At 37.0% G+C, this 144179-nt stretch overlaps 3 protein-coding genes, 1 long non-coding RNA gene and 3 pseudogenes across 11 annotated transcripts; 4 read left to right on the top strand and 3 right to left on the bottom strand.

Annotated features, from left to right (window-relative positions):
* The first annotated feature begins 12793 nt into the window (after positions 1 to 12793).
* On the top strand, positions 12794 to 13743 carry LOC132273880 (disease resistance protein RPM1-like). Its single transcript, XM_059774987.1, has one exon. The coding sequence runs from the start codon at positions 13141 to 13143 to the stop codon at positions 13702 to 13704; it is 564 nt and encodes a 187-aa protein (XP_059630970.1). The 5' UTR covers positions 12794 to 13140; the 3' UTR covers positions 13705 to 13743.
* A 9918-nt stretch (positions 13744 to 23661) lies between these two features.
* Positions 23662 to 24926, bottom strand: LOC132272593 (pentatricopeptide repeat-containing protein At1g77405-like; annotated as a pseudogene).
* Positions 24927 to 46277: 21351 nt separating this feature from the next.
* Positions 46278 to 48893, bottom strand: LOC132273284 (uncharacterized). Of its 2 annotated transcripts, none has more exons than XR_009470070.1 (5): positions 48705 to 48893; positions 47012 to 47674; positions 46793 to 46899; positions 46638 to 46700; positions 46278 to 46557 (listed from the first exon to the last, which is right to left on the bottom strand). It is a non-coding gene; the product is annotated as an uncharacterized LOC132273284 (long non-coding RNA). The 2 variants fall into 2 exon arrangements; XR_009470069.1 differs by having other exon boundaries at positions 46638 to 46697.
* Positions 48894 to 52440: 3547 nt separating this feature from the next.
* On the bottom strand, positions 52441 to 55669 carry LOC132272592 (pentatricopeptide repeat-containing protein At1g77405-like; annotated as a pseudogene).
* Positions 55670 to 56976: 1307 nt separating this feature from the next.
* On the top strand, positions 56977 to 96831 carry LOC132273878 (uncharacterized). Of its 7 annotated transcripts, XR_009470290.1 has the most exons (8): positions 56977 to 57398; positions 59504 to 59572; positions 60209 to 60328; positions 60414 to 60488; positions 90245 to 90379; positions 92395 to 92536; positions 93999 to 94133; positions 96420 to 96553. XR_009470290.1 is itself a non-coding variant. In XM_059774983.1 (7 exons), the coding sequence occupies exons 1-7, from the start codon at positions 57093 to 57095 to the stop codon at positions 93981 to 93983; spliced, it is 870 nt and encodes a 289-aa protein (XP_059630966.1). In that variant the 5' UTR covers positions 56977 to 57092; the 3' UTR covers positions 93984 to 94123. The 7 variants fall into 7 exon arrangements, 6 of the variants coding, with proteins under 6 accessions (XP_059630966.1, XP_059630964.1, XP_059630965.1 ...); XM_059774983.1 differs by lacking the exon at positions 96420 to 96553 and having other exon boundaries at positions 93961 to 94123; XM_059774981.1 differs by lacking the exon at positions 93999 to 94133 and having other exon boundaries at positions 56979 to 57398; positions 96420 to 96831.
* Positions 96832 to 98452: 1621 nt separating this feature from the next.
* On the top strand, positions 98453 to 113546 carry LOC132272591 (uncharacterized; annotated as a pseudogene).
* Positions 113547 to 129724: 16178 nt separating this feature from the next.
* LOC132272590 (uncharacterized) lies at positions 129725 to 130627 on the top strand. Its single transcript, XM_059773710.1, has one exon. The coding sequence runs from the start codon at positions 129725 to 129727 to the stop codon at positions 130625 to 130627; it is 903 nt and encodes a 300-aa protein (XP_059629693.1).
* Positions 130628 to 144179: the final 13552 nt, after the last annotated feature.

Below are 144179 nucleotides of genomic sequence, written 5' to 3'. Positions count from 1 at the left end.
AAACTTGGGCCGTCACAGCAATGTACATATTTATATTCATTTCTACATTTACATGATATCACCCAATATAACAATAACATTGTTAACCTGATTTTAGGTAATTCACAACCATGTTCCATAAAATACACAAAATAAAGATTTAGTAAGATTATATTTAATTACATCCCCAAATACGTCAAAATATATATCCAAAAAAATAGTCACTCCACTATGGTAACGATTTTAAAATAATACAAGTTGTCCTAGCTATTACAAAAATAATACATTTTTCAACACCGATTACACAGGTAGAGGAACATCATCGAGTACCTCCTTGATGTGACCTGAAAAAAAATAATAAAGGGAGGGGTGAGCATAAAGCTCAGTAGAAGTCGCCTAAGGCGTTAGTTTTGAACTCTCTTGAGCACGTAACACATAAAGAAATGGAAAATGAGCGAGGTTATGTAACGGGAGTCCATATAACAGTTACAACATAACAAGTAATATCATCAATCATATAACATAATTCTACAGAGTAATGTGCATGATATGAAATGTGATGCACCCTGTCCTAACTTGGTCTATACCGACCCAACTCACACTTTTTGAAACCTGTTAACTGACTTTACCGAGGCGAGATTGATAGCTATCCCCAGTTCCAAATCTGGCAACTGTTACAGGGCCCAGTATAAACTTTTTCATGCCCTACACCGGGCCGCGCTCTCTCTAGATTAAGCTAACCCCAGACTGGCGAAATCCGGTTCATTTTTTTAAAAAAACTTCCCATTCCAAATAAAAGCTTTTCTTTTATATATAAAAAAAGCTTTCCCTTACAACCCTTTTGAAAATTTCCTCCCTTGCCCTGTTATGCAATGCACTATGTTACATCCTCATAGCATCAAACTCATCACAACAATAATAACATAAATATAACAAGGATAATTCAATAACTATAAACAACACATTCTATAACAATATTCAATTAAATCATGGCATGCTCATCTTAAAAATCATATACACTATATCATGCTTTAACACTTAAACAAATTAATCAAGCAATAACTTTCAATTTAAAGATAAAACAACAAACTTTCATTTCAAGGTTTTCAATTTTAAAAGTATAAAGTAAAGAATTAGAAATGCTCAACCAAAAGACAAAACTTGAGGCATTAGGAAGACCCCTACCTCAATTGGAGCCCTAATTTCAGCCCAAGAACCTTAAATTTTAAAATCTCCAAGGTGGTCCAAACGACACTTCGGTCAAAATGAAGGTCTTGACGCACTTAACAACTTTGCCTTAAGTGGCAAAATCAATATCTCAACAATAAACCTTCAATATAAATTTAAAGACGGAAGAAAAAGAAAAGAAAAAAAAAGAGAAATGGAGAGAGAAAGAATTCCTGCGTGAGAGAGAGAGAGAGATGTTGATTTGGTGATGTCCAAATGTGGTCATTTGTAATGATCATAAAAGTGGCGGGTCCCGCAGCTTTAATAAAATCATATTCTACCACAAAATATATGTTTATATTCTAATCAAACTACAACCACACAATTTAACATATAACCATTTAAATAATCATAAAATAATAATGCATGAAATACCATAAACCCAAAACAACACCCCCGTGCTCAACGACTCCGGTAGCGGGTCCGACCTGGACCTCCCGGTCCAAAAAATGAAAAAATGTTGAAATGACAACCAGTGCATTTTCAAGAGTCCTGAACTCAAGGAACTACTTCAACCAACTCTCAAACACACCCGGCACACCTCACGGTGTCCGGCACGCAAAAGGAGACAAGATGGAAATGACCCCGAGAAATCAGAAAATCCCAGAAATTGGAAAATGATAAAAATCAGAAGCATTACATTCTCCCCAACTTTAAAAGATTTCATCCCCGAAATCAAGCAATACCTGAGGGGGAAAAGAACGTTGGATACTTAGAGCGAACTTCTTGTTCGAGCTCCCAAATAGCCTTCTTAACTCTGTAATGTTTCCAAAGAACCTTCACTAATAGTATTGTCTTGTCCCTTAACACTTTTTGCAGCGTGTCAAGGATTTGTACTGGTCCTTCCTCGTAAGAAACATTCTAATCGATATCCACATCAACCCAACTCAAAATGTGAGATGGATCCGGCTCGTACTTTCATAGCATCGATACATGAAAGACATTGTAGACTTTGTCCATCTGTGGTGGAAATGCAAGCCTGTAAGCAACTTCTTTTACCAGGTCCAAGATCTCAGAAGGCCCAATGAATTGTGGCGACAACTTGCCACTCTTCCCAAACCTCATCAACCCCTCGTGGAGAAACCCGAAAAAAAATATGGTCTCCCACTTCAAAAGATAGCGGCCATCTTCACCTATCCGCATAACTCTTCTGTTGGCTCTGAGCTATGAGCAACCTCTGTGTGATCAGTTTAATCTTCTTAGTAGTCTCAAGTACAATGTCAAGTCCTAAGGCGGCTGTCTCGCCCACCTCAATCCAATAAATAGGAGACCTACAAGGTCTGCCATACAATGCCTCAAATAGAGCCATCTCAATGCTCGCCTGATAAATGTTATTGTAGGCAAATATAATAAGTGGAAGGTGATCCTCCCAACTACCTCCCAAATCAAGAAGGTAGGCCCGAAGCATATCCTGCAAGATCTGGATGGTATGCTTTGACTGGTCATCCATCTGTGGATGGAATGCTGTACTAAAATGCAACGGTGAGCCAAACGCTGCGTGAAGTCCTTCCCAGAACTTCAAAATGAATTTTACATCCCTATTTATGATACCCCATATTTTCAACGCATAAGTTGATTAGGCTTATACACGAAAAATGGGAGATATCAAAAATAATTGGTAATATGCAAGCATGGAATACAAAATGATAATTATAGAAGAACTTAGACAGGAAAGGAAAACTAAATAACAAAACATCCATCCATCCTTTATTAAATACAATACTCCTTTATACAACTTGGAAATCCTAGTTCAAGGATCCCTAAAATACAAACCCGAAAGTTCAACGTCGGAAGTAAATAAAACTGAAATCAAAATAATACATAAAACTTCTATCCTGAACAAGACCGTAAGAGTAGATGATTTCGGATGGTGGTCCCACACTGCTAAGTTTTAACCCTGATACTGATACTGACGGGGTCCTGAAATAGCAACAGTGGTGGGTCAAACCCACGAGCAAGTGCTTTCTACTATGACCCAAATTAGAGAATCAAATAAATTAATCATTATTATTTGGAAGTATACTATATCTGTATATACCCTAATGAAACTATACAATGTATAATAAGACCTCAACCAGAATAGACAGTGATCATTTAGACTCACACGAGGTGGTTAAGTGTCTCTTTTCCCTACTTGGGAAATCAACTATTAATACACGATGCATAGTACTGACAACACATACCAGAAGTCCTACACAGTGGTGACACATCTCAAGGTACAAATGAATATAAAGAGCATATAACTTAGGCAACACATGCCAATAATATTAAACCACATACCCCGACAGCCACACATCTGTCTATGGCAACGAATGCATAAGGTATAAATAAGTCTAAACTTATTAGCCAGCTCACATGGTTCTATGTGAAAACACATCCATATAATATAAATGCGACTTAAATTTATCATTCAGTCCACTTACTAACTGAAATGCACACAGCATAATAAGAATGATTTATATATCATTAACAACATAAATAATCCCATAATGTATAATAGACAATTTATATGATTAAAATCATGCAATCATTAATTTAACATTAATGATAAATACCATTTAAAATAATGACACAATTAATATTTAATAATGCCATTAAATAAATTAAATATGTTTAATAGCGGTCCGTACTATAAACAATACAATTAGTATTTAGAAATATTAATCGGATAATAATAATAATTAACGGGTAATAAAATAATAATTTAATGTCCCGTTATACTCGTAAATACCAACCATAGGCCCAAAAATGAAAGTTTAAGGTTCTAGAAATTACAATATCTTCCCTAGGGGTATTTTGGACTTTTCCAGCAGCGGTAGAGGCCCCACATGTGCCTCCTAAAGCCTCCCCATGCGCTGCCACCTTTTCCCCAGTCGCACACGCGCTTACACGGGCCCCCATGGGCGTCTACGCGCGTTCGGAGTTTGCCACGCGCGTGTTGAAGCTCCCTGCTGACACGACGCGTTTTGGTTGGTCAGTTGTACCGAGATTATCCGGGCACGCTACACTGGATTAATCATCATCATATCATGCCATCCAGCGTCTACGATCCGTGTGCACTGCAGTACCATGTACCGCGCTGCACCAGATGCATCTATTGTCTTTAACGGCTCAGATCAGTGCGCGCACTCACCTACAGTGCGCCGCATCACACCAGATTACTCCGGCGATCATCCCCACTGCCGGTGGCTGGAAACTAGCCGAAAAATTCGCCAAAAATTCCCGAAAAATTCAAGAAAATTCTAAAAAGCCCTAAAGCCTCAAATAATTATTTTTAAGCTATAATTAATTACATAGGCCAATATAATCATATCTAACACCCTAAATAATTAATATTTCACTAATTTAATAAACTAAAAACTAGTTTATTCAAATCCTAACATGGTTTCTAACCTCTAAATAGTCGAAAAAAATTATATGAATAACTTATGGATTCAAAGGGGAAAAATAGATAATAACTTGCCTTAAGGATTTGAAACAAATCCGCCAATTGCGCGTAGTCGGGATAAATTCTCCTACACCGGTCCAAGCTTATTTCTCTCACTTTTCTTCTTTCTCTCTTCAAAACTAACTCTCTGTTTTTATTTCTTTCTAACTTACATGAGTTCTAACAATCTAACTATCCTAACATATATATAATCAAATATAGCACCTATCAAAAAAAAAATCTAATATAACATATAAATAATATAAATATCTAACTTTAAAATAAAAATCTAACAAACTCTATCTAACTATCCTAACTTTAACTAAATAAATAAATTAAATCTATCTAACAAATCAGTCAATCCTATCTAACTTTAAATTAAATACAAAAAATAAATTAAACATTTAAATCTAATATCAATCTAACTTTAAATAAAAATAATAAAAGCACAAATAATTATTTCTACATACATATCCTAACATACTTAACTACACATAATAAAATTTACTAATAATTAATATAACATAACAAATAATTATATAATTTAACATATACACCAAATAACACCAATTTTACATGTACAAATAAATAATAATAATTTAATAATTAGCATAAACCATTAATAAATAAATCTACACATACAATAATTAAACCAACAATTAATTAATTTAAATAAACACTTCAAAAATACGGGGTATTACACTATCCGAAACAATAGATACTGGAACTCCATGTAATCTCACAATCTCCTTCACGTACAGTCTACCAAGTATTTCTGCGTCATTCGTCGCCTTAATAGGAAAGAAGTGAGTCATCTTGGTCGATTTATCAATGATGACCCATACGGCCTCATTTCCCCTTTGTAACATAGGAAGACCCATCACAAAATCCATAGCAATCTGCTCCTATTTCTACTGTGCTACCTGGAAATGGCTGCAACAAACCAGTTGGTCTCTGGTGCTCGGCCTTCATCTGTTAATAGGTAAGACATCTAGCCACAAACAGTTCAACATCCTTCTTCATCCCACTCCACCAATAATGACGTCTCAAGTTGTGGTACATCTTGGTACAACTTGGATGAACTGCAAAGCGGGAAGTATGAAAATCCTATAAGACATCATCACGACAAACTGTGGGAACAACCAACAAACCCCTGAATTGTAGACCTCTATTTGCATGTAAGGTCCAATCTTTCACTGTCTCACCATTAGAGATCAAAGTATGAATGGCATCCAAATTCGAATTCTATCTCTGTGACCCAATCACTCGTCCAACAAGAGTGGGTTGAGCCACGAGACTAAACAAGAATGCTGACTCACTGTCATCATCATCATCAAAGTAATACAATCCCATCTCTGCCAAATCCTCAAGCATCTTCCATTTTCGAATGGACAAACTAGCCAAAGCCCTACGAGATTTCTAGCTTAAGGCATCCGCTACCACATTTGCCTTGCGCGGATGATACTGCAAGTCCAAATTGTAGTCCTCCAAGAATTCAACCCACTGCCTCTATCTCTTGTTTAAGTCCTTTTGGGAGAAAAAGTACTTGAAATTCTTGTGATCCGATAACACCTCGAATCTCTCACCATACAAATAATGTCTCCAACACTTCAAGGTAAACACGACTGCTGCCAACTCCAAGTCATGAGTAAGGTAGTTATACTCGTGAGTCTTTAACTGTCCAGACCCATAAACCACAACCTTACCATCCTGCATCAGCACATAACCTAAATCATCACGTGAAACGTATTTTAATGAGTAAAGATTGAATCTTTGAATGAAAATATTGAATCTTTGAATGTAAATACCTCAATCAAGGTACCTATTATGTCACTAGACCTTTTTAATATATAAAGATTGAATCTTTGAAAGAAAATGAGAATTTTGAGTTAAACTTATTCGAATCCCCTATAAAGTCGCGAAGAGTGTTTTAATGACTAAAGATTGAATCTTTGAATGAAAATACCTCAATCAAAGTGCCAATTATGTCACTAGACTTTTTTAATGTATAAAGATTAAATCTTTGAAGAAAAATGAAAGTTTTGAGTTAAACTTATTCGAGTTCCCTTTGACATCTTGAAAAGTGTTTTAATGAGTTAAGACTGAATCTTTGAATGAAAATACCTCAATCAAGGTACCTAATAAATCACTAGACCTTTTTAATGTATAAAGATTGAATCTTTGAAAGAAAATAAGAATTTTGAGTTAAACTTATTCGAGTTACCTAAGAAGTCACGAAGAGTGTTTCAATGAGTAAAGATTGAATTTTTGTATGAAAATACCTCAATCAAGGTACCTATTATGTCATTAGACCTTTTTAATGTTTAAAGATTAAATCATTGAAAGAAAATGAGAATTTTGAGTTAAACTTATTCGAGTTCCCTTTAACGTCACAAAAAGTGTTTAAATGAGTAAAGATTGAATCTTTGAATGAAAATACCTCAATCAAGGTACCTATTATGTTACTAGACTTTTTTAATGTATAATGATTGATTCTTTGAAAGAAAATAAGAGTTTTGAGTAAACTTATTCAAATTCTCTATGAAGTTGCGAAGAGTGTTTTAATGAGTAAAAATTAAATCTTTATATGAAAATACCTTAATCAATGTACCTATTATGTCACTAGACCTTTTTAATATATAAAGATTGAATCTTTGAAAGAAAATGAAAGTTTTGAGTTAAACTTATTCGAGTCCCTTTGACGTCACGAAGAGTATTTTAATGAGTAAAGATTGAATCTTTGTATGAAAATACATCAATCAAGGTACCTATTATGTCACTAGACCTTTTTAATGTATAAAGATTAAATTTTTGAAAGAAAATGAGAGTTTTGAGTTAAACTTATTCGAGCTCCCTTTAACGTCACATAGAGTGTTTTAATGACTAAATATTGAATCTTTGAATGAAAATACCTTAATCAATGGACTTATTATGTCACTAGACCTTTTTAATGTATAAAGATCAAATCTTTGAAAGAAAATGAGAGTTTTGAGTTAAACTTATTCGAATTCCCTTTGACATCATGAAGAGTATTTTAATGAGTAAAGATTGAATCTTTGTATGAAAATACCTCAATCAAGGTACCTATTATGTCATTAGAACTTTTAATGCATAAAGATTAAATCTTTGAAAGAAAATAAAAGTTTTGAGTTAAACTTATTCGAGTTCCCTTTGACTTCACGAAGAGTGTTTTAATAAGTAAAGATTGAATTTTTGAATGAAAATACCTCAATCAAAGTACCTATTATGTCCCTAGACTTTTTTAATGTATGTAGATTGAATCTTTGAAAAAAAATTAGAATTTTGAGTTAAACTTATTCGAGTTCCCTATGAAGTCGCGAAGAGTGTTTTAATGAGTAAAGATTGAATCTTTGAAAGAAAATATCTCAATCAAGGTACCTATTATGTCACTAGACCATTTTAATGTATAAAGATTGAATATTTGAAAGAAGATGAGAGTTTTGAGTTATATTCGAGTTCCCTATGAAGTCGCGAAGAGTGGTGATTAGAGGATGCCTTCTTATATGGCAGACCTTGTATGCAGCCATATTGTTAGTCCTCTGCTGTTGCCAGAATATCTAGCAGTGCTCACTTCTCTAATTCCACATTGTCCTACTATATAATATTGAATCCTTGAAATCCTATCTCACCCTTATATGCTTTGATTACCTTTGGAGTTACCTCCTTATACTTGGTCAGAAACTTGGATTCGAATTTTTTTTTGGTACAATCTAGCGCCCCTAAACCTTTCCCACATCCTTCCAATCAAACCCTTTGACATCAGAACTTGCAAACCTGAACATCTTGGAATGATTCTCTTTTCCAAACTAGTTACAGAAAGATTTGGGCATTTAGCAATCAGTGATGCTCTTAACTAGGGATGGAAACGGGGGCGGGTTTGGGCGGGTGTACACCCTCCACCCCAAAAACCGTTTAGAAACCCCGCCCCCGTCCCCGCCCAAAATTGCAAAAATGGGAGAACTTTCCACCCCATCCTGGCCCCCGTTTAACATTTTTACCCCCGCGGGTACTCGCCCCGTTTAAGACCAAAATTTCTCCTTCATTTAATTTTTTTATCAACTAAAATTATATAATTATTGAACAGATTCATTAAAAAATGGGAAATAAATAATTAATTCAAAATTAAAAACATCCTATAATAGCAATTTCATAGAAGATAACATACCAAAACCAGACAAGCCAAATTACATTGTTCCAATTTGGCTTCCAAAAGAGTTTTAATAAAAAATAAAAAATAAAAAAAAAAAAGAAGAAGAAGAAGATATTCATTACATAGTGGCAAAAAGTTATCAGAAAATTCAGATTTCAAAACAATCTTCTCCTAAGTTTCTTCACGAGTCTCCATAGTTGCACAATTTCTTCAACATCCCCAAAAGAATCATATGCTGATGATTAATCAGCAGAAAACATCACAATTCACTAAAAAGTTTAAAATTAGCATGGATTATTAAAGTGAATTCTTATTAAAGTTGAAACAATACCTTGGCAAGCCTCAAGAACACATTCATTATCATCATTATAATTATCAAAATATATGCTGAGTTTGCATGGATCAAATATTGAATCAATTCTTAAAAAGAAAACAAAAGTGTCAGATAATTAACGCATTAGAAAACAAAAAATTAAAGAATTTTAATATAATCAATTTACCATCCATGTCTTCACACATTAACCAATTCTGAGCACACATCAAAGCCTCCAAAGTAGATGGATGAAGCCTACTCCGATGTGGACTAACCACTCTATCACCAGTGCTAAAAGCAGATTCCGATGCAACAGTAGACACGGGAATAGCTAAAATATCACGAGCAATCTTCTACAAAGTAGGAAACTTAACTCCATTCGAACCTCACCAAGTCAAGACATTAAAATTTGGGGTTCTAGGCAGCACACTCTCTTCCAAGTAAAACTCTAACTCAGTCCTTGTATGAAAATTAGTCACACACGAGTTGAGATACCTATCAAACTTAGACAGACTTGCATCCTCAAACAAATTAGTAGCCCGACTTGAAGTAGAAGCAACATCAACATCCATAGTTCTATCTGTCATTGTATTGACTTGGTACACACAAAGCAAGTCATAAACATTTTGGCGAACTTTTTAAATTTCACTAGAAGCTTCATCTCCATATATCTCTTCAAAATAATATTCTACTAGTTTCATCTTATATCGTGGATCTAAAACCACAACCACTGTCATCACCACATGACAAAAATTCCAATAATTAAAAAATATTTCCATCATTTTTTATGCCATCACTTTAATGATCTCATTAGGACTTTGAAGCCAAAGAGACAATTCATCTCTAATTAAACAAACTTTATGAAAATAACAATTGGAAGTAGGGTATTAAGTACTAGAAAACAATTATGTGGTAGTATAAAACAAATACAATTTTTCACAAATTTCTTTCCCCCTTTCCCAATCTTCATTAGTTGGCAATCTAGTGTAAAGTCTCTCACGTTATTTTAATCGTGGGAACACATCTTTAAAATACAAAGCAACTTCAAGCATAAGTTATGTTGAGTTCCAACGAGTTTTAGAATTAAGAGCTAACTTTTTAGTATATGGGATCTTTAATAGGCGAGCAGCTTCTTCAAAATTTTCAATTATACTTGGTGTTGCTGTCCAAAAATAAATACTATCACGTATTCTTTCTATCCCATCTCGAATTACTTCCAACCCATCTTTAACAATCTAGTTTAAGATGTGTGCAGAAAATCTCATGTGAAAAAAGCTTCCCTCCAGTAAAAGTGCATTAGAATCAAGCTTGTCTAAAAGACAACCAATGATAGCATCATTTGTGGTGCAATTATCCAAAGTAACTGTGGATAACTTTCTATCTATATTCCAATCATAAAAAGTATCCATAAGAACTTTAGAAAAGACTTCCTTATTATGTGGAACATGATCATACAAAAACCTAGAATAAATCAAAATAAAAAAAAAATACTTAATTAATTAAGTATAACAAGTGAAATAAATAAAATAATTGAATATCTAGTGAATAAATATAAAAATATAAATAAAGAAACTAATATTAGTCTATTACCTCAAAATTCTTTGTTGCAACTCCCAAGAATCATCGATAAAGTGGGCTGTTATTACCATGAAACCTTTCTTCGAATGATTGCAAGTCGACATATTAGAAGTGATGGCAACTCTACTCCCAAGGGTCTCCAACAACCACGATGTTTTAGATTTATCAGATTCATAAAAACTTAAGATGTCCCTTTTGATTGTATTTCAAGAAACCATCTTAAACATGGGTTGAAGGGCATTAACGAATCTTCGAAAGCGGGAATGTTGAACAATGGAGATTGGATACTCATGTACTATGATCATGCCCGCAAGCTCATCGTGAGAGCTGGTTTTTCTGTGAAATTTGAGTTGTTTGCTATTGATTGGGTTTCAAGAAAACGAACAATTGTGTGTGTATTGTGACTGATTCTGTGATGTATGACAGTATGAGAGTGTCGTATATGAAATGAAACCTGGGTGATAAGACTTACAGGATCTGAAAGCCACAGGGGTTGAGCGATTTGAATGTTAGCCGCTTCCACAAGTTCAAAACCCTAGGGAGAGTGATTCAGAAAAGCCTATTCCATGTTGTCAGTTAGGTTAACGAGTCATGAGATACTGTGTGATTTCACTGAGACATTGAGGCTGCATCGTTAGCCCATATCATGGCCCAATAGTCAATATTTCTTAACATAAAAGTTTTGGGCCTGCAATGGGTCCTTAATCAGGGTCGAGGCCTCTTCCTATATTAAAATTACTTATCTCAATTTAACTGTCCCACTCATATTAAGATGATTTGACTTTTAAGACCATCAAAATAGGGTTAGGGAATAACTTGGAAAAACCTTTTAAACTCGTCAAGAACTCATCCCAATTAATAATACATATAAAACTAATATTTTTTTTATTTAGAATTTTTTCCCTTCATTTCTTATGATAATTATAATTTGTAAAAAAAAAAAAAATTGTTATTATCTATTTCTATCTATATCTATATCTTTATTTATATATATATATATATACACAATTTATTTCTGGTCGAGAAACACTAGAATTTCAATTGATGGATAAAAAATTCCCTTACATGGTGTAATTAAAAATTTAAATATAGTGCATGGTAAAATGAGGATACAAAATCCTAATTGATGCCAAAGAAATCTCTATTGATGGTACTCAAATAGAAGCAACAGTACTAATACTCCCTTGCTTCTTTTTCTCACACTGTCTTCTCGTCCTCATCAAATATATGGGTATTAGAAACTCAACATAAATGATTGAACTAATTTATAATACAAATTATTGTGCAGTTGCTTCAACTGTTGAACTAATCTATGATATAAAAGTGTTGTATAGGTTTTAAAACTTTATTGAACTAATCTTTAAAACAAAATATTGTATAGTTAATTGCTTCACTTTTTTATTCAAAATATTGTATACTTTTTGCAGTTACTGAACTAATCTTTAACAAAATTATATTATATAGTTGCTTCAATATATTGAATTAATTACACATTAATCATTAATCTTTGATTGATGAGTATTGAATTAATTAATCCATGATATAAAATATTTCTATGGTTGTCTCAATTATTGAACATAATCTTTAAAACTAGCCAAGGCTCTAAGGCTCAAGCCGGCACTAGGAATAAGGCCACCCTTGGATTCTCAGCCAGACAAATTTGTATTCCTACTTTTTTGCTTTGTAATATTTTTGGGACCCCCTTTGATTTTTTTTTTTTTTTAATTATTTTTTTTATCATTTCTTAGGCAGGATCCATCCTCTTCCTCTTCAAAATCAACGCAATATATCATATTTAGTTCATATTTATCAAACCCCGCCTAGCTTTCTGGTATTCTTAAGCAGAACAAAACAATGGCGAAAATTGCAGTGAGCTCTGTTATGAACAATTTGGTCCCGCTGTTAACCAACGAAGCAAAATTGCTTAAGGGTGTCCATGAAGAAGTTGCCAGCATCAAAGATGAATTGGAATACATACCGTGTCTCTTGAAGGATGCAGATTTCAGGGCTGAAACCGCAAAGATCAGTGACGGCTTGCAACTTTGGGTGAAAGACGTAAGAAAAGTTTCTTATAAGATGGAAGATGTTATCAATGAATACATACTTCACTTGGCAAAGCCATTGCATGAGCGTGGTTTCATCACTTTCATTCTTAAAGTCGCTCGCCCAGTTATTAAACTGAAGCGAAGACATGAGATAGCTTCCGAGATTCAAGATATCAAAACAACCATCCAGGAGATCAAGCAAAGAGCTGATAGATATGGATTCAGTTCCTTGGAGCAAGGATCAAGCAGTGGCACAAAAGATAGCACATGGCATGACCCTCGAGTGGCTTCCCTTTTCATTGCTGAAGATGAAAATTGTCGGCATTGAATCTCGCAAAGACGAATTGATCAGTAAGCTATTGGCAGAACAACCGACCGTGGAGTAATTTCTCTTGTTGGGATGCGTGGATCCGGAACGACCACTCTAGCCAAGAAAGTCTACGATAGCTCGACTGGACACTTCGATTGCCATGCTTGGATCCCTGTGTCTCAGTCATACAAAATGGAGGAGACCCTCAAAACCATGATCAAGAAGTTCTATGGATCAAGAAAGGAGCTTGTTCCTGAAGGAATTGATACAATGGAAGAAGTTTTGCTCTTTGAAAATTTGACGGGATATTTAGAACTGAAGGGGTATGTGGTTGTTTTTTATGATGTATGGAAAATTGAATTTTGGAGTTTCATAAAATATGCTTTATCGAAGAACAGCAAATGCAGTCGAGTAATCATCACCACTCGAAATGATGATGTTGCTTCTTCTTGCAAAGAATCTCCATTTGATTACGTCCACCAACTCAAGCCTCTCTCTGAAGACAAGGCTTGGGAACTCTTTTGCAGTAAGATATTCCAATTAGACTTTGGGGGTCAATGTCCACCAGAATTGAAAGAATTCTCTCATAAAATTTTTGGCAAGTGTGAAGGATTGCCACTTGCAATTGTGGCAATAGGTGGTTTGTTATCCTAAAAAACAAGATTGTATCCGAATAGAAAGAATGAGAGGAGAGGAGGGCCAAGGCTATCACATCGTTAAGCATATAACATCTGTTGATTATTGGATCAAATATAAAAACTACAAAGTGAAGTGATAGATCCGAACCAAAGGGTGAGAGTCGTATTCCATTTTTCTTTCTTCATACTTCTTTTTATATTTCTAATTTCTCAAAATAATAAAATAGAGTTAATATTATTCATGATATAGAAATGCTAGTAAGCAAGAAAGATATTTGATTAAAATCCTTTATAGTAATCCATACCATAATTTAGATAGTCTTTTATTAAAAAATAATAATAATAAAAAGATTTATGATAGACTACGTTTTTAAAAAATTTAAGTTAGGATGTTTTATTACTTCAGATAAATTGTCATATGATTTTAGTAATAAAAATTAAACTTGTGATTACCACAAGCCCATTAGCATTTACTAGCATTTTTATTGGTATTTATTTTCAAATTTTGTGATGTTTTTTAGTCTTTTATTTGTATATATTAGTTCTACTTCTTTCATTACTCAATTTTGTTTGCCACGAGTATTCAAATTTTACACATTTTCCTTTTTCAATCCATGGAATGCATTAATTTTTTATTCTCTTACTAAGTTTGGATGATTGTTAGGTATTTATTTTTTATTGAGGAACCACAATACCACTCCTTTCTTGCCAATCTTTGGCTTCTGCCTCTGTCATCAATGTTCTCGTAACCGCTTCTGAATAACTCTTTAATCAAAATACGTCACCCCCAGCCTAATAAAATGATATAGACCGTACACAAACCGTTATATCTTCTCTTCTTCGTTCCCTAACACATCTGTAGCGAAACGTGAAAGAGAAGTGAACTTATTCTCATACTCTATCACTGACATGCCACCTTGCTCGAGACTGTCAATCTGTGTCCTCAATTCCCGTCTCTTGGTCTGCGGAAAATACTTGTCAAAGAAAAGGTTTTTGAAAGTGTCCCATTTCATACTGTCAACATCGTGCGCGCTAGTCATGGTCTTCCATCATACCGCCACGTCGCTAACAAACTTATATGTGGCTAAGGTGATCTTCAACCTACCATCGGGTACGGTTATTGCCCTGAAATGTTTTTCAACTTGATCTAACCAATCGTCCACTACCAACGGCTCTGGACCTATCTTAAATGATACTTTCATGAGTTTGCCAAACTGAATAAGGTACTAAAGATTCTGCTCCATCTCCGTCTCCTGTGGCTGAATAGCCGGTTGTGGTACCACTTAAGGAGCTGTGGAACGCACAAAATTCTGAAAAACTGAGACTACGGTCCTTGCTAATAGAACCTCGTCCTCCGGTACTTGTGGATTATCATCCACCTCTCTAACTCGGCCCTGTCCCAGTGAAATCCTATCCGGCTAGGATGCCCTTCACCTGCTCGTTCCCCAACTTCATCCGGATCAATCACTTCACGTAGTCTTTAAACGCAATACTACAAAAGCAACTAAACGATGAAAATAAGGATACATGAAGTAGCTCAATCCATGAGATACGGTGCTCACACTATCCGTTCGATAAGAACTAAAATATTCATAAACATAGGAGTGATCAAGCCCCTCACATACGTGGGTCAGAACCCACCGTAACTCAACACACAACACTGCTACAAATGTTTAAACCTATCAACAACGAAACGCTCTAGTCATACATACATCCACTCCCTAATGGATGGACGACCACAACGTAAACCTAAACGTGCGACTATGTCTCGAAACAGGATCATAACTATCATGCTCAAATAAATATCATCACATTATATAATTCATGCTTTCATAGGAAATAAGCACTTAACCATTTAGTACGTAATCAATTAAGCATGTTTTAGGAAGTCAATCATTCTGTTAATCATATGTTTAATTGCACTCACTTATAACATTTAACATTTAAGCATGCTCTCACATCCAATAAGTAATAACTTAATAAACAACAAACACGTAAGCACTTAATAATTATGGCCATGAAATACACATACTAGCATTTAAACATATATGCATATAACAATTAAGCATGCTTTAAACAAATTTAACCATTTCATTAATCATACAAATAATTTCTCGTGAGCATCTAGTAAATAGGTATGCTTTCACATTAATTAAACAACAACTTAATAAAAATAAACAACTTACCATTTAGCATGCTGAAATTTAATCATCGTTTCATAATTCATATAACAACAAATCATGTTTTTTAACTAAACAAGAACTAATCACATAAGCATGCAATACCGTCAAACCCAATTCTAACTCCTCTAGGTCAACCATACCCGACGTCCTTAGGTTTTTGAACCTAAAGCTCTGATACCAATTGTAACGACTCGAAACCATGGGTTCGAATCGCTAATCGGATCCTTACCCGAACTCGAGGACATACCAGGGGTAAAAAGGTCTTTTTACAATAAGTAAGGATAATTTGTCTTTAAACTAGTCAAATGAAGTTTAAAACAATTATCATAATCATTCCACGACACTTGAAAAGGTTCTATAATCATTGATCATGATTTCCCGAAAGTGCCCCTACTGGTTTAAGGTAAATCCTAACACTGTCTCACTAAAACAACCTTATCTCTTAGCATGAATTGAATTTGAAGATGAGGTTGGTGTCATTAGAAAGCTAACTCAAAATCTTTGAAAATAGACTCAATAATGACCCATTTGGGTTCGTAATGAAGAAGTTATGACCGCACGAAGTTAGAAGATCAAAGTTAACAAATCAAAGTTGACAAACTGCCAAAGCAAAAGTTAACACTGGAGGACTTGAACCGGTTCAATGACCCTGAACCAGTTCAAGATGGGTAGTGTAGAGGAGTGAGCACAACAACTCAATAGAGATTGCCTAAGCGGCATCTCCTTAAACAAGGTAAGTGATCACATTCCTTATATACAATGAATAGGATAAGGAATAAAGGGGCATGCAAAGGGTCACATACAACACTTCTATATTCCAATAATCATCATACCATATATATACAAGATAATGCATAAAATGCCCAATGCAACCCAACGTCACAACCACACCCTCATGTATCCACACGTCACAACCACACCCTCGTGTATCCACACATCAAATCCACATCCTCTCAACCCCAAGAATACTGTGACAACCCTGGTTTTTCAAACCAGTACGTCCTGTGATGAACCGAAGATTGACCCGATAACGGATCCGAATGCGGAAGCGAAAATAGTAAACAAGACTCTAAGAAGTCAAAGTGACCTTCCATGAGGTCGTGGAACTTAATGAGAACTGATGTAGAAGTAAAAGATCGAAAATATGACAAATAAGCCCCCAGGGGCAAAATAGTCATTTCTGGAAACTGTGGACTCGGGTGCCACCGAGCACACCGTTAGAAGGACAACAAAAAACTAATTAAGATAGACTTAAGAATCGCATGATTCGGAGTCCGGACAAAGGAGAAACGGCATGACGAAGAAAAACGAGCACTTAAAGCAAAAAGGGTAAACTGGTAATTATCCAGGAAGATCTGGGTGTAACTGAGTACACCGTTGGAAAGACAGTGAAAAATTAGTCAAGTTCAAAAAACAATTCACTCAATTTGGAGTCCGGACGAGGGAGAAACGAATGTTTGAAATTGTGACGTCGCGGTGACTCGACGAAGGCCATGGCGCTCCCGGCACCTATGCCGGCGCCTAATGGTATGCACATGTTGATAGCAAGAAAAAAATAAAAAATTGAGTGTCCAAAACTGAGGCTTGAAACGGAGTTCTGAAAAAATACGAAGAAGAAACCTCCACTAAAATTGAGTTTTCTATCCGACTATGTGAAAGGAAACGAAAAAAACTCACAGTAAAATCCCCAAAATGCCCCTAGATCAGAACTGGACAAGAGGGCAAAAAGCTGCTACAGGATCTGAGATCGAAAACAGGCTACCAAAAGAATTTTTCTGGAAAAACACAAAGAAAAACCCCCCTCAAAATTGAGTTTTCTACGTGACTCGTGAGAGAATTAAAAAAAAAACTCTCTATAAAATGCCCAAAATACCCCTCCATGAAATCTGGTCATAAAGGCCAAAAAGCTGCTACAATTGAAAACTGGAAGCTGAAACTTCACGCAGGATTTTCAATGCCAAGATGACATTTTCTGGAAAAACACGAAGAAGAAACCCCCCCTAAAATCACATTTTCTAAGCGACCAAATTGAAAGAAAAAAATAAAACTGAAGTAAAAAGTCTAGAAAGCCCCTAAATCAGATTATACAACAAAGTTTCAAAATGAGTCCATAGGAGGCTCATTTCACCAAGAAGAAGGTTTGCTCGGAAACGACCATGCACGCAAATGTAACTTACCTATTTGGACGTACGACAATGGTCCATGGCTTAAAAATACCACCGATGCAAAATCTGACCCCCTAACGGGCAAAAAGGCAAAAATGAACAAGAAAAGGAAAATTTGAAAACCAAAATTAACAAATAATTTCAAATTACCGGTTGGCCCTTGGCCACACTTCAAACATGATTTATAAGACCCTATGAAAGAATAAAAATGGAATTCCCACACCCGATGCAAAAGTTATGAAGCAATGACGTAACATTTTTCAAGATTTTCATAATATTTCATGAAGTTAAAGTTGCATAGAATACAAGATACATGTCATTGGCCTCCGGTCTCATCTCATACATGTCAAATACATTATATAGAGTGTACTTATGTATACATTACATAATTGGAATCAAATCTACACATTTTGACAAATAAGGCTACAAGTGGCATTTCAAGCCAACATTTTCATGAAAATGATACTTCAAGTCTACGAAACTTCCATGGCATAGTATGCATCCCAAATCAAGGTCCCTGTACCTGAAAAATGTCCCCACTACGTGGGTGAGTAACATAAAGCTACTCGTAGGAGATGAGCATGCATCAACCTAGCATTTTACAATTATATCACCTTATGGTGAAACATGTTAAAAGGGCTCATGCCACCTAAGGTCTATGTCAAAATGAGACTCAGGGATCATCCTAAGCTACTCATGCAATTGAATTGAATAACGACATACAAGTATATATGCTCAAGTACTTTAAACCGTATTAAAACATGATACACGACATACAAGCATACATGTTCAAGTACCCTAAATCATGTTAAACAAGAAAAACAATATCCAACATACACACACAAGTATTCGATATATATATAGAGTACTCATAAATCAAGTATACAAACACACGTATACTAAGCTAAACAAATACGCACAAGACAAGTTTACATGGCATAAGTATACTAAAATAAAATCCGCACATACAAGACAAGCATACTAAGCGTAAATACATTAGATTGAGTTTAGATACACCAACAAGGATACAAGTTCAAGTATACTAAATGAGATCTAAATACACAAAACAAGTTTACAGTTTCAAGTATACTAATTAAGATCTAAATACAAAAAACAAGTATACAGTTTCAAGTATACAAAATATGATTCAAATACCCAAAGTAAGCATCAATTCTCAAGCTACAAGTAATCCATGATTAACAACTTGAAATTAAATGCAAAATCAAGTAATGGAAAGACTAAGATCCTTGGCTGCAGACTAATCAAGTTATTCCGGGTTATTAGCCCGCAAGGTACTACCTAGTGCGCACGTGTATAAGTTATTCCGGGTAATTACGACCCACAATGTACTACCTACTGCGCACTTCATATGACTTAGGAAACTCACGAATCCGTACTAGGGCCAGACCCTAGCCATCATATGAACATGATCCTTACAAGTCTCCAAAAACAATAAGTTCAAAACTTATGCAAAACCAATAAGTTAAACCAAACTTATACATTTCAAATAATGTCTAGGAATCAATTTACATGCACAAGTAAGGTAGAATCTACACAAACCATGTCCTAGAATTCAAGTCTATATAGCATATGACGTGTTAAGTCTCCATTATGCAATTTATACATAAAACAAGAATATTTTACAACAATTGAACCACATTACCATCCTAAGCCACAAGTACTAAATAAGTCCAAATTTAGTAACTAGCTTCCAAGGTAAACAATTGTAATATTCTAACAAGTTATATACCTACATAAGATATATCTAAACAAGCTATGCAAGTCAATGATATTCCATATCATGCTAAGTCCAATTACCATTTTAAGATGCCTCAAGTACTAATTCTACATCAAATTAGTAACATACTCACAAGGTGATTAAACGGACTACATTTCAAGGGATTATCAACCTATTACCTCCAATATCAATTTAAGTGACCAACACACTTAAAATAAAATTAATTAAGCTCATTAATTAATTTTTCTCTAAATTTTCAAACATATCCAAATGTCCTCAATTTAATATATGTTAAAGAACTCACCAAGGCCTACTTAAATATCATATTACAAGTTGGTTTCATGCTTGATACAACTATGTGAATTAATCTTTCACGAAAGATAAATATTAAATAAATTTTGCAATTCTTACTCAAATACTCCAAATTTAATATATGTTACACAACTCACTAAGGCCTAATTTACTAGCATGCCACAATTTAATTCTAAACTATATACCATCATTAGAATTAAATCCTAAACAAGGAAAATAAATAAATTAAATTCTAAAAACTTGAACAAGGCATGCTCACAAGTTGTATATGCTTATAAAACAATCAATACAACAATAATATAAACCTAAGACATCCCCTACCTCAATTTGAGATGAAAATCTCAAAAGCCCACCGAAAAAAAAGTGCTCTGAATCCAACGATACCGAAGGGTTTTGTCGAGGACAACACAATCTACATGAACCCATAAGAAGTCCCATCAAAATCACAACTTGACTTCAAACTCGAACTCAAAATTTGCCCAAAAACGGGTTCTAATAAAGGGGAAAGATGCGTGTGGTCAAGACAAACACAAAACGCGAAGCACTTCGACTTTTTAACAAAGGGAAGAAGGTTCAAATGAAAGAAGAAGGGTGGCAGCCCCCTTGGGCTGCCATAGTAGGTTCTGGTCGTGCATGGAGAGGGGAGAAGGTGACTTTTTAATTTTAAGTCTCCCTATTTATAGAAAATCTCAAAAAGTGCCCCGAACGGGTCCCGCCGGGTCTTGAAAAGTGAAATTTGAGCAGACGCGCTCAAATGGTAAAATTCCGTAAATGAAAAAGATTCAAAATGAGAAAATATGAATAATGGAAGAAACAACGTCAAAAACTGAATTCCGAGCAGAGAGTTATGCCTTGAACAAGTTTAGCGGCAACCGGGACCAGAAACCCTGAAACTGGAGAAAAATGACCAGAAGGAAATTCTATTAGTACATGACTCGACGAAATATGAAAATGAATCTTGTACGAGGATCCAGACTCCAGACGAGGTATTTTACAATAACTTTCGTTAATTGCACAATAACCCATCCAAAAAGTGAAAACTGCACAACTATCCCAAAATGAAAATATCTTACAAAAATATTTTCTTAAAAACCCCTAAAACAAAATATCTTCAAAAGATATTTACGAAAAATACCCCAAGAAAAGCAAAAGATTCTGAAAAACTGTGTATCCATGCTCCTATGGATATCGGGAGTAACCAGAGTACTTTACTATAAAAGTAAGGATACGTATTTCGTGGAAACCACTTAGAATGAAGATACATGAAGTCAAAAACCAACTCCAAACACAAAGAGTGAGGTTATGCCAACCAAGTGACAAACGGGGAAAAGACAAAATAGAGAAAAGGACAAAATAGGAAAAATGACGAAAAGTGAATAGTGTCTAAAAACGAAAAATGTGGAAATGACTCGGTCCTCAAAGGAAGTTGTCAATCCAAAGGAAAGAGTCTCAGAAACCATTTTTGAGCACTCGAGACGATACTAAGTGACGAGAAACTGAACTCAGAAAAGAAATTTCAACGAAAAAAAAATTCATCTGTAAAATTTTGAAGAAAAAGAAAAGGAAGAAAATGACCGGGTCATTACAAATACCCTTATGCTATGCATTTAAAAAAGCTTCAACTTTAATTATTCAATAAGAAATCATCACGCTTTCTCTATACAAATAATATTTGTATGGCCACAACAAGTTAAATTTTACAATTTGAGCATATTTCAACATCCAAGAAATCATTTAGCATGTGAGTAACCAAAGACATCACAAGAACCATCTACATATATATATATATATATATATATATATATATATATATATCCATCACATAGTAAATTGACAACAAATTCTTTCCAAAAGATATTAAAGATAACATATAGCCTCATGGAACATATCAATTTGACAAAGTTTAAACATGAACCAAATCCTAAAATCAAGTCACACAATTAGACATCAAATTTGCACATTTGAGGTGGGAAAAAACATCTAACGAGGTACCAAACTCAAAGAATATGACGATTAAACAACTCTACCTCAATTTGAAGCCAAAGCCCCAATTTCGAATTCCACCAAAGTCACCCAATTCCAACTTTGCTCCGATCAAAACGACGGCCTCGACGCACTCGTTAACTTTCCCTCAAGTGGCAAAGCCAAAATCCATTTGTAGAGAGAAGAATCTAAGCTTGAAATCTTATTTTATAGAGAGAGAAAGTTGTGCAATACAGAGAGAGAAAAGGAGCCTCGGCCAGGAAAAGAAAAGTTCCTAAAATGGTGAATATGTGATGATATAAATGATAGGCAATAAACAGGTGGGGTCCACATAACTTAAAATATCTTCCATATAAATTTACACATCAAACATTATACAGCTGCACAATTAAGCATACAATCAAATAAACATGCACAACTGATAATGCTTAAAATGAAATGGGTCCAAAACACCAACTCTGTGTCCAACACCCGTGGCAGTGGGTCCCACTTGGAACCCCCCGGTTCGAAAAAACAGAAAAATGCCGAAATGGCAACCAATGCATTTCCAAGAGTCCTGAACTCAAGGAAACGCTCCAACCAATTCTAAGAATACATCCGGCACACCCCATGGTGTCCGACATGCAAAACGGGATAATCATTAAATTAATCCAAAAAAAATCGAAAAATTCTAGAAAATAAAAAATAGGAAAAATCGATAACATTACAATTAATACACACAAAACCTTAGAGACTGACTAAACATATCAAATTAGAACTTAAGCACATACATAACAAACCGCCGTACTCCACAGCCAGCATCCATCGAGACACAATTCGTAGGCACTTACTATGTGCACATCGCTCCAGGAAATCCACATCTTTTCATCGAAACAAATAAAAAGGTGTTTAGAAATTATAATAGAATCAATCAAATATCCATTATATGTGGGATCAGATGGAAAATCAAACCAAAAAGAAAACAAAAGAAGATCAGCAACAGAAATACAACAACATTTAACAAACCTTAGATAAAAAATTCTGAGAATATAAGACATGTAACTGGATTTTAACCAAAGTTGGAAACTCACAAGGTTTTGTTATATAACATTCTCAATATGAAGATGGAGAATATCTCATTCCTCCAAACTATCAAATTTCCACATGTTACAACTCATGGGTTCATTATTGGTTTCACCTTTATCACTTGCCTATGCTTATTATACCATCTTCAATTCTCCTACGCAATGCATTATCCTACAAATAGGTCTCTTCTGTGGAGTTCAGCGCATCATGCACAAATTTATATGTATACACTCTTGGAATTGATCTATCATCAACCAATTTAACAAGAAAATCCCTTGTACAATGTGTTTACTCTATTTATTCTATAGGATCATCACCACTGATTTAAATTTTATCTGTTTGGCTTCTCTTCAACCTATAAAATATGAAATCATATAAGCCAGATGTTGTTAGTGGTTTGCACCTGCACTGACTTGAATTGCTATATTTATGCAATAAAAAAAAAGAGTTAGTAAAAGAATTCGGAATTAAATCCACGGCTTTGGTTTTTACCGGCAGAGGCAAAGCTATCAACTTGTAGGCTTTTTTCACATAACATTCTTAAAATGATGATGGAGAATACCACATTCTTCCAAACTATCTAACTTTCCCATGTAACTATGAAACTTGCGGTTCATAACAGGTTTCACCTTCATCACTTGCCTATATCTATTCTTAATACCATCTTTAATTCTCCTACGCAGTTTATCATCCAGCAAATTGGCCTCTTCCGCAGAGTTTAACTCATAACATAAAAACTTGTATGTATATTTTTTCAGAATTGATCCACCATCAACCAACTCAAGAAGAAAATCCCTCGCCTCTATGATCCTTCCTCCTTCACACAGGGCATGGATGACTGGGGTATAAGAACATATACTGGGTATCTCGTGATTCATTTTTTCTATCCTCCGCAACATTTCAACAGCTTTATCTATCTCATTAACAGCGCTATAATATCTAATGAAATAATTATAAGTAACTCGATTTGGGAGAACCCTTTTTGGTCATATCATCAAAAAGTTGTAAAGCCCTTCCAATTCTGTTAGTTTTGCAACAACCATCAATCAAACAGTTATAAGTTACACCATCAGGAACAAAACCCTTGAAGAGCATAATTTGAAAAACGTGATTTGTTTCCCACAAACTCCTCCTAATGGCCTTCCTGCACCCACTTTGCACACTACGCTTACAATAAGAACTAATCAATATTATGTAGGTGAATGTATCAGGCGGGTATGTAAAATGCAATTCCATTTGCCCCAACAAAAACTTAGTTTTTCCAAAGTTTCCAACTATACAAAGAGCGTAAATAACCGTATTATAAGCATAGACATCTGGTTTGCAATGAAATTGCTTCATCATGTAAAATGTAGCCAATGCTTCATTAACCAACCCCTCTTCTCCTAGAACTTTAATCAAAGATGTAACGGTCGAGGTAGCCACAAACCCACCACTCTCTCTCCTTGCCATTTCGTTCAAAAATTCCCTTTGGGCCTTCAAGCTATTCCCTCTGGCCAACACACAAGCCATCTCTCTATAAATCCTCTCATTACGTATGAACCCAAATTGGGTCTTAACCCAATAGTAGAACTCCATTGCTTTGTCGAATCCTAACTCAACTTTTTGGGGTCTCTGTAAGCAGTAGGACCAAGAACAAGCACACCTTTTCGAGCTTTATTAGATTTTTCCCGCAGACTTCCTATTTGAGAGGTGCTCAGTACCGAAAACCTTTTTGACGAGCAATGGATCTTATGGATTGTAAGAAGAATCCGGGTGTGGATCTCAGAACCTCATAAATAGCTTTAACAGTTCATGGTTGATGGGAAGTGATAGTGGTGGTTGAAGAAGCAAGCTGAGCATCAAAAGGTCTGTTTTGGATTATAACGACCACTACTTGGTTTACGAGGGAAGTGAGAGGTTTTGATGAAATCATCGCTTGAGCTTGTGAAGTGAACCCCAGAGCAAATCAATGTGGCAAATGCTCAAGTGCAGAACCTATGAAAGGCATCAAATTGAACTTAATTTAACTATTTAGGTGAACTCTCCCTACTCTGATTTTGATATATATACCATTTCAATACACCTACTAGGTTTGTCAACTAATTGAAATTTGCTTTGAATCCAATCAAGTAACTTGATATAAATTGAATATTTTTTTCCCTAGTTAATATAAATTGAATATTTAGTTTAATAATACATTAAACTAACAAATTCATGATAAATTATGATCATATCGATTTCACAATAATACAATACAATTATAATATGCTTATGAATTATTAAATATAACATATAATATGCTTATGAATTATTTTTCATTCTATGGGTGTGAATTTGATGAATAATTAATCATTAAGCTTTATAATTTTTCTTTGCATACACAGTGGATACATTATCTTCCTACAATCATACAAAGCTAACAATCATATTCATATACAACATTTTATGTGGCCGATCCAAACTATTTTAATTTGTAAATCAAGGAAGTGAATATACAACCATTCTCACCATGCCCCATTTACTCATTCATTATACTTTAAGGCTACTACACTTACACAAATAAATTACATGTACTCTCTCTTTTCCTCATAACATTCACCCTTTCACACCCAACATCTTTTCTTTTCTCTCTACCTTCTCCACTCAACTCCACCTTTATTTATAGAGTTTTCAATATATTCCTTGTTGAACAATAGTTCTCACAACCAGGGTGCTAAGGAGTTACCAAAAAAATTCCAACTATAAAATAGTAGTATCCAAATAAGAAATCATTCCCCCACAAGTTTAGACCTTTTGCAAAGTCCCAAATGGAAAAGAAACCGATTCCCGCACATATCAAGTAAGTGATGTTTGGCTTACACAAAGTGGTTATTTCCAAGCGAATGGATAGATTGCGGGTGTGCCAGGAATTGATGTCATTCTAAAAAGGAGCTCCAAACAATATTCCAGTTAGATATTGTTGGGATTAGGCGAATGCAAGACGGACTGGAATGACCACCTTCAAAAGTTCTTTTTGCCTTGAAAAAAGTCTTTGGGAGACTTATATAGCTAATGGAAAGAAGAACTAATTTGAAAGTGCAAGTGTAACGACCTGAACTCCGAGTTCCGAATCGCTATCCGGTCCTTACAAGAACCTGAGGTCATCTAAGGCATTAAAGTCCTATCCAATGTCAGTACATAAAATATACGTCCTCCTAAGACTTATAGTACATTATATCTCTAACATCACAGAAGACTCACAAATGCAGGTGGATAAGATTACGTCGGCCGCCACTTCCTTCCCGAGACCTGAAAATAGTAATATAAGGGGTAAGCACAACCGCTTAGTAGGAGGTGCCTAAGACACACCTCTTAATGACCCCGTAAATCCACACATGATAAACGCCGAATATTGCATATTCAAGCGCCCTTAATTGCATTATTTAAGTCCATTGTTTGCTTATATTATGTAGATTACTTTCATTTGCATGTTTTTGTATATTTTCAGGTCCATTGGCCAAAAAGAAGCAAGAAGGATGCTTTGTGGAGTTTTGGCCATTAAAAGGCACAAGGCTAAATTTCTGGCAGCAGTAGATCCTGAACTTTGTTCGCCATTTTGACCTTAAAAACTTGAGAACTGGACTTCCATCATAACATGACATATTTAGAGCTCTGAATCCTCTTTCCAAATCTTTAAGTGGTTTGTTATTCGGAGTTCGGAGCAGAGAGTTATGATCTTCTTATCATAGGTGCTCAGAACTGCCTGGCAGCAATGAAGTTCTGCCTTGTTCTTCAATTTCGACCAACCAGACTTGAGAATTGGATCTCCACCAAAACATAAAGTTTTTAGAACTCTGAATTAGCATTCCAAATCTTCAAACGGTTCATCATTCAGAGTTTGGACCGCAAAGTTATGGCCATTTTACCAAAGTAGGTCCGGGCGGAGTAAGGCAAGAATGGAGCATTCTGCTCCAATTTCGAGTGCTCGAGCCCTTATTGCGAGTGCTCGAAATTGGGGCAGAATTGCATCCGGAAATGGCCCATTTTCAGCCACTTGCATCTTGGGTTCCTCAATTCTAATTTTCCTCTTTAATGGTTGGTTGGAGATGTTGGTTGGTGGGGGTTTCTAGAACCTTATCTATACAAGAGAAGAGAAGGGAGGCGACAGAGGGATTATCAAGCTTCATTCTACAAGATTAGAGGAGAGAGAAGAGAGCAAAGAGGAGGAGTTCTTGAAGCTTCAAGGAGGAAGCTCGAAAATGGAGGGGAAAGCCTTGCTTCTTCCTTCATCTAGGGCCACCATGGGTAACTAAACCTCCTCTAGGGAGGTGATGAAGCTCCATTTTGTAAGCTTTGTTTTGATTTATATTTGGGGGTTAATATATGTATGTAATCCTTCCATGAACTAGAGCTCTTCATTTGATGTAATGAATTTCAATATCTATACATAATCATCTTGAGTTAAATATCTTGTCTTAGATGGTTTTTCTCCTATGATTATATTGCTACATTTTCATAGTGACAATGGAATAGAGTTTATGGAAGTGTTGTTAATGGCATGATATTTAGGAGATTTGATAATCTATTACTTAGGATCTTCCTTTGATAGATTATTCTTGGATTCTATGTCATGTGCTTCTACTATGTGATTAAGGGCTTGATAACTCTATGCTTAGTGAGTATGTCTAAGGTTACAACCTAGTTTAGGTAACCAAAACATGCAATGCTTTGATAGGTTATTCTTACCTATTGATTTCATAAATTTCTTGAAGGGAATGTAATAATTTGTGTTGTTGCATCCCATGGTTATACATATATGTTATTCCCCTAAGTAAATCATATCCTAGCATGCTTATTGATGGTTGTGGAGTCTCTTCCCTAGTCTCTTCTCTATTGTTCTATCTCATCTAATTCTTGCAAGTCACTATTGTTTTATGCACATTTGAATTCCTAGTTTAGTGACCATCAAACAAACCCTTATTACCCCTTATCATTCTAAGAACAATTCTAGACACTTAGGTTGCCATAGACTAGCGCAGTCCCAGTGGTTCGACTTACCCGACCAATAGCCCTATTTTACAATGATTCGTGCTATTGTGAAGGTTGATGTTAATTGACCAACCGATCAATTTTTGGCGCCGTTGCCGGGGATTGCAAACGGTTTAGCAACCAAAGTTTAGGGTTAAATTTAGTTTGATTGTGCATATTGTGTTTTGTGCATATTTTTCGTGTGTTTTAACCATCTTTGTGTTGTAAGTGAGATCCTAGGGACTCGAAGCTCGCCGTGGGAATGTTAGCAAATTGTGAGTCTAGAGGACCCCAGGTAAGTCTCGTGACTTCTAGTTTCGAATTGTGGATATTGTGCATGTGTTAAGCTTAGAAGTAGTTAAATTGCAAGCCCTTGTCGAGGCTATTTCAATTGTGTATTTTCAATTCCAAGCATCAGTCCTTGTCGTGGCCATTTTAATTTTTGTCTAGATAATTGAGGAGAAATGGAATATCATTGTATGTGGAGTTGATGATAAAGAATTGTTGTGTTGATTATGTTGTGTGTTGTTGATGTTTAACTCTTAAATGGAGAATAATTATCTCCCAACTCAATTCTACACACCACATGCGTTTTGTGCTTTTTGCTCTAGTAATACACATCATACAAGAGATTGTCTTCCAACGAGACAATTCTCAGATTTTTATCTAGAGCAACCAAATGCAAATTTCTCTGAACCAGGTAGTGATCCATACTTCAATGGTTATAACTCGGGTTCAGGAGATCATCAAAACTTCTTGTGGCATGACATAGGAAATTCAGCCCCACAATCTCTTGGGCAACATTTTCACTCCAATTTTCAACCCAATGATCATTATTTCCAGCCCACTTCTTCTCCTTTTCTACCGTCTCCATTGGATGAGTTAATAGCTGCCAACGAACAAATGATAGAGTTTATGCATACGCAAATAATGGAGTCCAACAAGCAAATGTTGGATGACATTGTTAGCATGCAATCCACCGCCTATTCTCATTCCCAATCTAGAGTTGATTTAGATGACCAAATAGCCCAAATTCAACAAATGGTTGATGTTCTTTATCAGGAAAAGGAAGAAGAATTTCCAATTGAACTTGTAGTCAATCCAAAAGAGAATTCTATGAATGATGAGTTTACTTCTAGTAATTTTCATCACGAGAATGTTCAAGTGGTTACCGCATGTGAAAATGAAGAAATAGTGGGTAAAGATCAAATTGTCGCCACACAAAAAATTGAAGAATTTGTGGTTCAAAATGAGGAAATTAATGATGATGAGATTGTATCCTATAAAAATCCAGCACAGCCCCTACATAATCCCTTGCTTGATGCACCTCCTTTAATGAAGGATCCTCTAAAAACATGCTTAGCTCATTTTAATTATGAGGATTTTGATGTTGCCAATTCTGTTTGCGAGGTCAATTCTTTGCTTGATATTCCTCCTATTCATTCTCCTCCTTTGTCAACATCAAATGTATCTCTTTCTTGGGAGCTTGCACCTCCTCTCATTCCTTCACTTGAGTTATCTCAAGCTATTGAGCCTGAGCAGCCGGATAAGTGTGAGGAGGATGTTGAAAGTCTGAAGGATAACTTGTCGAGCATTCCCGTGCTCAATATGACACTTCATCAGTCTTTTCTTGGTGCACCCTCACCTAATCCATCTTCCCATGATCCAAATAAGCCCCATAATCCAAAGTTCTTCATTGGGGATGAAGAGTGGGTTGAGGTCTTTCCGTTACCTCTTTTCCACTTTTGTCTTCAAGTTCTTCCTCCTTCGCTTTTAAAAGAATTATCCTATTTGGGGAAACATGACTCTCTAGAGAGACATGGTATAGGGTGATAAGGACTAACCTGATCTCGGTGCGTCTAGCTATCGACGTTAACTTTAGCACTCATGGGAAGCAATTCTTTTAATTTCCAAGTTTCCCTCCTTTCAATTGCCTGAGCCTTGAAATTTTCTGGGAAATGGTTTCGAAAAGCCAAAAATTTGATTTTCCTGGAATGCTCTTCAGTTGTGTTCCACAATTTTAGACCGGCTTCTTAGACCTTCTCAACTCTTGTTTTCATTCCCGGAAGTTTCCGGCTCTATCAGGCAATTTTCTCGGACTTTCGACATGGCACTCACATGCATAACCTCTCATCTTCAATGCATTGTTGAAATGTTCTTAATCTCATCCATGCATTGAAGAGATGTTCCAAAGTTTGAAAATTTTCTCAAAATCATCCATGCATTGTGTGAGGTTGCAAAAGTTGGGAAATCTTCTTGAAATCATCCATGCACTCACTGAAAAAAAAATTGCACAATTTGAAAATTTTTCTAAATTTTCCATGCATTGCATGAAGTTGCCAAGTTTTTGATTTACATCCATGCATTGGTTTGGAATAATGCATGCAAGGTCTGAAAATCCATCTATGTATTGCTTGGCATCAGGTGCAGCAGTTGCAAAAAATTTTCCATCTAGTTTGCATAATGTTGCTCACATTGCAAATTCCATCTCCATGTTGCCTAATGAGCTCACTGCCTTCATTTAGAGCACTCTAGCTCCCATTTGGAGTGCTCTAAATGTGAACCATCAATCCCAAGCTCACTGCCTTCATTTAGAGCACTCTAACTTCCCATTTAGATTGCTCCAAATTTTTAGCCCAACATCTCGCAGCTACTGCCATGATTTCGAGCACTCGAAGACTGGATTTCGAGTGCTCGAAGCTGAAACCCAAAGCTGCTGAGTGCTCGCAACTACCACTCCTCGGCACACCATGAACCTACTCACCTCCAAACCTCTAACACCCCTCTCAGCATCCCACAATGCACCCCCAACCATCTTCACCCCACACACCAACCTCCAACCCAGCAACCATCTTCCCTTCCCACTCTCGGTCACATTCAAAACCAACCAACCTCACCCCTCAACCTTACAACCTCAAGCTCACAAACCCAACTCACTCAATCTCGAGCCCACGCAGCCAGCCCATGCATGCCTCCATGCATACCCACCCTCAAGAACACGACCACCATGCAGCTTCACTCCCTCACTCACTGCATGTCCTTCGAGCACTCGAAGAACCCATTTCGAGTGCTCAAAATTCTTACCACCATCAATCCGAGGCCTCCAACAACCATCTCAAGCCTTCCTCTCTCTCCTGTAACATCAACCTCATGCATGCCCAAAACCATCTCTCTCTCTCGCCAATTTCCACAACCCACCTGTAGCAGCCAACCATGCAACCCAACTCATCCCACCGAGCCTCAACCACGCAATCACACCTCAACTCCCATGCATGCCCCTACCAATCAACCTCCCACTCATCCCCAAACCATGCATGAACTCTCCCCATGCATACCTCTCGACATCATCCTCAACCCATCTCTTCCTCCATTCTCACCTCACACACACCATTCCCATAAACCACCACCCTCTCACCATCTCCCACCCCACAACCTCATCTCCATGCAACCCACTCCCATGCATGCCCCTTCTCTCACCACCCTGCAAGCATACCCCAACCTCACCACCCACACCAAACCACCTCACCCCCCCCCCCCAAATAACCAACCATCCCCTCATGCATGCATTGCATGTCACCCACCACCCACCCAGCCGAGCACCAACTCTCCCCATGCATTGCTCAACCTCACACCTCAACCAACCCCATGCGAGCTCACTTCTAGTGCTCGCTGCAGCAACTCTCTCTCTCGGCTTCTTTCTCTCTCACTAACCAATTCACCATCCTTACTTCCTCTACCACCCCTCGCTGCACCAAGCAACCCCACCATCCCAACCCTCTCCAACACCCCAAACCCATCTCGGCTTCAACCTCCAAAACCCACCACCCATCCAACCTTCTTGCATTCTCTTAAATAAATAAATAAATAAAATTATTATAGATTTCTATCTTTTATTACAATTCCTGTTAGTCCTATTTTTTGTCTGTTCTCGTTCTCCTTACGAGACCAATGTTTTTACCTGTATATTTTAGTTGTGTTTTGATAGGTCTTCATATCCAAGTTTGGGGGACGCCGTTGCGCACTCACATGGCTGAACATCTACGTCGTCATCACTCGACTTGGTATTATTGTTCTTTAACCCTTTCTGTTCTTATTTTCATTTACTTGTCTTCTCACATTGAGGACAATGTGACATTCAAGTTTGGGGGTGCATTTATGCATTTTTTGTTTCATAATTTTTGCTAAGCAATGATAGTATAACTTGACACTAGTTGGAGATGAAGCATATGTTTAATACCTTGTGTATAGAAGCAATTGACATTTTTGAAAATAAAGAAAAAATGTGATTTTAAAGCGATCATGTGGTTTCAAATTAGTCTGTATAAATGTCTCAATTAGATTCTTGCTGGACTTTACACTCTTATAAGCTTCACAATGCACAAATGCACATTGGAAACTTAACTGTGAGGCATGCAACTTGATTGACCTTGATCTTGGCCTAGTTAATCTGATTTGATGAACTTAATGGATGAATATCTTTGGCATGATTCTTAAAAAAAAAAATAATAAAATAAAAAAAAAAATTGAGAAAGATAGAAAATAATGACCAGTTGAAGTTCGTAACCTTTCCAACTCGAGCTATTAAGCCCTATGGAGTGTCTCTACACTTAGCACCCTAAAGCCGTCTGGTTTGGGAGTTGTTGGCCTAACGCTTACTATATGGGTTGGTTAGAAAGCTTAAAGGACTTAAACATTGCACGGTCATTAAAAAAAAAACTTGTAATAAGCATGGTTTGCTGGAGTTCGTAACCTTTCCAACTTGAGCTATTAAGCCCTTTGGAGTGTCTCTACACTTAACAACCTAAAGCCATCTGGTTTGGGAGCTGTTGGCCTAACGCTTGCTACATAGGTTGGTTAGAAAGCTTAAGGGACGTCAGCATTGCACAACCATTCTATGTTTCGCTTCTGAGTTACAATAAATTGTCAGCAGGCAACAAAAGTTGTCTTGTAAATAAAATCATGCCTTAGGGACTTCATTTAAAGGGGAATTCAATGATTTGAAAACTTGTGCCTTAGAATTGGAAAAGAAAGTAAAAGCCGCATATTGAGAATCCAATTCACTTTCACTGAAGTAGAGTTGATTTCCATTTAAGAGATGACAATTGAGTTATTTATATGGACGATGATGTTGATGCATGCATGTTGAAATGGTTTTTGTCAATTTTTGTATCAATGCTTCATATATGCATGGTAGTTTTCCGAATGACCCCGTCTCCAGCTCTTTGTCTGTTTCAAGTTGTATTTGAGCTATGTATATATTTATTTTTGCCATGGTTGATATTTTTGCTTTAGCATTCCCATGTTTTTCATTCCATTAACTATTTTTATTCTAGTTTTGCTAAGGGACTAGCAAAATGTAAGTTTGGGGGTGTGATAAGCGCCGAATATTGCATACTCAAGCGCCCTTAATTGCATTATTTAAGTCCATTGTTTGCTTATATTATGTAAATTACTTTCATTTGCATGTTTTTGTATATTTTCAGGTCCATTGGCCAAAAAGAAGCAAGAAGGATGCTTTGTGGAGTTTTGGCCATTAAAAGGCACAAGGCTAAATTTCTGGCAGCAGTAGATCCTGAACTTTGTTCGCCATTTTGACCTTGAAAACTTGAGAAATGGACTTCCATAATAACATGACATATTTAGAGCTCTGAATCAGCTTTCCAAATCTTCAAGTGGTTCATCATTCGGAGTTCGGAGCAGAGAGTTATGATCTTCTTATCATAGGTGCTAAGAACTGCCTGGCAGCAATGAAGTTCTGCCTTTTTCTTCAATTTCGACCAAACAAACTTGAGAATTAGATCTCCACCAAAACATAAAGTTTTTAGAGCTCTGAATTAGCTTTCCAAATCTTTAAACGGTTCATCATTCGAAGTTTGGAGCGCAAAGTTATGGCTATTTTACCAAAGTAGGTCCGGGCGGAGCAAGGCAAGAATGGAGCATTCTGCTCCAATTTCGAGTGCTCGAGCCCTTATTGCGAGTGCTCGAAATTGGGGCAGAATTGCATCCAGAAATGGCCCATTTTCAGCCACTTGCATCTTGGGTTCCTCAATTCTAATTTTCCTCTTTAATGGTTGGTTGGAGATGTTGGTTGGTGGGGGTTTCTAGAGCCTTATCTATACAAGAGAAGAGAAGGGAGGCGACAGAGGGACTATCAAGCTTCATTCTACAAGATTAGAGGAGAGAGAAGAGAGCAAAGAGGAGGAGTTCTTGAAGCTTCAAGGAGGAAGGTCGAAAATAGAGGGGAAAACCTTGCTTCTTCCTTCATCTAGGGCCACCATGGGTAACTAAACCTCCTCTAGGGAGATGATGAAGCTTCATTTTGTAAGCTTTGCTTTGTTTTGATTTATATTTGGGGCTTAATATATGTATGTAATCCTTCCATGAACTAGAGCTCTTCATTTGATGTAATGAATTTCAATATCTATACATAATCATCTTGAGTTAAATATCTTGTCTTAGATGGTTTTTCTCCTATGATTATATTGCTACATTTTCATAGTGACAATGGAATGGAGTTTATGGAAGTGTTGTTAATGGCATGATATTTAGGAGATTTGATAATCTATTGCTTAGGATCTTCCTTTGATAGATTATTCTTGGATTCTATGTCATGTGTTTCTACTATGTGATTAAGGGCTTGATAACTCTATGCTTAGTGAGTATGTCTAAGGTTACAACCTAGTTTAGGTAACCAAAACATGTAATGCTTTGATAGGTTATTCTTACCTACTGATTTCATAAATTTCTTGAAGGGAATGTAATAATTTGTGTTGTTGCATCCCATGGTTATACATATATGTTATTCCCCTAAGTAAATCATATCCTAGCATGCTTATTGATGGTTGTGGAGTCTCTTCCCTAGTCTCTTCTCTATTGTTCTATCTCATCTAATTCTTGCAAGTCACTATTGTTTTATGCACATTTGAATTCCTAGTTTAATGACCATCAAACAAACCCTTATTACCCCTTATCGTTCTAAGAACAATTCTAGACACTTTGGTTGCCATAGACTAGCGCAGTCCCAGTGGTTCGACTTACCCGACCAATAGCCCTATTTTACAATGATTCGTGCTATTGCGAAGGTTGATGTTAATTGACCAACCGATCAACACAAAGCATAGAGTAAAGATATACGGGATTATGCCATTTAGGGGAAACACAATAACAATAACAACAATAATATACAGGCTATTCCAACCATATATGCACAACGTATGCCAATGGAGTGCAATGATATGCCACTGTCTCTCCTTATTCCGAAACATTTTTGTTTCACCATTCCAAACCGTTAATGCAACCCGACCTATAGCAACTCTAAGGAGTCACGAGAGAATGATTGGCTATCTATCCCCGACCATATGGCATCTCCAATGCGTCATTTTAGGCCTAAGTAGCTAAACCATGCTATGTTCTTTGTATAGTTCCTTTCAGATTACATTAACGCCACGGACCACTAGGCAGCTCCTAGGCGCCCGGATTTTCGCAAACCACTTTTCAAAAAATGATTTTTCATTTCTTTTTAAAACAAATTTTCCCTTTCTTTCCCAATGGTAATGAATGAATGCTTCATGCCATACTAATCAAATAAATTTCCATAATCGCATTCAACCACAAAAATATAACATGCTTATAAGAAAAACTCATAAGAAAATGTATCATGTCTTGACATAATAAAATTTCAGCTTTTTAAACATACAAAACAAGCAATAAATTTGATTTAGCATACTTCCTCACATTTGGACAACCAACACATAGAAATTTACTTTGTAAGCAAAATATAGAAAAATTTGTGCCTACAACATAAAGCCAAAAGAATCTCAACACAATTAGAGCATGCTACATAACAATTTTGAGAGAATAACTCACAAAGCTCAAAGAAGTGAGTATTAGAACACCCCTACCTCAATTAGAAGAGCAAATCCACTAAAACCTCCAAAATTCAAAATCAGAAGATGGCCCAAATGCAACTTGGCTCCGACCAATGCGAAGCCCTCGTCGTGCTCATCGACTTTGCCTTCAGTGGTATAGCCAAAATCCCAATGGAAAAACTTAGATCTAAACTTGAATTTGTGGAGAAAAAGAAAAAGAAAAAGAAAACAGAGAGTGTAATGACCCGGATTTTTCGGATAAATTTTTTTCCGTTGTCTTTTCCCTATTTTGTCTTTTTCCCTATTTTGTCTTTTTCTTGTTTGTCACTCTGTTTACGTAACCACACTTTTTGTGTTTGGAGTTGGTTTCTGACTTCGCGTATCTTCATTCTCAATGATTTCTATGAGATACGTATCTTTACTTTCGTGAGAAAGTACTCTGGTTGCTCCCGGTGTCCATAGGGGCATAAATGCAAAGTTCTTTGAAAACTTTTTCTTTTCTTAGGGTGTTTTTCATAAATATCTTTTGAAAATATTTTATTTCAGGGGTATCTAAGAAAATATCTTTTGGAAGATATTTTTATTCTGGGGCAATTTCGCAGTTTTCACTTTTTGGAGCGACTATTGGGCAATTAATTAAAGTTATTGCTCAATGCCTTGTTTTGAGCCTGGATTCTCGTATGGGATTCATTTTCACATTTCGTCGAGTCGTGGACTCTTAGAATTTCCTCCTGGACGATGTTTTCCAGTTTCAGAGTTTCTGGCCCCAATTTGCACCAAACTTGGTTTGGGCATAACTCTCTGCTCGGGACTCAATTTTTGACGCTGTTTCTTCCGTTATTCATATTTTCTCATTTGGAATCTTTTTCATTCACGGAGCTTTACCGTTTGAGCGCGTCTGCTTGAATTTCACTTTTCCGGACCCGGTAGGGCCCGTTCGGGGCACTTTTTGAGTTTTTCTATAAATAGGAGGTCTTAGAAAGAAAAATTAGATTTTTTTCTCTCTCTCCTCTCTCATGGCCGGTCCAAGCTCCATTCATGGCTGCCATCTTCTCTCTCCTCTTTTGGACTTCTTCCCTTCATTAAAAAGTGGTGATACCTTTGTGTTTATTGTTCCCCTCGGCGAGGCCTTCGATTCTAACCGATTGAAATCTCGTTTTGGCCATTTCTTGAGTTCGGGTTTGAAGTCAAGTTGTGTTTTTGATGGGGCTTCCTTAGGATTCATGTTCGTGGTGTTGTCCCCGACAAAACTTAGGAGTTTCGTCGGATTCGGAGCTGATTTATTTTGGTGGGGATTTGAGATTTCATTTCAAATGGAGGCAGGGAATGTTTTAGGATTTGATATGTATTGTATTGTGTGTTTTCCATGTTTATACAACCTACATGCATGCCTTGTATCAAATCTATGAAATTTGAAATATTTAATTCTTTGTATAAGATTTAATTTTCATGATGATGAGAAACTTGGTTTTGAATTGTGGCATGGTAAAAACTCTTATTTTAATATGTTGGTTAACATATATTAAATTAGAATTAATTAAATAAGAATTGCTCTTTTTAATTAATATTTATCTTTTGTGAAAGATTTAAGTTCATGGCCATACTTTGAATGGAATTGAGTTGTATTATGCTTCTAAATTAAGTTTTGGCATGTGTGTTAACATACTTTAATTTGAGAGCATTCGGTTGAGTTTGGAAATTTAGAGACTTTAATTAAGGGTATTAATTAAAATCTATTTTGGTGGTTTCATGGCCTAATTAAGCTTGTGTGTGAACATATGTAATGACCATGATATGTCTATTAACATATATTATATTGGGGCCAATTAGAAATGATTTGAAATCTAGAGAGTTTAATTATTTTGATGTAATTAAATTCTATGTTGTGTATCCATGGATCTAATCATGTTTTAGAAGTTGTTTCTATTTTAAGAGCATGGATTTATACTTGTGATGTATTCACTAGATTGTGTTATATGCATTGAAGAGCATTGTTGTTAAGTTTATATTCATGAGAGTATGTTTCTAATATGAATATATTGTTGGCTTGTGATTTCGTAGCATTATGGATATGAAATGCTTATTATGCACAATTGAGAGTTATATTGCTAACTTGGTACTATGTAGTAGTAATATGTATAAGTTATGAACTTATTTGGCTTATTTTGGAATCTTGGAACATCGTTGAGTTGAGATGGCTAGGGTTTGGCTCTAGTACGGGGACGTGAGTCCTCTAAGTCATTGAGATAGTGCGCACTTAGGGTGGTCTTCCCTGCGGGTTAATGCCCGAAATAACCATTGAGGTTTCGGCAGAATTCCGAATGTGATGTCCAAGTCTTCCACTGTTTGTTTTCGCATTCAATTCCAAGTTGACAATCATGCTTACCTTGTTAACTTGTGGTTTTGGCTATTGGCGATTTTGATGTTGTTAAGTACATCCATACTAAATTGATATATTTAGTTGATTTTACACTTTTAGATTTCTAGTTGATAACCTAGAGAATCTATGTCTTGATGTGTGGTATTAGATATTCTAATTATGCTAAATTGTTATATTTAGTTGATGTTGCATTTTAGACTTCAAGTTGACAGCCTTGAGAATCTATATGTTGTTGCTTTGTGTAAGCATGCTCCTATGTTGTTGCTTTGTGTAAGCATGAACCTATGTTGCTGAAATTGCATGAATGATGTGATTGATGCTTGAAATGATCTTAGGTAGCTAGGATGCTCCTTGAGTCTCACCTTTGACATAGACGTTAGGTGGAATGAACCACAATGATTAAATCATGCAACTTGTAAAACATAGGTCGATGTATGCTCATTTCTTACGAGTAGCTTTATGTTACTCACCCCTACGATACTGGGGCATATTTCAGGTACAAGAATCAAAGTTGAGGTCTTCATTATGCTTGGATGGTTTGTGGAATTGGAGACTTCCATTTTTGTGAAGGTTGGCTTGGAATGCCAATTGTAGCCTTATATGTCAACATGTGTACATTTGATTCCTTATATGTAATGTGTACATGAGTACACTCTTTACAATGTATTTGGCATGTATGAGATGAGGCCGGAGGCCAATGACAAGTAATTTGTATCCTATGTAATTTTTGACTTCATGGAGTATTATGAAAGTATTGAAGAATATTGAGTTTTTGCTTCACCATATTTGCATTGGGTGTGGGAATTCCATTTTGATTCTTCCATTAGTATTTATTAATCATGTATGAAGTATGGCCAAAGGCCAAACGGCATTTTGAAACCATCTCATGATTTTAAATTCCAAGTTTGCGTTTCAAACTTCGTTTTTTGCATTTTGGCCGTTGGGGGGTCATATTTTGTATCGGCCATATTTTTGGGCCATGGACCATTGTAGCATGTCTTACTAGGTAAGTTACGTTTGCGTGCATGGTCGTTTCCGGGCAAAGATTCTTCTTTGATGAAATGAGCCTCCTACGGACTCATTTTTCACTTTTGTTACATATTCTGACCTAAGGGTATTTTGGAAATTTTCTTTGGGAAATAAATTCCGTTCTTCACATGGTCACTTAGAAAATGTGATTTTAGGGGGGGTTTCTTTTTTGTGATTTTCCAGAAAATGCCATCTTGGCATCGGAAATCGCATCCGAAATTCAGCTCTCAGTTTTTAAATTTAGCAGCTTTTTGGACCCTCTGGACCAGTTTTCTTGGGAGGGAATTTTGGGTATTTCACATTGCGTATTTTTCGATTTTCCTTGCGATTCAAGTAGAAAACTCGATTTTGAGGGGGGTTTCTTTTTTAAGTTTTTCCAGAAAATGTCATCTAAGGCCTCAAATTTCCATTTTTCCGGAAAACCCCTACTGCCAGGTTTTTGGGTCGCACCCTTACTGCCCCTTCACATCTAAACGGTTACGAGGGGTTTCGTAACTGGTTAGATGAGTGTGGGCAGCGTTTTTTTTACTGTTTTTGGCTTCCTAACCGGTTAGAGGTTCATGGGTTGCCTCTTTTGGAACGTTTTGCCCCTTCTTCTTCCGTTAGCCATATATTCTTCATCCGGACTCCGAATCAAGCGATTTTTGAGTCTAAGTTCATTGATTTTTCGTTGTCTTTCCAATGGTGTGCTCGGTGGCACCCACTTTTAAGCTGGAAATGATGATTTTGCCCCTAGGTGCATTCTTGTCCGTTTTTGAAATGTTGTTTCCGCATTTGATTCCTTTGGGTCATGTGACCTCGTTGAGGGTCACAATGATGTCTTAGAGTCATGTTGTATCTCTAGAGACCGTTGTTTGTCTTTTGCTTCCGCATTTCGGATCTGTTATCAGATCATCTTTCGGTTCATCATTGACGCACCGGGTTGAAAAACTTGAGTCGTCACAGAGAGTGAGAGAACTAACGTGGAGAATGAGAGAATAAGGATCAGTTAATGATCCTAAAGTCATTTGTAATGACTTAAAGTAATGGTGGGTCCCCAGCTATATAAATATTTCACTAACATATATTTATACACACACACACACACACACACACACACACACAATAAAACACCTTACAACCACATATAAACATATATCCACATAATTGTACATCAACTAATAATGAATGAAATGTAACAAACCCAAAACAATCCCCATGCTCAATAACTCTGGGATGGACCTCCTGCTCAAAAAAATAAAAATAAAAAATGTCGAAATGGCAACCAATGCATTTCTAAATATCATAAACTCAAAGAAATACCCCAACCAACCCTCGCAAAACACCTGGCACACCCTAGGGTGTCCAGCACGTAAAACGAGACAAGAATTAAAATAATCTAGAAAATAAAATAAAAAACCAGAAGATGAAAAATAAGAAAAATCGGAAACATTATAGCACGACTTGTAATTGAAAGAACTATGAATTATTTACTGGAAAGTAAAAAAAGAAAGTGATGAACTTGTATTAAATATAGTTGAAATACATTACTGGAATGTAAAGATACATGAAATAACAAAGTGCTGTATTGATTTGTTGTGTGCGTTGAGCAGGATCTGCTCATTATGCCTAAGTGCTTTATTTATAGAGTTTTTTTTTTGCAGCAGTTGAATGTGGTAATTCTAGTAGCGGTTAAACCTTCCATCTAGCCCATCCTTGTACTGCCAACTGTCCCATAACTTGGCAATTATCTCGTTTTGTATCAATTTGTAATGTTTCTCATTTTTTCTATTTTTTGATTTTTCAAGATTTTTTTATTTGTACGTCTCGTTTTACGTGTCACTCATCAGTTTGTGTGCTATGAAGGTTCCGAGAGTGGTTAAGGACATTTATTTGAGTTTAGGACTCTTAGAAATGTATTTCGGGCCATTTTATCCTTTTTCGGGATTTTGGGCCCGGAGGTCATGTGTAGGCCCCACGCCCGAATTTCTTGTGCTCGGGATTACTTTTGGAATTATTACACTCCATTATTTATATTTGATGCATTTTTATGTGATTGGGTGCTTATGTGTACAATTATATCATGTTTTGTAGTTATTTTGTAAAAAATGGACTTTTAAAGATATTTTGGGTCAAAGTGGGGTCCACTTTGACCAACCATGTGACTTAGGTGGGGGAGGACCTCATTTTCTACATTTTCCTTCCACTTTGACCAACCATGTGACTTAGGCGGGAGAGACCGGCTAGAAAAAGTCAGAACATACTATTTTGGTATGAAAACAAAATCAAGAGACCGAATTTCATTCCTTCTAATTGCTTTCATAGCCAATTTCCTCTTATTTAATGGATGCACTAGAATTAAAATGAATAATGAGAGCAAAGTTAAAGGAGGTAGACTATAATTAATATGGATTGAGATAGTAAAAAAAGATACGATAGCGTTTTAAGTTAACTAAAGTTATGGTCTTAAAAAGAGCAAAATGGTAAAATAAGAGTTGTTTCCTAAATAGTTGGAATAAGGTTTTGTTAAGTTGAATATTGATAAGTATTTATTTTGTCATATTGATGTCACTGTGTAATACCATTAGCCTGTGTAGTTAAACTCGAGGCTATTTTACTTGTCAGCCAACTGTCGGAATTTGAGCAATTTCCCTAAATTTACCTTGAATACTGTAGTCAGGCAATATACCATGAAGTTGCTAAGCATCAAAACCATGAAACAGTCAAAATGTACTAATATTAAATAAATTATTGTACATTTTTAATCTCACCTTAGGTAAAGATCTCTAAGTCTGCTAATTACAAGTTACCTGCTCTCGAGGAACTTCAAAGTACTTCTCTTACAAAGTTTTGGCTTTGGCTTTATATATATATATATATATATATGGAGTAGATATTGGGTGAGCCGGGCATACTTATTATATCCGGCTCACCCAATATCTTCTCATACATATGGGTGAGAGGGCATTTCTTTTAACTCGCTTTTTACTTAACTTTTGCATATTGTGAATAAGACTCTTGGAAGGAAAGGAAGAAAAATCAATATTTCAACCAGTGTCGACCAATTGCAGTTGTACTATTCTAAATCATATTATCTTCTCCCCAATTGTTTCAGCAACTAAATGGATTTCAAGACCGGCACAAATGCACTTTTATCATAAGCTGTCTTTTACAATCTAACATTCAAGATTGATTTTTATTTTTATTTTTCTGGTTGTTGAATGAATTTCCAATTCCTCTATATATGTTGTTCACTGCTGTGTTGTTATTCCATTTCTAACATTTTATGTTTGTTCTTTGCGGTTTAGGCGGAAACATCAGTTCTAAATCTGCCTCTAGAAAGGATGGATTACTTCGTACCTAGGTGATATGGGGGACAAACACAGGATGCTTGATTTGTGAAAATGTAAATAAATTATTTCCAGCACTGTCATATGGTGGTCTGTAATTTTCCTCGGAAGAGTGATTTAATATGCACTTAGATGCCAAGTTCTTGCCAAGGAACATAACTTGTGTGTTTTATATTGCTTTTGGCCTTTTCCTTGTGTAATATATATCTCATGCTTGTAGTCAAATGACAAAAGTGTTGTCAGGTAATGCTGTTGTAACTATATTAATTGTGCATAAGTTCAGCAACTACTTTTAACAGAGTAGTAGCTATTGCAATATTATTTTTGAGAGCATTGATCAAAGACAGATCGAGGTTAAAAAGATGTGCATGAAGGAGGGAAACTATAAGCCATAAAAGGGGTACTAGAAAGAATTGCTCTCATACAACTATTTCTTCCTTAAACTCCAAATGAACTAGTTGAGCATGTTTTACAACATATTGTGAAATTTATTTCCTTTCCATCTCTACAAGTGTGACGAGATTTATACTACAAGAAAAATGCCTTTTAACAAGGGGCGAAAACGATTTCTACGATGGGTATGGCCCGTTGTGGTATTCCCTATTGTTGTTGACTAAGGGTGTTCTATGATGAATCCAACCCATTGTAGAAAGTAGGCTTTCTATGACGGTTGAACCCGTTGTAGAAAAAACACTTTCTACCACGGGTCACACCTGTTGTAGAAAGAGTGTTTTCTACTAGGGGTCTGGCCCCTTGTAAAAAGCAATTTAAAAAAAAAATAAAAAATTAATGGTTGCCATACATTGCCCCCGACACAAAAATTAGTACAATTAAACACAGCCATAAATCCACCCAAAGGTATATATATCCACACCAAGCCTTATACAAACAATATAATAAAAATGAAAATTTACATCCAGATCCCACTAATCATTAACAAATAGATCCCAAACTTATTTTATATTCATTAAAGATTACATAGTTCCTTTCATTGTTACCATCTGTACAAGGAATATAAAATTTTCAATACCAACACAACCAAGGCATTTCCTACCACGCTCAGGTTGCAAAAACTTTCCCTCCAAAGCATTCAAGGCAAGACTCTAAGCAACCAAACAGAATTGAAAACAAAGAAGAAAATTTTAGCCGAAACTCTCACTAAAGAACTCAAGAAAGAAAAATTATATTAAAAATAAATAAATCAAGGCATACATAGATCTATGAATTAATATGCATGAAATAAGTGAAGTAATTGATGTATCAAGATTTGTAAGCATTATCACAAACTTAAGTTTTCATTTTGGAAAATAAGATTTTATTAGAAACAAAATTAAATGGTTCTGCTCTTTTTTCTTTTTAAAGAGTTTTGTGAACATTGCATAGTTTTTGAATGAAAAAAAAAACAAAAAAACAAAAAAAAAAAAAAAAAAAAAAAAAAAAAAAAAAACCCCTATAGGTGTTTTATCATATGATGCTCGAGAGGATTAAGTTGTGATTAAGGAAACTCTGGTTTCTGATTTTAGAACCAATCTTGTAGACACAGTGAAGGTAAAGCTTTTACGAAATTGATAGTGATGTTCATAAAGGTTTTGACGACAAGCAATTCACACATTGCTCACAACAATTTAGCTATCATTGTCTCTTACCATTTATGCTCACTGTTTATAGACAACTATAGATTTTGACATATGGATATGACCTCGAATTCTAAATAGAATAAAATTAAAGAACATCTTTAGAAAATTAAAGAACATATTAGTTGGATAACTATTTTCATAACTAAAATAGATATGGAAATGAACCACAAGATGTAATGCAAATACAATGTAATTTCAATCACGAATTTGCTTCATATAAACATATTCTAAAACATGAAATAGTACTTACAATAAGGGCTATTTCATGAAAGCTCTTATATCTCAATGTGGAAGTCAAGGGAGAAAAAATCTAGAAATATGTAGTATTCATCAAAGTCAACTAGTCATATCAGAACACTAGAGCTTTGTATTTTTTCCAGAACTTTATGTGAGGTTTTTACTATTTTAAGTAGAGAGGAACATTAAATCTGTAAGTAATATATAGTATTCATCAAAGTCAACTAGTCATATCAGTACACTAGAGCTTTGTATTTTTCCAGAACTTCATGTGAGGTTTTTTTTATTTTAGGTAGAGGAGAACATTAAATCTGTATGTAAAAGCCTAACAGGCAATCTTAAGGGAAATTAGTCTAATGCTAGACAAAATCAATGTCAGTTCAAGCAAATTTGTTAAACTTTGAAGTTACAACTGTTGGAAAACGTGCAAGTTTTAAAAACTTTTCGAGGGATTTTAATTCATAAATTTTGATTCATCACATAGAGACAAATTTTATGCAAAAATAAAATATGATGTATCATTCAATTAACAGATTGAATAATTACATCAAAGGTCTGAGTAAACCTTTAAATCTTTCCTCTAAAATGAATGTTCTCACTTATTGTAGATCTCTTAGCAAGATGTCTTCTCCTTGGATCTCCATCTTCTTGGTAATTGTTTTGCCTTTAGGAATTACTCATAAGCCACCATGAATAATCTTGGAAAATTAGGCTTGTGGGACCCTCCATTAGATGAGAAAGCAAACCCTAAAATTTAGAAAGAGAAAAAATATATTCCTTTTCTTTTCTAAAAGTCACTACTAAAATATACATGAACCCATGTATATATAGGCAACATAAAAATCAGAAAAGGAAACCATAAGTCATTCTCCATCTCTAATTCACATATCTCAAATCTAATAGGATTCCAATATCAAGTTGGGCTATGAGTGAGAATCCTATTGGGCTTATTATTTTCTTGACTACAATGAATTAATAATTGGCCCGGTCCATGGACCCAATTAAATTAATTCATTAATTAATTTCTACCCCACTAAAAGAAATTAATTGAACTCCAATTAAATAATAAATAACCTCTAAGTCAATGTTGCACTTTGACTCATCTATGCATAATTAGTTATCGGATAAATAAAGTTATCAATCCGACTACTTAATTAATATATTTATTTTGGTATCTTTGATTATTTCTGACTCGATCACAATAAAACATTTGTTTGACAAAAATAATAATTTAAATAAATAAATATATAATAAATCATTTTGTCTAAAACCACACGAAGGTCTTCGAATTTACTTTGTGATCAACCATAATCAATACAAAATAAATACAAGTAGCAATGATGCAAATATTGAAAATATAACCCTCTAACTATTAATTACATAATTACCCAAAGTGCTAGTCCAAGGATTCCGAAGATTCCGCCGAACAAATCAAAGTAATTACTAATTAATAAAAGAGTCTATACTTCTCTCATGCTTAAGAGTCAAATGCCATGACGGTGATAGGGAGCAATTGCATACAACGGCTCTCGCAATATATCTCAACCTAACGCGGATCCAGTTCAAGTCTTAGTTAATAATGAGTCCATCCATAATTACCGATTATGAACAATTTAAGATTACTATTTATATTCATGTATAGATCGCAATCACATACATATATAAATATCTCTTATAATCAAATGGACACTATCAATTCTATAATGAATCGAAACATAATACATTGAATTCACCAATTGTATAAAGCATAAATATTTCTTAAACGTCAGGAATATATATCACTATAATCCAAATAGAAATTTACTGTGCCAGGGCATATAAATCCCAATAACAACATCAGGTGGTAATTACTGCATTGGTCCATGTCAATATATGAGTAGTCGGTATTGTTAAGCCAGTCAGCTTCTTGCTGACAGATTCTCCCGATCCAAAGTAGAGCATGTATGATTCTTTGCTGAAATTAAAATAGACAACCCATATCAGTAATTCTAAATTCTTCAAGATAGAAGGAGACGAATTGAATAGTATAGTTACCAGGACTTAATATCTTAATGCATTTTGTTATGGACTTCACATTAGTCACAGAATCTGGGCCTGCTGGTCATGAAAAGAACAGTGGGAAAGTACATAAGAAATTTATCACAATTAACAGGATGTAATAAAATTACACAAAAGATGAGTCTCTATACCTTGTGTATTCATGCCGTTCTCTGAAAAAACTTCTGTCACAGTGGATGAAAACTCAGATAAAACTTGATTAGCACCCAGAGTAGCATCTCCTGATTCGTTTTAGGATCTGTGAATAAACAGAATAATAATAATAGAAGTAAATTATTTAGATGGCATTAAAGGGGTGATAGAGATGCTTAGGATTATAGATAAGATACAATCAAAGGGAAAACAATTACCCAGAAAGGGAGTCTGGAGAACCCAAGGCTGGCTGGCAAGAATAATTAATTCCCTCACCATCAAGATCAAAATCAACCAACAATTCAGAGAGGCAAAAATCCATTCCAAGAGCATCTATATTAGTTTAATCAAAATCAAAGATGTCCAAGTCATTGTTGGATTGAGACATTGGAACCTTATCAATTATCGATTTTTCAGAGTTAACTGGCATGTCAGAACCATCAAAATCTAGCCTGCCTTTTACATGATTTCTTATGCCAAGCCTCTTCAAATTTGTCTTGACTGGTGAGGAAGATGAAATATAGTGATTCCTCTCAATGGAATAATAAGTTACTTGTTTGGCAGGGCTTACTCTAATTGTCTCTTAAGTGATTACAGTGCGGTTACTAGATGGGCTGCAACATTGTTACTTGGAGTAGCAGTGAGTGGAGAAACAGATTTGTCAGTTTGAGAGGAAGTTGCTCTGAAAGGTGTCATGGGACCAGACGAATTAGTTGGAGGGGATTGATTAGGCTGATTGAACAAACACTTCGCAACACTGGATCCTTGAACTGGTGATCCATTGGGCACATTATCATGGGGCAAAGATTAAACTGCAGAAAACTGCTGAGCATTTTCTTGATTACCGGCTGCATTTATTGGTTGCAGAAATGTATCAATACCTACAAGGAAAATGAATATTAATAACAATCTAACCCTCTCAATGTGAAAGTTCAGAGAAAAAAAACATATTTGGAGTTGCTATTACCATGCCTTTGGATGAAAGAAAAAAACATTTCTAATGCTTTGTCATATAAAACAGGACGTAAGACAGTAATATGGTTTCACAATAAAACTTAATTTCTAAGGTCAAAATACCTTGAATTTAAGCATGCCTTTCTACAGCAAAATTAATCCACTATGCCTTTCTACACATGCTTTCAAGATCAATCAAAGGCATCACTTAACCCACAAACTGACCTCAGGTTTCAAGATCAATAAATGGAAATGACAGCAAATAGAACATATTGTTTTTGCCCAAAATATGATTTTCTTATACGATTTATCAATTCAAAACATGTTAGAAACATGGGTATGATGCAAAAATAAGAAATTGCAGCTCCATCAATAGCTCTATAATTATGGAAATAGAAAATCATAATTGAGACAACTTTCAGCCTAGTATTTTTTCCACTGAAATTATTAGCTTCAAAATAAAGGATAACAAGGCCATGACTTAAGAATCAAATTTCAAAATAAGGATAACCCACCCTTTTACACACACTTGTTAATAATTTATAGATAATTTCCCCTGTTCTTCAAAAAGCCAATAAAAAAAAATGTTCCAATGGTGTTATATAGTACTGTCTATTACCAGCGTTAGTCAAGAATATGGGACATTCCTAACCTTTGGTTATTAAAAAATTGTGGCTTATTTCATTCCTTAGGTCATGATGTGAGATGAAGTTGATTCAGAAAATAAGATTGGTTACCAAAATCAATTCAAATCAAAATTCCCAAGGTCTATGGGCTTTAGAGATATATCATCATCATTTTCATCCTGTTACCCATATAACGTTGGAGGTTAATTCAGAACCCTAACTACGATGCTCAAACAATTGCTTCAAATAAACATGCATCAAAAATATGTGTGCATATATAAAGAGATAGATAAAGAATACTCGAACTTTATCCGTGAACCAAAAAGGGTACCCGCAGCAACGGAAGCGGATGTAGTGGAAGTTGTGAGTGAAGCCAAAAAACAAATTCCTGGGCAATTCTCCTCTGAGAAACGACATCTTAGAAGTCAAAAATCAGATTACAGACAGTTCAGAATGTCTAGGGTAGAAGGTTGGGGCTTGTTGGTTTATAAGATTGAGAGGGAGAAAATTTTCATCCCTGGTTAAGAAATACAGTCAATTTTTTTCTTAAGGGGGGGGGGGGGGGAATAGGTTTCTATGATGGGCTATATCCATTGTACAAAACCTTTTCTACAACGGATCATGGGCTATATCCATTGTACAAAACCTTTTCTACAACGGATCACTGGCCCATTATAGATAGTACCGTTTAAAAGGGACCATGCGAGCCTATTGTTGAAAACTACCCTTCTACAAGGGCTTACACGGGCCTGTTGTAGAAAATACTTTCTACAAGAGCTATGCATGCCCCTTGTAGAAAGTGTGTTGTTAAAAGACTATTTTCTTGTCCGGGAGGTAGGTTAAGTAATCTCTGTCTTTCTTTCTATATATATATCTTATATAGTATATACCTTGTTTGTGTTATCTCCCATAGTTCTTTCATAATTTTGGTGGTGTTAATAGTATTTTGTGTTATAGAGGCTTAATTAGTTGTTTCATTTTTCTTTTATGTTACTTACTGGGTTCGTCCATGCTTTTGAGATTTTATAGAATACAACTAGCAGAGCTAAACCATGATGATAAGAATAAAATAATAATAAATAACCTAGAGGTGCAAAAAAGGAGCAGAAAAGTCCTGCAATAATGAACCAATTCAGAGTCCAGGGCGTTTGATCATAGATCTTCCAACACGCATCGTTGTCAATATTCAAGTAAGACACTCTGTGAAGAGGATTCTTACCTGCAAGTGCATTTCCAATGCTTGGTGCAGTTTAATTTCGGACCCTTAATTTGCCAAGGTGGACATTTCGCTGCAAGAGCCCTGTCTTCTGCTTCGGAGCAGCTAGTGTTTTTTTTGGGCAAAAAACACACGCACATCACTTTCACACTTACTTTGTCAATTTAAAGGCTCGAATATTCATCATTTACTTTGAGAGGTAGTAAACAAGGAACTTAGTGGTATCTGCAATGAGCCTTAGAACACAGTGTTGAAGGCAAAGAATTTACGGCATGGGATGAAGATGATGAGAATAGGGAGTATAAGTTTTCAACGAAAAGGGCGGGAAGGAGCTTTCGTCTTAGAGGTGTTTACAAAATGATTGGAAACAGACTACTCAAAAGAGACGACCTCATTGGATTCAGATTTATTGATGGTGTCTTGCACTTTTTTTTTTTTTTTTTTTCCTTACTTGATACTCATACACACATGCCTCCACTAAGGCTCGAACTCCTGACCTCTCTTTGAGAAGTACGGGTTTGGTATCGCTAGACCACTAACCTGTTGGTGTGTCTTGCACTTTTAAGTACTACAACGTAGATTATCTGATTAAAATCGTACAATAAAAAGGTACTTGAGCACGCTATATTTTTTATTTTTGTTCTATTTTTGAGTTCCGGCAAAGGTTTAGGATTATTCTTCTATCGGAGAGTATATTAGCTTGTTTGGAGAACTCCGAAAGTTTATTTATATATTTGTCCTGACAACTAACTCCCACAATGCACTTGGGACACTCAAAACTCTCTACCTTTCACTTGGAATTCGGAAAGTCTGGGGGAAGCAATCATATGAATTTCATGTGAAGAAAAAATATGAAGGAAATAACTAAGACATTACACGGAAAGAGAGAGAAAAAGAGAGATCTGGTGCTTTTGAGCCTCATGTTCATATTCTTTGTTGTTGTTACTTGCAATGGATGGTGGAGTTCTGTCAACAGCTATGATGCAGTTACACCTTCCACAATGTTGACGTTGCTGCTCCATGCTTTCCAGAATGTTGACGTTGCTGCTCCATGCTTTCCATATCTCTCTCTCTCGATCCTGTCTTCCACGACTGATACTGTTTTTCACTTCTGTCATCTATTTGTAGTGCAAAGACATTTGCATCATTGTTGGAGTTCCGTAGCATCAGCCATGAAGTTAATACCATGATATTTCTTGGTATCAAAAGTGTTTTTCTTCTTGTCAAAAATTATATATGTCAAGAAAGAAAGAAGGTAGTTCGGCTCAGAATTCAGGTGGTAATACTTGAAGTTAGCAACTGCAGTGTTATGCAAAGCAACGCCAACAGAAGTTGGGTCTGCTTTAGACTGAGCAAGTCCTACAAAACATATTAGAACAAATCAACCACGCGAGACAACGTTGCAAGAAATTTCAGAGAAAATGTCATGTAAACTTTATATTAATCAATTGATCATTGTGTAATAATAAAGTGTAAAAAGCATTAAAAATAAAATATAAATAAAAAATTAAAAAAAAATTGATAAAACAAGCAGGAGATCAACAAATGTCTACATTATGTGCAGCAAAGTGAAAAGATTTCCATTTCATTTTCGTGCTTCCCAGATCCCATCAAACTAATGAAGCATGTATGTAGATGACGGGGTTGGGGAATTACTATTCAACAAATAAAAGCATACCTATTCATCATGTCACCGCCAATTTCATAAATCTAACCATCGAGAGTTTACCACAGCAATCAAAAAATCACATCTCAAAGGTAAACTGAAGCCGACATTAAACCTTGACTACTCCAGCATGACCTGCAAAAACATTGTTTCCAAATAAGAGCATAAGACTCCTGTATTAAATAGTTTTCCCTAATACACCATGCTTCTGCACTAAAGCATTATATTTGCATTAATACACCAAAACCTTAGAGACTGATTAAACATATCAAATCAGAACTCTAAGCACTTACATAACAAAACCCCGTACTCCACAGCCAGCATTCATCGAGAGACAATTCATAGGCACTTGCTATATGCACATCGCTCCAGGAAATCAACATCTTTTCACCGAAACAGATAAAGAGGTGTTTGGAAATCATAATGGAATCAATCAAATACGCATTATATGTGAGATCAAGATGAAAAATTAAACTAAAAAGAAAACACAAGAAGATCAGCAGAAATACAAACAACAACATCTAACACATCTTAGATAGAAATTTCTGAGAATGTAAGATATGTAACTGGATTTTAACCAGAGTTGAAAACTCACAGGGTTTTGTTATATAACATTCTCAATATGAAGATGGAGAATATCTCATTCCTCCAAACTATCAAATTTTCCCATGTTACAGTGAACTCATGGGTTCATTATTGGTTTCACCTTTATCATTTGCCTACACTTATTATACCATTTTCAATTCTCCTACGCAATGCATTATCCTGCAAATAGCTTCTGTGGAGTTCGGCGCATCATGCACAAATTTATATGTATACACTCTTGGAATTGATCTATCATCAACCAATTCAATAAGAAAATCCCTTGTACAATGTGCTTACTCTATTCATTCTATAGGATCATCACCACTGATTTAAATTTTATCTGTTTGGCTTTTCTTCAACCTATAAAATATGAAATCATATAAGCCAGATGTTGTTAATGGTTTGCACTTGCACTGACTTGAATTGCTATGTTTAAGCAATAAAAAGAAAAATAGTAAAAGAATTCGGAATTGAATCCACGGCTTTGGTTCTTACCGGCAGAGGTAGAGCTATAGACTTGTAGGCTTTTTTCATATAATATTCTTAAAATGATGATGGAGAATACCACATTCCTCCAAACTATCTAACTTCCCTATGTAACTAAGAAATCTTGCGGTTCATAATAGGTTTCACCTGCATCACTTGCCTATTACTATTTTTAATACCATCTTCAATTCTCCTATGCAGTTCATCATCTAGCAAATTGGCCTCTTATGCACAGTTCAGCTCATCACATAAAAACTTGTATGTATATTCTCTCGGAATTGATCCACCATCAACCAACTCAACAAGAAAATTCCTCGCCTCTGTGATCCTTCCTCCTTCACATAGGGTATGGATGACTGGGGTATAAGAACTTGTACTGGGTATCCCGTGTTGGGTTTGTGGCTCAAAATTTGTGCGCAAAAAATTAGTTTCCTTTTTCATTTTGGAAGCTGCGGGAAATAGTTTTTTAATTTATTTTGGAATCCAGAAGACTTAGGGAAAAAAGGCTAAAGATTTGGGAAAGAAGTTATACCTATTATTTTAGAGTTGAAGATGGATATAGTTACTCCTTGTAGGTAAGTTGATTATTGTTCAACAAGGAATTTGATTTGAGGAATACTTGTCTAATAAGGAATTGAGTTTTGAAGACTTTATAAATAGAGATGGGTATAAGGGGTTTAGAGAGAGAGAGAAGAGAGAAAATATGTAAGGGGTTTAAGAGTGAGTGTTGTGAGGAGAGGGTAGAGTATATGTAATTCCCTAGTGTATACATGTTGCCTCAAAAGAGATGATAAGTGAGTGAGTGGGGTTTTGACATGTGGTTGTATATTCTCTTCCTTGATTCATAATAGTGAAATCTCTCTCTCCCATGGATGTAACCCTAGAGTTGGGTGAACCATGTAAAATATTGTGTTGTGCGTGGATGTGTATGATTGTTATCTCTATATATGCTTGTGTTAATGTAATGTGATGATGCTTCCGCTGTGTGTGATGAAGGAGGAATTTAACTCTCAACAACAGCCAACCGTTGAGTGGGTTGGAGGGAGTTAATTATCCCTAACAACTGATATCAGAGCCGATGGTGGGTCAGAGCCTGTGATTGGTCCTGAAGATTAGTAGAAGAAGTTTGCTGCGAAGTTTGTCAGAGCAGAGGATGATAGTGAGGTGCTATGGAGATTCAGTCAAAGTTGATGATGACACGAAGGTACGAAGAAAGTGATGGTGTGAAGCCCATGAAGAACAAGTCTTGTGACAAGCCAGAGGATGCTCGTTTTCGAGATGGGGCAAAGGTGATAGAGGTAAAGCCCACGAGGAACAATTTTAAGGACAAGTCAAGAGTGGGTGCTAGTTCTCAAGATGGGGCAAGGGGTGTGAAGAATGAAGGGGTTTGCTCTAAGCCCGATAAAGAGCAAAGGGGAATATGATAAGTGAAGAGGAGAGGTTTGTTGCTTTGATCCAGAAAAGCAATTGATGAAGATGAGTTTGAAGATTGGTGGGTTGTTATGCGTGAGCAATTGAACACCAATGAGATAAATAGAGAAGATATATAAAAGAAGAATGATGAAATTTGAGAAAAAGGTGGGATTGTTAGAGTGTTTCTCAAGTTCATCATAGTGCTTTATTTGAGGTAGAGAAATCTTCAGTTGAGGTGGAGTTATGAAGAGATCCTTGTTCAAGGTGGAGCTACGGAGAAGCACGTAAAGATTGAATTTTGAGCCAAGGTGGAGATTGTTGGGTTTGCGGCTCAAAATTTGTGCGCAGAAAATTCGTTTTCCTTTTTCATTTTGGAAGCTGCGAGAAATAGTTTCCTAATTTGTTTTGGAATCCAGAAGACTTAGGGAAAAAGGCTAAAGATTTGGGAAAGAAGTTATACCTATTATTTTAGAGTTGAAGATGGATATGGTAACTCCTTGTAGGTAAGTTGATCCTTGTCCAACAAGAAATTGGATTTGAGGAATACTTGTCCAATAAGGAATTGAGTTTTGAAGACTCTATAAATAGACATGGGTATGAGGGGTTTAGAGAGAGAGAAGAGAGAAAATATGTAAGGAGTTTAAGGGTGAGTGTTGTGAGGGGAGAGTATATGTAATTCCCGAGTGTATACATGTTGCCTCAAAAGAGATGATGAGTGAGTGAGTGCGGTTTTGACTTGTGGTTGTATATTCTCTTCCTTGATTCATAATAGTGAAATCTCTCTCTCCCATGGACGTAACCCTAGAGTTGGGTGAACCATGTAAAATATTGTGTTATGCGTGGATGTGCATGATTGTTATCTCTATATATGCTTGTGTTAATGTGATGCGATGTGATGATGCTTCTGCTGTGTGTGATGAAGAAGGGATTTAACTCAACAACAGCTGACCGTTGAGTGGGTTGGAGGGAGTTAATTATCCCTAACATCCCGTGATTCATCTTTTGCATCCTCCGCAACATTTCAACAGCTGTATGAATCTCGTTAACAGCGCTGTAATATCTAATGAAAGAATTATAAGTAACTCGATTTGGGAGATAACCCTTTTTGGTCATGTCATCAAAAAGTTTCAAAGCCCTTCCAATTCTGTTAGTCTTACATCGACCATTAATCAAACAGTTGTAAGTTACACCATCAGGAACAAAACCCTTGAAGAGCATAATTCGAAACTAGTGGTTTGCTTCCCACAACCTCCTCCTAATGGCCTTCCTGCACCCAGTTTGCAGGCTACGCTTACAATAAGAACTAATCAATATTATAAGCATAAACATCTGGTTTGCATTGAAATTGCTTCATCTTGTAAAATGTAGCCAATGCTTCATTAACCAACCCCTCTTCTCTTAGAACGTTAATCAAACATGTAACGGTCGAGGTAACCACAATCCCTCCACTCTCTCTCTTTGCCATTTCGTTCAGAAATTCCCAAAGGGCTTTCAATCTATTCCCTTTGGCTAACACACAAGCCATCTCTCTGCAAGTCCTCTCATTATATGTGAACCCAAATTAGGTCTTGACCCAATAATAGAACTCCATTGCTTTGTCCAATCCTAACTCAACTTTCTTGGGGTATTTGTAAGTAGCAGGACCAAGAACAAGCACACCTTTGAGAGCTCTATTGGATTCTTCCCGCAAATTTCTCTGTTTGAGAGGTGCTCGGTGCCGAAAACCTTTTTGACGAGCAATAGATCTTGTGGATTGGAAGAAGAATCTGGGTATGGATCTTATAAACTCAGAAACAGCTTCAACAGTCCATGGTTGATGGGAAGTGATAGTGGTGGTTAAAGAAGCAAGTTGAGCATCAAAGGGTCTATTTTGGATCATAACGGCCACTACTTGGTTTACGAGGGAAGTGAGAGGTTTTGATGATATCATCGCTTGAGCTTGTGAAGTGAACCCCAGAGCCAATCAATGTTGCAAATGCTCAAGCGCAGAATCGATGAAAGGCATCAAATTGAACTCAATTTAACTATTTAGGTGAACTCTCCCTACTCTGATTTTAATAAATACACCATTTCAATACACCTACTAGGTTTGTCAACTGATTGGAATTTACTCTGAATCCAATCAAGTAACTTGATATAAATTGAATATTTTTTTTCCCTAGTTAATATAAATTGAATATTTAGTTTGATAATACATTAAATTAACAAATTCGAGATAAATTATGATCATATCGATTTCACAATAATACAACACAATTCGACCAAATATAAGATATAATATGCTCATGAATTATTTTTCATTCTATGGGTGTGAATTTGATGAATAATTAATCATTAAGCTTTATAATTTTTCTTTGCATACACAGTGGATACATTATAATCCCATAATTATACAAAGCTAACAATCACATTCATATACAATACAATATTTTATGTGCCCGATCCAAACTATTTTAATTTATAAATCAAGGAAGTGAATATACAACCATTCACACCATGCCCTACTTACTCATTGATTATACTTCAAGGCTACTACTCTTACACAAATAAATTACATATACTCTCTCCTCTCCTCATAACGTTCACCCTTTCACACCCAACATCTTTTCTTCTCTTTCTACCTTCTCTACTCAACTCCACCTTTATTTATAAAGTTCTCAATATATTCCTTGAACAATAGTTCTCACAACTAGCGTGCTAAGGAGTTACCAAAAAATTTCCAACTATAAAATAGTAGTATCCCAATAAGAAATAATTCCCTCCACAAGTTTAGACCTTTTGGAAAGTCCCAAATGGAAAAGGAATCGATTCCCGCACATATCAAATAAGTGATGTTTGGCTAACAAAAAATGGTCATTTCCAGGCGAATGGAAAAGGTTGCGGACGTGCCAGGAATTGCTGTCGTTCCAAAAGGGAGCTCCAAACAATATTCCAGTTGAAAATTGTTGGGATCAGACGAATACAAGAAGGACTGGAATGACCACCTTCAAAAAAAAATTTTTGCCTTGAAAAAAGACTTTGGGAGACTTCTGTAACTAACGGAAAAAGAACTAATTTGAAAGTGCAGTTCAAACGACCTAAATTCAGGAGTCCAAATCGTTATCTGGTCCGGGATTACGGGATATGCTTGGTTGGAGTATTTTAAAACTAATATCGTATTTATAAACAAGAAAAATGAATTAAGTTTAAAAGATGCAAACATAATATTTATAATTTTATTTCGCCATGTGAGTGTAATTTACCCTCGAATATTCTCATTTTTTCCCAACCGTTGAGACTGCAATGCTGTTTCGGTGTCCTAAAGAGCACTTGGCATAACCCTCCTTTCCGATAGGCAAAAAGAAGAACCATCCATGGCATCTAAGGCTAAACCCACTCTCAGTCTCAATCTCAACCTCAACCTCAACCTCAATGTGAGCCCTTCACTTACTACTTCTCTTATCGGTAGCAAAAACATTCTTACCAGAAGAAGACGACCCATCAAATCCCTTTTGGCATCATACCCTCATCGACTCTCTCGTTTCCTGAGTTCTGATTCTTCAACCCAATTGAACCTTGTTCGCAATCGTGAGCTTAGCACCCTGAAACGACGCCGTTTCAACCCACACGTGCTCTCTTCGTTGGCAGAGCTCCCTCTTCTTCCGTTCCCTATAGACCAGGTGAGCTCTTCTTCTTCTATAAGCAATAATTGTATCTCAAATTCACACTGTGATGTTCTTACACATCTTTTGTTCCTAAGGGCACGTTTGAATGTTCTCTTGAATTAGAATAGGCTATTCACTTTTTACTAGTGTGTGTAAGAATATTGAATGGAATTGTTCGGGAAATAACAACAATCTTAAAGGTAATGTTTGAAATTTCTGAGTATAATATTTTAAAGAAAGCCTATGTATGACTATATGAGAGAATATATTGAAATGTTCAATTTTGGACGGTTTAATTAAAAAAATGATGAACCTTTACATCAACTGCTATATAAGTAGGAAATAGGTCCATTTAGATTAAAGGGTTATCTAAGCAGGCTTTAAGTGGTTGTCTAAGCAGGCTTAAGTTTACGAAATCCTTCATTTTGTTTTTCGACTACCCAACATTCCGTTGCCACATAGAATAGTCGTATTTGCTTTATATATATATATATATATATATATATATATTCAAATTCAGACTATTGCAACGTGTTGATAAATGATCACATTTCAACTCAACCTATATAACAAAATCAATAATTTTTTAGCCATCTTATTTGTCTCGTTCAAGATTTCATGCACTTCTTTTGCTACAATTTCACTTTTAAGTCTGTCTAATACAGTAACAGTAAATTGTTTTATACATTAGCAGTGAAACCTTTAGATGCATGTCTCAATTTACTGTCTAATACAGTAACAGTAAATTGTTTTAATACAGTAACGGTAAATTGTTTTGTCATGCATGTCTCAATTCATTTCAAAATGAGACAGGTGCTTTTGGAGTGTTTGATGGCGATCTATAGTAATAAATAAAGTTTGTAAGATGGCTAGTACAGGCACACTTTTATGGGTTTATTTATGGGCCAGACAGTTCGATCTGGCACTGCGAGGATTTCTAAGGGAAATTCTTCTAGGCTCACCACGAAGGCTGCCTCAAGGCAAGGCGGTTGAAAAATGTTTAAAGTATCAAAGGTTAATGAGGAATGAATATGTGATTATATGTACATCTCAAAATCCAATGTGTAGTCAGAGTTTTGTGTACTCCTTCATGCTGCAGATAATGAGGCCCACATCTCATGTTGTTGAAATAACTTGTGACGATATCTTTGAATGATCTTCATGGGACTAAATATCTGATAAAATAACAGTCATAAAATTTACCATGCTAGCGTGCTACTAAAATTTCACAAAAAAAATTGTTAATACATGTTAAAATATTTGTTATATATATCTCTGGATGACTTTTTTTTTTTTTTTTAAACCATTATTTGCTTTTTATAATAAAAATAAAAAATTTGAAAGGAATTTTCAGATGGGAAGGGTTTATCCCTCACGTTATGCTCTGGTTAAAAGAACATGGAACACTACCAAGAGAAGAAAATAGCTGAAAATCATGGTTTGAGGATGTGTATGAAAGCATGATGTCCTTATATATATCAGAACATGCTGTCTCATAGGATTGAATATTCAAAGGATTCATATAGCAAACCTCATACTTGAGGGCAATAAAAAGCCAAAAAGATTGTGGGTGGAGCTTGTGTGGAAAGGTATGGTTGACTCATATAGAATGTATGGTTCTATGTAGGGTGGAACGGTGAAAAAGATTGGTTTAGGTAACCACTAAGAAATGCATGACTCATTTTTCTGCATTTTCTGTTTGTAGTGTCAATATATTGTATAGCTCTGACAGAACTTATATTTTGAGAAAAAAAACTGAGAAATAAGAACTTCCTCTGTTTAGGGGGGAAGACACTGAGCATTATGAATCCAAAGTTTATTTCATGTGCTGAATATTATCTTTTACTAAATAAATGAATAAAAACCATCGACTAGTTATTTGAGCAGGTAGTTTAACTGTTTTTTTTTAATTTTTTAATTTATTTTAAAGAAACATTGATTTAAAACCTTTTCAGGAACAAAGTTACACACACACACACACACACACACACACATATATATATTCCTTTTAATGAAATTACTATTTACACTTCATCAAAAGGAAATGATGTATACCACTGTTTCCTCACTCCCATGTTATGGACAACGCTTTTGTTTTGACATTTTTTTTGGTAATACAGATACTTGTTCCATCTGAGTGCAGGACACTTCATTTATTCGAAGCAAGATATCTAGCATTGCTGGAGGAGGTACTAGATATTATCCTGCATCCTTTATGTATTCTTGAAGGGTCATGCATATGTTAATGAAGGTATTCTATTTTTGGGATTATAGTATGAATGTGATTCCACGTGTTTACGTAAATTTTATACATGGATTGAGAAGATCAATTGTCAATTTCTTATGCAAAAATTTCTTACATTTCGTGTGGTTCAAATTGTGCATGTTTTTAGTGAACGCTTTAAAGGCTAGGAAGGAAATGAGCAATATTTCACCTACAAAAAAAGAAGAAAAAGTTGATCAGAACCTGATAGTTTGATTAAGTTTGTTAAATATATTTGTTTGATGGATACATCGGAAAGGAACCAATTTTGCTAATATGTTTAGTTTTGGCACGGTTTATGTCTCAAATTGGAAAAGTTGTGGATAGTTTGTCAAACAAGTGATGTTTGGTTTATCGAACATTTTGTATTGAGTTTTCTATTAGTTTGGGTTAGTGGGCGAAATTTTAAGTCTTTGGGGGATTTTGTGGATTTTGCAGATAGCTTGAGAGTATAACTGGCCTCTTTTGGTCTTTTGTGTAGTTGTTCTTTGGGCGCGCTCCCCCCTTGAGCACTTTTAATGAAATGTTACTTATAATATGTCTCTGTATTCTATTGTTGCAGTCTTTATTTAGAAAGAAGAAGCTTTTTGTGTATTTTGTGTTGGATCCTATTGCTACTACTGATGCATCAGCAGAAGCATCGTTTGCTGCTAGATATGGTTGTTTGGTTGTCATAGAAAAAGTAAGCTGTTTGTGTTTCTGCGAATATTAATATCATAAACACTGAAAATATTTAATGGCCTCAATCATCCTTCACCGCAATGCAGGTTGAGCGATTAGATGTCGGAGCCTTAGTCTCTATCAGAGGTGTAGGTCGTGTCACACTTGTAAAATTTGTGCAGGTACATACTTTGGTTTTCTGCTTTCACTATAATATACTTATATTTTATTTAATAAAAACCTCAGTTGGTAACATGCCTTATCACGTAATGCATCTGAATCTATGATTTTAAGTTGGAAGCTTGTAGACTTGTGTTTTGGTTTCTACAATGAGAAAGGCACATCAGTGAATTGTAACTACTGAATTTTCTATTAGCGAGTTACAGAAGTATATACAACAAGTCATATTTTGCAAAAATTTCTTGATTGTAAAATGGATGTAATATTTGATTAATTTCAGAACTGGTAGAATGTATATATGTAATTTGTATTTCTTCCAAGGTCAAATACTCTCTTCACTGTAGTCCCAATTGATTTTTATATATATATATATATAGAGAGAGAGAGAGAGAGAGAAGAAAAATGGTGAATATTCTCTCCCACAAAATTTCTCAATTCAGTGTTGTCATCTTATTGTATTCTTCATGCCTTAATTTCAACATGTCAGAGCGGGTTTGCTGTATGGTTATCGCTGGTGATTTCATCGTTGTCGTTGTCATTCGTAATTGTCATGTAGTGGTCACTGTAGAGCATCACTTTAGATCACCATTGTTGCCATTGCCGTCATGAAGTAGCCATAGGTTAGTTGTGGTTGTCGTCGTCGTTGGGAAGAGTTGCAGCGACGAGGGTAATCATAAGATAACAGAGCAGAGGAAGGAAAAGAGGGGCTCCGATCGACCAACCTCTACTGTCCCGATCTGAAAAGTGTAGTAAAACCAGGCTCGACCAGACCAGTTCAACCCGACCTGATCCCAACTGAAGCAACCCAGCCATTTTTTTGTCATCTTTTCTGGCCAATCTGACCAGTTCAGTTTTCCGACCAGTTCAGATTTTGGTTAGTTCCAACTCATTAAGGCCAGTTCATTTTTTATTTTATTTTTCCTTATCATTTTCACCCTTTTCCGGCCATTTTTTTCCACGCATTCCAGCCAGCCCTATTCTTTGGTTTTATTGATTTCTTCATCCAATTCAAGATTTGTTCCTTTTCTCTTCCTCTAGTATGGCATCTACTGACGTGGACAAGTATGTGACACTTCATACTCAGATAAGGGGAGGATGCGATCAGGGTAGAGAACCACAGAGAGGTACTTACTGTGGTTGTACTAATCATATTGTCAATCATTGTTGGGATCTTCGTGACAAACACTTTCCTTATGCAAATAAAGTTTCCTATTAGGAGGATATTCCCATTTTACATGCCCAATCCATTGAATCTGATATGATCACTATCCCATGCGCTGACTATCCTCAGCTTTTGTCTCCGCAACAGGTGTCATCATCATCTTTCATGGCTATCTGTGCTCAATCTGGTATTCATCCGCATGTTTACTGTTTTCCACTCACAGTCCTTAGATTATTGATTCGAGAGCATCAAACTATATTACTGGTTGCTCTCATAATTTATTTGTTCATTCTATCACTCCTTCTCAGAGTGTCACTCTTGCTAATGGTTCCAGTTTTGCAGCGTCAAGCCTCAAGTCTTAGTCGTATGTTGTCTTTGTCATGTGAAGCTTGTCAACTTATTAAGTATCATCGTGTGACTTTCAAATCTAAGATTGATAATCAAGTGTCCACTCTTTTCCAGTTGATTCATTGAGATGTCTGGGTTCAATAAATTATTTCTATTAATGGATTTCATAATTTTGTGACTTTCGTGCATGATCATTCTCGTATAACTTGGTTTTTCATAATGAAAGATCAATCTGAGTTTTTTCAATCCTTCAAATATTTCGCAAGAAATGAAAACCCAATTTGGATGTTTAATTCGTGTCTTACATTTTGATAAGTTTCATTCCATATGTATCTTCGTGATAAAGGCATTATTCATCAAACATCACGTGTTTTCACCCCACAACAAAATGGTGCGACTGAACGTAAGAATCATCACCTATTGGAAGTGACCTGTACTCTCTTATTTCATATGCATCCCATGTAGATAATGTTTGCTTTCCATGCTCATGGTTTTCAAAACACGTCTATATGGTTAAGGGGTGTCCACACATATAAATGCCAGTAACTTCTCCCCCCAGGTGATGTTGGACGTCACAATCACCCTCTCCTAGGACCCGGCGTTTTTGCTGGCCTTAACCGTATGAGCTTGTCCATGCCAGGAACTTCTACTCCCCACTCGATGTAGGACATCATAAACAATTTGCCATCTTTTGTGTTGAATGGGAAATTTCTTCACTCTATTTTGTTTCCTGATTCTCCTTCGTTTCCTCTTCCTCCTAAAGTCTTCGGGTGTGTATGTTATGTTCACAATCTTGGACTAGTTTAGATAAACTTGACCCTTGTGCCACTAAGTGTGCATTTCTTGGTTATTCTCCTTTCCTATAAGGGTTACCAGGTAGTCCTACCCTTTAGCAATACTTTGCTAGAGTTGAAGTCTCTTTTTGTGAGTCTGTTATGCAATTTTCGGATAAAAGTCCTCTTCTTGATATTACTCCTGAGATGTGTTTATTCCGTATTTTTCAGATAAAGTCCTCTTCTTGATATTACTCCCGAGATGTCCTCACACTCTTTTCTGCTTCCTCTCGCATTGTTATTGTTACCCAGTCATTCTAGTCCACCGCAACCCATTGCTCCATTACAGGTTTATACTTGGAGATCAAAGCCGTCTGCTGCTATGCCCCATCAGCTTCTTTAGTCTTTGAATCCAACACCATTTACTGCATCCGACTCTTTTTCTATTGCCCTTCGTAAAGGTACTGGGCCTTGTGTCACTAATCATCCCATTGCTAATTACATTTCTTATCAATCTTTATTACTATGTTTCTCATGTTTCTGTTCCAAGTTGTGTACTACTCTTGTTCTTACAAGTGTGCAAGATGATCTGTCTGATCCGGGCTCGCAGAAAGCAATGCAGGATGAAATGGATTCCTTACATTGTAATGGAACGTGGGATCTTGTTCCACTGCCTCTTGGTACCAGACCTATCGGTTGTAAGTGGGTATATACTGTGAAATATCTCCCTGATGGTCCCATTGAGCGTTTAAAAACACACCTTGTTGCTAAAGGCTATACATAGACCTATGGTGTTGATTAGTCCTTCCAAGATTTCTTTTGTTTGTATTTTAATTTCTATTTCTGACTGGCCCTTGTTTTAGTTAGATGTTAAAAATGCTTTCTTACATGGTGACTTATTGAAGAAGTTTATATGGAGGAACGACCTGGGTTTGTTGCATACTGGGAGTATCGACACACTGGCTGTCGTGTAAAGAAAGCTCAATATTGAGCGTTTAAAAACACACCTTGTTGCTAAAGGCTATACATAGACCTATGGTGTTGATTAGTCCTTCCAAGATTTCTTTTGTTTGTATTTTAATTTCTATTTCTGACTGGCCCTTGTTTTAGTTAGATGTTAAAAATGCTTTCTTACATGGTGACTTATTGAAGAAGTTTATATGGAGGAACGACCTGGGTTTGTTGCATACTGGGAGTATCGACACACTGGCTGTCGTGTAAAGAAAGCTCAATATTGTTTGAAACAGTCACTAAGAGCTTGGTTTGGAAATTTTTCTAAGCCAATATAGAATTGGTTCTTCACAGATGTCAAATAGACCATTCAGTACTTCGTCAGCATACTGAAGCAGGTTACATTTTCTTGTAGTATATGTGGATGATATCGTTATCACTGGGGATAACTCTTTGGCCATTGCTAAGTTGAAAGTGTTACCACAACATTGATTTCGGACTAAATACTTGGGTAAACTCGGATACTTTTTAGGCATTAAAATCTCTATCTAAACAAGGCATAAATTTGTCCTAAAGAAAGTATGTGCCAGACTTACTAGAGGAAACAAGTCTGTTATGTGGTCGTCTAGTATCATATGGATCCGAACGCTTAAACTCTTGGCTATTGAGGGAGATTTATTTGATGACCTTGGCAGATACCATTGTCCGGTTGGAAAACTAACTTATCTCACCATTACTTGGCCTGATATCTCATATGTGGTTAATGTAGTGAGTCAGTTCATGGGAGCTCCTAGGGTCCCACATTGGAATGTTGCAAGCTCTGGGCCTCTGGTTGTTGTGTAGACCAAATGAGCGGCACCTTAAGGTGGAAGGTTTGTCATATTATATATATATATGCTTAAGGTGGAAGTATTTGAAACTCTTGTCATGCATTTCTTTACCAATATGGTATTATATTTTACATGGAGAAATTATGTTATTATCAAGCCTTATCAGACATGTGACTCGGAGTATCAAGGAAGTATCAGATCTGGGTACATTCCACATGACTTTGGGGGATGGGGGGATGAAGGGAATGCAGGGCTTGATGAGCTTAATTCATTGACTCACTTAACCACTTTACAAATTCACATGGGAGATGGCATGCAAATCCTTTTAGAGGACCCTCGATCTACCTGGATGATGCCTCTGTAGGGGGGCGTAGGGAGGCTCTCAAAGCGTGTTTGGTTGGCAAATTTGATAAAGATGTTGGTAGTAGAGATCAGATTTCTGATTGGGCTGGTTGTGCATTGAATATCTCTTGTGGGGTTGGGGTCTCACCACTACCAGACTCACTTCTCCTCTTCTGCCTACCTTCAAAGTCGGAGGCTAGGCGAGTTCTAAGGGAAGGTCATTGGAACTGGGGAGATGCAACTCTTCGGATGGATGTTTGGTGTTTTAGGACGGGCTGTGCTGAGGTGTTGAGAGAAAAATGTCTGAAAAAAGTGTTGATGTATGGTCTTCCTCTCCATCTTTGGTGCCATGCTCTATTTGTGTCCATTGGGGACCTTTGCGGTGGTTTTGTGTGGGTGGATGCGGATGAGTCGTCTGATGTTGAGTTTGTTCGTATTCTAGTATGAGTTGGTTGTGAGTGCCCATCGGCGGTGTTCATCCACGATGAGAGACTATGTTACAAGGTGGCTGTTTGGGAAGAAAAGACACCTGAATTGGTGTCGACGACGGAGAGCTTGGAGGGCGGAGATGGTTCACAATTGATGAAGGAGGAAGATTGGTGGAAGATGAAGGCAAAAGGTCTGAAGAGAGCTGTTGAGGTTCAAAGATGGGGGGTTGGCTGGAAAGTTCTCTTAACGGAGTGGGTTGCACGCGCCGGGTGCGCGTAATCAGGGGAAGAAGGTTGGAGGTCACGTATTTGCAACAATGTTACCATGCATGTTATGACAAATGCAATGAACCCAAGTTGAATCAAGAATCACGACAAAAAAGTAAACACACCACACAAAGAAAACAAAGATTTGTACGTGGTTCGGCAATAACCTACGTCCACGGTCAGGATCCGGCAAAAGTTTTCACTATGTGTAAAATCGGAGATTACAAGATTTTAGCCCCACTTTGTTTCTGTATGAATACTAGAGTCTCTCTCCCTCAATCTCTTAAGTCTCAATCCACAACATATGTACCTATTTATAGAGTTACAAACATAATTCCTTGGTGGACAAGGATTACAATTCCTTAGAGGCCAACACTTGCCAAATAAGAAATTACCTAATAGAATACAACTCTAAAATAGAATCCTAATTAGAATAGGAATTTGAGACACAATTTCCAACAATCTCCACCTTGGCTTAAATTCCATCTAGCTACTCCTTTCGCCGCCTCCACATGCCCCCAAGGGCCTCAACAACTGCATGTACCAATCAAGTCCAGACAATGTCTGAACTTGAGTGTAGGAACAACCTTAGTCATCATATCTGCCGGATTCTCTGTTGTCCCAATCTTCCTCGCTGCAATAGCACAATGTGCAACCATATCTTTGATGAAGTGAAACCTGACATCAATGTGCTTGGTCCTCTCATGGAACATCTGATTTTTAATCAAATGTATGGCACTCTGGCTGTCGCAAAACATAGTCAAATCATCCTGCTGTAAGCCTAAATCACCAACCAAGCCTCTCAACTATATAGCTTCCTTCACTGCCTCTGTAGCTGTCATGTACTCAGCCTTAGTAGTAGACATTGACAATGCAACTACGGGCTGCAAAGTCGCCTTTCGACTGATCACACTCCCACAAAGAGTGAAGACATACCCTATCAAGGACCTCCTCTTATCAAGATCTCCAGCATAATCCGAATCAATATATCCAGCAACACTCCAACATGTGTCACTGCCTCTGTCATAGACTAACCCAACATCTGCAGTGCCTTGCAAATATCGTAATATCCACTTCATAGCCTGCCAATGGGCCTTCCTAGGTCTATCCATGTATCTGCTCACTACACTAATTGCACATGAAATGTCTGGCCTAGTGCACACCATAGCATACATAAGGCTGCCAACTGCACTAGCATAAGGAACACGAGATATGTGCTCCACCTCCTTCTCGGTCTGTGGTGATAATCGTGCTAAACGTCTAAAACGGGCAGCCAATGGAGTATTCACAGGTTTTGATGTCTGCATACCGAAGCGTTCCAACACCTTCTCAATGTATTTCTTCTGTGACAAATAGAATCTGCCCGCTCCTCTATCCCTGTGAATTTCTATTCCCAATATCTTCTTTGCAGCACCAAGATCCTTCATCTCAAATTCACCACTAAGCTGAGCCTTCAACAAGTTGATTTCAGGACACGTTCTTGCAAGCTATCAACATGTCATCAACATACAGCAACAAGTACAAATACGAACTATCTGATAGCTTCTTGTGATACACACTACTGTCAAACTTACTCCTACAGTAGCCATTGCCAACCATAAAGGTGTCAAATTGCTTGTACCACTGTCTAGGAGATGGTTCAGCCCATACAAGGACTTCTTAAGTAGGTAAACATGATCTTCCTTTCCCAGAATCTCAAACCCCTCAGGCTGATGCATATAAATTTGCTCTCCCAACTCACCATGCAAGAAAGCAGTCTTGACATCAAGCTGCTCAAGCTCCAAGTCATACAGATCAACAATAGCAGCACCCGGATTGAGTTATGTTTCACCACGGGAGAAAACACTTCATTGAAGTCCACCCCTTCCTTCTATGTATAGCCCTTCGCTACCAAGCGTGCCTTGTACCTCGCATCTTTCACCCTTGGAATTCCTTCTTCTTGAAGACCCATTTACAGCCCACAATCTTCTGGCCCTTAGCTTCTTAACTAGCTCCCAAGTCTGGTTCTTATGAAGAGGCTCAATCTCCTCACTCATGGCGACAGACCACTGTGCTGACTCTCCACCTATGATGGCCTCATGATAAGTACATGTCTTATTAATATCCTCTGCCACACTAAGTGCATAAGCAACTGAATCAGCATGTGAAAACCCATACTTCTCAGGTGGCCTAATATCCCTCCTAGACCTGTCTCTAGCCACGCTGTACTGCTGGAATTATGCATCTCCCTCAGCCCGAAATTGCACCTGCATGTGAGTCGACCGAACAGGACTATCCTCTAATTGAACCTTTACATGCTCCACCTGCTCACTGACACCCCAGCTTTCCCTGAATCAACTACCTCCTTCTACGGAGTAAGCATCGTAGACTCATGAAAGGTCACATCCCTGCTAACATGTATCTTCTTTTACGAAGCCTCTGGGCACTATAATCTGTATCCCTCGACCCTAGGCTAATAACCAAGAAATATGCATTTCTTAGCCATCGGTTCAAGCTTCCCCTCATTCACATGAGCATACGTTGGACACCCAAATATTCTCAGATTATTGTAACTAGTAGGAGAACCAGACCATACCTCCTCTGGAGTCTTACAGTCGATAGCAGTCGATGGAGACCGGTTCACCAAGTAACTAGCTGTAGAAACAGCTTCAGCCTAAAACGCTTTGTCTAACACTGCATTAGACAACATACACCGTGCCCTCTCCAATAGCGTTTTGTTCATCCGTTCTGCAACTCTATTCTGCTACAAAGTCTTCCTCACTGTGTGATGTCTCACAATCTCACGAGTCTTGCAGAACTCATGAAATTCTCCATCACAGAATTCCAAGCCATTGTCTGTCCTCAAGCGCTTGACTTGTTTTCCTGTCTGCTTCTCAATTAAGGTCTTCCACTGCTTAAATGTAACAAAAGCCTCATTCTTGTGCTTCAGAATATAAACCCAAACTTTCCGAGAAAAGTCATCAATCAGCGTTATCATATATCTACCACCACCATGTGAAGTAACCTGAGAGGGACCCCAAAGATCAGGATGAATATAATCCACCGTACCTTTGGTCCTGTGAATTCCTGTACTGAAATTCACTATGCACTGCTTCCCGAAAACGCAATGCTCACAGAAATCCAGCTTCCCAGTTTTTTAACCACCAAGCAAACCCTGCTTACCCAGAACATCCATCCCCTTCTCACTCATATGCCCAAGCCGCATATGCCACAATCTGGTAGTATCTGAATCTGGCTTTGAGGACGATACAACAACTGAACCCGTAATTGTGCTACCCTGCAGAGCATATAAACCAAGCTTCTTCAGTCCCTTCATCACCACATGAGCACCCTTGAAAACCCGAATGATTCCACCTCCAGCCTTATAAGTGCACCCGATGGAATCCAGCGTACCCAGGAAAATCAAATTCTTTCTCAATTCTGGTACATGCCTGACATTAGTCAGTGTCCTCACTATGCTGTCATATATCTTGATTCGAACTGTACTGATACCTACAACCTTACATGTCACATCATTCCCTATCAGAATTTCTCCTCCATCAATAGATCGATAGGAGATAAACCAGTCCCTGCTTGGACAAGCATGAAACGAGTAACCCAAATCAAGAATCCACTCATCGTAAGAGCTGCCGACTGAAATTGTGAGAACATTACTACCATCTGAATTATTACCCTCTGCAACAGCCACACTTTCAACTTCAGAGTATATTACCTTTCCCTTCTTACGCTTCGGACAATCCTTTTTGAAGTGCCCTTCCTTGTGACAGATGAAGCATCTTAACACCTTCGTTTTGTTCTCGACTTAGAACGACCTTTGCTGGCAGACCCTCCCTTCTGATTCGGTCTCCCTTTAACAAATAACTCCTCTGCCGAACTTTCTGTATTGCCCTCAAACGCCCTTTTCTGCAACTTTTTAGAATTCAGAGCTGCCTTCACGCCTTCCATGGACAAAGCAATTCTGCCATACATCATTGTATCGACAAAGTTCTCATACAAGGGTGGTAGAGAACACAAAAGAATAATAGCCTGATCTTCATCCTCTATATTGACATCAATATTATTCAAATCCATGATGATACTATTTACCTTGTCAAGATGGTCTTTCAGAGACGACCATTCGTGCATTTGAAGAGTGAACAACCGTTTCTTTACATACAAGCGATTCGCAAGAGATTTCGTCATATACCGGGACTCCAACTTCTGCCATAGCCCATCCGCTGTATTCTCTCCAGCAACCTCTCACAGAACCTCGTTACTCAAGCACAACAAAATCGTATTGTGTGCTTTCTTCATAACCTCATCTTTGTCCTTGATCTTTTCTAGCAGTGCATCCTTCCCCTTCAGCGCCTTGAATAACCCTTGTTGAACCAACAAAGCCTACATCCTAACCCGCCACAGGTTAAAATCGTTTTTGCCGTTAAAGTTCTCGATTTCCAGAAACTTGGACGACATCCCGGCTTTGAACCGAAAGCTCTGATACCAATTTGTTATGACAAACGCAACGAACCCAAGTTGAATCAAGAATCATGACAGAAAAGTAAACACACCACACAAAGAACACAAAGATTTGTACGTTGTTCGGCAACATCCTACGTCCATGGTCGGGATCTGGCAAAATTTTCACTATGTGTGAAATCGGAGATTACAAGATTGCAGCCCCTCACTCTGTTTTTGTACGAATTCCAGAGTCTCTCTCCCTTAATCTCTTAAGTCTCAACCCACAACATATGTACCTTTTTATAGAGTTACAAACATAATTCCTTGTTGGACAAGGATTACAATTCCTTAGAGGCCAAGATTTGCCAAATAAGAAATTACCTAATAGAATACAACTCTAAAATAGAATCCTAATGAGAATAGGAATTTGAGACACAATTTCCAACAATGCAGATTACGGGTATCCTGATAAGCCTCTGGATAAGGTTCGAGAGGATTCAATTTGAATCCTCAGCACGTGTAGTTGGCTCAACACGTGACTTTTTTTCTTCTCACTGGGTTGTGCTTAAGGGAAACAAGCGTCATCTGAAGGATGTGCCAGTTGGTTCTAAGTGAAGCTCCATTTGGGCTCGTTCAAACAGACCACCACCTTTAAGGACCATGAAAGGGAATCCAAATTGTAGTGCTCCTGTTCGGCGGGGCCAGGGGAATGATGGGCAAAGTCATGTCGATGGGTTCACTCATGTTGGCCAAGGGGTTATCCAAATAAAAAGGCTCAGTTTGTTGGGCCGCGATTTGGGGTGGTAGGTCACCATTCTTTCGGGCCGTTTATGCATAACTCTTTTGGGCCTCTTCAGAATGGACCTGACCAAGTGAGGGATGATGGACATGTGGGAGCTTATTTGAATGGGCTTAACCAATACGGGAGCAACTATGCTTTTGTGGAGAAGCATCCTGAGGGATTTTTGAGGAGTCCTACATCTTTTGATCTCAAAGAAGGGGGTCAACAGTGCGCCGATAATGATGGTAAAGCTGTTCCCAACTTTTCCTCTCAGCGAAGGAGTCACCACAAGAAGCCTTATGTTCGGGAAAAAAGGTTGAAGATGGTCTTGGAAACAGAAACAAAAATGGGTGGTATCCAATGGTATGTCACATAACCCAAGTATGTACTTTGCCCCGAAGCCCTTTCTCTCTTCTCTATCTTTTCCTCCTCCTTCTTCTACTCCTTGTGGTGTGTTAAGGAGTGTTGGTGGGGAGGAGGATGGAGGTTTGATGCTGGGTTTTCAGAAGCTCTCCAGTGGCTGAGGTCAATTTTGAAGGCAGTATTGAGGAGATTTCAGAGGAGATTTCTGATTGTTCTGAATTTTCAGGGCCTATCTCATGTCATGAGCTCAGGTGTGATATGGATGATAGTGAGTCGGTCATGTTAATGCCGAGTGGAAAGGAAGATGGAAGTGTTATTCTGTGTGTCGGGCGTGGGATCCAACTACTTATTGATGGTGGAACGACAAATATTTTGCGTTCAGATCCGAGTTTTCATTGTGCCGGGGTTAATGCATGTGCTGCAGTAACAAATGGGGGGAAAGCGTGTAGTACCGGGGATGACAGAAATGCTTGCACACCGATTGCTGAAGACCTTTATGTATGCCATTTGCCTTTTAGAAATGATTATTGGGCAGTTGCTGATTGTAGTTCTCCTCTGGATCTTCCAGCACCTGTATGGGAGATTTGTGACACTGGTGGAGGTGGTACGGTGGGAATTGATACTCCTTTGGCAGCAATTAGAGAGGTGCAGGGCGTATCTAACTTGGAAGGATCGAAGGATGAGTGGTTCATGGACTGCATTGAAGGGGAGAGCAAGCTTTTGGGGCTGTCATGTGCTGGGGAAGCCAAGCAAATTCTGGGCATGTTTCAAGTGGTGAATGATGAGTGGGCGCTTGTGAAACATAAAAAAAGTCCGTGCTGGAAGGGGGGGAGAGCTGAAATGTCTCATCTCTACTGTGAACTATGAGGGGAGGAGTGGAGGAGGGGGATTGGAAGAGATATTGTGTCCATGAAGCTCAAACTAGTGTCATGGAATGTTCGGGGTCTCAATGATCCGAACAAAAGGAAGGTGGTGAAGGCTCTGATTCGGAAATGGGAGGCTCATGTGGTGTGTTTGCAGGAATCCAAACTAGCGAACGTAACAGATAGGGTGATCAAAAGTTTGTGGGGAGGAAGATTTGTGGATTGGGAGATTTTGATGCGGAGGGGACTGCGGGGGGTGTCGTGGTTCTTTGGGATAAAAGGTGGGTGTCAAAGGTTGATTTGTGGAAAGGGAAATACTCCTTATCCCTTGTGTTTGCTTTGGAGGAAGATGGTACGCAATGGCTTTTTTCTGAAGTGTACGGCCTAGGAAGAGATGTGGAGAGGAGAGGATTGTGGGAGGAGCTGGGGAATGTTAGAAGCAGATGGTCAGTTCCGTGGTGTGTTGGGGGGGCTTTTAGTGCTGTTCAGAATCCAGTAAGAGATCTTCAAGAGGTGATTGGACTGCAGCTATGACTGATTTCTCTGATTTTATTGATTCCCATCACTTGCTTGGTCTCCCAATGGAAGGAGGCCAGTTCACATGGTCCAGTGGGCGGGAGCGGGACTCTCCTACACTGTCTCGGTTGGATAGATTCTTAATTTTTGGAGATATTGAGGAGAAGTTTCCAGACGTGTCTCAGGTGGCTTTTGCGCATGCAGTTTCTGACCATATTCCCATCCTCCTTGACTGTGAAGGGGTGAGGAGAGGAAGAACCCCGTTTAGGTTTGAAAACATGTGGCTTCATGTTGAGGACTTTAAAGAAAGAGTTTTGGCTTGGTGGTCTGGTTATGAAGTTAGGGGTAGTCCAAGCTTCCGACTTGCGACCAAAATCAGGCGACTGAAGGGAGATGTTAAGATTTGGAACAAGGAAGCGTTTGGCAGTCTGGAATGGCATAAGGATAGGCTTCTTATTGAAATTTCAGATTTGGATAGGAAGGAAGGAATGGATGGTCTAAGTAACATGGAGGTGAATAAAGGGAGGAGTGTAAGGCTGAGTTTGAAGGAATTGTGGTGATGGAGGAAATTTCTTGGAAACAGAAGTCTAGAGCCTTGTGGCTTAAAGAAGGGGACCGGAATACAAAGTTCTTTCACTGTCTTGCTAATGCCTATAGAAGAGGAAATCACATTGGGAGGATCCGTTTTGATGGGGTTATGGTTACTAAAGAAAAGGACATTCAAAATGTGACTTACTACAAGCAACTATTTGCGGAGACGGATAGTTGGAGACCATTGCTGGATGGTCTTGAGTTCTCTGAAATCTCAGGCGATGATAGAGATTGGTTGGAGAGATTGTTTGGGGAGGTTTAGGTTTTGGAAGCTCTGGGGATAAAGCACCGGGTCCGGATGGGTTTACCCTTGCTTTTTTCCAACAGAACTGGGAGGCGGTGAAGAAGGATGTGTTAAAAGCCTTGGGTGCTTTCTTTATGGATGGATTCTTTGAGAATAGCTTGAATACTTCTTTTATCACCCTTGTTCCCAAAAAGGGTGGAGCTGTTGAGGCCAAGGATTTCATACCTATAAGCTTAGTTGGCGCTGTGTACAAGAATAAGACTATCGCAAAAGTCCTAGCCATTCGTTTGCGGAAAGTTTTGGATGGAGTGATCTCGGAGTTACAAAATGCTTTTGTTGGTGGGCTCCAAATTCTCGACTTGGTGTTAATTGCCAATGAATGTATTGAGGCCAGGTCTAGAAGTGGAGATCCGGAGATTGTTTGTAAATTGGATATTGAAAAAACATATGACCATGTTTGCTGGAATTTTTTGATGGCCAGGACGGGGTTCGGGCAGAAATGGAGGACATGGATCTACCATTGTATTTCGACTACCTGCTTTCCAGTCTTGGTGAATGGGTCATCAACAGGTTTCTTTGCTAGCTTTGGAGGGTTACGCCAGGGAGATCCGCTCTCACCTTTCTTATTCATTATTGTTATGAAGGCCTTCAGCAAGTTAATGGAGAGGGCGGAACAACTAGGCTTCATCCCAGGTTTTAAGGTGGGATGCATTCCAAATCAGTTGGCCATCTCCCATTTGCTATTTGTGGATGACACTATTGTTTTCTGCGATGCGAATGTTGCCCAGCTGAGACATATAAGGTGTATCTTAGCTTGTTTTCAAGTTGCTTCCGGGTTGAAGATCAATATTGGGAAAAGTGAGATAGTTCAAGTTGGGGACGTTGAGTTTATCCACAAGTTAGCAGATATTTTGGGGTGTAGAGTTGTCGTTTTCGATCTCCTACCTACCTTTGGGAACCACGTTGAGGAGGCTATTAGAGCGCTTTAGGGTGGAAGAAACAATATTTGAGCAAAGGGGGAAAGCTTACTCTCATGAAAAGCACCCTGTCGAATCTCCTTACCTATTTTATGTCCCTTTTCCCCGATGCCCATAACGGTGGTGCACAGACTAGACCAGATTCAATGGAATTTTCTGTAGGAAAGCATGGGAGATGAGTTCAAGTGTCACTTGGTCAATTGGGAGAGAGTATGTACCCTTATTGTGGATCCGAAAGTTAGAGCTATCTAATAAGACGTTGATGGGTAAATGGCTTTAGAGATTTGGAAGGGAGAGGTCTTTTCTTTGGAGGCGTGTTATTGCATGCCATTATGGGGAAGATTTTGGAGGGTGGATTTCTAGGGAGGTGAGATCACCAGCGGGCATGGGCTCTTGGAAGTATATCCGAAAAGGATGGGATGAGTTCTCCGAACGGATCCGGTTCAGAGTTCGGTGTGGAAGTCATGTTTGCTTTTGGGAGAACCATTGGTGTGTGGATTTTGCTCTAGCTTGCAGGTTTCCTTGTATTTTCAGGATCTCAGTAAATAAGCATGCTATGTTTGCGGGCCATTATCAGCTTGATAATGGGAGGGCATCTTGGGATGTGCAGTTCCGTAGAAATTTCAATGATTGGGAGATCTTGGAGGTTGCAAATTTTCTGGGATTGATTTATAGGTAGGTGGTGGAGGCTGAGGGTATGGATGAGATGGTGTGGTTGGGCACCTCTGGAGGGGTGTTTGAGGTTAGGTCGTTTTATTGCTGCCTTACAGAGCCTTCATGCGCCATCTTCCCCTGGAAAGCTGTGTGGAAAACTAAAGCTCCGTTGAAGGTGGCCTTTTTCACTTGGATTGCTGCCCTTGGAAGTATCCTCATGCTCAACAACCTTAAAAGGAGGTCTCATATAGTGGTGAATTGGTGCTGCATGTGCAAGAAGTCGGAAGAATTAGTGAACCATCTTTTGTTGCATTGCCCTGTGGCAAGGGATGTTTGGTCCATATTCTTGGTCGTTTTTGGTGTGGATTGGGTTGTTTCAGGGTCTACAGTTGGTATGTTACAGGCTTGGAAAGGTTGTACAGTGGAGAGCCGAGTCAGAGATGCTTGGAGGGCCACTCCCCTTTGTATTTGGTAGGGGCTGTGGCTCGAGAGGAATAAGAGATCCTTCGAGGGTGAGGAGTCCCCTATTTGGTCTCTCAAGTTTAATATTCTGTCTTCTCTCTTTTTTTTGGGTTAATGGGCAGAATTTTATATCTATGGATATTCTTTTGGACTTTGTAGATAGCTTGAAATTGTAGCGTTGCCTTGGGCGCCTTTTGTTTCTTCGGGTTCGCTCCCATTTGAGCGCCTTTTATGAAGTGTACTTATCAAAAAAAAGTAGATCCGGATATATGGCAGGAGTTTGTGTCAAGTGTCAGATACATTTTCAAAATAAAATATAAAAAAATTATTTTCAAATTATGGACACGTTTAGGAAGTATCAAAAAGGAATACATGTTTGAAGTAATTTAATGGTAATTCAATGGTGAAATGATGATTGGAAAAGGGAAATAGTCAAATTGGAGGTGGTTGCATATGTTCAACACATCCACATTATCAAATTTGGGCAAATTATAATAGTGCACATTTCTTTGAAGTGCATAGTGACGAGTCCACTTGACAGATCCAATTCTGCGCCTTTCGTGTAAAAGGAAATCAGGACTAGCAAGTAGAGCAAGTGCGGAGCTTAAACTAGATTATATTTGCTCTATGTGTTTGAACTATCTCTATAATTTGTAAATGGTCAAGTGTGTTACTTGTGTGTTCAAGGGACTTTATGTGTGCCTTACATGAATGATATGGAAAATTTAATTTTTAGCACTGCAAGGATGCTTATAATCCTTGAATTGCCACTATTAGATTTCTTTACAATTCCAGAGTTGCCCCCTATACCCACTTCCTGTATTTTTAACATGCTCAAAGCTGTTTTCGATTGATTTAAATGTCGGATGCACAATTAAGATGCTCATGCAATGGTAAACTGCTAACCGTGTCGCTTGTATTTCGCATATGCTCCTCTTAAAGTTATAGTATCGTCCTGGAGGCTTTTGTATCCTGTGAGAGCGCTCCCCTTTTGAGCGCCTTTTATGAAATCTTACTTATAAAATTTTTGGCCTCTTTGAAGGCTTAAAGGTCCTTGGTGGCTTTGTGTATATCTTCAGGGCTTCGCTCCCCTTTTGAGCGCTTTTATAAAATTTTCTTACTTATCAAAAAAAAAAAAAAAAAAAAAAAAAAAAGAAAAAAAAAAAGAAAAAAAAAAAGGGTTTTACAGTACATGAATGTCTATTCAAAGTTGTTTTTAATTGATTTAAATATTGGATGCACATTTAGGATGATCATCAGCATGATAAATTGCTACCATGATGCTTGCTTTTCACATATACTTCTCTTTTTCTTGTTAAGATTTACAGTATATGCATCTCTATCACTTGCAATAACCATATTTTCAAATTAAATCTTTAATTGTAGTATTAGCCATTCACAAGTTCAAGCAAGATGGAGAAGTATCAGTTAATTTAGTCATTGGAAACTTCAAATTTCTAAGTGTAAAACACTATTTGCTAAATTGCAGGGGATTTTGACCTGTTGAAGTATCAGTTAAACCCTCGTGGACTAGTATTGGTCAATCTAGCAAATGCGGAAATCAAGTTTCCTTTTCAGTTTAAACTCTAATACCCTGATTCTTTCAACTCTATTTTGTTTTAGATACTCCTCTACGTCTGAAAAACCTAAGAGATACAGAGAGCAATATATAGAGAGACTTATATGGAGAGTGCATGAATATAGGTTTGTTTTTATTCATCAATTATCGTTCATTCTAAATTGGTGAGTGAATTTACATGCGTTGGATCAACTTTTGCTGCTGCAACATGATTCAATCACTCTACAGAGATTGAGTGGATGACTAGCCTAGAGATGAAAGTACTAATGGAGAAACAGATTAATTGAAAGTTGAATCTGTTGACGGGGCTAAATGTTTGCCTTGTCAAGAGGTAATTAGGGGTTCTGGAGTTATGAACTGTTAACATAGTGTAAATCTCTTTCCTATAGTGGATTTGTTGACTAGTCTGGACAAGGTCCCGTCATCCGTGGTTTTTCCTCTTGGGATTTCCACATAAAAAATCTTTGTGTCCGTTGTTCTCTTTTTATTTATTGCTTTTATATTGTATACTTAATTTATTAATGATTATGTGTGAATTGCATGAAGGATTAAGTGGATTAAGATGTGTTGCATCCCTCCTCCCTTTCCCTCCTTTAGGTCTAGATCATGGTCCTTGTGCTAAGTCTACTTCCAAGCCTTGGGTACAGTCCTTTAATTCTCATGACCACCTATGTTTTTTCCATATAGTACTTGTCAAAAAAAAAAAAGTTTTTTTCCATATAGTACCTCTTTCTTCCTTTTACTTTGAACATCAATCAATGTATAACCTTTCACGTGATGCCTTTCCATCTCACTATTCATCAGTCTCTGATTTGCAACAATAGTTAGATCTCTAATTTCCCGTGTTCTTTTGTCCACATCAATCAGCCATTACTCGTAAGTCTAAACGAAAGTCAATTAACTTATTGTCTATCTGGGGCTGATGTTGTGAATCATGTTTTGCATCTCTGCTCTGTCCATGACACCATGTCCAAAACTGAAGTTAAACTGGACTTTTAATTTCTTGTATCTCAACCAATGTCAATTTTGGTCTTTTCTTTTCTCTAACATTATCATCAATGCTTATCATGTCACTCTTTCTTGTTGTAGCAGTTGGTCTCGTTCTACATGGCCAATCCATCATGTTGTCCTTACTCATTTCAGATCAACTCACTCTTTCCTTGCTGCCAAGTGCAATAATCCCTATTGTACCATTTTAAGGGACTAATCTAAGAAATCTAAGTTAGATTGATTGGCCAAATAATTGATTTCATAAGAGAATTCTTAGTATTAAAATTCATGAGCACCTAGGAGCATTTACATTTGATAGAACAGGTGTGAGTTATTATTGATTTATAAGAGAGTCGCTGGCGCCAAACCCTTGGTCTGGGTTATTTATTTACTAAATTGGTTATATTTGATTGAAAATTATCAGTTCAATTTTCTACTAAACAAATTGGTTTAATTTCAGACTCATAGCCGTATGTTAAACCACATAATACAAAATAATATCTGGACATGGAGGGTTTTTCTCTAAACTTTTCTGGGTAACCTCTAAGGAGGCTCAACCTGGGATCATTTGCCCAACGTGGTATTAGGTTGGTTAACAAGCCCACTGTTTTTTTCTTTCTTATCTGTTATCATTAATTACTTGTCATGTAGGGAACTACCTTTCAGTAATAATAGGTTGTGACATTTAAATGGAAGAACATCTAACATTGCTACAACTCTATGTACTCCTCAATTTGAACAACATTATGCAATTAAGAATCACCGTGCTTGTGTTTTCTCACATGACCAGGGGATTATAGTGGGATAATGCACATGGCAATGTAATGAGATGAGTATGTAGTTGCACTTGGTAGCTGCTGTTGCAGCTAATGAAATGAGTTTCCTTATTGGGGTGTTATAACAAATCCTGACTCATTTAACATACAGTGTGCATTGTCTAACTAGCTAATAAAACTTTTAATGTAGTAAATGTATAAAATATGTCCTACTTATCAAAAAAAAAAAAAAAAAATTGTATAAAATATGTCCTCAAATAGTATTATTTAATATTTACTGATAAACAAATTATTTTGTAAACAACTCTTTAAATTTCCTTATTGGGGTGTAATAGCAAATCCTGACTCATTTAACATACAATGTGCATTGTCTAACTAGCTAATAAAACTTTTAATGTAGTAAATGTATAAAATATGTCCTCAAATAATATTATTTAATATTTACTGATAAACAAATTATTTTGTAAACAACTCTTTAAATTTTAGCTATGGAAATTAAGGCTTTTTAACTACACGTGTATATAAACCAGGAAATTGTGCAAGTCTAATATAAAAGCGTTACGTTTGGTACATATATCCTATTTATTAATTTTTCTTGGTCCTTATCTGGAAATTTCCTCATTAATGACCGCATCGATTTCTGGTGGTTCACTTTCCATATCTCCTAGTCTTACCTCCTCTCTCTATAAATTACCATGTCAGGGAACCTCATACACCCACCAGTTTTCCTAAAGGGCACATTGTTCCTTCTTGGTATCCTTGACCATGGTTCGCTCGAAGGTTAAGAATGAATTGATTGCTGATGAACGTGCACGGAGGCAGACATTTCGGAAAAGGAAGACCGGATTATTGAAGAAGGTGAGTGAACTTAAGACCTTATGTAGTGTTGATGCTTGTGCTATTATTTACAACAAAGATGGTGATCAGCCAGATGTTTGGCCCTCCGCAGTTGAAGCACAAGATTTGCTTCAAAGGTTCAATAGCTTGCCTACAATGAAACAAACAGGCAATATGCTGAACCAGGAAACATTTCTTATGCAAAATGTATCGAGGTTGAATAGAAATTTGGAAAAGGAAAAGAGGAAGAACAGGATGCTTGAGATGGAACTTATGACGAAATGCTTGGTTGAAAAGAATTTGCATGATGTGAACAACGTGCAGGATCTTAAAGATTTAGACCGTCTCTTGGATGAGAAGATTAAGTTGGTTGATGCTAGGATTGAAGACATCAACCGTGCTAATTCTACCCTAGTTTTTATCGAAAATGGATCTGGGTTCAGCAAGGAGAAAAAATTCCTTAAAGATAGGCTTTGAGGAATGAGGATCCATATAGGAGTATTTGGTCATGGAAATTCTAAGTGTGCTAATTTTAGTTTTCCTTGATTTAGAAAAAAAAAAAGTTTTCCTTGAATGAATGTTCCCTTCTTTATGTTACCAGAATAAATGCATTTCCATTTCGAGAATTTTAAGTTGTTTTACATTTGCAGTAATCTTCTTAATTTCTTTGCATTTTATTTCTCATATATGGTAATTCGATCACTTTACATATTTTAGATCATTGCTATTTCAGGTAGAATGTCACCATACTGTTGTATGGAAGGTGCAAGAGTAATTCCGAAAGAATAGTGATTGTATTATCCTTAAATTTGGATTGCATTCCAACTCACACCCCTCAAACTTTGGAATTCATCAAAATTTTACTTTTAAGTTAAACCGAAGGCAGTAATGCCTTTTCTCTATTTGTTTTTCCTATTCTTTTTGGTGGTAAGTAATATGTTGGGCATGAAAAAAAGAAGAAGGTACTAATAACCTTCAATCAAAGACCATCTGTCATATGTAAACCTGAAAAAAAGAAAGAAAGATGTGCATGTCTTGTTCATGTGACTGTTTAGTTTTTTTGGTCGATCACTTTCTCCAATTTTTAACCTTACAAAATTTTAGATGATTATTACACTTTTTGAACTTCATAGTCTTCAAGTTATCTCCTCTATAAACAAAATTTAGGACACGCCATTTGATGGGTCCTCATTAGTTGGTCAATAATGCAAAAGGTGAGCATAACTTCATTGTTTTTCTCCCTTAAATTGCATACTTCTCATTTAAAGTGTCATCAAGCTTTCATCTCATCGTGATTAAATTTAAGTGTCGGAACCAATGAATATAAGTCAGGTTTGGTAAGCTTGATGTACTTGGTGAGATATAAGATGGTAAAACCTGATAATACATTTGGCATTAACGTGGCTAGATAATATAGTTGCCAATATATCCTGAATGCTGATTATAATTACAGAAAAGAAAAAAGAAAAAAAAAAAAAAATTAGGACGCGCTTCTTGACAGGTTCTAATTTGTTGGCAAAATTTGCAAAATATATATATTTTTTGATAAGTACAAAATTTACAAAATATAAAGTTAATTTGGTGACTAATATCCATGAAATGTTCATACTCTTTTTTTTTTTTGATAAGTAAGACAATTGTATAGAAGCGCTCAGTTGGGGAGCAAAAAGCGCAAAAGAACTACACAAGGCCAAAAAGGGCCTCTAAACTTTCAAAGAATCCAAAAAATCAACAATCTCCTCTAAAGATGTATAATTGCTCTCCACAACCCAACAAAAAAGAGTGGAGATAGTAGAGAACTTAAGCATAGAAATAGGATTCTCCTTTCCTTCGAAAGATCTCCTGTTCCTCTCGAGCCAAATACACCACCAGATACACAAAGGCGTAACCCTCCAAGCATCCCGGACTTGGACCCCCACTGTACAACCTCTCCAAGCCTCAATTAACCCTCTGCAGGATCTAGGCATGACCCACTGATTCCCAAACAAACCAAGCATCAAATCCCAACAGTCCCCCGCCATGGTGCAGTGTAAAAGGAGGTGATCCACCGGTCCCTCCGCACAAAAGCACACACCACCTGATTCCTCCTCCTCAAATTATCTTGTGTCAAGATCTTCCCTAAAACAGATGTCTAAGCAAAGAAAGCCACCTTGAGGGGGGGCCGGGGGACCTTGGAGCACCAAACAACCTTCTACGGGAAAGGAGCCCCTGGCACCTCTGTAAGACACCTATAGAAGGATCGAACATCAAAACGACCCTGAGAAGCAGGGGCGCACCCAACAGTCCCTAGCCATGGTGTAGTGCAAAAGGAGGTGATCCACCGTCTCCTCCGCACGAAGGCACATGCAACAACAATTGACCACCACCTGATTCCTCCTCCTCAAATTATCTTGTGTCAAGATCTTCCTTAAAACAGACATCCAAACAAAGAAAGCCACCTAAGGAAAAAGAAGGGGGGGGGGGGGGGGGGGGGGGGAGGGTGCTCTAAACAGCCTTCCACGGGAAAAGAGCCCCTGGCACCTTCGTAAGACACCTATAGAATGATCGAACATCAAAACGACCCTGAGAAGCAGGGGCCACACCCAACCATTAGAATCTCCACCCGTGATCTCCTGGCGATACGGCATTTCCAAAAAACCAATGGCGTCCTCAATGTCCCAATCCTGAAAATGCCTCCTGAAACGAACATCCAAGACGATCTCCCGCTATCAAGCTGATAACAGCTGACCACCATGGCCTGCCTATCCGTGGCAATCCTGAAGAGCTGGGGGAAAGCGAGAGCAAGAGGTCGATCCCCACACCAAACGTCCTCCCAGAAACTGATCCTCCTACCATCCCTGAGGCGAAATCTAATGTGTTTGGAAAAACCATCCCACTCCGTGATGAATTTCCAAACCCCCATACCCCTTGGAATACGCACCTCAAGAGAGCTCCACCCTCTCCTCTCCTCTCCCCAAATCTACTTGCTACCACCCTTTTTTTATAAACATTTTGACCATCTATTAGGACATTATTGAATTAGAAGGGTAAGATTGCTTTAAAAAAAAAAAAATTGTAGGGTAAGATCATCTAATTGGAACATTTTTTTATAGCTTAATTTGCTAATTGTTAAGGAAGACCGTTATATGGTGGGTACATATGCTAAATTTGTGCTGATACAATAATATCAAAAAGGTGTGGATTTTTAAGGTCAAGTGCTTATTTTAATTTACCTACATTACATGCAAAATAATGAGTAAATAAAATTGATGGATCCTAACTTCTAACTCTTGAATAAAATTTATGAGAATATGTTTAATTTAATAACATTTTACTGTTAATTGGTATAGCTGTTGTTCTTAAAATATTTTTTATTCATCATAATAGAATTGATCTACTGAAGGAACGATATATCCCTTGATGTCCTTATGCTTAACTTTAGGTATCTAATCTCGTGACAACCACATCCTATTTATTTGGGAATTTACCATTTGATTCATTATGGTTGCCCAATCAAATCTCCCAAAGGAAAGAGAGAAAAGGAAGGAACAAATAGCTTTCTTTAATAATTTTCAACTGTCAAATGTTATAGGTATTTATATAATATCACTTGTTATTTACGAAAACTTCATTGAAACTGGAAGTATAACATTTCTTTGAATTGAGGTTTTCGTTGACATGATATATAGATGCAACTTGTTACATGTTGGGTCCTAATAATTTTGGGGGTAAATTACAATGGCCCCGTTGAGGTTTGGCTTTATTATTATTATTTTTATTTTGTCCTACAAAGAACTCCCACAATGCTCTTGGGGAGACTTGAACCCTAGAGAGGAGATACCACTAGGCTGCAGTCTTTAGTGTGTGAGGTTTGGCTTTATTGCGCATGCAACATCTTTCGATTTCTTGTGATTCATTAACTTCAGTTACCACCTGCCGCTAACTAGCCATAGAGGATGTTTAATGGGATTTTTGCTAAATGCCAGACTTGTCCGTACATCTCCTGTAAAGACTTAATATACCTTACTGAATCTGATGAATATCACTTTAATTTACATTTTATAATTAAATTCAATTTCACTTTAAATTGAAGTTAGTAAAAAAAAAAAATTATTTGTTTATGATACTTGACATAAACTTGCAAAATTTGCAATTTTTTTTTATAAATATTTTGCAATGCAAATTTTTAAACAAGAAAAAATCATGGGAAACTCTAAAAAATTTGAAAAAAAAAATCCCAAAATTCAAAGTCACCCCAAAGAACTACTTTCCTTTCCCCCTCCAAGAACACATATTTATCATATCCTCTACCTCTTCCACCTTGCCACCAGGGTCTTTTGGTCAGTATCACCAAACTGATAGTAGCACCCAGTCTCGCTGATGACCTAGAACAACGTGGCAAACACATCTAGCTTCCTTGTGATCTGATTTTGATGAACTTTGCCATAATGTTTGGCATCTCAGATTGGATTCTGATGGCAATGTCGGAACAGAATGCTGTATTTGTGTCATTAGTTGAAATTTACTGGAAAACATGATATACTAGTGAGGATTCTTGCTGAAGTTGGTCTAGCGGTGTAACACAGAGTTATGCTCTTCTTGGCCCTTCTTATGAATAGAAACTTTTAATTAGGGATATGGATTCATATAGAGTAGACTGAAGACGGTGAATCCATGTAGAAAATATATTTTTATTTATTTTAAAAAGAAAAAAAAATATGATGGTAAAGTTACTGTAGCAATATCGTGCACACTGCTACAGAATTTATTCATAGGCTTTCTTTTGTCTTTTATATCTAAATTACTTGTTTTACTGAGTTTGAAGATGCTTTATGACGAAGATGTCATGTTATTAGGGTTTTATAATATTCTTTCTCATGAATGGAACTAAGGACACCATTTTAATTGACTTTTACTAGTTAATGAAACTCGCCTTGACTATTATATTAAAGTTTGCAAGAAGTTAAAAACACTCTTGTATAAACAGAAAGTAGATATATTGAGATTCCAGAAGGAAGGCACGAACTTTAAAACATTCTGAAATGTAGTCTTGAGGAAGAAAACTTCAGAGGAGAAGAGACAATCCTTTCTAAAATGTTGTACACGTTGACAAGTTATATATATATATATGCGAGAAAATTCTTCTCTGATATTTTTATTATATCAACTCTAGAATAAGTGAATTACAAGAATAAATAGGAGAGGAAACCTTCACAATTAGGTTAACCAACTCCTTAATTCTAGGAAGTAAAACAGGAAACTAACATAAATCTTGGAGATTTGGATACTAATTATCCTCTTCTCTTTATTTGAAACTAACAGAATCAACTAACTAAAGGATTGCACTCCAAGTTCTTCTCTGATTGCATATCTAGAATTTCCACACTCCCCCTCAAGCTAGGCAATATATATCAATCATTCCTAGCTTGAAAAGGAGGACTTCAAAGCGATCTTGGTTAAGAGCCTTAGTGAGGATGTCTGCGGTTTGAAGACTTGAAGGAGTATAGATCATCTTGATGACTCCCTGATCGATCTTTTCTTTGATGAAGTGCCGGTCAATCTCAACATGTTTAGTTCTGTCCTGGTGAACTGGATTCTTAGCAATACTGATAGCAGCTTGGTTGTCACACAACATCATTATTGGACTTTCAGTAGGGATTTTCAGTTCTTCTAGGAGTCGTTTGAGCCACATTCCTTCACATATTCGTGTGCCATAGCCCTGAATTCGGCCTCAGCATTGCTTCAAGCAACTACAGACTGCTTCTTGCTTCTCCATGTAACAAGGTTTCCCCACACGTAGGAACAATAGCTTGAGGTAGATCTTCGGCCAGTTAGGGATCCTGCCCAGTCGGCATCTGAGAAAATTTCCACGCTATGGTCTGTCCCCTTTTTGAAGGACAACCCTTTCCTTGGAGTCTTTTTAAGATATCTGAGAATCCTATAAACTGCTTCAAGATGTTCATTAGTTGGATTGTTCATAAACTGACTGACCACATTGACATGAAAACTGACATCTGGTCTTGTGTGAGACAGGTAAATGAGTTTTTCCACCAGTCTTTGGTACCTCCCTTCGTCAACTGAAGTAGAACTCTCCTTCATGTTAAGTTTGTTGGAAGGGTCTATAGGTGTTTCTGAGGGCTTACAACCGAGCATACCTGTTTCTTTGAGCAAATCAAGCGTATACTTCCGTTGAGAGACAGAAATACCTTTGCTGGATCGAGCCACTTCTAAGCCAAGAAAATATCTCAAGGTATCGAGGTCCTTGATTTCAAACTCTTTGGCTAGAGTACCCTTTAACCGACTTATCTCCTCTTCATTATCACCTGTAAAGATAATATCATCCACATATACAATAAGGATGGTAATTTTCCCTTCAGGAGATTTCTTGATAAATAAGGTGTGATTAGACTGGCCTTGAGTGTATCCATGCTTCTTGACCACTATGGTAAATCTCTCAAACCAGGCCCTTGGTGACTGCTTAAGGCCATAAAGAGATTTCCTAAGTTTGCAAACACGGTTGATATTGCTTGGGTTCTCAAAACCAGGAGGAATCTCCATGTAGACTTCATCTTCCAAGTTTCCATTAAGGAATGCATTCTTGACGTCAAGTTGATGAAGAGGCCAATCCAAATTGACCGCCAAGGATAAAAGATTGTGTTTAACTTAGCAACCGGAGCGAATGTTTCTTGATAATCAATCCCGTAGATTTGAGTGAATCCCTTGGCCACAAGTCTCGCTTTGTAAAGGTCAACACTTCCATCTGCCTTGTACTTAACATTGAATATCCACTTGCATCCCACAGGTTGTTTGTCTTTGGGAAGTTCTGTGAGTTCCCAAGTACCATTCTTCATAAGAGCCCGAATTTCTTCACTAACTACTTCCTTACATTCAGGGTGCTTTAGAGCCTCTAGTATGCAGCTTGGAATTTCTATGCTGGACAGATTCGAGGTAAAAGCGCGGTAACAGGGAGACAATCTCTCATATGTCACAAAGTTTGAGATCGGGTGCTGAGTGCATGACCTAACACCTTTCCTTTGAGCAATAGGAATATCAAGATCATTACTAGGATAAGAATCAGTGTTACCTTGAGTAGAAGTGACTAGATTTGGAACGGACGCTTGGTCTTGTTCAGGAAAAGTGAGTTGATCCACCTCCTTTGGAGCTGTCTGCTTTCTTGAGTAAACAATCCCTTTAATAGTCTTGATTTTTCTTGTTGAGTAGGAATCTGAGGACTATTTTGAGTGGGTTCGGAATGAACAGGTTTGGAATGTGACTCAAGTAGGATAGGCACAATTAGAGGTGTGGTGGTGTTTGAGGACTGTTTGGAGTGGGTTCGGAATGAACAAGTTTGGATGTTGACTCAAGTAGGATAGGCACAATTGGAGGTGTGGTGGTGTTACTCGGAGTAGGTGAACTTGAGGTGATGGAAGGCACGGAGATATCCGCATCTTGCCAAAACTGATATTCTTCTAGCACGATAGAATTCTCCCCCTGAATATGAGTTTTGGAGTAGAAAGGCTGATTCTCAAAGAAAGTTACATCCATGGTGTTATAGAACTTCTGAGTAGTGGGGGAGCAGCATTTGTAACCATTTTGGTGAGAGGAGTATCCGAGGAATGGGCAATTTATGGCTTTGGGATCTAGTGTGCTCCTCTGATGAGGTGGTATGTGGACAAATGCTGAGCAACCGAATACTTTTAGTGGCAAGGATGATATGAGTTTGGACTGTGGGTAGACTTGCGTGAGTACTTGGCATGGAGTTTGGAATTTCAAGACCCTTGAAGGCATCCGATTAATGAGATAGGCAGCGGTAATTCAACTTCCCCCCAGAAATGTTTAAGGACGTGACTTGTGAACGTAATTGAATGAGCAACTTCTAGAAGGTGTCGGTTTTTCCTTTCGACTATCCCATTTTGCTGTGGGGTGTCTATGCAAGAACTTTGATGAACTATCCCATGATCAAGAAGGTAATTCCCAAGAATTGAATGAAAGTATTCCTTGGCATTGTCAGTTTAGAAAATCTGAACTTTGGCTTGGAATTGTGTTCGGATCATTGAGTGAAATTTTTTAAAAATTGGTCATACCTCAGATTTTTCTTTCATGAGAAATATCCAAGTGATTCTAGAATGATCATCAACAAAGGAGATAACTGAAAAAGGATGTGATTCCTTATATGGTTGAATCGGATAAGAATTTCGAGTCTGTTTGGACAATTGACAGATTTCACACTAGAAAGACTTTGAATTTTTATTAATGAATAAAGTAGGAAACAACCTTTCAAGGTATATGAAACTTGGGTGTCCTAATCGCAAGTGCCACAACATAATTGCACTTTCATTATTGGAAACTGGAACCGAATTGAAATTCCTAACAGATTGACTCTCTGCACAATGAACATTTTGAGATTGTTTTTCAAGTTGATTATCGCTCCTGAAGAGGTAGAGCCCTTCACTTTCCTTAGCATTGCCAATCGTCCTCCCCGAATCTATATCCTGAAATTCACAATGAGTGGGAAAGAATTTAGCAACACAATTCATATCTCTAGTAATTTTTCTAATGGATAGCAAGTTACAGGTCAGATTAGGAACCAATAAAACCGAATTTAGAACCAGGGTCTTTGAGATGATAATTGACCCAATGCCAGCTACAGTGGATAGAGAACCATCCGCTATTCTCACTTTGTGATTTTCAGAACAAGGGATGTACTTGTAGAATAAGGAAGCATTCCCAGTCATATGGTCAGATGCTCCAGAGTCAATAATCCAAGATTTTTTATTCTCGGTTTTGATTCCAAGAGCACTTAGAAATGTACCTTTTTGTGTTACTGAACCTGTGCTGATGACTGGTGTTGCAGGGCTTGATGGAAGTTGGCTTAACATCTTCTGCAACATGTCAATTTGTTCCTTGCTGAAGGGTGAAGTTTCGGTTGTTGGTTGCTCATCTGTGGTGGCCGCAAAGCCACGGCCTTCTCTGTCCTGAGATGTTCTGTTTGGCTTCCAGTCAGCTGGCTTCCCATGAATTTTCCAGCATGTTTATTTCGATTGTCACTGGTTGAATTCATTCCACGGGTTGCAAGAGCCGAGCTTTCTGGAACAGTATGAATCCTTGGGATGTTTTGATTTCCCATTATAATCTTCTTCCTGCTTTCTTCTCGACGCACCTCAGAAAACGCCTCGCGAATTGAGGGCAAGGGCCTCATACCGAACACTCTCCCCTTGACCTCATCAAGGTTTTTGTTTAGCCCAAGTAAGAGTTTTGAGACTCTCTCCTTCTCGACTATTTTCCTGTATTTGGCCGCATCTCCAGGGCAATCCCAGTCAAGTTCTTCAAAGACATCCAATTGTTGCCAAAGACAGGTAAGGGTGTTATAGTATTGGGTGACAGAAAGATCACCTTGTCGCAAGTCATGAAGGTTGCTTTTAATCTCTAATAATTCTGCCGTATTGTCGTTGTCGGAGTACGTTTCCTTTGCCGCATCCCAAATTTCTTTTGCGGTTCCATAGAATCTGAAATTCTGCCCAATTTCATTGTCCATGGTATTAATCAGCCACGACATCACCATGTTATTCTCTGATCTCCAAGTTCAAAGTTTTGGGTCTTCCTTTTGAGGAGGTATGGCAGCGCCAGTGAGATAGTCGTCTTTTCCTTTTCCCGATATGAACATCATTACCGATTGAGCCCATTGAAGGTAATTGTGTCCGTTCAGCTTGTGCCCAGTTATTGGCAGTGCGAGACTTTCAGATCCGCCATGGCCGCCGTGATAGATCTGTCCCAGGCTGGAAGAGACGTCGGACGTGCTGCTTTTATCAGTGGCCATTCCGTAATTGACGATCATAGGAAAATTTTGAGGTTCAGAGGCTGCTCTGATACCATAAAGAAATATATGCGAGAAAATTCTTCTCTGATAATTTTTATTATATCAACTCTGGAATAAGTGAATTACAAGAATAAATAGGAGAGAAAACCTTCACAATTAGGTTAACCAACTCCTTGATTCTAGAAGTAAAACAGGAAACTAACAAACAGAAATCTTGGAGATTTGGATACTAATTATCATCTTCTCTTTATTTGAAACTAACAGAATCAGCTAACTAAAGGATTGCACTCCAAGATCTTCTCTGATTGCATATCCAGAATTTCCACAATATATATATATATAAATTGGGAAAGAGTGGAAGGTTACCTCAAAATGCTTTAATTCCAACTACTTGGAGTTGTATACATGGGACACTCTGTCCTCAATTTTCCGTATGAAAGCCATCTGCTTAACTCAATCCCCTTCATTTCCCGACCTTGGGACCCACCATGTGACTTTTGGTCCAAGCACAGCTCAGGAAAATTTGGTGGAAATTCTAATATCTGTAAACAAATTGCAAGTGTTTATTTATTATTCATGATAGTTTCTTCTTTATATAGGGTTTTTGCTCCAGGCTAATGGAAGAAAATATTATAGCCTGTTGGAAGTAAAAACCAAACTGTGCAGCGATTATTTGGGTGAATTTGTTTGTTAAAATTTAAAATTTCATTGCTGAATTTATTAGTTATGTATTAAATTGTCTCACTTAAATCCATAGTTTGCTGTAAATGCTTACATGCGATGTTTTGCAGGCAGATCATTACCTGAAAGGTTTGGTAGTACCACTGCAGGACAATGTTCCTGAGCACGTAAGCGAAATAAGCTCTAAAGCAATGGAACTAAAGGAGGCTCTTTACAGTTTGAACAGCTTGGAAATAAAGTTAAAGGTGTTGTCTCTCTCTATCTGCATGTATGCATATGTGTCTGTCTGTCTCTCTCTCTTTCTTTCTTTGTTTTTTGTTAGGTCAAATAGGACATAGGTTGACAAATTTTGTAGAAAGAAACTGGAGTTTGCGACTATAATTTCTAGCTTGGATTAGAAATTTCAAAAGTTAGTTGGTACACTTGGTTGAAGAAGGAATTTCAATCTACATTCAAGGGTACAAACATAGGGTAAAAAGGAATTTCAATCTGTAAGACTTATTCACCTCCCTCCCTTTTAGGTCTAGATCACGGGCCTTATGTGATTCTCCATCAGAACCTTGGTTCCAGTCTGGACTTTCACTTCTCTCTCTTTTTCTCTCTATGGCGACCTTGTGGGCTGGTGTGCCGGGCAAAACCCAAGAGCAAAACTGTGCGGGCTCAGGCCCAAAGCGAACAATATCATACCATGTGGTGGAGTGGGTCGTTACACTCTCTCTCTTGCATGCCATTTAGCTTTATCACATGAGCCATCATTTCTTTGTTTCACCTTTGCGGTACACATGCTTGTTGCCCTTCCTCTTCAAATTAATCAATTGACTAGTATTTTTGTTTTCCTTGTTATAGATTACTAATCCATCGTCTTTTCATCAATTGCTGCCACCTCTAGCTGCTCACAAATTTATTAATCTCAAGATTCTACTCATCCTTGTTTTAATACATGTTATTTCTAGAGCATCCATATAGTCTCCTTTTATTATAGCAACCTATATCCATCTCAAACAATTATCCCTTTAACTTGATGGGTGAATTATGATAACACAACACTTAGAAGTACCTATTATTTTGTGCAAGGTTCTCTGTAATATCCCATACTTACCGATATTCAACCTAAGATTTCAAAAATGGTCACTTGTGGATAACTCATGACCATCAAATTTTAAAAGTTCCCCATTTTCTACTTTTTGGTTCATTATCACTAAGTCCACATGTCTACACATTATTTTAATTTTGTTTATATTAGGAGTCTAAGAGGTGTCTACAATTGAGTAAATAGCTCTATAAACAAATGGATTGGATCAAGTGGGAAAATGGAAAGATTTGTTCAAGTTATATGTTTCACCGCAACTTTTTGTAGAAATTTTGTTAAGTATTAATACGTTAGAAACATGTGACTTATTGGTGAAATAATCTATCTCCCCCAAAAGCACTTTTAGTTATTTTTTACAAATGAACAAGATATTGAGGAATTGTCTATGAGGGCAGGCCTTGGCGCAACGGTAAGGTTGCTCCATTGTGACCTGGGGGTCACGGGTTCGAATTGAGAAATATTCTTTCCGCATGCGGAGACAAGGCTGTGTACATCTAACCCTCCCTATACCCAGCAATGGCGGGAGCCTCGTGCATCGGCCTAGCCCTTTTTTATTGAGGACAATTATTGATGCAGGCTTTTCCAAATAAATAACTTGAATCGTTTTTGGAAGTAAATGCAGTAGTAATGTGGATTATTCAAGAATTGAAGTTGAAATTGTTTGATTGGCCTCTGCCGTCTTGATCTTTTGATCAGAATTTTTTTCATAAAATTGTATAATCTATTCCAATTGCAGTTTCATCGACTAAAACTATGTTTTTGTGAAAACATAGGTGATCGTATACATCTACCATATGGATGCCTGGATTTCCTGTGTTTATTACATTCTGAGATTCTAAATGGGAATGATAGGACATTTTTTTTCTCAAGACTGACAGTTCTTTCGAAGAAAACAGAAAGAACGAAAAAAAAAAAAAAAAAAAAAAAAAAAAAAAAAAAAGAAAACCAAAGTTTAAAGTCCCTTAGTCATAGAGGATGAGCGCGGCACCCACCTCGGAACATAATCATTACAGGCTTTTTGGATTGTTTATGTCTAGATTTTAAATCTATGTCCATTATCCATCTTCTAGAATCCAAATATACTAGTATACGTGGATGTAGTATTTTTGGGCTTTTGTTGAATTGAATATTCTTGGTGTATGGTAAATTTTTCTTATCTTTTGTTAATAGGCACCCAAGGAGGTATTGTTGCAGACTCAAATTGCAGATGCTCTAATGTGGGCTAAGAAGGGACCCTCCCTAGATTGTGATGAAGCTTTCATTCCATCCTTTGCGGAGCGTCTATGCTTTGCAGCACTCCAACCTATTTCAGGTAATATTTCTCTTATCCTCTTCATTTTTTGTTTTTCTGAACTGCGTGTCTTGTCTGGTCCTTTGGTACATAAAAGAATTCCATGCATGAAGTTTAATTATGGGTTTCCGTCATCTTGACACCACTAACCAAGAGAGCACCAGCCCATTGGTTCTGTTAGGCCAATAGGACTTAGGTTGACTGTTGACAAAATTTCGTCAAACAAAACTAGTGTCATGGGTGAAGAATTAAATTGAAGCTACACTCAAGGGTATATGACTAATTTTCTTCCGCATGGGTAAAAAGATAAATTGACACATTGATGGACTCGCCAAAATTAGGGTTCATGCATACATGATTAGGGTTTCTAAGTTTTCATGTTTTGTTTTGATTTGATTCCATGAACCTTCTTAAATATGCATAAAAGTGTTTTTGGAAACTTCGTGTTCTAAATATGGTAGTAGACTTTGATTGATCAAGAGCCACTGGAGTTGTGTGAATTGATTGAGAAACTCTCTAGGTGGTCGACCCCCTGCAGAAATTCATTTTTTTTTTTTAAAGAAAAGAAAAAAAAAAAAAAAAAGCAACAAATCTGTTGGAGAATAATTATAGGAGTGATTTAAGCCCTTAAATCACTCATTGACAGAATATAGTTAATGTTGCTATACTTGGGCAGCAAGTTGTTGCCATATTTATATTTGACTTTCTGTGTAATTCCTTTATTACAAGTCTTCCCCAATTCACCTATAAATAGAGGTGATTATTGTAAACAAAATTAAGAGAAAAAATAATAAAGATGATATAGCCCTTTGGGCTTTGTGCATGTATCCTTGTGTGCTTCATTTTCTATTTCTCTCTTCAATTTTGACATAGTATCAGAGCACCGATCCTAGAATTTGAGGGGGAGTATGGAAATTATTATCATGGGGCATATTCTCTATGTCTTCACATTCTTTTCCTGGTTTAGTTTCGGCTTAGTTCCAGCCATTTCCCGGCTTAGTTCCGGTCATTTCCCGGCTTAGTTCTGGTCATTTTCTGCATCTTAAATCACTCATATAATTATTCTCCAACAAATCAAACTCTAAATATACTTGTAATTTATATTGCCTATAATATTCTATGCTAGGGCAGAATGTGGAAAGTTGTTGGATACCCCGGGGTTATAGACTATGTAGTACCCCCAGCCAATAAAGACTCATTATTTTCCTTGATGATAGGAAATACGAGTAATAACTTGCCATTGGTCGGGGTAACTACATTGTCAACACCCTCGGGGTAACCAATAATTTCTAGCTGAATACATACAACTCATATATGCATAGTATATATATAGAGATAGCATGATTGTGAGTTCTAGAGTTCTTCATATTTTCATTTTGCATTCATCATACTTTGTATTAGCGAGTGTACTTCACTGTGTATTGTCATCTATTGCTGCGGATTAGAGCTAAAGAGTTCAACGCAATAATCAATTCATCATCAGAGATTGAACAAGAGGACTAGTGGCTTAGACTGGATCACTGATGGAGAAGCAAATTCGTGAAGAGCGAAATTTGTTGACGAACAGATAATGTGCATGGAAACTTGAGAAGAGTTTGGTGGATCGATCTCTGTCAAGGTGATAACTAAGTGCGTTTAGGGTTTTGTAAAACTATTAACTTAGGTTGCATTCCTTCTTTCTCACAGTGGATTCAGTTTGCCTGGTTCCGTAATTTTTTTTGGTCGGATTTTTCACGTAAAACAATCTGTGTCCATTATTTTCTTACTTCTGTTGATTGCATGCATGGGTGATTTTTACTTTTCTGTTATGAATTGAATTTATACTTATGTTAAGTTAGTTTAAATTCAAAAAGCGGTTAAAATTCGGTAATCCAATCTATAAGACCTATTCAGCCCTCCTCTAGGTCTAGATCACGGGTCTTGTGCTATTTTCTAAGAGCCTTGGGTTCCAGTTTTGAACTTTTAGGTTCTCTTATCGCTTTGAGTGAATTATTCAAGCTTAGTTCTATGACTACTTATAACCGTACAAACACAGCATTTCAACCTGTTTAAGGGTAATGTTGCATTTGGGAGCACCGTATCGGCACCTTGGAATTGAAATTGGAGAAAAATTAGTTAAAATTTTGAACTTAGTTTTCTCCAATATTCCAAATCCAAGGCTGGTATTTGGTGTTCCCAAACACAATGTAAGTATCTCTTATCCTTCTTATTTTCTTTTTCATTTTTTTATTTTTTATTTTTTTAATTATTTATTTATTTATTTTTTACTTTTGATTAACTTAGTCTTGGTTGCTAAATGATTGATTTCCGTAGCAAGTAAAGCATATGTGTGGACGGGCACACAACGATGGTTGTGATACCAAATTGCTGCAATGCAGACTTCATTTAGGGTTTTAGAATCTTTTCTTGTCTGCAAATCAGTTTCTTAACATCCTAGAATGAGATTGTTTACACACAATAGATAATGAATATACTGCAAGTCTGCAACACGAGCAAGGATCCTATGCTGAAAGTTTCAGGTAGCAAGAAAACCTACTAAATGCTTGAAAATCCTAGTAGCGAGCACACAAATCGATATATAATTGTTCTGAAGATAAATTAGACTTCAAATATACATTTAGGGCCACTCCATTAATCTGATGATCTTTGAGTTATCAAAATGTTGGATGGAGTTTTTGCAATATATTGGAGAAATTGGGAAAGACAACCCAGGTTAGTGGTTGTAAGCTAGAGATTAGGTGAGATTACGAGTGGGACGGTGGTTATAAATATTTTTAGAAAATTTAGAGGAAAGAAGTAGGGTGATCTTACTTAGGGGAAGGATGAAACCTGTCTCTGATTTGAGCAGATGAAGATAAATTGTGAAGGGAATGTAAATAGATAAAAAGATAAGAGGATGAAAGAAATTGAGATGAAGGAGAAGAAAGGTAATGAAGAAAAGTTCAGCAGCAAGTCGCACTCTCTCAGGGTAAACTCAACTTCCGATTAGGATTAGGACTCGAGTCTCATGGAGGAGAAGATATAACTTAGCATACAGTGAGATAAGGAGTGTATACAACCCTTATCTCTTAGGTGTATACTCAAGATACACACTTCAGCAGGCAAAATAGACGGACAAAGTGCCCCGACTATCCTAAGAACCAAGGGAGAAGACATTTAAAATTTTAAAGTGCTGGAAAACCCCCAAAACAATATTTCTACCAACAAAATATGAACCACACAACTGTAAAGGCATAGATCTCAGTCTGTTTAACCAAACTTTATTACCTTACAGAGTGTCCTCAAGATCTACCACAGAAAGAAAGAAAATTATATATAATTTCTATCTGTTTTGATTTACTAAAAAAGATGGGTTAGAAAACATTTCAAATGATGTCTATCACATCAAATTTTTATATGGTGATAAAGAAAGCTGATGGATCTCTCATGGTACTGGTAGATCACGTTTATGTTGATTTTACATACCGATGTTAATTCTTGGAGAGTGCAGTTCCTCTGTCATGCTTACCACACTTATTTTAATTCCAAGTCATTGAACCATTGACTGCTGTTGGCCCTGCCAGGAGTTGAGGCATCATGATGCCAACTCCTTGTGAAATGATACCTATTCCAATTATGTTTTGTATTAATAATGGTTGGAGCACTTGCATGCCCTTGAGTGTTGTGTGTGTATATATATATATATTTGATAATCTAAGGAACCATTTTTGCAAGTGCACTTTCCACTAGATCTACCCTGGAAATGAAGCAAATAATTGTTTCCATAGTTGCAAGTGTTTGAAAACTTCTAGTTCACTATTGTATTAACTCGTGTTCATACATTCCTCCACTTCTCATGAAGCTTTCTGTTTGAAGAAAATTGACTTGTCTGTGAAATACAAATTAAATTTGCTACTCTTGACAGGATCGACTCAATCAGAATTGCTCGCGTTGCGAAAAGAGAAGTTAAGAGCAATGGATGTCAAAGACACGTTAGAACGGCTAGATAGTTCGACAGAATTCGTTAAGAAGAATATTTCCATGGTTGCAGCCAAGCTCGCTATTCAATCGTTAGGGAATGAGCAGTGAGCCTTCTGGTGTCAAAAACCCGAAGATAGAAAAAAGAAGTTAAATTCATGCTCAACCATGATGGTGAAAGAACAAGCTGATGCAACCGCGTTGGAATTGAAAACCAAGAATTCAGTTATAACTATTGTGTATATAATGTTAGAAGTGTAACAAATTAAATTTTGTGCTTATGTGATAAGCTGGTGTAAAATGCTTTTTAAACTCTGCAGTCCAGTTCGTCTAAACTAATTTATCATCGTATTCCTATAGTAATGTTTTCACCTTAAATGACAAATCGTTTCCTCTATGAAGAGGAGGAAACATGTAGAATTGATTATTACTGCTAATGTTTTCACCTAGGAAGCATGGATATGGAATAAGATGATAAATCTCAAAAAAATAGGATACAGGTACAATATGGATGCTTCAAAAAATAATAATATAATATAATATATACTTATAAATATATATATATATATATATATATATATATATAATGTATTTTTTGTCATTTTATCCCTATAATAATCATAAATTAATCAATAATTTAAAGTTTAGAATAAGATATTTGTTATTCTTGTTTTCTAAAATTTAATATTATTTTTTAATTAACCTATAATATATTTTAAATTATATATATATATTTTTTCTCCAAAGATAATTACAAAATCACTTAAAGTGTTCAAAATTTTTCTTGGCTGTGTTAAGTTGTATTCGATTAGAAAAATAAATATTTACAATTTAGGATATTTTTAACACATGTTCGAGTTGTATTCACGTATTTAGGAAGTGTCTGAGTATTTGGGAAGTGTCGTTCAAAGAAATATTCGCGGGTTTTCACCGAAAAGGAAGGCAAATGAGTAAGTTACAAGAGGGCCATGGTCCGCTAGCATTAGTGCTATTGAACTGGAAGTAGTTGGTGCAATAAAGTAAATCAGACTGGACAATTTGTTTGAATTATAATATTAATGGAAAAGGAAAAAAGAGAAAAATTGTTATTGGTAAAGGTTTGCCCTAGTATTCGTTATAAAATCATTAAGATTAGGAAATTGAGAAACAAATGTATTAGAAATAAAAAAATAAACTAATTTACTCAAAATTAAAATAAGGTATCAATTAAAATAAACTCCATAAGTTACCAATTAAAATTAAAAAGTTTCATATTAAAATAAAATAGGTAATTTTTTAATAAAATAAATTACCAAATCATAAAATAAATTACCAATTGAAAATCAATCAATATGTTTCAAATTATTAACTAAATTACTAATTAAAATTATATAGATAATTGTTTAATTAAAATTCAATTAGATGTTTCAAATAATTTATAAATAAAATAATAAAATAATTTATCAACTAATAAAATAAGTTATCCATTAAAATAAATCCTATAAGTTACTAATTAAAATAATTCTCATTATGCTCGAAATTTTTCAAAGTTTAAACAACTTACTTTTTTTATTTTATTCTATTTCTAACTCTTTCCTAAATCTAAATATAGATATAAATATTTCCATTATAATATTATAATAGTTCATAATTATTTAAAATTTGAATTTCTTAAATATAATTTTTTTAATTAAGATTATAAAATAACTTTGATAGTGTTTTCCTAGTATATTTATATATTTATCGGAGGGGTAAAGTTGCAATCTAACTAGCTAATCTTTGTTTTGTTGTTTTTTTCTTTTGAAGTGTACTATCTAACACTCCTTAGCTTTTTCAATTTTAGGGTTTCATGGCTAGTCAGTACAGTTTTCACACAGATGCTTCTAAGAGGTGGGATGAGAATTCAAAGGAAGTTGTTGGATTTGATGAGGAGGAGGAGAATTACAGTAGTGTGGAGAATCAAAAAATGAAGTGGGATGCATTGAGGAAGAACATATATAAATCGGTGAAGTGGGTATACTCAAGGATCTTGGGAAGGCATTGCAGGAGCTATTTGCTGAGAATCTGATCCGAGGAAGGGGTCTTTTTTGTGGGTGCTTGATGGAATACCAGATGGCGTCTCCCCTTCACACTGAGGTGCTTGCTGCGTTGGCTGCCGCTGCCAATTCCAAGTTTCCGGAGGTGGGTCATCTTCTATTGAGAAGGATCCTTCTGCAGATAAAGACAGCGTATGAGCAGAATGACAATGTAGGTGTTGTGCCATATATATATATATATATATGTATATATATATAACTGTTCACACTTGCTCACTGGTGTGTAAGGAATTTATGCACGAATTAAATCTTAACCGTTAGATATGAAAGAAAATACTAAATTTTTAACTGCCCAATAGAATCTAACGGTTAATTGAACAATTCTATATATATATATATATATATATATACTTCTTTGCTCTTTGATCAGTTCAACCGTTTACTGATTTGTATTTGCTTCTGATTGTTCAAATTATTTTTGTTTGGGTAATCTTTTATTGACAGCGACAATTATCGGTAGCTCTTAAGTTCTTAGCACATCTAGTGAACCAGAAAGTGGTTAACGGGAATGTGGCTTTGGAACTTCTCACGCTTCTGTTGGACAAGCCTACTAATGACAGTGTTGAACAAGCTTTTTATTTTGTCAAGGAATGCGGGTCAAGACTTCGACACTGATGCCCCCAGGGCCTGCATGGTGAGTTTGCCATTAGTACTGTCCTGTGTTTCTATCTCTCTATCCATTTATTTATTTATTTATTTTTTAGGGAATTAGCTTTCCTGTTAATAGTTGGATTATTTTCACTCATCCTCTCCCTTTCTGTTATCCTACTGTGATTCATATCCAAACATAAAAATGAGAACTTTCTGAAAAAATCAATTTTGTTTTTGAGACATTTGTGATTTGTCAAATCATATCTTCCGAAAGCCTCAACAAATCCATCTTTTGTAACACTGCTCACCCTCTCTAGGTTTGTATATCATTTATGATGCTTTTGATTGATTATCCAGCCTTTACCTTAATGAAGTTGCCCTTATACACGATTTGTTTGTAGTTAGTATATATGTTTATATTGGCAGATGGATATTTCAGAGGATTGCTTTAGTTTTTGCATTTTATTTGACTACATTAGAGGTTTTGTTTTGCTTCTGAGTACTTACTGTTTATCCCTATGGTGTTACTAATTGATATATATATATATATATATATATTCTTTTTATAAGTAATTTCTAATGGATATATCAGAAAAAAAAAAAAAAACATATTGGTTATTATTTTTTGCCCCTTTACCCCGTGCTTATGGTTTAAACTAAAGTGTTTTTTTTTTTTTTTTTTTCCCCTTCAAATTTCTTTGTATCTACTTGTTTGAGTATTTAGTTCGATTATTACAAAGCTTCACTACATAAGTGTGCATAATGTATAACTAGAGAACTATAATCAGCAATCCATGTAGCTCATTCAGCAATCGAAGTTTCCAAAAAGTCCGCTACCTCCCCTATAGATTTACAATTTCTCCCCCGAATCCAAAAAAAGTAAAGTGTGAAGGATAGATAATTTAAGTCCACTAATAGGATTTTTGCAACGACCCAAACCCGGGGGTCTGGATCATTATCCGGGTCCTTAACCAAACCCAAGGTCATCTAAGGGCATTACGGTCATTTCTAGTGTCAAAACATGAATATTACATCATTCCAAGGTTTATAGTACTCCATAGCATCATTAGGTAGTTTGGGATTGGTCACGGGAGAAAAAGAAGTAAGAACAAGGAAGTACACGATCCGGTAGACGCATGCAGGGTGCACATGTCGACTGGTTTGGCCTCTGCACTCAAAACCTGCAACTGAGGAGATACCGGTCGACATGAAGATGCCAGGCGTTGACCGGTTTGAGGAAAAATGGCCTTTAAGGTCTGCAATTTCTGGTTTAAGTTCCCGGTATCCATTTTGGTCCAATTGTGACCCAAATCTGTCCCGAAACACCTAATTAACTGAAAACGGCTACAATCAAACATCATTTCATTCTTATACTCATCATAGGACATCAAATAAAATCAAGATAAGTTCAAAATGAATACGGATAGCTTTCCAAATTACATGGTTCCAAGGATATAATTTACAATTGTTACAATTTAAACAAAATTGATGACAACTATTCGAAGCCAATGCCCAGCTTCACTCCGTTCAAGTTTCCGGTACCTGAAAAATGGTTATAATAAAGGGATGAGCGACACTTCGCTCAGTACAAGATGCCTAAATGGCGTTTCCTCAAGTCAAGTAAGCATGGTACATAGCACGTAGGAGCATAGAAAGACGAAGGGGGATCATACAAGGGACTTTAATTCACCAACCAACCATCAAGCACACAAACAAGCTCCAATTATCCAATGAATGCCATGCATTATGTGTCCACAACACACACACAACCGACTCCAACGCACCCACACCAAAAAGATACTAATTAAGCGGACATAGGGTACTTCCTTCCGTCCTTATAGCTAATTAGTGTCGCCGTTAAAGGGTTACCTTCCCAATACCGATTTTAAGAAAACTTTTACTCTACCCTTTACAAGACCAATTTCCCCACAACTCCCACACACCACTCTACTCACTTACATCATGCTATGAGTAATGTCATGAGGATGAAGTGCAAATGTTTGAAGTAACCATGCTTTCCATCATCAACATATAACCACAATAGGAATACTATGCATGCTTTTGTAAACAATTCATCAAGAATTTCCCATAATCAATCAAGCCACATAGCATTAAACTTCAATGCAAATAATAATCTCATATAAGCAAATTATTATGTAATTTAGCATGCAAGACATAATTTTGTTCACAATCATAACAATTCTCCTCAAGTAAACCACATACAACATGTATAAATAACATGGTTCACATAATACTCCAAATTAGTATGCCTAGTAACATTATCATCTTGCCTTGCAACAAACAAAGGAACCTTGGCTTCAATACAAGCAATGATTGAACAAATAATAGACATAGATAAAACCTTAGAACACAACTCAACCAAATCATACAAAATTGAGCATGCTTTCAAGGGGAAAACAAGGGGTTGTTTACCACAACCTAGGACTACACAATTTAAGCAAACCCCTACCTCAATATGCAAAGCCCTAGCTTCCTCCAAGGTTGAAATGTCCACCAAATTGAGAGCCACTAGCACCAATGAAGAGAGGGAAATAAGGAGAGCAAACTTCCCTCTTGATGACAACCCAAAATCCCACCTCCAAGGGAATTTTGAAAATTCTAAGTGGACAAATGGGGCTGTTTTTGATACCAATAGGAAGCTCTCATCAGATGGAACAACTTTCCCTTCTATGACATGCTCAAATTCTTACAAGAAAGTGCTTAAAATCAAGCTTCAAAGAAAGCTTCAATGGTGATAAGAATGGAGGAGGAAGAAGAAAGGAAGAAGTAGAAAGAAAGAACTAGAAGCAGCTGGAAATAGGTAGAGGAATTCTGCAGAAATAAACTATATAATTGTCCTCCACATGTGGTCAAAAGCTTTGACCATCAAAAAGACCAAAATGCCCCTGCAAGATCACTAAACCACCATTATGCCATCACTATGCAAAATACCAATTGTACCCTCACATATAAGACAAATAACATGTAAAATATTCAAATAAATCCAGTAAATAATTTCGGAACACGCAAATCCGGGCATGGGACCTCCCGGACCAAAAATCCGAAAAATGCTAAAATGATCCAAAATCTAAGAGTTGTAAACTCAAAGAAATACTCTAAATCACTCTCGGAACCCTCGTGGCATGCTAACCGGTATGTGGCATGCAAAACGAGTCGTGAAAAAGCAATATCTCTCCAAGGGTGGAAAAGTCACGTTAGTGAAGAGTGTTTTGTCAAGCCTTCCAACATACTTTCTCTCGCTTTTTAGGATTCCAGCCTCTATTGTGGGAAGACTGGAGATGCTCCAACGGAATTTCCTTTGGGGGGGTCATGGGGAGGAGTTTAAATATCATCTTGTCAAATGGGATCAGGTTTGCAAGCCTCTTCAGCTTGGTGGTCTCGGAATTAGAAGACTGGCCCCTTTTAATAATGCTCTTCTAGGCAAGTGGCTTTGGAGGTTCGGCAGTGAAAGACATAGATTATGGAAAAAGGTCATTTCTTGTCGTTTTGGGGAGGAGGGAGGGGGGTGGTCAGCTAGGCCTGTTAGGGCTGCTTATGGTGTGGGGGTGTGGAGGTCCATTGGGAACGAGTGGGATGAATTCTCTAAACACATTAGATTCAGAGTTCGGGATGGAAGATTTGTCAGGTTTTGGGAGGATTCTTGGTGTGAAGATAGGCCTTTGGCTCTATTGTTTCCAAGATTGTTTAGGATTGCTGTTAACAAACATGCTATGGTTGCTAACTGCTATCCTCTTGATAACAGGACGTTGTCTTGGGATGTGCGATTCAGGCGACCTTTTCAGGATCGGGAGTTGGATGATGTCACTGGCTTGTTGGCCCTTTTGTATAGACAGGAATTGGATGGCACTGGTGTGGATTCCTTGTTTTGGGTGCCTTCTTCTAATGGGATGTTCCAGGTCCGGTCATTCTTTGTGCACCTCTCTGGGTTTCATGGGTTGCCCTTCCCGTGGAAGACGGTGTGGCTCTCTAAGGCGCCCCTTAGGGTGGCCTTTTTTGTGTGGATTGCAGCTTGAAGTAAGATTCTGACTTTGGACAATTTACGGAAGAGAAGACATATCATTGTTAACCGGTGTTGTCTTTGCAAGTGTTTTGTGGAGTCCGTGGATCACCTTTTGTTGCATTGTCCTGTTGCTTATGAATGTTGGAGTCTTTTGCTTGGTTTGTTTGGCATCCATTGGGTCATGCCTCAGACTTCTCGAGGATTGCTAGATATCTGGAGGGGCCAATGGGTGGGGGCTCAGGCTAGAGACTTCTGGAGGGTGACCCCTCTTTGCGTTTGGTGGAGTCTTTGGAAAGAGCGGAACAGAAGATCTTTTGATGGGAAGGAATCCTCTATTGGAGAGCTGAAATTTTCTATTATTTGTACCCTTTTTTGTTGGGGTTGGGGAGGGATTATTCTTCTTTAGAGGACATTGTGGACTTTTTGGGTTCTTTGAGTTCATAGATTCTTTTTATGTATATCTCGGGACGCGTTCCCCTTTTGAACGCTTTCTAATACATTTTACTTATAAAAAAAAAAAAAAAAAATCTGAAAAAAAAAAAAAAAAAAAAAAAAAATCACAAAAATGGAAAATTGTAAAATGTCACAATTTTCCTCTCCCTCAAAAGGTCTCCTATTCCTTTCCTCCCACAAAGACCACCACAGACACAAAGGCACACTTTCCAAGCGTCTCTAGCCTGAGCTCCCATTGGACAACCTCTCCAAGCCTCAATAGCACTCTTCACGGAGAGGCATGACCCACTGGACCCTGAAACATCGAAGGAACAACTCCCAACAATCTCGAGCTACTGGACAATGAAGAAGAATATGATCCCGTTTGTAATATTTACATAATTAACCATAGCATGAGCCCAAAAGTAACATTTTGGAAGGACCATTGAATCACAAATGCATATAAATTATATTTATACATGCAAGTGTGTGTGTATCTACAACTAAATAAGTGTTGTTCCTTGACATCAAGGGCATGTGTGAATATTTTTTAGTAGTGTGCCATGGAGCAAAAGATATATCTATATATATATATATATATTGATATATTCATTCAAGAGCCCTCAAAGGGGAGCGCTACCCAAAGAATAACTGCATAAAAGATATCAACTCTATACTCTCTAATCTCTATATCAACTCCACAACATTACAAGTTCTCCCTTTAACCCAAAAGCATACAGAACTGAAAATGTAATGTTTTATCACCTAAATTGGAGCTTCCACACCACCGAAGGGTCTCCCGTTCCTCTCACACCACAAACCCCACCACATGTGCCGGCTTCCCTATGGAGCAAAGTATCATGCCCCAGGTGGTAGATGTGCTCCAAGTGCCAGTAAGTGAACCCATAGCAAGGGACATGACCATTTAATTGATATGTTAAAGGAGGTTGTATCAGTTGGTTGTTCATACAATTTAGGATAAATTGCAAAACCCCTGAACTATTGGGGAATCAGCAATTAACCCCCTAAACTACTAAAGTTGCAACTAACCCCCTGAATTATGCATTTTTGTTGTAATTTACCCCATCCGGTGAGGCTCCGGTCAGATCTTGTCGTTAAAATGACCATGTGACAGTCACGTGACTCACTATTATTTTAATGACAATAATGCCCTTATGAGCATGAAAAGACACTAATGCCCCTTGCCCCCTTGTGTTACCATTTCACCCAAACACACCCTAGACTCTATTGGTTCTAGGACAATATTCATTGTCAATACACACACACACACACACACATATATATAGTTATTGATCACCGTTGATCATCTTCTTCACAACCCGCAATAATTTTTGATATAAAAAAAAAAAATCCTCCAAACACCCAAACACACCTCCTCAGTTTCTCTCTTTGTAGTTCATGGATGATGCCCATAATTGCCAAAAACAACCATCACCGGACCTCCCACTGATGTAGAGCAATAGCCTTCTTTTTCTCTACACTTCAATCCTTCATTTGAAGAAAATTCTCAGTCCCTAGTCCCAAATCAGAAACCCTAGCATTCAATACCTGTGAATTTGATGGCCGCTCTGTCAATTCAACGGTTTTTGAAAACACACCGTAGCAATTCGTCTCAATCAAGTTTTGGATTGAATGGGGCTAAATTGAATCTGTGGCAATTCATGAAGTTTATGAATTCTGCAATGATCAAGTCCTTGATGGCGTTGCCACTGTTGAATCATCTGGATTTCTTATTCGGTTGGGTATAGCAGTTCAATAATCTCTCTCTGGGTGCCCAATCTCATCACAACCCATTCTCGTTATAAGACCTGACGAAGAGTGTTTTCCTCTTGTGCCTTCACTACCACCACAATCCCTCTCAAAACCCAACTCTGAAATGGTACAAAGCTGAGGTTTTCAGGACAATCGCAGCTGTCCATGATGACTCTGCAATCGTCACCGGATACGGTGCCTCTAGAATCATCTCCGTCCATGGTGACTCTGGAATCATCGATGTCCATGGTGATCCATCTCCTCCTCTGACCTCAACCCCCATCTTAGCCGCCACAACAGCACCACTACCTCCACTAGATCCATCTCCTCCTCCTATACCAACCCCCGTCGCGGCCCCCACAACAGCACCACCACCTCCATACAAAAATTTGCCCCAGTGTTTTTCAGATCTATTCCTTGTATATATATGTGTGTGTTTATATATATATATGTATGTACGTATGCATGTATGCATGCTCTCTATGTGAAACGATCACTTGTTTTTTTGTTTTGTTTTTTTGATGGTTGTAGAGAGAGAGTGGGTGAGGGGTGTTGGGTGAGTTGTCATGTTCTCATTGGTTGTTGAGATTACATCTTCCACGTCATATAATTAGGTGTACAAGTACCATCGGTTGCTCAGATTTCAGTAGCTTCGTCAGCAGTTTAAGAGACTAAGGATTGAAAGTATGTCGTTTTATAGTAAGGGTCAAATGGTCTTTTACTTTTTCCGGTAAGCTACTGGGATAAAATGCAACAAAATAATAGTTCAGGGGGGTTTCTTGCAATACCCCAATAATTCGGGGTTTTTTTTTTTTGCATTTTACCCGACAATTTAAAGGTAACTGTTCTATCTTTTCCTTTTATTGGCAGGATATTCTTGAAAAGCCTCAATTGTCCTTTTCAAGTACTTTCTTCCACAAAATCTCCAAATCTCATCTCAGACACTGAACTTCAAACAACACTATTTTTTCATTGGTGTTGAAGAGATGAAAATATTTGGGGTGCCTTCACACTACTGAGAACCCTAAACATTAATGTATATATATGTTTAATAGCTTATTTACAAGATGACCCTTACTCATTACTAATTACACTATTACCCAACACTCCCCCTCAAGCTGTACCATACATATCTATCATGCCCTGTTTGTTACATAATTTTGAAAATTGAAAATTTTCCAATGCATTGGTAAATTCATCTTCCTATTGATCTTTGGATCTCACATAAGTAGTCACCATCCTTTTAGTAACTATCCTTTTACTCATCACCAAGTCTCTCACAAAATGACAATCTACTTTGATACGTATAAGCAATGTACATAACAGTCTGATTATCGCAAATCATTCTCATAAGCATGTCATTGGAAAATCTCATCTCTTGTAAAAGAGATTTTACCCACATCATTTCCTCAAACTGTATGAACCATTTGTTCTATACTTTGCCTCTGGACTTGATCTCACCACAACATTTTCAAGTCTGAGATATCTTCCTGGATCATCAAGAAGTTCTCCCTCATCTAAACTAAACTTTATACCTATCATTTTGTTTTTCTTCTAACATTTCTGTGTCACTTAATATATCACACACATACTTCATTTGAGATATATGCAAATTCCTTATTGAGGTGTTACCTCTATTCCCAAGAAGTATCTCAACCAGCCTAAGTCTTTCATATAAAAACGCTTGCTCAAAACCTGCTTCATTTTTTTATTTTCATTTTTAAATTTGCCGTTTTAAGATAATCTAATTTTACGACATTTCAACCCTATCTGCATATCTTTAAATTTAGAATTTCCCACACCCTACCTCTATACCTTAATACATGTAACATAATGGCTTATATAAGTTCAACCCTGATTAATGAAATGAAACAGTTTCATCCAAGGCTATTTGTTGAAGTTAATAAAAAAATTATTCCATAGCTCATTTTAGTTATACACTGGATGGAATGGTAATGAAGTGTCATTTTCAAGTCTTATTTATGAGCATATCCAAAAATTGAAATAGGAATGTTTGATCCACAATATTTCTGGGTCGTCTCTCATATATAGGTTTTGGATGGTGATTCCACACACATACATTGGACAATGTTTATATATCATTGCATATTCAAAGAATGAGCATCTGTCATTGCAACTATTGCTTTGGTGTATGAGTAGCCACAGTTAGCTTTGGGTACTGTTGGATGGTGTAGCCGTGGCTCTGTGTTGGTTCTGACCAGAAATTGTGTCTTCTCTTTTTATTTTCATGCCCTTTCTTTTAAATGGTATAAAGCGTGAATCATCAATTTTGTGATATATCTTAAATTATATATTTGTTTTCTACTGCTTCAAACTTTTGGGTTATACTATTCTCCAATTTAGCTATCGTCTGTTTTACACCATAATGGTACACATTTGTTTGCATACACAGCCTCCGGCCTCACTCATGCCCCCTTTGCTTGATTGCTTTTAGATAGTGTACTGATGTTTATCAATTTGTGCAGGTATTTTGGAACGTTTTCGTGGAATTCTTCATGAGGGAGTAGTAGGTCAACGAGTGCAGTTCTTGATTGAAGGTCTAATGGCAATAACAAAAGCAAAGTTTCAGGTACTCTCTCTCTCTCTCTCTCCTCTTTTATTTACTTATGGTCTTTTTTTTTTTACTTAAATCCCATTCAATTTGTATAGGTTTGCTATTGGTCCCTTTTTCAGAAAAGATTAGAGATTGATCCTATTTTTAGACTTCTCTGTTAGTCAACAAACGGTCCACTAAACAATGATAACATTAAGAGGGCTTTTTATTATAAAATTCTAAAACTACCCCCATTGCTTAAACTACCCTAGTCACATTGTTGGGCGTCACCTCTTTCTCGTTTTCTGTTTACACCACTTTTGGCACTTCAGCCTAAAATAAATAGGGAACTTTTCCAACGATATGAATGAAAACCTGATTGGGTTGCTAGAAAGAAATGAACTCTTGCCCCTCCACAAATAAAATTTATATTATTAACTTTTTTTTTTTTTTTTTTGATAAGTAAATTGTATTAAAAGCGTTCAAAAAGGGGAACACGACCCAAACTATACAAAGACAAAACGGAGCCTATGAATTCAAAGAGCTCATAAAATCAACAATCTCCTCAAGAGAGGAGTAGTCTCTCCCCTGACCCCAACAAAACAAATTACAAATGATAGAAAATTTTAACACCCCAATGGAGGATTCCTTTCCCTCAAAAGATCTTCCATTACGCTCTCTCCAAAGGCTCCACCAAATACAAAAAGGGATCACCCTCCAAAAAACTCTGACCTGAGCCCCCACCCATTGGCCCCTCCACATATCTAACAACTCCCAAGATGACCGAGGCATGACCCAATGAATACCAAACAGGCCAAACATCAAACTCCAACAATCATGAGCCACAGGACAGTGCCACAAAAGATGATCCACCGACTCCCCATTAATCTTGCAAAGACAACACCTATTAACAATGATATGCCTTCGCTTCCTCAAGTTGTCCAAAGTCAAAATCTTATTCCAAGCTGCAGTCCACACAAAAAAGACCACCCTAAGAGGCGCCTTAGACCTCCACACCGTCTTCCATGGGAATGAGGTACCATGAAAACCAGAAAGGCACACAAAAAAGGACCGGACCTGGAACATCCCTTGAGAAGAAGGCACCCAAATCAAGGAATCTGCCCCAGACCCCTCCACCTCCTGTCCGTAAAGAAGAGCCAAAAACCCAGTGCAATCCGCAATTTGGAGGAAGAAGATCCAGGTTCCATATAATGATTAGCTTTTTCTCAGAATTGAATGATACATAGCTTTGTCAACATGTAACCAAAATTTGAGCCTGATGAATGCTGAGGCCATTTCTTTTAGAAACAATATTCATAAACAAGGAGAACTTTTATGAAACAGACAAAGCTCTTAAAGCTTCCTATAATCTTATTCAACAACACACAACAATGTTCTTACTCCCCCCCGCGTTCGTAAAGTATGAGTCAATTTATCAATCACATGAAACATCTTGTGGATTAAATTTTTTTTGTGGATCCAATATATTTTGTATATATATATATATGAAAAATGTAATTATCAAGTTTTTTATGTAACCCATGTGAACGGTGATATGAAGATACGAACAGATACCTATAAAGCTCCAATTTTTTTGTTAAAAGAAAAAAATACTAGCCCCGCATGATTAGGTTCGAGAGAAAGAATGAAAGAAGGCTAACTTGAATTCTCCTTGCAAATGACAATTGTTAGCAACTATGATAACTTATAGCAATGGGCGAGGCAAAATTGAGAGAAAAAACAGAGGTGGACTCAGATCGTGACTAGGGTAGTTTGGTAGAAAACAAATTGGCGGTAGATTCGGGATTTTTGTTTTTTTTTTTTTTTTCAAAGGCACTCTTAATGTTACCATTACTTAGTGTACTGTTTCTGTTTGCTGACTAAGAGAAATGTTTAAAAAGTAGAAGCAATCTCTCTATCTTTTTTGAAATAGGGACCAATATCAAAACCTATACAAAATGATGGGATTTAACTTTTAAGTCAAAAAAAGCCCTTTATTTATTTGTAGGGTATTTTAGCTTCTATCCATATTTAGTAGTTAAGAATGAGAAGTACTTGAATGGCTTCATGTGAATACATATGCAGGGTTGCCCAGCTGTTTGTCCAGTGCTGGACCTTGTTAAGCAGAAAGATCAGTTAACCCATGAAATATCTCTCCTGGAAGAGATCTATTCAGAAGTCTTTTAGGTATGTCTTATTAATATTTTCTGATAAGCTATTTGGTAGTTTTTCTTTGATTTATATTTTATTGTTATGTTATTATTTTCTGCATCAGATATTTTCAAGCCAGATCCTCTGTTCTTAAAGAATGAGGAGCATTATAAGGAGTTGAAGAAGATCAGAATTGGTGAGGAGTCTGATTATGAAGCGGATTGAGATACAGGTTCAGACAATGAAGATGGTGAAAAGTCTGATGAAGAAGAAGCAGAGAAAATGAAATTCAAAGATGAGACAGAGATGTCTAAAAATCTTCGGAGGAAAATTTGGCTTGCAGTAACATGTAGTGTTAATTGTGAAGAGTTTGGTCATGAGCTAGCAAACATGAAACTAGAGCCTGGTCAGGAGGTGTGTAATATGAACTCTACCTTCAATTCCTGTTTTATTTTATTAATTTTTTTGGTATTAAATCTTCCGCAGGTCTTTTTATTTTTTCCCGGAATATTAAAAATTGCTACCAAATACTCCCTCCGTCTCAAATTAAAAGTTCCCAGTTCACAAAGGGGACTTTTAATTTGAGACAGTGGGAGTATATATTGTCATTTATTCTGCTGGGTAACAAAAAGAGCAACCAAGAAATGTAGAATGCCTTTAGACAGGCCATATAACGGTAATATTTATGCATGTCCAACACAGTGTGTTAATTGTGATAATGTGTCTTCCACAAGTTTAAATTGGAGAAGAAAAAGAAACTTAAATCTAAAATCATTTATGGAATGATAAAAATCAGCATTCAGCAATAATAATACTTTCATGTAGCGGAAATGAGAATGTTAAGATGGATGAGTGCAGTGAAAGTGTGAGGAAAATTAGTTGTAGGACCCTCTGGTGAGAAAATTCGAGAGGGTCGGCTTACATGATTTGGACATATGCATTGAAGATCTAGTGACATGGTCAAATGAGGAAGACTAGTAGTTATAGAGGGTAAGAGACGGAGAGACAGCCAAAATGACATTGGTTGAGGTTATTAAAAATGATTTGAAATAGTCAAATATTGTAGGTGAATTGGCATGTAATAGAAAAGCTTGTAGAGATAATTCCTGTGGCCGACCCCATTCGTATGGGATTAAAGAAAGGATGATGACGATGATGTTGTAAACAGATTCTTTTTAGTTTTATCTATATCTCATGCATGTAGGTTGTGCATTCTATATAAATCAAATAGAAACTTTTCTCTCCAATAAAATTGGGGAATAAAAGTTACGTAAAATTCCATCAGATCAGGACCATCATCAGGTTTATCACCCGTTTGTTTAATTCTATATAATAGGATGCTTACAGCTGAGTAATTCGAAGTAACATGGATCTCATTTATGGCATTCTTTAGACTGTCCATTGACAACTATTGCTAGAGTCCACTTGAGGTCCAGGATCGTTGTTTTTGTTGATTTTCCTTATAAATAAACGGAAGATTAATTCCATAAGAATTTAACAAAGAAGATCAAAGTTTTAAAACTATTCTAGGTATGTTTTTGTTATGATTTGAAGTCGAATTCTTCCATTATGCAATTGCACTTTGTGTTGTTTTATTTTCGCCCTCTGTACTTTTTGCTTGCATTTAATTCTTCGATGTTACACTTTTGTTAACTTTGGGCAAGTTCTAAATAACCTGGTTAGCTACTGAGTTTTTGATCTGGATGCAGATGGTAGTATGCGATATGATATTGGAATGTTGCAATGAAGAGGAAGCTTACAATCCGTACTACGGCCTTTTGGGGCAGCGGATTTGTGTGCTCAACGGGGTCTACCAGAAATGTTTTGAGAGATGCTTTGTCCAGTAGTATTTTACGATGAATCGGCTTGAGATTGAGATAACTAAGTTGCGTAATGTGCCCCGCTTTTTTGCCCATTTACTTGGCACCGAAGCTATTTCGTCGCATGTTTTATCCTGTATACGTCTAACTATGGATGAAGCTACTCCTCATGTCCGTACTTTTGTTAGGAATCTATTTAGGGTAAGTTTATGGCAGTTTAATATATTTTTCCTCTCTATACTTTTTTACTTTCTCTCTCTATACTATTTTTACTTTCGACAAATGACTCACTCTCTCACTATGGGGGACATGAACTATCAATCTTCCACTTTGAAAGGTGAGGGGACCACCAGGCGATCCTTTGCGGTTAACTCTTTTCTTTGAAGGACACCTGACTAGTTGGGTGTCGTCATTTCTATCACTTCCTTTTTTTAAAAAATTTTTTTTACAAGAAACACACTCACACACACACTTTGTCTCTTTGGAGAGTTGAATCCTCGACCTTCTAGTATGGAAGGTGAGAAACTACCATTAGGGCTACAATGCCTTTGGTTATCACGGCTCTTGTAAGATATAGCCATTGATTTAGCTACAAGTTTTTGCCCTTCTCTTGGAATTTTGAAGTCCTATATTTATTGTTTGTAATCTCATCGTTAATGACATTTCTGAAACCTCGCGAGATTATTTTTATTTCTCCTTTATTTCTCTCACTTTCTAGATGCCACTAATGTCATCTTTGTATGGTTTCTCGTGCAGGCACTTTTGGAGCATCTTGACTGCCATGATCTGCAAATGCTGCTCACTGATCCCAACATGCAGGAGTCAGTTGAGTGGATGTTCCCAAGGGATAGTCCCAGTAACCTACTGTTTTGTATCAAGTTCTTTACATTCATTAAGCTTGGCAACCTCACAGAACACTTGAAAGAATACCTGGGCGACAATGTGCGAGTGTAACTACTAACGTAAGAATTGCAGTTCTGCTAAGTCAAATACATCTAATTCTGAGTCAGATTCAGTCTCTATACCAAGGTTAAGGCCCTGCTTGGATTGTCACTATGAAAACAGGTTTATGTTTTTGTAATGACAAAAAACCCAAAATTGCAAATAAGGGCTGCTTGGAACTGTTTTTTGAAAACAATTTTTAAAAAACTGACTTAACATAGTTATAGTTTTTGGAGAACAATAAAAAGTTATTTTGGGAGTTATTGGGAACAAGGAGATGCACTCTCTATAATCATTCCTAATGTGGTATTTGAAAATTTATTGACTGGAATCTCTTAAATATGCGAGTCTATGCAGTGTTTGATCATTTTCTTGTTAAAGTTTTTGACTCGTATCTGAATAAATTATACATGTTAACAAATTGTATTTGGTCAAATGTCTTATTATAGGTTATCTTAATAATAGTTGGATTGTGTCATAGCCAATTATCTGGCAATGATTAGTAGTTAATTGGAAGAGGGGGAATCGAACCTGAGATTAATAGGGTGAGGACACTATATATTTATGCATGTTCTATTGAGTTCTAATTCCGGAAAGGAAACAATCTTTTCATATTCAGTTTTCTAATAGAATTAGGATTATTTATTTATTTATTTATTTGTATTGTCTGTAATGTGAGAACATGCCAGGAAATTGCTTAGTGTTGAAATTCTAATAACAATTGTCATTTTTTTCTAATCTACAATTCTTTCCTATCAAATTTATAATTCCTTGATTTACTCCATAATCTTCCATAAGTAATAAAACTTTCAAACTCCCAACTGTCATCATTTGGCAATAAAAATATGGTTTAACTGAATCTTCATCCTGGTTGCAGACATCTAAATCACTGCTTATTTACATTCTTCCATATATGCATTTATTTTCAAAAAATGATGATTTTCATTTTCTCTAAGCTGTAGCAACTGAAAAGATGAAGTTTATGTGACTTATGTTGAGCTTGATATCAGACAATTTTTTTTTTTTTTTTTTTTTTTTTTTTTTTTTTTTTTTTTAACAAGGTTTCAGTCATTGGATTGATGCTATTGTTCTAGTGGTTGTCATGAAGTTAAACTTCTTGTACCAGTTCTACCTTCTAACTTTACATAAGTTGAAACTATCTTCTTCATTTAATTTAAATTCAGAAAACTAATAGGAATGCAGTGACATGATCAAAATTTAAGTTTAGTCTGATAGATCCAAGGTTAGCTCCAATAAATTTATAGAAATTGAAACATGTATAGTGTAACCATCCGCCATTTGTGTTGATATTATTTGCTTTATAAACTCTTTATTCTCATTTTTTTCAAAATGTGTCTCCACATTGAGTCATTCACGCATATACTATGAGCAAATTCTTCCCCTCACGCAATATGGGACATTACAATCATCAGCTCTTGGGATCTAACATCCTGGTTGGCACGACTCTCGTGGGTTGTGCACTCTCATCCCATATAGGTTGGAGATAGGCTCTGTTGCGCTTTGCACTCTTGTTGATGGTTATTTAGGCTTCGTTTGGATACATTGGAGAGAAAAGAAAAGAAAGGATTACGAGAAAAAAGAAAGGAAAGGGAAGGAAATGTTTATATTCATGTTTGGATAAATAGGGGAGAAAAGAAATGAATTGGTAATATTGTTGTTTGGATAATAAAAAGAAGAGAAAAGAAAAGAATTGATAATAATAAAATTACTATCTTACCCTTTTTGGTAGGGTTAGAATGCAAAATCATTTAAGCCTCCTCCATCTATCTATTCCCGATCTCACAGATCCCTCTCTCTCTCTCTCCAACTACAAAATCTACAAAAATAGTCCAAACCCATATCAGCTCTCTCTCTCTTCAACTGCCAACTACAAAATTTACCAAAATTAGTAGATCAAAACCCATCTGCTCTCTCTCTCTCCCCAACTGCAAACTACAAAATCTACAAAAATAGAAGGTCAAAACCCATATCGGCTCTCTCTCTCTCCAACTGCCAACTACAAAATCTACAAAATCAACCAAAATCAGAAGACGATCTATGCAACAGACGATCTCTGCAACTTCCAGCGAATTTTCCGGTGATCTCTGCAACTTCCGGCGAATTTTCAGACGATTTCTGCAACTTCCGGCAACTTTTTCGACGATTTTTGCAACTTCCGACGACTTTTCCGACAGTCTCTACAACTTCCGACGAATTTTCCGACGATCTCTGCAACTTCCGGCGACTTTTCCGGATGGGCTCCAAACGTCATTAGCTCCCTTTCTCTCCAAATCCCTCCAAATCTTGTCAATTTTGGAGGGATTTGGTTTTACTGTTTAGGAGAGATTTGGAGGGATAGGCTATCCCTCCAAATCCTTCCCAATCCTTTCTTTTCTCTCCAAAACCCTCCATCCAAACACACCTATCCCTATCCTTCCCTTTCTTTTCTCTCCAAAACCCTCCAAATCCCTCAATCCAAACGAGGCCTTAAAGATTTAGGCAACTTAGGTGCCCAGTCAATAGAAGGCCCCTAATTTATTTATTTTTTATTTTTATTTTTTATCTATATCAGTGGACTCAAACTAATACTACTAGAGATTTAATAATTGACCCAAAGAATTTGATTCATTATAAAACTTTTTATTCCACTTTTTATTAAAACTCTTAATTTCTATCCTTATCTCACCTCCCTTTTCTTTATCCCTAAAATTTTTATTTATCTATATCAATAGACTCAAACCAAACCCTTAATTACATCAGCCACGTTTTTTAGTTATCAAATTCAGAAAAACTTTTCTTTAGTGACCATAAGATTAATAAAAAGTAAATAGTTATCAATTCTAGAAGTGACCATTTGATGAATTTTTTTTCTCTCTTTTCATAAATGTCCTTCTAATAGGAAGTTATTTTATTATTGGACCATACTATCCCTTTACAAACTAAATATTCTCTATTTTAAAGTGACCCAAACTATTGAGAATTTGAGCTATGCAATAGGGAATTATTTTATTGATACATTCACGACCCAAATCTGTAGGATCTGAGTCATGAACGGATATAGATATGAATCAGACTCTTACTCAAGTCTAAACACCACCGGTGTAAGAGATTTCATGACCAGTCCCAGTAAAAAGGTAAATACTTTGTGGTTGGAATTTTAAAATGAGATTAGAATCATTAGAAAGCTGACTTAAAATGAGCCAGGTGTCACAGTTTAAAGTTGGGAAGTCAGCATCGTGACTTGGTCAGAGAGCGCGAAGCAACCGGTTTCGCAAGGGTAGTAGCCCATTTTCTGAACCTAGAATTGCAGTGGAAACAGTTCTGCATAACCAGTAGGCTAGAATTGGCTCCAATAGGCCATGGGTAAAATCTTAGCCCCATGTAAAGTCATCAAATGTGTCCAAAAACCTGTAATAAACCATTTTCATACAAAATTTCCAAAACACCTAGCATACATACACACATAAATTACCCCAAAATGATCACATTCACATCCCATTCTACGTATCCAAGTCTTATATACATGCCAAGGATACCGAAGATGAAATTTGTCAAATATACATGCTCAAGCGTTGTAAAGTGACCCAAGAGAGTTGGGTAACAAAATATACAAGTCCAGGCACGGAGCTAGAATTTGAAAATAGGGTGAGCTAAAGAAAAAATTAAAGCAGAGAATTTAGTGGGGAAAAAAAAAATTCAAGCAGAGAAGATGAAAACACTAAAAACAATATCACATCATGCCAAATAGCCCCTAGGTGTTCTTCAATCGTCTAGTTCTAATTTGTTTGTAGGCTTGTTTTCAGGGCTGGGCCATTTATCATTTATGTTTTTATTATGAATTGAGCAGCTTGGGTTGGGCTGGGCTGGCCTGGGCTGGACTATAGCTAATGGAAATAGTAACACTAATTATTAATTTTTTTTTTATTTTTTGGACCTAGCCCAGGTTGGTCCACATGGAGCTCCACCCCTGTATAAGTCCCACGATATACAAATCCGCCCCAAAAGGCTTACACCACATAATAATATGGGTAAATTACACAAGACAACCCTCACGTTTTCATCTCGTGCATGCGTATAAATGGTGGTACGATATATTGGTCAACTACCCGTATGGTTTCATGGAGCTTACACAATGACCTCTATTTGTGAGTTGAGTGTAAAATCAGCTTGGGTAAAAAAAGTTTTGGACAAAACTAACTTTCTTGTTTTGAGAAGACCAAATTGTCCATTCATGTCAACTAAATTACGCCTTCACCAGGACAAAAGCACCTTTCTTCCATTTGGATCACCTGTCCCACTTATTTATCATTGCCATAGTCTCTTGAATATCAATATATAGCCATTGTACCCCCCTGTTCTATCTCTCTACTTCAAGAACTTCTTTCTCTAATTTATTCATCTCAAGAACTTCTCTTTCTAATTTATTCATCAAGGAGAAGGGCCTATTACTGTATCACATATATCATTGAATACTTACAAGCTCTGTGAGCGGAAGCCTTGCAATCCAGAGTTATGTTAAACTAATGAAGGTGGCATTTGGGACTACGTTTGGTTGTGATTACTAATTTTCTGATTAGCTGCTTTGATTTGTAAAGAGTTTCTGAGTTTCTTTTTAAAATGAATTAAAAGTGTGAGATTGACCCAAAATTGAAAACCCAGATCACCAAAAGTGGCAAATAACAAATACCCAAAATCAAAGATGGCAAATAAAACACTCTGCATGTGCAAAATGTTTGTGTGTGTGTATATATATATATATGTATGCGTAGATATATATGAATTTTCAGATCCGTAAATATATATATATATATGTAAATACATATATCTATTAAATCAAAACCCTAACTTTCTAAGGATAGCAGGGTTATCTGAATTCGACGGATGGAGCAAAAGGTGGTTTGAGAGAGACTGTCTCGATGGTGGCGAGTTATATATGTATATATGTATGATTGTGTGTGTGTGTGTGTCTAATTTGTATATACATAAAAGAGGAAAGAAAGAGAAAGAGGAGGGGCAAAAACGTAACTTAGACGTACCAACTCCCTTCCTGATTATTCTTTTAAAGGAACTGCTTTGTGCAGTAAGGTCATATGTGTAAATTCATATATATCTCCTACGGTTAAGTAGTGAACTTGGAGCTTCCTGATATATCGCGCATACTTCAATATTAGTGTACGAGATGAAAATCTCATGGTACTTTCTGTAATTTGCCCTAATAATATATACATGGAACAAGTTCGTAAGTAGTAACTATAAATGCCAGTGGTAACAAAATAGGGCTATCTAAGGGACTTCACGACTTCATGCTTGTGATTGAGCACTTTCCTATACCTCTTTGCCATTTCTAGAAAATGATAAAAGGGTGAGCAACACTTGCCCAGTAGAGATGGCTAAAGCATGCCTCCTAAGGAGTCATGAGCGGCACAACCAAAGAAAGGAAATGAAGAAAGAGGGATCATGCCATGAGGGTTCAATAGATACTCATAAACATAGTAAATGAGGATAAATGAACAATATAAGCTATGGTATCATGAGAGTATGCTACGTTCCATGGATGCCCACTCGTGAAACATCATACTCACTCCAACACACGTACACCAAAACTGGTTAACACAACCGGGCACGAGGCAACTCCCCATCACCACGAGGGAAATTGGCTAACTATCCCTAGCCTGAGAGAACTCTCTAGCAAAATTTGGGGCCTAGATAACTCAGTCGTATACGAGGCCCTCTCATCGTACTCCATCTAGGTTGGATAACATAGCCAGACTGAGGTGACTCATCGACATCCGTTTTTTGCAAACATTTCCACTAAAACTTCATAAATTCATCTTCCTTACACAATCTCATGCATGTATGATGAATATCCTTTGCAATTCCATATCTCAATTTACAATGAAGATTACCAAGATACAACTTTAGTCAATTAAATATGCCCTTTTTATACTAATTTCAACACATAGTCAAACAAGTAGCATGTTTGTGAACAAAAGTAATCAATTTGAACATCACGATCATGAGAAAAACAATTTCAGAGTGTAAGCACATATAATTTCACATCTATCAGCATAGATGCACATAATTATCACAAAATCAACAATGAAGCTCATCAACTCCAATTTATCCTTTATAGAGCATGAGTTCATCAAGTTAATACCAAAAAAGAAAGAATTTATCAAAAGTAAGCTATTTAGGTTACATTAACCATTATACAACACAAATTGGCATGCTGTAGCACAAGAAGTATACACGAAACATATAAAAAAACTCACAAAATCCCAGGAAGTCATAGGTTAGACACCCATACTTTAAGAGATATCCAAAAGCCCTAATTGCCCCAAAAGTAAACTTGCACCAAATTTGAAGCCAAGATCACCAGGTGATAGCTTTTGGAGAGTTCAACGACTTTCTTAACTACCACTTGGTCCAATTCTTTCTTAGACTAGATCAAATCCTTAGTTGAAAGTAGCAAATATAATAACAAGAAAAGAGGAGAAGTGAGGGGTGTGTGTGTGTGGTCTGTGAGGTCTTAACCTTTTTTTTCTTATTTTTTTGTATATTTTTTAATTTTTTTCGTACTTATATTTTGTGCATGGGGATACGTGCCACGTAGGTCCTGGAATTCATTTAGAGAATTTTTTTCAAGTTTAAGAACTCTTATCAATGTATTTTTTGTCTTTTTGCTCGTTTTTTGTTTTCAAGCCCGGGAGGTTCCATATGGGCCCAGGGTCGGATTTACGTGTTCAAGAATTTTTCTGACTTAATCTTATCGTCTTATTTTATGTTATTGTATGTGTGGATAATTGTGGTTAAATGTATGTGTTTAAGTATTAATGTAGGCAATTTTGTGATTTTGGTGCACGTGAAGGGACCCACCAAGCATTAAATGATACATATATAGATTAATGAAGTCTCAAAGAAATTCTAGTCCCTTCCTTATTCATGCAACACCTCTCTCTCTCTTAGTCCATTATTTTCTCTTCTTTCATATTTTCTTACACCTTTTACAAGATAAAACATATGGTTTGATCTATTTAGAGAGGGAATTGATCTAAGAGTTAGTTGAAGAAATTGACAAGCATCTTAAGGGATTTGTTTTAGTATGATTTTTGTGAGTGTTGGAGCAATCTCACCTTGAAGGAAGCTATGGTTTGCTCTTCATTTGAGATAGGGTTTGTCTAATTTGCGAATTCTTAAGCTTTTGTAAGTAATTTCTATAATTTTCCATGTAAAGTACGTATAGATAAAATATTATCTTGTTACTTGAATTTAGATGATTTCTTGTTTAATCAATTCTTGTTGAATTGTTGTTAGTTGTGAAATTCCATGTTCTCTTTATGGTTAAGTTATGATAGCCATGCTTCCTTACATGCTACTTGAAGAATTTCATGCCCTATGTGATTAGTTTGTTCTATATTTCCTTAAAATTGAGTTATATCATAATTAGCATGCTACTTGTTTGATGAAATGCCTATGTGAGCTTATCCTTGTTAAGTTGTGTTCAATAATGTGCTCATATTCTTAGAGCATTCACGAAATGACATTATCCATCTTCATGATGCCATCCATTTCATAATGTGGGTGCATAGTGGTGTGTGGGGGTGGGAAATTGAATTTCTTTCAAGTTTAATGAAAAGAGTTTTCAAATTGGGATATTAGGGAACGTATTTTGTATCCGGTGGAATTAACTAGCTTATTAATAACCATGTCATGCCCCCAATTATTTATTTTCCTTAATTGAACTTCATTCGGAAAATACAAATCCCAAAGTAGGAAAACCTCCACAGACAACAACATTATGGAAAAATGTGATTTCCAGATTACAACAAAATAGAGAAGCCAAGAGAAAAAAGAAGCAAAATGAAGGCAACAAGTGTATCATCAAAATTCATTAGTTAAAGTCCCAAAAGTGAGATCTTACATGCTGTTAACAGCTTTTTCCATTTAGGTTTCATGCTGAAAAGTCTAAATCATATAAATGTACAAAATCTACCTCAAAGTAAAACACCCTACCCTTAGTCAGCCAGCGTAGACCTATTTTCACTTTGCAATATGATATACAAAATCATTTCTAAGTTTATGACAAATAGACTTAAAACTATCCTCAAGTGTATCATCAGTGAAACTCAGAGTGCATTCATAGCTGGTAAACAAATTACTGGCAACACCCTTATCACTCATAAGCTTTTGCATTTGTATAAGGAAGAAATAAAAGAGTGAAAAAAAAACAAATATGGCTCTTTGAAAAAGGACATGAGCAAGGCATATGACATGGTAGAATGGACTTTTTTTGGAAGCAATTTTAGAAAAGTTAAATCAGCACCGGATTCATCTCATTCACTTTTGCATAACCACTGGTTTAGTTGAGTTTGGCTTCTTTTGTTTGTTGGATTTTTGGAATTCTAGAAATGATTTATGCTTTGAATCAGTTGCAAAATGAACTTAATTCGATTTTTATTAAACACCCAAAATGGACTTAATTTATCACCAATCTACAAAGGTATTAAAAGATCGTACCTTTAAATGAATTGCATGGTTTTCTAGAAGGATCTTCTGCCACTTCTATGTCAAGTTCATTGCTGTAAATTGTTTTCCAAACGTAATCCTGGTAAGCAAAATGCAATTTATAGCAATGAACTTGACAGCAAAGTGTTGCGTTTAACTAACTGATACACAACACTTCGTTGGGGCAAAGCTTAGGAAACAAGAATTAAACAATGTCCGCAAACTTCTTCATCACCGAAATGAAAGAAAGAACAAATCAAATGAAAGTTTTACCAGTTAATTTTTTATAGATAAACAAGATTTTATAAAAGAAAGTAAATACAACTGTTAGAGCTTACTTTGATTATTAAGGACATTATTGTAATTTTGCTTACTTAACAAAAATAAAATAAAAAAAAAAGCATACATGGCAATTATAGAGGAATTAAATTAATAAGTCGTACAATGAAAATATGGGAAAGGATTGTAGAAAAAAAGCTAAGGAGTCCATATGGTATCTACTAATTATTGTATCTTTAGGTGTTACTAAACAAACTGGAATCCCATTTAATAACTTACATAGTGAAAAAAATAGAAAATATACATACACATACACATATATAATCAAACTCCAGAAAATAGAAAGAAAGAAAAAAAAAAAACCCAAACAAATGTGAGGATGGGAGGAAAATAGAACTTGCCATGGGTTTGCCGTCTCCAATTTGTGGTCTCTGGTGACAAAATATTTTAAAGAAAGAAAGACCCATCAGGGATTCATTTTGCAAATGTTTTAGAAAAAATGTCAAAAACAGATATGAGGATTAAACAGTAGAAAACATACAGAATTCGCCGATGAACAGTGGACAGTGGTTTGCCGTCTCCAGCGTCGGTTGTCGGTGGTAGAGATTGAGTGCGTGTGAAGAGACAATCTGACGATGGAACCAAAAACCTTCAATTGAATCAAGAATCAAAACCCTAAGTAATTGTCAAAAAAATAGCAAGAGAGTGAAAGAGAGATAAAAGCATACAGAAAATCTCCGTGGAATGGTGGGTTGGCCATGGATTGACACCAATCGCCGCTAATCAGAAAATGGTTTTGGAGAGAGAGAGCAAGAGAGAATTTAGGTATGTTTTTCTTGCCAGGGTGTCGATTTAAAATTAATTTTTATTTTATTTTTAATTTTAAGTGAATTATGAGTATATATGATAAAATAAACAAAATTACTCTTATAATTTATTTTTGATCTTTCATGATTTCGGTCATATAAGGAGTTCAGTTCACGTGCAATGCACGTGCTTTTGCTTTTTACTAGTACATATAAATATAGATGTTAAAAAAAAACTCCTTGAGGTTTTACCAAATGAGCACAATATCCTCTTATGGTATAAACATGAACAAATCAGTCCCTATAGTTTCAAAAGTGAGCAACTTGCCTCCTTACATTTCACCTCCAACCATAAGGGGGTATTGTGGTCATTTGGTGAAACCTCAAGAAATTTTTTTGAGCATTTATTTTTATATGTACTAGTAAAAAGCAAAAGCACGTGCATTGCACGTGAACTGAACTCCTTATAGGACTGAAATTACGAAAGATCAAAAACAAATTATAAGAGTAATTTTGTTTCTTTTATCATATAGAGGGATGGAAATTTAACCAGCCCCTGCGGTTACCCGCCCCACCCTACCCCGCCCAGTTTTTTGGTGATTTGGGGGACCGTTTAGCTTATTTGGGCGGGAATGGTTTGATGTAATAAAAATCCTTGCGGGTTTGGTGCGGGGACGGGGGAAGGTCGCCCCGCTTCGCCCCGCTTCGCCCCGCCCCGTTTAGATAGACAAATTACTTAAGTACTCTTATTTCATTAGTATATATATTTTTCAGTATATATATATATTAAGTACCCTACATAAAAATATTAAAGTAACAAATAAATTTGATTAGAAGAAAGTTACAATTGTGAAGAACTGAAGATGACGGGGGGAAAAAAAGAACAAATCTATTTCAGCAATAAATAAATTATAGTTTTAAACGGGGCGGGACGTTACCCGTGGGGTAAAAATGTTAAATGGTTGCGGGAAAGAGGTGAAAAGTCCCCCCGTTTTTGCGGTTTTGGGCGGGAACTGGGACACGGGTTTTAAACGGTTGCGGGGGCGGGGGCGAGGGAGGGTACACCCGCCCAAACCTACCCCTGTTGCCATCCCTAATCATATATACTCATAATTGTCTTTAAAAAAAAATTTAAATTTAAATCGACACCCTAGTAAGAAAAACAGACCCAAATTTTCTCTCTTGCTCTCTCTCTCCAAAACTATTTTTTGATAAACGGTGATCGGCGTCAGTCCACGGCCAACCCACCATTTCTCGGAGATTTTCTATATGCTTTTATTTCTCTTTCACTCTCTCGCTCTTTTTTTTTGACAATTACTTAGGGCTTATTTAGTAACTGGAATTAATTCCTACTTTCGACTATCAATTCTGAAAAAGCAAAAATAAAAATAAAATTACGTTTATTAAATTACTTTCGCTTTTTCATTTTAAGAAAGTAATTTCTAATTTTGTGAAGAGAAGAGAAAGTGTCTCACTTTCTCTATTTTATGTACTGTGCGGAGAAATTAATTCTTAACAATGTAGCGCTAATTTAAAACCTAAAAATGACGATCTCGTTTATATCATCACAACCCTAGCCTCTTTCGCCTTCATATCATTGCTGCTTCAAGAAACTTCAACCAGGGCTCTAGATCATGCTCCTTTATAATCTACTACCATCGACCGGTAATGGAGACAAAACTCAACGAGTGACCGACAACACCATCTATAAGTTCGCCCTCTCTTCTCAGATTCTCTCTTTTCTCATATATGAAGTTTTTACCCCAGAAATGTGCAATTTATCTCTTCCTGGATCATTTTATGCTCTATTTTTAGTTAAATATTTATCTTTCCCTTTATATTTATTAGATCTATACTCAAAGTATGTGACTAACGAATAATCGTATAGGGATGGGGTAGGGCGTTTTAGCTTTGGGCTAACAAGAAATTGATTTTAATACCAGTAAATGCATTTGTGAGTAAATATTAGTTGAGGAAGAAGTAATTTTTTTTTCCTAAATTTGAAGATGAAAGTCATTAATTTTTTCCCCTAAAAGGTGGTGTCTTTCCTATTTTCATTCTTTGATATAGATTTAATATCATCTTCAACTAATATTTCCTGAAAAATGCATTTACTAGTATTAAAATCAGGTTCTTGTTAGCCCAAAGTTAAAACGCCCTACCCCATCCCTGTACGATCATTCGTTAACCATATACTTTTGAGTATAGATCTAATAAATATAAAGGGAAAGATAGATATTTCACTAAAAATGGAGTATAAAATGATCCAGGAAGAGATAAATTGCACATTTATGGGGCAAAAACTTCATAGATGAGGAAAGAAAGAATCTAAGAAGAGAGGGCGAACTTAGAGATGGTGTTGTCAGTCGCCTGTTGAGTTTTGTCTTCGTTGCCGGTCAACGGTAATAGATTCTGAGGGAGCACGATCTGGAGCCTTGGTTGAAGTTTCTTGAAGAAACAATGATATGAAGGCGAGAGAGGCTAGGGTTGTGATGATATAAACGAGAACATCGTTTTTAGGTTTTAAGTTAATGCTACAGTGTTAGGAATTAATTTCTTTGCACAGTACAGAAAGTAAAGAAAGTGAGAATTTTTCACTTTCTCTTCTATTCTCTTCACAAAATTAGAAATTACTTTCTCAAAATGAAAAAGCGAAAGTAATTTAATAAACGTAATTTTATTTTTATTTTTGCTTTTTTCAGAATTGACAGTCAAAAGTAGGAATTAATTCTAGTTACTAAACAAACCCTAAGTAATTGTCATAAAAAAGAGCGAGAGAGTGAAAGAGAGATAAAAGTATGTAGAAAATCTCCGAGGAATTGTGGGTTGGCCGTGGACTAACGTCGATCGCCGCTGATCAGAAAATAGTTTTGGAGAAAGATAGCAAGAGAGAAAATTTGGGCCTGTTTTTCTTGCTAGGGTGTCGATTTAAAGATAATTTTTTTTTTAATTTTAAAAGAATTATGAGTATATATGATAAAAGAAACAAAATTACTCTTATAATTTGTTTTTGATCTTTCGTGATTTCGGTCCTATAAGGAGTTAAGTTCTCGTGTAATGCACGTGCTTTTGTTTTTTACTAGTACATATAGATATAGATGTTTAAAAAAAGTCCTTGAGGTTTCACCAAATGAGCACAATACCCCTTTATGATCGGAGGTGAAATGTAAGGAGGCAAGTTGCTCACTTTTGAAACTACAGGGACTATAATGTTCACGTTTATACCATAAAAGGGTGTTGTGCTCGTTTGGTGAAACCTCAAGGATTTTTTTTGAACATTTATATTTATATGTACTAGTTGTGACAACCTGGATTTTTAAGATTTTAATTTATATTTATTTCATCATTTTTAATTGTCAAGATTGATTATTTAATTATGATTGGATTTACCCAATTGAGATATTTAATGGGTTTGATATATTGTCACAAAGTGTGTGCATATATATATATATATATATATATATATATATATATGGCATCTGAAAGAATGAAAACATGGGCTGCCGAAAAAGTAAGAAAAGGAAAAGGAAATATAATGATAATGTGGCGGGTCCCACTGGGGGATTTTTTTATCAATTTCCTTATTGTTTTACGTGGCTGAGATGGAAGATAAGGATAAAGGAAAGGTAAAGTAAGGGAGAAAGTGGCGGGGTCCACTATTGATGTGTTGATTTTTTAATAGATATTTGTTGGTGAGCAGTGATTTTGTGTCGGTACGATTACCTATAAATTGAGTGTTGTGTGTGCTAAGTGATAGAAAGAAAGAAAGAGAAATTAAAGAAGTACAGAGAAGATGAAATAGATTAAGGACATACAGAAAACCGAGAGTTTAGAAGCGATGATGCTCAGATGAATGATTTATTTTACAGCGTAGGGTTTTTTATACCTTGAATGGCTTGATGGTTTTGTTTCAAATATTTTATTGACTGTTATTTTACTCAAATTGCATATATGTATTTTTGTTCAAAATCATACGTATATTTTGTGAAGCTAATTTTCATGAAACTCCTTGAAATTTATGGTTTTTCCTATTGGGACTTCCCCCATCTCACCCTCTTCCAGTTTTAGGTACTGAGAAGGAATGTGGATTGCTAGTTTCAGGTTTAGGTGGAAGAGTTGGCGTTATGGGATTTATTTTATTTATTTAGAGATGTTGTTTTTATTTGAGGAAATTGATTTTTGTATCAATAAAGGATTTTTTTTTTATTTTTTTTATGAGACTGGGTGTATATTGAAGTATTTTGAAATTTAATGAGATTGAGGAATTTTATTAGAATTTTTGGGCCGTTACAAAATGGTATCAGAGCTTGACCCAGCCGGAAGTGTGAGTGTAGCGATGATGTAGCTAGACGAGTGTGAGTAGGCGAATGTTTGGTACCAGCTAGCTACCACTCGTAGTCGGTTGTGTGTGTGCGGATATCGTTTACTGGCAGCTACTATGATGATTACTGTTTGTGATTGGGCATGTGTCCCTATTCACTATTGGTTCTATTTTTGTAGGCGGGTGATGACATCGACTATCTACCATAACGGTTACGGAGTGTGTGAGCGAGTAACTAGCACTGTCAGCTACCACAACGTTTTACATGTCACGATATCTCACATCGCCCGGGGTAAGGATTTTTGGATTTTGTTTTGTGATTTTTGATATTTTCGGGTTTGCGAAAACTGTTGGATCTGAATTTTCGGACGAAATTCTTTTTCAATGGTAGAGAATGTGACATCCTGGATTTTTAAGATTTTAATTTATATTTATTTCATCATTTTTAATTATCAAGATTAATTATTTAATTATGATTGGATTTACCCAATTGAAATATTTAATGGGTTTGATATATTGTCACAAAGTGTGTGCATATATGTATGATATATATATATATAGTGTCAGTTGGAGAAAGGGCAAGCCGAAATTTGGGATGAGAAAGAAAGATGGGTTTGATTTGGTTTGTATGTATATATATATATATATATATATATATATATATATATATATATATATATATATATATTTATGACATCTGAAAGAATGAAAAGGGGGGTTGCCTAAAAGGTAAGAAAAGGAATAGGAAATGTAATGGTAATGTGGCGGGTCCCACTAGGGGATTTTTGGTTAATTGCCTTAGTATTTTTCGTGGCTGAGGTTGTAGATAAAATTGTGATGATGGAAGATAAGGATAAAGGAAAGGTAAAGTAAGGGAGAAAGTGGCGGGGTCCACTATTGTTGTGTTGATTTTTAAATAGATATTTGTTGGTGAGCAGTGATTTTGTGTCGGTACGATTGCCTATAAATTGAGTGTTGTGTGTGCTAAGTGATAAAAAGAAAGAAAGAGAAATTAAAAAGTATATAGAAGATGAAATAAATTGAAGACACACAGAGAACCGAGAGTTTGAAAGTGTTGATGCTCATATGGATGATTTATTTTACAGCGTAGGGTTCTTTATACCTTGAATGGCTTGGTGATTTTGTTTCAAATATTTTATTGACTGTTATTTTTCTCAAATTGCATATATATATTTTTGTTCAAAATCTTATGTATATTTTGTGAAGCTAATTTTCATGAAATTCCTGTTATGGTTTTTCCTACGGGGACTTCCCCCGTCTGTGATACCCCCGGATTTTTGAATGCGGGTTAGCCAGGCCCACACCCAAATGCCCGAGGATATCAAAACAAATCGGTAATAAATAAACACAGAATATAAAAGGATAAACAAGAATAGATATAATGCTGAAAAGAAAACTGATAGGGAAAAATAACCCTAGCCTATCTTGACTTAACAAAAAAAGGAATTAAATATTGACCTGCCACCAGATTTCTCCAACTCTCAGACGATAATATCTCGTTATTAAGGATAACCATTCTGTTAGATAAGAATGATGACAAATCGTATCTAGGATAGGATTTGTCATGGGATAAGTTCAAATCTTATCAAGGATAGGGTTTCCACGAGGTAGGCTCCATGGGCTAAGGATGATGAAACTCCCTTATCAAGAATAAAGGAAGTGACTATAAAGACAAAGACGACTCGGGGATAAGGTACACACAAAAAAAACTCCTACTAAGCAAATTACGATTAAAATTCTCTATCGAGAATCCTTGCTAACTTGATCGTCGGAGGGTCAACGGCCGGCACCACACCGGTGTTTGACTTTGCCATCCTTATTTTACAGGAAACGGTGTCGTACTAGACCGCGGCGAAATTCAACCTCAATAGTTGGCGCCGTCTGTGGGAACAGCGATTTCCTTGAATCGATTTATTACTCGTTGGGTATAGACGTTTGCGGTCCGGTATGGTTACCGAAGGAACACCGTCGCAGGGATCTGGTCTAAGGGAAGAGTCGGGTCAAAATCTAGACGTCCCAAATGACCAGACACGATTTGCAGCGTTGGAACTGCAAGTTCAAACTCTGAATCAGGGTATGGACCAGTTGATCCAACCAAATGCAGCACTCCTACAACACCTTGTTCCACCGGTTCAACAGGGCTTGCCACGCCAAGACCTCTCGAATCCAAACAGGGGTAACAGGAATCTGGAAGAGCAGGATACTCATCCTCCCCGACATGAGACCGAAGTTGAACAAAGCCAGGTGGGAAACCGACATAGAGAGGTGATCCACCCCTTTCTTCCACGCAGTTCCCGACCCCATGAAGACACGACTGTCATTGAAAAGACCGAGGAAATTTCCCACGTTGACCTAGAGATGCAGGATCTCAAGGCAAAGATGGAGGGTGTGATGCAGGCCATAAAGGGAAAAGGCATTGCAGCCATAGATGGTTTGGTGCAGAAAACCAATTTGCCATTCAGCCCCTCGGTTATGAAATGCCCTTTGCCAAGCAAATTTAGAATGCCCACAATTGAGAGTTTTGATGGAACTAAAGATCCCCTCGACCACTTGGAGACTTTTTAGGCTCTTATGCACCTACACGCGATGCCGGATGAGATCATGTGCAGGGCTTTCCCAACGACTCTTAAAGGATCAGCACGGGTATGGTTCAACAAACTAAAGCCAGGAACTATCGAAACCTTTGAAGAATTGAGTAAGGGCTTTGTAGGCCATTTCATTGCTGGCCAGAGGCATAGAAGGCCGGCTACCCACCTCCTTACTGTGAAGCAACAGAAGGGAGAGTCACTGCAAGATTACATTAGTCGTTTTAACACGGAGATGTTACAGGTGGAGGAAGCGGATGACAAGGTGGCCCTAGCCGCCTTCATGGGAGGACTTCAAACCTCAAGATTTCTCTTCTCTTTATCAGAGGAACCTCCTACCAACATGGCCGAGTTATTGGTTTGAGCTAAAAGACATATGAATGCTGAAGATGCAATGATTGCGAGAAAGGGAAAAGAAGGGGAGGATAAGAAGTCAGACAAGAAAAGGCCGGCCCTGACGATCAGAGATGAAAAGGAAACCAAGTATAAGAAACCCATGGTCAACCAGAATGAAAGGGCATCTCGCTATAAGAACACGGAGAGGTATACAAATGACACTCCTTTAAATATGCCGATAGATAAAGTTTTCCTACAGATCCAGGATGAACCATATCTGAAGTGGCCACCTAAGTTGAAGTCAGATCCGGCAAGGAGACCTCGTGCTAAGTATTGTAGGTTCCATAAAGACCATGGGCACGCTACAGAGGATTGCTTCGACCTTAAGGATCAAATTGAGACTCTGATCCGAAGGGGGCACATGCAAAAATTTATTGTGGGGAATGACAGAACCGACATTAACCCACTAAGAGCAGGCCGAGATAACCACCCTCCTGATCAACAACCAATAGGAGAGATCAGGGTCATAGCCGGGGGGTGTGCAGGAGGTGGAGAATTGAGCTCAGCCCGTAAGGCCTATGCAAGGAGAATGCGAAGCTCATCTGAGGTGTGCGAAGTGGGAGTACAGATTCAACATCGAAAGATGCCTCGTTTAGGTGATCCAGTTATTACATTCTCAGATGAAGACATGAAAGATGTGCAGCAGCCTCATGACGACCCTCTTGTTGTCACCATGATGATCGCTAACTATAATACTCGGCGAATCTTGGTAGATAACGGAAGTTCAACTAATATCATTTTTCTTGATGCATTCAGCAAGATGAAGATTGGTAAGGAGAAACTCAGACCTACCAGATCACCATTGGTGGGATTCACGGGAGACAAAGTCTATCCTCTAGGAGCAGTCATCCTTCCTGTCACTGCAGGAACTAGCCCAAAATAAGTCACTGTCATGGTCGACTTCCTGGTGGTGGATTATCCATCTGCTTACAATGTCATCCTAGGAAGAGCAACCTTAAATTCGATGAGGGCTATCACTTCGACTTATCACCTATTAATGCGCTTCCCTACCGAGCATGGCGTGGGCGAACTAAGAGGAGATCAGTCCATTGCCAGAGAATGCTACGTTGCCTCTCTCAAAGAAAAGAGACAGCAGGAGGCTTTGATTGTCGATGAAGTTGAAGAGAATGAGCAAGACCGGGCTAAGCCAATCGAGGACTTGGTGGAGATATGCTTGAATGACACTGACATAACAAAAAAGGTGAAGATAGGGTCTCTGCTCCCCTCAGATTTCACAAATATTCTTATACAGTTCCTCAGACAGAATCAAGATGTATTCGCTTGGTCACATGAAGACATGCCCGGTATTAATCCAACCACGATTGAGCATCGATTAAACACAGATCCTACATTCAAACCTATCAGGCAAAAGCGAAGAACATTTGCCGCGGAAAGGAACATGGCTATATCAGAAGAGGTGAATAAGCTTATGAAAGCTGATTTCATCCAGGAGGTTCATTATCCCGACTGGTTGGCCAATGTTGTTTTGGTAAAAAAGGCCAATGGAAAATGGACGTTGTGTGTAGACTTTACGGATTTAAATAAGGCGTGCCCCAAAGACAGTTTCCCTCTGCCAAGAATTGATATGTTGGTAGAAGGGACAGCTGGCCATGAGCTGCTCAGTTTTATGGATGCATACTCAGGGTATAACTAAATCTCAATGCACACGCCAGACAGAGATAAAACCTCTTTCATCACGGACAGAGGTTTATATTGCTATAAGGTGATGCCTTTTAGGCTAAAAAATGCTGGTGCAACATATCAGCGGCTAGTAAACCTGATGTTTAAGGACCAAATCGGAAGGAATATGGAAGTGTATGTGGATGACATGCTGGTAAAAAGCTTGAAAGCTCAAGACCATCTGGTTGATCTACAGGAAACGTTCCAAGTCCTCAGGAAACACCAGATGAAGCTCAACCCAAGTAAATGTGCCTTCGGAGTCTCCTCTGGGAAATTCCTCGGTTACATGGTAAGTAGAAGAGGGATAGAAGCTAACCCTGAGAAGGTCCAGGTGATTCTCAACATGCAGTCTCCAGCATCGACCAAGGAACTTCAAAGATTGACAGGAAGGATCGCAGCTCTGAATAGGTTGATTTCCAGGGTGACCGATAGGTGTTTGCCTTTTTTCCGTGTGCTTAGGAAAGCTTTTTCATGGACCCCTGAGTGTGAGCAAGCTTTTACAGAGCTAAAGGAGTATCTCACTTCACCACCATTATTGTCGCGGGCGATGCAAGGAGAACAGTTGTATTTGTACTTGGCAGTTTCTCCGTCGGCAGTAAGCTCAGCCTTGGTCCGCGAAGAGGATGGAAACCAGAAACCGGTATATTATATTAGTCGTGCATTCAGGGGGGCGGAAGAAAGATACCCAAGGATAGAAAAGTTGGCATTTGCTCTAGTTATCTCCGCGAGGAAACTCAGGCCTTACTTCCAAGCTCATACAATCAGGCAGGTTCTCCACAAACCTGATATTTCAGGGCGACTCATGAAGTGGTCGGTAGAACTTGGAGAGTTCGATATCCAATACAAACCCCGAACGGCCTTAAAAGCCCAGGTACTGGCAGATGTTATAGCGGAATTCACACCTAAAGATGGGCCCGAGCATGTTGCAGACAAGCAGGAAGAAGCCGAATCTACTTGGACGTTATATGTGGATGGGTCTGTCAACGCCCGTGCAAGTGGGGCAGGGCTAGTAATTATCTCCCCAAATGGGGAATGCATCAAATATGCACTCAGGTTTGGTTTTAAAGCACCAACAATGAGGCAGAGTATGAAGCCCTCCTAGCAGGCCTCAGGATGGCGAAAACTTTGGAAGTTGAACGACTAGTAGCATATACTGACTCTCAACTAATAACTGGACAAGTCCAGGGGGAATATGAAGCCAAGGATGAGAAGATGAAGACCTATTTAGATAAGATAGAGGATATCAAGGGTTTTTTTAAGAAGTTTTCTATTCACCGGATTCCCCGAGAAGAGAATGCGCAGGCAGACGCCCTGGCTCGACTGGCAACCACAGAGGAAGATAAAGCCATACCCGTGGGATATTTGGATGAGCCTAGCACAGTCTGGGATTGGCCACAGAAAATACACCAGGTGGCCCATGGCATGGAGTGGGCAGAACCCATTATCAGGTACATTGAGAACGAAGAGCTACCCCAGGACCGCATGGAAGCACGAAAGATTAGGATGCGTGCGGCAAAATATTCCCTCGTTGATGGGGTTCTCTACAAGAAGGGATTTTCTCTACCCTACTTGCGTTGTGTCTCTATTGATGAGGCAAATTACATTCTAAAGGACATACATGAAGGCCTTTGTGGAAATCATGCTGGGGGCACATCACTAGCGCATAAAGCTATCCGACAAGGATACTTTTGGCCTACTATGAGGACAGATGCACTTGAGTTTGTGAAGAAATGTGACAAGTGTCAGAGATTCGCCAATGTCCCAAAACAACCAGCAGAAAAGTTAACCCCTCTTACAGGGCCGTGGCCTTTTGCCCAATGGGGGACAGACCTCATCGGCCCCTTACCCCAAGGGAAGGGACAAACTAAATACGTAATTGTGGCTATCGATTATTTCACCAAATGGGTAGAAGCTGAGCCATTAGCTCATATTGGAGCGAATGAAGTAAAAAAGTTTTTCTGGAAGACAATAATCTGCAGGTTCGGAGCACCAAGGGTAATTGTGACCGATAATGGGAAGCAGTTTGAAAGTGAGCAGTTCCTCGATTTTTGTAATGAACTTGGGATCAAAGTTCATTTCTCCTCTCCTGCCCATCCCCAGGCCAATGGGCAGGTTGAAGTCACGAATAGGACAATATTGAAGATGATCAAGATGCGCCTAGAAAAGGCCAAGGGCTTGTGGCCTGAACAACTACCCGGAGTTTTATGGGCCTATCGCACTACCGTAAGAACCCCTACTGGGGAGACCCCTTTTGGGTTAGCTTTTGGAAGTGAAGCTGTGATCCCGGTAGAAACAAAGGTTGCTACCTTCAGAACCAAGTATTTTGAACCTCAACAGAACGGAGTGGAACTACAATTAAACCTAGACCTGGTAGAAGAGAAAAGGGAGCAGGCCCAGGTCAAGGTTGCGGCTTACCAGCGGATGATATCCAAGTACTACAATGCCCGAGTCAAGCCAAGGAGGTTCGAACCAGGAGACCTGGTGCTTCGTGAGGTTACCCCGGCTACTAAGGAAAAGGGGGAAGGAAAGTTAGCTCCCAATTGGGAGGGCCCTTATCGAGTAACCAAAAGCAACAGACCGGGGGCATACTGGTTAGAGTCACTTGGTGGGAGCCAGCTTCCCCACCCGTGAAATGCAGAACATTTGAGGAAATATTACCAGTAGGTACTCATGCCAGGCTGTGTTTTATTTTATTATCTCACTTTTAAAAGTGATAGAGTGTTTTTAGCTACAATAAAGCAGACCAGTGTGTAACGGATGCTAATATTCAACTATCGATTATTATTTTCGATAGGTCTTTAATAAAATGGTTATTCGTATTTATTGCACGTGTTTCTACTGAATTTTATAAGTCACATAAGGACTAGTGACACATTAAGTCCCCTTCTTTATTAAAAGAAATAAGTGACTTTTCCTTACTAAAGGGACGAGCTGGGTGAAGCTCGTAAAAATATGTTCCTTCGAAAGAAGGACTGGCTGAGTGAAGCCTGGGAAAGTAAAATGAGTTCTGTATAAGGAAACAACAAGTATGAAACAATACCATGAAAGACAAAAGTAGAGCAACTATTCTCTGGATTCAAAGATATTCTAAAAAGTTTTAAAGGAACAACATACTGAGAAATCAAAAAACCTGATATATATATATATATATATATATGACTAATACTATGGAATTCAATCTTCCTCTTCGCTCTCACTTAGAACGTCATACCTAGAAAAGTCTATGTCTGGACGATCTTTGCCGACAAGAGCTTTGAACCGGTCAAAACCATCACAGCAAGCCTTGCCTATGAACACCTTGAATTCATCAGAATTTTTAAAACTCTCCACGGCAGCTAGCTTCTCGAATTCCAGCTTATCAGAGTATTCTTTGGTAAGTTTCACTTTCTCATCTTGAAAGTTTAATTTTGCATTAGTCAAGTCATCTTCTTTTATTTTAAGTGTAGAAGTAACATCTTCATATTTAGCCTTGAGGGAAGCCATCTCTAAGGAAAGCTTCTCGTATTCTTTGGCGATAACAACAGAGTATGTAGTGCCCTATAAATAAATAAATAGTGGCAAACAGTTAAAAATAAATAAATAAATAAACGAAAAAAAAAGAGATGCGCATAATAAGGGTAAAATCTCACCTGGCTAATTAGATGAAGAAATTTCTTTGAAAGCTCAGATGCTGGCAGACTCTGCAATCTGGCAGTGTCGTCTTTTACTACCATTTTATGTAACCTGTCATTCGCGACATTAGCGTCATCGAGAATCGATTCCCCGTGGGAAAAGGCTTGGTTGGTTGATACTGAACAAAAACTTTCGAAACTAGTAGGAACCCCACCAAACCCGCTGAAACCTAGAGGTACAAGAGTAGGACCTGATAACACTCCAGGGCTTGCGGATGTACCATGATTCCCTTCTCCTACCCTTCGTAATTTTTTGGAAGCAGGAGTAGAAGGGAGATTACTTGACCGGACTTGGGCTAGGAGTCTTTTACTGAGCTTCTTGCCTGCATAAAAAGTAATAAGGGAAATACTTAATGAGATATTAACTAAAAATCAATAAGTTCACATATAAGTATGTTTGTCTTTCTTACCTTTCTCTAAGTGGGTGGAGGTTTCCTTTGAGCTATGAGCTCGTACATACAAATCTAAAGCCTCGTCAGTTATGAGATCGCTAAAGGTCTTTACTGGGTAAGAAGAGGCATTACCAACATGCTCAGCTTCTGGAATGGAGAGGGTTGGTTTGTCCTTAAATTCTGGGAAAAAGAATAATAAGTTGCACCTAAATAAAAAAAAAATTCCTATTCATGAACAGTACCCGAGGGTACTATTCCCTCGGGTGCAAAAAAAAAAAAAAAAAAAAAAAATTAATTAATTAATTTGGAAACTATATACATATAAATCTTACCTGTTGGATCTGAATTATTCCAAATAGTTGGAAATTTCCCGTATGCACCGGAAATAAAGAAGAAACGACTCTTCCAACCTTTATTATTTTCAGGGGTTGCAACAAGGAGGAATGTCTTCTTTGATCTACACTAGAAGTACCAAAAATTGTCTTTTTTCTTCTTGGGATAATAAAAATGCAGGAATTGATTTACTGTTAGACGGCCATTGCCACACTTTCCCCAAACAATCAAACAGCCTATAATAATTCTCTATGAATTAGGAGCAATTTGAGAAGGAGCTATCTTCAGATGAGAAAGAATTTCTTCTACAAATGGATGAATCGGAAAACGCAAGCCCGCAGCGAAAGTCGACTCGAAAAAACATACCTCACCCAAACGAATAGAAGAACATCTATTTTCTGGTTTGGGTTTGTGAAGACGAATAGATGAAGGAATGGAATATTTAACTCTACAACTCTGTAAATTCTCATCCTTCATTAAGGATTCTCCTTCACGAGGAGGTTGCTTGGAAAAAGCAGTCCTTGGTCTTGAGGAGTAATCAACACCAGATTCATCAGCATAGTCAGGATCGAGTTCTTCAACACTTTCAGAGGTTGAGTCCTCGGATTGAGATTCAGTATTTAAGTTATTTTTCTGCACGAACATGATGAGGTATCGGATATCGCGAAAATAGTGAAACCACTTTGGAATTACACCAATAACCTGGTAGAGATAACTTGACCTAATTACGTATCTACAACGATCCACAATAAACTCATAGTTAGGATCCAGTTTGGAGGATTTCAGACCAAAAAGAAAAGGAAGGTAAATAAATAAATATATATATTTATCTATTTATAGGAAAGAAAATTCTTTTTCAAGTAACAGTGAAGTTCTTGTAAAGGAGTCCTACTACAATATGGAAGGGGCCTGTAGTAAAAAGGAAACAAATGGAATATAGAAAGTATTTCCTTGGTCCACCACGTACCCAGAAATGGGGGCAACTGATAGGGAAAAATAACCCTAGCCTATCTTGACTTAACAAAAAAAGGAATTAAATATTGACCTGCCACCAGATTTCTCCAACTCTCAGATGATAATATCTCGTTATTAAGGATAACCATTCTGTTAGATAAGAATGATGACAAATCGTATCTAGGATAGGATTTGTCATGGGATAAGTTCGAATCTTATCAAGGATAGGGTTTCCACGAGGTAGGCTCCATGGGCTAAGGACGATGAAACTCCCTTATCAAGAATAAAGGAAGTGACTATAAAGACAAAGACGACTCGGGGATAAGGTACACACAAAAAAAAACTCATAATAAGCAAATTACGATTAAAATTCTCTATCGAGAATCCTTGCTAACTTGATCGTCGGAGGGTCAACGGCCGGCACCACACCGGTGTTTGACTTTGCCATCCTTATTTTGCAGGAAACAGTGTCGTACTAGATCGCGGCGAAATTCAACCTCAACAAAAACTAAAATGATAATCCAATATTTCAAAATCCTCAGAATACATTTTCATTAAATAATAAATCTTTTGATACATCCAATCCTCCAAAATACAACTCGGGAATCCATACTGTGTGGACCCTTAGAAAAATCCCAAACTGAATCAATAGTAACAACTGTTTACATCTAAATACTGAAACATAAAGTAATATCCTATGTAGAAGAACCGGAAGAATGATGATGACTGGTCTCTGTTCTGCATGATCAAAATCTACATATACCTGAAAAATAAATAGTGGGTCAGGCCCACAAACAAGTTCTTTCTACTGCATCTAACAGAGACCTAAGGAACGAATACATCCTATTCAACTCATGCAATTGCTAAGTAGTCCGTATATATATAGATACACACTAGAGGAACCTCACTAGACTATAGGGTTGTCTCAACATGAATAGTAGGCAACATGCAAAACACAGATATAGTGGGCATGAGTACCTAGACCTACTTGGGAAACAACTACACTATATCTAGCTACACATCCCTGGCAATATACGCACCCTAACCATGATCTTAAGACTCAAGCTCATATCATGGCATATAACTATATATATATAATCCGTCCTATCCAAACATAAAATAAATCCGGTATGTCATCCAACTGATTCAGTTGACCTGACATGAATATAAGTAGGACTTAATGTAATACCCCTAGTTTTCAAAAGGATATAATTGAAATTTAATTTTTATTTTATTGTGTTTTAGGTGCTTACATGGCTATGTGTTTATATGGTTTCATGTTATACGTTTAATTGAATTAATTGTTTAATGGTACGGGTGTGCTTAAGTGTTTTGTTTAAATTAAGGGTTGTGTAAAATTATTTATTATTTGATTTTGATGATGTATTTGTTTAATTGTAAGTTTATTTGCTAGATTAAATATGTATTTTATTTTATTTTAGTTTAGTTTAAAAGGATGGATTGGAATAGGAGTAATGGACCAACCCAAAAGGTCGCATGGACTATTTGAATGGGAGTTGATTATGGGTACGGATATTTATCCATATATGGATGGTTGTATCTATATAATTGGGTATATATGTATACAAGGATAGAGTATTATTTTTATTAATAATTATTTATTATTAATACTAATAATGTTAGTTTAGGTTAGTAGGTGATATATACATATATAATTATAAATTATGTATATATTTATATATCACGACATTTTATTATATATATTATATTTTTATTTTTCTTTCCGGACTTAGTTTTCAATTAGGACTAGGGTTGGATTCTGTTTAAGCTATAAATATATACGATGGTCTGCAATAGGGTTTGAAAAACCCTTATCGCAGCAGTAAGGGACGGGAGGATACAGAGAGTTTCTAAAGAGAAACTGAGAGAGAAGAAACTAGGGTTTCGGCCTAGGATCTAAGGTCAGACCAAGGAGGTAGATTGAGGGTTGGAACCAGAGCAGTAGGAGGCTTCGACGGAGGCCAAGGATCGCCGGAAAAGCTAGAAAGTAGAGGTTAAGGTTTCAATCTGAAACCTATAGGCAAGTTCTATTTCTTGCTCATTTCCTTTGACTTGTGTTCTGTGCATGCCTAGATAGTCTCCAGGGTTTAAATAGACGTTAAAATTGATCTATTAAGCATGTTTGAATTGAATTTAATTGTGCTGAATTAAAATTGTTCGATGGTTGATAGTTGTTCTTGATTTAATCTTGTTTTCCTTGATTGTAAACTTGTTTTAATTCATGTTGGTGATGCATAATAAATTCTTATAATTGTTTTGGGATGTAGATTGAACCCTAGAAATCTTAAATAAAACCTTACAGAGGGTTCTGGACATTGCCGGAGGTGAAGAAGAGGATCGGATTTAGCATACGGCTCTCAAGGGAGAGAAATCCGGCTCCCTAATAGAGGGAGCCAGCTCCCTCATGGACAAAGCCGGCTCCTAGCACTACAGAGCCGGCTCCCACTTGTGGGGAGCCGGCTCCCAAGAGGGCAAAGCCTGCTCTCATGTTTTGAGAGCATGCTCTCACGTTGGGACTTCTACGGAATGATTATTTTTAATTCTGTTGTTGGATTTTGGGGTTCCAGGGTTGTTTTGGAGGATCATTGGGGGTTTTAAATGATTTAAATAATTATGTTAAAGTCCCATAATGGATGATTTATGCTTCTGATAGGAGATTTGACATTATGAAATTTTAATAGTAAATTGCATTCTGTCAAGGATTAAGGAAAGTTTAATTGCTTGTTGATATTCTAGCCAATTAAATGGATTATTATGGAGTTTCCTTGGAGTATTTTAGTATAATGTGCTCAGTTTATATTTTTTATTATCATTATATCGTTCTTTGAATTTTAATTTTTTTTTTTTTTTTTTTCATAATTGTGGTTGTATAAAAGAAGAAAAAATATGTACAAGAGCCACAGAGGGCATACCCTCAGAACATAAAGGCACCAATAAAGTTGGATACAAACATCCAAACTCACCAAATAGAAAGAAACCAAAAAAGAAAAAAATAAAAAAATCCATCTCCAAAACAAAACAAGAGAAAAACCACCCTAAACCAAAACTGGCTGAAAAACATAAATGACAAAGGAATAAGAAATAACACAAGAAAACCAGCTTATTGTCACAGCCATTCAACTCAGCAAACTGATAAAATACAATTCACCAAATCAAACAGGTAGGTCAGAGAGAAGGATACTATGAATATCCAACACCTCTAACAACAAATTCTTTGCCACAATCGCTAGATCAGTAGCAGTACCATACAATCTAGCATTTCTCTCATTCCAAATTCCCCAAAGCATAGCAGGAAACAATGTTTTATGAAATCCCACAGTTGCAACAACCTGAAACCAGTTAAACAGATCAGCTAAAGACACGGCTTCAGCAAACTGATGTATATTCCACTTCAGAATCTCTCCCAGCCAGCTCCAAAAATCTTTAGAAAATGTACAAGAAATAAATATATGGTTTGTTGTATCAATAGCACTCTGACACAGTGACCATCTAGACACCAAACATAACTTCCTTCTTTGGAGATTCACAAAAACTGCAATTATAGACCATTTAGGTCTCGCTTTGCCCCAACAGAACTTGTAACAACTGACTTCCTCTGCCTGAAATCTACAAATTTTCCAAGCTTCCTTATATGAGAACTTACCATTGTTCCACAGAAGCTTGTCAGCCAAAGTGTGAATAGGTCGCAACACAAGATATTCCCTCAGCTGTTGTAATTTTTGTCCCTGTAGGAGATTTAAATCCTAGCTACCATTCACCATTAGAATATCCAAATTAGCATTTCTAGGAACATTTAAAGATCTAAAAATCCTATCTCCAAATTTATTTGCCAGTGTTAAACCATCACACCAAGGATCTTGAAGAGAAACTGATCTTCCATCCCCTATATGAAAATTAACATGTTGTAACATACTATCTCTTTTCTCCACAACAGATTTCCATATGACAGAGTGAGTTACCTTAGTAATAGCAGTCCAAAAAGTGGAGTGAGGAGTATACTTGTTTTTAAACCATGAAACCCAGAGCCTATCCTTACTTGTCAAAAAATCCCAAGCTAGAACAACTTTGGATGCAGATTGGATATCCACCAGCTTCCTCAAACCAAGACCACCTTCAGCTTTAGATCTAGTGATCATATCCCAACTCAGGAGATGAATTTTCTTAGAATTATCAGTGCTACCCCACAGGAAATCTCTACACATCTTTTGCAACTGATTAATCACATAAATAGGGACATTATAAATGCTACACCAGTATCGAAAAATAAGGATGACAGTGGATCTAATGAGTTCAACTCTACCAGCAACTGATAACAATTTAGTGGTCCAACACTTAATTCTATTTGAAACCCTATCAATCAATCCATGGCAATTTGTTTTCTTTAAACCATAAGGACATAAAGGAAGCCCCAAGTACTTAATTGGAAAATGTTCTTCAGAGCATTTCAGAATTCTTAATATTGATAACTTCCGCCCCACAGCCTTTGAAAAAATGACACTACTCTTATGTTCACTGACTTGTAAACCTGTTAAATTCTCGAATTTCTTGAACAAACCTACTAGAACTCTAGCATTTGAAATAGAAGCTTTGCAGGTAATCAACAAATCATCAGCAAAATATACATGACTTAACACAGGATGAACCTTAGCTGTAGCATGAGTAACAGAGAGCTCCTTTTTGTGGGCGATAGAATTGATAATGGAGGTTAGGTGTTCTGTAATTAAGGTAAAAAGCAGAGGAGACAATGGACAGCCTTGTCTAAGACCCCTCCCTGGTTGGAAGAACCCTTGGGGAGAACCATTAATCAGAATAGAATATTTAGTAGATACAAGGATGGAAGAAATCCATTTAATCCACACATTACTGAATCCATAACCTTTGAGGATCCTAAGCAAAAAATCCCAAGAAACGGAATCATAAGCTTTCTTAATATCCACCTTTACAGCCATAGATGCATGCCTTCGACCCTTAAAATCCCTGAACATTTCATGAGCCAATATCAAAGCATCTTCAATTTTCCTTCCTTGAACAAAAACACTTTGTTCAGGGCCAATCAATGAATTTAACACCCTTGCCAATCTGTTGGCCATAATTTTAGTAATTACTTTATATAACAGGTTACAAAGTGCAATAGGTCTAAAATCCCCCAATTTTTTTGCATTTCCCACCTTAGGAATAAGAGTAAGAAAGCAGCTACTAACCCCCATAGGCATACCACTGGATGAGAAAAAATGTTGAACTGCAACAACCACTTCTTTGCCTACCACAGACCAAAAAGTTTGATAAAAGCGAGCTGGGAATCCATCTGGACCAGGTGATTTATCAGGATTAAAACCCATAACAACCCCTTTGATTTCTTCTTCACTCACCAGACCATCCAACCATTCCACCTCTTCCACACTCAGCTGCTTAACAGGTAAATCAAACTCTTGCAAGCTAGCATCTCTCTTTTCAAACATTTTTTTATAAAAATCCACAAACCAGGTTCTGATCTGCCCCATATCCTCTGTGGTCTGTCCACTGTCATTCTCAACTAAGGTAATAGCATTGAAATTTCTATGTTGCTTCATTTTATTATAAAAATAGGAAGTGCACCTGTCAGTATCCTTAAGCCAGAGAATTCTGGATTTCTGTGAAACCAACACCTCTTGATCCACCACAGCAGCTTGATAATCCAATCTAGCTTCTTGTTCAACTTGGAAATTATTTTCAGAAGGATCCCTCAAAAGCTCCAACTGCATTTGATCCAAATGATGCTTAGACTTAATTAGTTTCTCACCAATATTACCAAAGCAATTTTATTTCCAATCCTTGAGTGCTTTCTTAACTAATCTCAATTTCTGCAAAAGAACATGTATAGGATTACCAGAGATTTCATTGTCCCATGCTTTCTTCACAAGAGGTTGGACACATCCTTGTAGACACCACACCTTCAACTTTTTAAAAGGCTTAGGTCCAGCAGCAAACTCCTTTGAAATGTGGATAGACATACCATAGTGATCTGAGTAAACAGCTGATGTATATAGAACTTTAGTACCAGGCAAACTATCTATCCACCTCTCATTCAAGAAAACCCCTATCCAATTTCACAAAAATTCTCCTAGGAAAAACTTGTCTGTTACACAATGACCATTCTCCATTTGTAGGATGAACCTCACTTAACCCAACTTTATGAAGACAATCATTAAAATCATTAAGAATTCTTTGAGGCACTTCCCCCCCCCCCCCCCCCCCCCCTCTTGTCACTGTAAAATCTAATAGCATTCCAATCTCCCAAAGCCATCCAAGGGCCAGTAGCAATACTAGAGTAATGTTCCAGAAAGTTCCATAGAGCAATCATATCTTTAGCCAAATTTAGAGCATACACTGGAGAACAGAAGAAAATCTCCCCAGTCTCCAAAATTCTCACCTTAAGTAGCATACATTGAATCTGCACATTCAGCACCTGAACATCAAACAAGATTGGATTCCACCCCACCCAAATCCTACCATAATCATGAGCATCATAATTATGAACCCAATCCCAACTATTCTTAATTCTTCGAGAAATAGAAACAAAAGCACATTTCTGAACTTTAGTTTCCACAAAACAGACAAATTGAGAAGCTTCTTTAGAAATCCAATGAGTAACCTCTCTCTGTCTTCTAGGCTTGTTCAAGCCTCTAACATTCCAGAACCCAATCATTTGGAGGTTAAATTCGGGGCAGGAACCTCTCCATGACTTCTAGTAACTCGATCAGAGGCTGATACAGCTCTGTATCTAGATTTTTTACTTATTCCCCCTTCACTTTGAGAAGGGGTAACAAGTGTCTCTATAGCTTCCATCTTTCTGTCAGTAGCCTTTATAGTAATATGAGATGTGTTACTATCAGCATCTGTACCTACAGGAGCCAAATTACTTAAGTCCCTACCAAGTTCAGTGATTGAATCCACCTGTAGTTTATTATTTTCAAATGGCACACTAGCACCAACTTCCATAATATGAGTATCTCCCTCACTAATTACCCTTGTATCAATACTCTCCACAGTATTGGTGACCTGCTCAACAACAACAGGAAATGTATCTTGTTTGATCATGTTATCTATCTCTCCTTGAAGCAGATCTACTTGATTGACATGATCCTCTCCTTCACCAATCTCTTCAACAACCACCTGATCTAATAATGCAAAGGAGTTATGGGTAACCACCTGAGAACTTTGGATCGGTCTCACAGGTAATTCAACAGATACTTGTTGCGCATCTTCAAACTCTACCATTTTCCCTTTTTGTTTAACAATCCATTTATCTACTATTTGTTTCTTAAGCTTTGCCTGTTCTAAAACTCTTTGAGGACATCTCTCAGCAACATGATCAACACATTTACATAAGGAACAAATAGCAGGC

The sequence above is a fragment of the Cornus florida genome, unplaced genomic scaffold (assembly GCF_030987335.1).
Source record: "Cornus florida cultivar Cherokee Brave unplaced genomic scaffold, ASM3098733v1 CherokeeBrave_3.0.0_Hap2_Chr09, whole genome shotgun sequence".
NCBI lineage: Eukaryota > Viridiplantae > Streptophyta > Magnoliopsida > Cornales > Cornaceae > Cornus > Cornus florida.
Note: the sequence above shows the minus strand (reverse complement) of the source record. Positions and strands in the feature narration are given on the sequence as shown.

What these genes read in the sequence shown, in the direction of transcription:
- LOC132273880 (XM_059774987.1), top strand. Translation starts at nt 13,141, where the DNA reads ATGCGTGGATCCGGAACGACCACTCTAGCCAAGAAAGTCTACGATAGC.
- LOC132273878 (XM_059774981.1), top strand. Translation starts at nt 57,093, where the DNA reads ATGGCATCTAAGGCTAAACCCACTCTCAGTCTCAATCTCAACCTCAAC. An exon ending in TTCCGTTCCCTATAGACCAG is followed by an intron (nt 57,399 to 59,503) that starts GTGAGCTCTTCT and finishes TTGGTAATACAG; the next exon opens with ATACTTGTTCCATCTGAGTG. An exon ending in AGCACTCCAACCTATTTCAG is followed by an intron (nt 92,537 to 96,419) that starts GTAATATTTCTC and finishes TACTCTTGACAG; the next exon opens with GATCGACTCAATCAGAATTG.
- LOC132272590 (XM_059773710.1), top strand. Translation starts at nt 129,725, where the DNA reads ATGAATGCTGAAGATGCAATGATTGCGAGAAAGGGAAAAGAAGGGGAG.